General features: G+C 49.8%; 7 protein-coding genes and 18 non-coding genes across 27 annotated transcripts in view; 14 read left to right on the forward strand and 11 right to left on the reverse strand.

The window, feature by feature from the left end:
• Positions 1-17,475: 17,475 nt before the first annotated feature.
• On the reverse strand, positions 17,476-27,883 carry LOC128937839 (histone H3-like centromeric protein A). The gene is made up of 4 exons (XM_054277690.1): positions 27,810-27,883; positions 20,137-20,251; positions 18,887-18,964; positions 17,476-17,610 (listed from the first exon to the last, which is right to left on the reverse strand). The coding sequence occupies exons 1-4, from the start codon at positions 27,881-27,883 to the stop codon at positions 17,476-17,478; spliced, it is 402 nt and encodes a 133-aa protein (XP_054133665.1).
• Positions 27,884-44,779: 16,896 nt separating this feature from the next.
• POFUT2 (protein O-fucosyltransferase 2) lies at positions 44,780-56,702 on the reverse strand. Of its 2 annotated transcripts, XM_054277496.1 has the most exons (10): positions 56,449-56,702; positions 55,567-55,817; positions 54,397-54,541; positions 53,993-54,103; positions 51,778-51,844; positions 50,220-50,345; positions 49,482-49,662; positions 49,113-49,236; positions 48,706-48,824; positions 44,780-46,227 (listed from the first exon to the last, which is right to left on the reverse strand). In XM_054277496.1, exons 1-10 carry the CDS (start codon positions 56,622-56,624, stop codon positions 46,022-46,024), a joined length of 1,506 nt encoding a protein of 501 aa, XP_054133471.1. In that variant the 5' UTR covers positions 56,625-56,702; the 3' UTR covers positions 44,780-46,021. The 2 variants fall into 2 exon arrangements, with proteins under 2 accessions (XP_054133471.1, XP_054133472.1); XM_054277497.1 differs by lacking the exon at positions 44,780-46,227 and having other exon boundaries at positions 48,654-48,824.
• On the reverse strand, positions 56,676-57,385 carry YBEY (ybeY metalloendoribonuclease). 2 transcript variants are annotated; one of them, XM_054277498.1, is made up of 3 exons: positions 57,031-57,385; positions 56,877-56,945; positions 56,676-56,762 (listed from the first exon to the last, which is right to left on the reverse strand). In XM_054277498.1, the coding sequence occupies exons 1-3, from the start codon at positions 57,367-57,369 to the stop codon at positions 56,676-56,678; spliced, it is 495 nt and encodes a 164-aa protein (XP_054133473.1). In that variant the 5' UTR covers positions 57,370-57,385. The 2 variants fall into 2 exon arrangements, with proteins under 2 accessions (XP_054133473.1, XP_054133474.1); XM_054277499.1 differs by lacking the exon at positions 56,877-56,945.
• Positions 57,386-57,653: 268 nt separating this feature from the next.
• MCM3AP (minichromosome maintenance complex component 3 associated protein) lies at positions 57,654-79,376 on the forward strand. Its single transcript, XM_054277495.1, has 28 exons — positions 57,654-58,459; positions 58,545-58,768; positions 59,404-59,482; positions 60,747-60,894; positions 61,864-62,060; positions 63,032-63,171; positions 63,556-63,753; positions 63,968-64,236; positions 64,408-64,570; positions 65,129-65,289; positions 65,768-66,012; positions 66,789-66,979; positions 67,627-67,727; positions 68,534-68,665; positions 69,275-69,388; positions 69,537-69,689; positions 70,107-70,304; positions 70,623-70,691; positions 71,398-71,532; positions 71,937-72,090; positions 73,828-74,086; positions 74,410-74,507; positions 75,301-75,691; positions 75,811-76,068; positions 76,554-76,683; positions 77,417-77,611; positions 78,245-78,395; positions 78,514-79,376. Exons 1-28 carry the CDS (start codon positions 57,691-57,693, stop codon positions 78,670-78,672), a joined length of 5,481 nt encoding a protein of 1,826 aa, XP_054133470.1. The 5' UTR covers positions 57,654-57,690; the 3' UTR covers positions 78,673-79,376.
• A 779-nt stretch (positions 79,377-80,155) lies between these two features.
• TRNAS-GCU (transfer RNA serine (anticodon GCU)) lies at positions 80,156-80,237 on the reverse strand. Its single transcript has one exon. It is a non-coding gene; the product is annotated as a tRNA-Ser (tRNA).
• A 219-nt stretch (positions 80,238-80,456) lies between these two features.
• TRNAM-CAU (transfer RNA methionine (anticodon CAU)) lies at positions 80,457-80,529 on the reverse strand. The gene has a single exon. It is a non-coding gene; the product is annotated as a tRNA-Met (tRNA).
• Positions 80,530-80,663: 134 nt separating this feature from the next.
• TRNAS-GCU (transfer RNA serine (anticodon GCU)) lies at positions 80,664-80,745 on the forward strand. The gene has a single exon. It is a non-coding gene; the product is annotated as a tRNA-Ser (tRNA).
• Positions 80,746-89,704: 8,959 nt separating this feature from the next.
• On the reverse strand, positions 89,705-89,776 carry TRNAP-AGG (transfer RNA proline (anticodon AGG)). The gene has a single exon. It is a non-coding gene; the product is annotated as a tRNA-Pro (tRNA).
• Positions 89,777-91,263: 1,487 nt separating this feature from the next.
• TRNAA-UGC (transfer RNA alanine (anticodon UGC)) lies at positions 91,264-91,334 on the forward strand. The gene has a single exon. It is a non-coding gene; the product is annotated as a tRNA-Ala (tRNA).
• A 256-nt stretch (positions 91,335-91,590) lies between these two features.
• Positions 91,591-91,672, forward strand: TRNAS-UGA (transfer RNA serine (anticodon UGA)). The gene has a single exon. It is a non-coding gene; the product is annotated as a tRNA-Ser (tRNA).
• A 539-nt stretch (positions 91,673-92,211) lies between these two features.
• TRNAA-UGC (transfer RNA alanine (anticodon UGC)) lies at positions 92,212-92,283 on the reverse strand. The gene has a single exon. It is a non-coding gene; the product is annotated as a tRNA-Ala (tRNA).
• A 1,135-nt stretch (positions 92,284-93,418) lies between these two features.
• Positions 93,419-93,490, forward strand: TRNAP-CGG (transfer RNA proline (anticodon CGG)). Its single transcript has one exon. It is a non-coding gene; the product is annotated as a tRNA-Pro (tRNA).
• A 573-nt stretch (positions 93,491-94,063) lies between these two features.
• On the reverse strand, positions 94,064-94,135 carry TRNAP-AGG (transfer RNA proline (anticodon AGG)). Its single transcript has one exon. It is a non-coding gene; the product is annotated as a tRNA-Pro (tRNA).
• Positions 94,136-95,812: 1,677 nt separating this feature from the next.
• TRNAP-AGG (transfer RNA proline (anticodon AGG)) lies at positions 95,813-95,884 on the forward strand. Its single transcript has one exon. It is a non-coding gene; the product is annotated as a tRNA-Pro (tRNA).
• A 369-nt stretch (positions 95,885-96,253) lies between these two features.
• TRNAA-UGC (transfer RNA alanine (anticodon UGC)) lies at positions 96,254-96,325 on the forward strand. Its single transcript has one exon. It is a non-coding gene; the product is annotated as a tRNA-Ala (tRNA).
• A 1,361-nt stretch (positions 96,326-97,686) lies between these two features.
• On the forward strand, positions 97,687-97,768 carry TRNAS-GCU (transfer RNA serine (anticodon GCU)). Its single transcript has one exon. It is a non-coding gene; the product is annotated as a tRNA-Ser (tRNA).
• Positions 97,769-102,524: 4,756 nt separating this feature from the next.
• Positions 102,525-102,812, forward strand: LOC128938301 (beta-keratin-related protein-like). Its single transcript, XM_054278468.1, has one exon. It carries the CDS (start codon positions 102,525-102,527, stop codon positions 102,810-102,812), a length of 288 nt encoding a protein of 95 aa, XP_054134443.1.
• Positions 102,813-107,136: 4,324 nt separating this feature from the next.
• Positions 107,137-107,208, forward strand: TRNAA-UGC (transfer RNA alanine (anticodon UGC)). Its single transcript has one exon. It is a non-coding gene; the product is annotated as a tRNA-Ala (tRNA).
• A 558-nt stretch (positions 107,209-107,766) lies between these two features.
• Positions 107,767-107,838, forward strand: TRNAA-CGC (transfer RNA alanine (anticodon CGC)). Its single transcript has one exon. It is a non-coding gene; the product is annotated as a tRNA-Ala (tRNA).
• Positions 107,839-109,816: 1,978 nt separating this feature from the next.
• On the forward strand, positions 109,817-109,888 carry TRNAP-AGG (transfer RNA proline (anticodon AGG)). The gene has a single exon. It is a non-coding gene; the product is annotated as a tRNA-Pro (tRNA).
• Positions 109,889-110,184: 296 nt separating this feature from the next.
• TRNAA-UGC (transfer RNA alanine (anticodon UGC)) lies at positions 110,185-110,256 on the reverse strand. The gene has a single exon. It is a non-coding gene; the product is annotated as a tRNA-Ala (tRNA).
• A 353-nt stretch (positions 110,257-110,609) lies between these two features.
• TRNAP-AGG (transfer RNA proline (anticodon AGG)) lies at positions 110,610-110,681 on the reverse strand. Its single transcript has one exon. It is a non-coding gene; the product is annotated as a tRNA-Pro (tRNA).
• A 124-nt stretch (positions 110,682-110,805) lies between these two features.
• On the forward strand, positions 110,806-110,887 carry TRNAS-CGA (transfer RNA serine (anticodon CGA)). The gene has a single exon. It is a non-coding gene; the product is annotated as a tRNA-Ser (tRNA).
• Positions 110,888-111,316: 429 nt separating this feature from the next.
• On the forward strand, positions 111,317-117,101 carry FTCD (formimidoyltransferase cyclodeaminase). Its single transcript, XM_054278387.1, has 14 exons — positions 111,317-111,370; positions 112,125-112,308; positions 112,661-112,789; positions 112,900-112,988; positions 113,239-113,418; positions 113,507-113,644; positions 113,937-114,068; positions 114,712-114,773; positions 115,433-115,562; positions 115,673-115,834; positions 116,216-116,259; positions 116,340-116,478; positions 116,760-116,855; positions 117,015-117,101. The coding sequence occupies exons 1-14, from the start codon at positions 111,317-111,319 to the stop codon at positions 117,099-117,101; spliced, it is 1,626 nt and encodes a 541-aa protein (XP_054134362.1).
• A 4,582-nt stretch (positions 117,102-121,683) lies between these two features.
• The window catches only part of COL6A2 (collagen type VI alpha 2 chain), a 25,005-nt gene continuing 10,426 nt past the window's right edge, over positions 121,684-136,262 (reverse strand). The window contains exons 14-28 of the mRNA XM_054277941.1: positions 136,007-136,096; positions 135,145-135,207; positions 134,702-134,764; positions 134,515-134,577; positions 133,970-134,032; positions 133,513-133,563; positions 132,562-132,597; positions 132,091-132,153; positions 131,785-131,847; positions 131,546-131,581; positions 131,279-131,324; positions 131,001-131,153; positions 130,377-130,829; positions 130,061-130,099; positions 121,684-123,053 (exon numbers count right to left, since the gene is read on the reverse strand). Coding sequence (XP_054133916.1) covers positions 122,446-123,053; positions 130,061-130,099; positions 130,377-130,829; positions 131,001-131,153; positions 131,279-131,324; positions 131,546-131,581; positions 131,785-131,847; positions 132,091-132,153; positions 132,562-132,597; positions 133,513-133,563; positions 133,970-134,032; positions 134,515-134,577; positions 134,702-134,764; positions 135,145-135,207; positions 136,007-136,096 — 1,890 coding nt within the window. The 3' untranslated portion in view covers positions 121,684-122,445. The remainder of the gene's footprint in view (positions 123,054-130,060; positions 130,100-130,376; positions 130,830-131,000; positions 131,154-131,278; positions 131,325-131,545; positions 131,582-131,784; positions 131,848-132,090; positions 132,154-132,561; positions 132,598-133,512; positions 133,564-133,969; positions 134,033-134,514; positions 134,578-134,701; positions 134,765-135,144; positions 135,208-136,006; positions 136,097-136,262) is intronic.

Below are 136,262 nucleotides of genomic sequence, written 5' to 3' on the forward strand. Positions count from 1 at the left end.
CAGATCTAAGAGGAGCTGAGAGAGTCCTGTCAGGATCTGGGGGTCCCTGGGACGGTCTGGAGTTTCTAGGGAAGATTTGGGGGGTCCATGGGGGATATTGGGGGTCTCTGCCAGTGGGATCCCAGCTCTCTGCTACTTTAACCAACCCAAGGGCCTCCCAAACCATATAGGGATCCCCTTGACCCTCCTGGACTGCCAAGTCCCTTCTAGGATGCCCAGAACCACACCAACCTCCCTGCAACCCAAACCTTTCCCTGGGGATCCCAAACAACTTCTCTGAGACCCTCAAAACCACCCCAGTGACCCCCAGAACTCCCTGGGCATCTCTCAGCGCCCCCAGACCCCTAAACCCCTCCAAGGACTGCCATTTATACTCCAGGGTCTCCCTCGGTGCCTCCAGACCCCCAAACCCCTCCGGGGATCCCCAAAGCCCTCCCAGTGACCCCTCCCCTCCCCTGCCTTCCCCCTCCCCCACTTCCCATTGGCTGCAGTGCCCACCCGTCTCCGCCCTGAACCAATCATCGCCCAAGCTCGGAACACTGGGGCAAAAACAAACTAGAGCACTGGGGCGAAACCAAATGAGAGCGCGGGCGATGGAGCGGGTCAGGCCTGAGGGCTCCAGAGGTGACCGAGAGGGGACTTTGTGGGGCTTGGGATGGTTCCAAGTCACTTCTCGCATACTTCCCACAGAGGCTCAGCCTGGAGCAGCGAACGGAGCGTCCGGTTCAAAGGAGGTGGGAGAGCAGCCCGGCCTCAAGTTGCCCCTCAGGATCCCCAAGTGCCCCCTGGAGGCTCCAGTCTGCTTCCCCGTTCCCTCAAGTGTTCCTTCAAGGACTCCAAGTGCTCCCCAGACCCCCAAATGCTGCCCCAGACCCCTAAGTGCCTGTCAATTCCCTCCCTTCTGCCCGTGTTCCCTAAGAGCACCTTGAGGACCCCAAACTACCGCACCCGATTGTAGGTGATGCCCCGGACCCGCCATTCTGCCCATAAGTGCATCCTGAAGCTCCTCAAACTCCTCCCAAGACCACCAGCCCTGCGGGGTCAGTGCAGGGTCAGCATTTGGGGGGTCCTTGCCCCTCCCCAACTCCCTCCTCCTGCCCAGCCAGGCCCTGCACAGACCCTGCCCCCACAGGCTGGAAGGGGCGGAGCCAAGCAGAGGCTTCTCCCCCTGCAGCTCCACCCTTGATGATCCCCTTGTCCAATGGAGCTTGAGGCGGGGGAGGAGCCAGCACTGGACACGCCCCTGGTGGGCAGGGCCCTGCTGAGCTCTGCTGCTCCCCAGGGTTCCCTGCAGGGAGTGTCAAGGGGGAGGTCACTTGATACCCCCAGGGCCCTGCAGGGGGCAGTGCAGTCACGTGACCCACCGGAGGCATTTCTGCAATCACCAGCGGGTGTCTTCCCCCCAGGCTGTCTCCCAGGAACCCTTGTGGCAGGATCCATGTTGGAGGCCACATGACTCCCACAAGACCCTCTGGCCAATGGGAAGCAGCTCTCTGGATACCCTGCAGGGGGCACTGTGCTCACAGTCATGCAACTACCACCATGCCCCGTGGCAAGTTAGCAGCAGCTGCTGTGCACCTCTGCACCAGGGGCTGCCACCCAATGGGAAGCGAGACTCCCATGAGCCTTTGCTGCGGGAGCCATTTTGGTGGTCACATAACGGCCTCAGGGTTCTGTGGTGTGCACCATGTTGGAAGTCACGTGGCTCCCAGGATGCCCTGCGGCCTGCAAGGGAGGTGCTTCCTGAGCCCCCACGCCAGGGAGGGCCCAGCTTCAGGTCACGTGACCCCCATAAGGCCCCCGCAGCTAATCAGGAGCCCTGCACATGATGCCCTACATGGCAGCAGCAACTGGGTGAGGAACCAGAGGAGCCCTTGAGGGTCATGGGGGTCGCTTGAGGGCCATGAGGTCACTTGTGGGCAAGGAGCCCGGCTGAGGGCATGGGGTCACTTGTGGATCATCGGGTCATTTGAGGGTCATGGGAGGTGCTTGTCAGCCAGGGAGACAAACAAAAGCTGGGGGCTGCTGAGGGTCATGAGGCACCTTTGTGGGGCTGGGGGGCATTTATGGGTCAGAGGGGTCACTGATGGGCCTGGATGCACCCTTCTGGGCTCACATGGTAATTTGTGGGCCACGGCGGTCACTGGTGGGGTGGGGGGGGGAAGTCGTGGGTCAGCGGTCACTCGAGGGGCTGAGGGGGCACTTGTGGGTTGGGGAGACACTTCTGGCTCAGGAAATCTCTTGTGGGGATGGGAGAACACTTGTGGGACTGCCACCCCCCCTGACATGCAGCCCCCCAGGTCCTCTTGGGGACCTCCTCCTCTGGATGCTGCGATGCCACTGCCAGGCCGTAAGGGGAAGCCTTTGGTAAGACATCCCCACCCCCAAATTTCAGGGCTCTGCCCCTGCGCCTCCCCCAGGTCCCCCTAACTCCCCATTTGCTCTCTCTTCCCTCCCCCAAAGCCATCGAGACACTCTTGGAATGCCCACCTGGGCACCCCTAGCCCATGGTGGGGCCAATAAAGCAATGACACCCCAAAATTGCACCTGGGAGGTGGGGAGACCCCCAAAACTCCCTCCCTTATCTCCCCCACCTTTGGGATTGCCCCCAAACCCCTCTGTCTCCTAATGTCCCCAAGAGCATTTGGGGCCTTCTGGGGGCTCAAAAGCGCCTGCTGGTGGGACGCTGGGTGTCTCTCGGGCGTCCCTGAGGGTCTTTGTCATGTTTGGAGGGGCTCTGAGGCTGAGGGAGGTCTTAGGAGTAGAAAAGTTGTCCATTTTTTAAAAAAAAGTTTTGCAGAGTTAACAGGTTAAACCAATTGCTGCTAAGTTGGAGTTTTAACTATTTGTTGTTAATAATTTCACGTTGTAATTACCTGTTGTTAATAGTTTTCCTTTAATTACCTGTTGTTGATGGTTAGAAATCCTTCTTCACTGAGTATCACCCTGCTGCTTCCTGGAAAATGGCACCCAGGACTGTGAGGAGGAAGTGACATCAGGGCTGGTATGCAAATCTGGAAATACCTCACCAAATCTAGCAGGAAAAACCCCTAAAGCAATGAGCCACCTTGGAATTAAGAGAGCTAAGTGATGTCTAGAGGTGAGGAACTGAATCCAGTGTCTGCTAAGATCCTTTTTACCTTTCACCCTAACCTCAAAAGATGTCGGCTAGAAAGAGGACCTCAAATGTCAGCCTGAAACCCCGGAATCTCCTGGTGTTCTGGTGAGGATGGAAGCCCCAGCTTTGCCTGCAGACCAGTGGACACAGCTGCACTCTTCCTTCTTCTCCTCCGTGCCACTCCTGGGCACAGCGATGGCGTTTGGTTCTCCCCACCCAAGCTGATTTTTAATAAAGGTGTTAAAAAGGAGAAAGACGTCCTGTGTTATTTATTTCAGAAGGGATTTAGGGGGATATATGGGGAGTGCAGGAAATTGGGCGTGGTTAGGGGCACACTGGGTATTTATAGGCGTTATAAATGATCAGTTGTGAGCCAAATTATCAAAAATTTCAAAAAGTTTTATTAATCTTTCTGCACGACTGAATTTCGGTCTCCGAAACCACCACAGCCAAAGAGACAGCGTCAAGCCCGGGGTCGGCGCTGGGTGAACACAGTTGACCCCTTTCTTCTCAGATTTTCCCAAAGGTGTGAACCACTCCAAAGGCATACCTAGAATCTGTAAAAATTGTTCCCTTTTTTCCTTTCAGTCCTTCCAAGGCTCTCAGAACTGAGTACAGTTTGCAAGCCTGTGCTGACCAACTCGCACTCAGGGGACCTGCTTCAATCACTTTTCCTGTTCATCCGTCCAGGACTGCATACCCTAATTTGCTTCTCCCATCAATCACCCTGCTTGACCCATCTACAAACCATTTTTCTCCTTCATCTAATTCTTCCTCTTCCAAATCCTTTCTGATCTTTGTCTGCAACTCAGCCACTTCCACGCAATCATGAACGAGCTCTTCTGAAGCTTCCCCAAACAAAAACTGCGCAGAGTTTTGCACAGTTATTTTCCACAGTTCCAAATCCTGGTTAATGAAAATGGCCTCATACTTTAGCAACCTAGCGTCCGTGAGCCATTTATCTGCCTTCTGTTGTAGTATGCCCCGCACATTGTGCGGTGCAAATACTACCAAAGGTGCCCTGAAGGTTCCTTTCTTAGATTCCTCCACCAGCAATGCTACAGCAACAATCGCTTGCAAGCAGGTGGGCCAGCCCCTGCTGACTGGGTCCAAAAGCCTTGACAAGTAACCTACTGGTTTCCTGACCCCTATCCAGTCCTGTGTCAGCATCCTGTGTGCTGTGTGATTGCTCATGTCCATGAACAACTGGAATGGTCGCTTTACATCAGGGTGGCTCAGCACCGGTGCCGCTGTGAGTGCTTCCTTGACTCCCCTGAATTCCTCTTTGTCCTTTTCCTTCCATTTGACTCTGTCCATGGTGAGTTTCTCATATAGAAACTTCACCTTTTCACTGTACCCTTCAATCCACTGCCGGCAATATCCCCACAGTGCCAAGAGTTGTCTGACTTCCCTTTTTGTTTGCGGGGGTGGTAAGGCAATAATCCCTGCCACCCCCTCTGGATCCAATTTCTTTTTTCCCTTGGTTAGCCAATGTCCCAAGTACCTGACCTCGGCTTCTGTGAATTGCAACTCCGACTTCGACACCTTCAACCCCATTTCCCCTAAAAAGTTCAAAAGTTCAATGGTGCTCACCCTCACAACCTCCTCCCTTGGACTTGCAACCAACAAATCGTCTACATATTGTAGCAATTTTGTCCCCTCCATTGATACAAAGTGACTCAGCACCTGCTCAAGTGCTTGCCCAAATAAGTTCGGGGAATCAACGAATCCCTGAAGCAACAATGTCCATCTGAACTGCTGCTTTCTGTTCATATCTGGGTCTTCCCACTGAAACGCAAAATAATCTCTGATGCCCTCTGCTAAAGGACAAGTCCAGAAAGCACCTTTCAAATCAATCACGCTGTACCATGTGTCCTGGGGAGAAATGTTATTCAGCAAGGTGTAATGTTTTGAGACCATGGGGAACAAAGTCTTAGTTCTCTGACTCACAGCCCTTAAATCTTGCACCAGCCTATAGCTACCGTCCATCTTTTTCACAGCCAGAATTGGGGTGTTGTGCCAGGACATGCACGGCTCCAACGTTCCTTTCTTTATTAATTCATCAATCATCGGTTTCGATCCCTTCCCCCCCTCCATGGAGACGGGGTACCATTTGACCCTAATGGGGTCTTCTGGTTTCTCAATTTCGACATGAATTGGCTCTGTGTCCAACCTCCCAGCTTCCCCTTGGACATACCAAACCTTTGGATCTATTTTCTCCTCGTCCTGGATGGTGAGTTTATACATCCTCACCCTGAGCCAGGAATTTTGCACTGCCAAATTGATTTCTAGGGCTACCATCAAGTCCCACCCTAGTAAATTAAAATCTGCATCCTTTATCAATAGTATATTTCCTGTACATCTTTTGTTTTCTGTCTCTATTTCTACATTTTTTATGATCGGAATCTTGAAGGGTTCCCCTTTTGCCCCGATTACCATCACTGAGTCATGGCTCAAAGAGCACCCTTGCGGCAGCTGCTGCACTGTGTTTTGTTCCACCCTGGAGTCTACTAAAAACCACATATCTTGCCTGTGGGGTCCTATCCTTAATTTTATCAAGGGCTCCCTTGGTGTTCCAGACCCCAAACTGAAAAGCCCCTGACACCCCTAATCTTCTTGAAACATCGCCTGGTCCTTGGCTTTGCTGGGACAATTCCTTCGGATGTGTCCCTTTTGCTTGCAGTAATAGCACTTGAAATCCTTCTTTTGGTTGTTCGGTCCTTTTCCTCGGGAAGGGTTTTGCTTCTTCACCAGCGCTGCTTTCGCCGCGTCTCTGACCTGTTCCTGTTTCTGTGCTTCCTTTACTGCAGCTACCAATACCTTAGCTTGAATCTTCTGTTTTTCTTCGTCTCTTCTCATGTAGACCTTCTGGGCTTCCCAGAGCAATTCCTGCAACCCCTTGTCCTGCCATCCATCTATCTTTTCTAACTTTTTCTGTATGTCTCCCCAAGATTTTGCCACAAACTGAGTTTTCAACAAAACCACCCTGATCGGAGAAACAGGATCTGTCCCCAAATACATTCTCAGGCTCTTTTGGAGCCTCTCCAACCACTCCGTGGGTGTCTCATCCTTTCCCTGGCATTCTCTGATTACCTTACTCATGTTCTGCCCCTTGGGTAGCACTTCTCTGATATCCTGAATTATCATGTTCCTTAGGTTTATCATTTTCTGCCTCCCCTCCTCCGTCTGGGCACTCCAGGATGGTTTCTGGTTTGGCCACCTCTGGTCCCTGCTTTCCCCATTGGGATTTCTCCATTCCTCAATCCTTGATCGCAGCTTGTCTGATCATCTCCCTCTCCTCATTGTTGAACAGCGACCTCAGGATCGTGTTGAGATCCTCACAGACGTAGGTGCTGGTCCCTAGAAATTCATCTAGCCTTTCTGCCACCCCCAAAGGATCGTCCATCAATTTTCCCATCTCTTTCTTGAACGCCCTCATATCTCCGGTATCAATCGGCGCATGTACAAAGCCGATAACTCCCGGAGCCGTAGGCACTTCCCATAAAGGAAAGATGCCAAGCTTCTCCTCCTCATCGTCACTGTCTCCCATGGTTGCCCTCCTCGTTCGCGGCCTTGTTCGATGGGCCAGGGGAGAGCTGACTTTGGGGAAAGTTACCTGCTTTTCTTCAGTCCTGGGGAGGGTTGGCAGCAGCAGCTGCTCACATGGGAGCGGAGTCCACGCCGCCGCTTGTTCACATGGGAGGGAAGGCAACGCAGACTGCTCTGGTGGGAGTGGCAGTGCCGAGACCTGACCTAGCAGGATCGCCACCTTGAGAGGCAACGCAGGCACCAGCGGTGCCTGGGCTTGTCCGGGCTGGGGCGGAGGGACAAGGTAGGGAGGAGGAAGATTGTCCAAGGGTTCCCATTCCTTTCCCCCATTTGCTGCACATCTGAGAGCTCATACCGGGTATAAACTCGTACAAGTGTATCTCCACATTTCGGCATACTCAATTTCCTTGAAATCCTGCGGGCAGCGATCGAATACGTAGTCGTAAAGGGAATCATAAGTCCATGCCTCAAAAGTGCTGAACACTGGCCAGAGGACATATTTTCCAATCTCCTTCCCTCCCCATTTTTCCATGCAAAAATGTATCATTTTCTCCTTGGAGCTCCCTGCTCTCCAGGGGTTGTCATCCCAGTGTTGTAGCATCCATCCCAACGGACTTTCCCTTCGAATTTCTGGCAGAACCTTCCCGGGACCCTGGGGAGATTTTTCCTGGGGCTTTTTCTGGAACCTGCTTTTTCCCAACCCCATTTTTCCAAAAATCCTGCCTCCGAATTTTCTCATCTTGTCTCCTCCGTTTGGGACGCTCAGTGTGAGTCCCAAGTCTTTGTCCAATGTCGATTTCCTGAGCTTGCAAAATGCTGCCAGTGTCACTCAGTCACGCAGAGAACTGTTCTGCAGACTTTTCAACTGATCTCCTATTTTCTTACCTGTTTTCTCCGGATCAGAAGGCAGACGGACTTCCGGAATTTTCCAGGGCCGTCTTTTCCCCTTTTTCTGACCCAACCATGACCGATTCCCCTCTGAACTCCCTACAAGTCCCAGGTCCCACGTGTGTTAAGAAAAAGCATCCACTTCCCCTTGACCGACTACATCCCACACGGGATGGTGGAAATGCGATCCTGGGGTCCACACTCGCTTCGTGATAGAATCACGTCTCACACACACGTTCGGTCACACCCCACTCAACCATGCGATACTCACAGTTCCTTTCCCGCATGGATTCTTTGTGCATGTCAGTTTCCGAGTGGAAAAAGCACCTCAGTCTCAGAGATCCCCCCTGGATCTTGCTGAGTTTCCGAGAACTGGGCCTGGTTTTTTCCGTCTTTGGCTCTGGTTTTGGGTTGGTGGTTTTTGATTGGTCTCGCGAACTCCCAGGCCCAATTGGACCACTGAAATCAGCAGGCGCCTTCTGGCTGGGAAGGGCTCCCCAAACCTCAAATTCAAATCATGTCAGTTTTCATCAGATTGTTATAAATGATCAATTGTGAGCCAAATTATCAAAAATTTCAAAAAGATTTAATAATCTTTCTGCGCGACCGAATTTCGGTCTCCGAAACCACCACAGCCAAAGAGACTGTGTCGAGCCCAGGGTCAGTGCTGGGTGAACACAGATCCGACCTCTATCTCATCAGACCTCCCTTTGTTCATGCATACCACTTCTCGCAGTGAGGTTTTATATAGTTTATCATGCCCAAGGCAAAAGAGGCCAAATTTCTTTTGTAGTTCTTCACATTCATCGTTGTTCTTTTCAATGTGCAGAGCTGGACAAAGATCAGCTCCGGTTCATAGTCAGCGTTGATGGGCTCCAGAGAAGCCATGTATCCAGATGTATAAGTTTGGCATCACTGGCTATCTTGATTGATGCAATCGGCAACACGATGATCACTCTTAAGCGGTTTCTGAGGACTCAAGATCATCGCCCTGGGACTGTCTATTCTTATGCTAAAGTGTCGATCGTTATCTTGTCTGTGTCCGGGAATTTGTTGGAATCTGAATAGCTGGGGTGGTCAGAGACACTTTTTGGATTTTACAATCTTTTATAACATACATTCTTTAATATCATGAATTATTTCTACCATATATTACAATAGGGCATCTAGAAGAGGTCTGTGGGATTTTTGGGGGAGACTCTAGGAGTGTTGAGGAAAATCTGTGAAAGATATTGGGGTCCAGGTAGGGCTTTGGGGAGTCTTTAACGGTCTGGGGGTCAGTGGGATGTTTTAAGGGGACCAGGACAGCGTTGGGAAGTCTATTGGGACTAGGAAGTCTATAGGGGTGCCTGGGGGTTTACTGGGCATTTCAGGGCAGGGAACTCCCAAACCCGTGGGAGTGGGGCTCACCTGTCTTCTTCACCTTCACACAGCCAACATGGTGGCAGGGGGTTCTGGTGTCCCTCCGCCCCTGAGGGTGCTGGGGGGGGGGGGGGGGGGGGTTTATGGGGGTGTCGGAAGCTCCCCCTGAGCCTCCAAAAATCCTTCATAGGACGCTGATAGAGCCGGGACTGTGATTCCCGTCATGCCGTGCGGCCCCTGAAGAGTCCCACCAGAGCCAAGACTGTCCCCTAAGTACTGTCCCAGCTGCTCCCCGGGTGCTTCCCTGAACCGTGAGTGCACCCCAGGGCCCTGTAAGTACACCCAGTTTCCTTCTCCTGATCCCCAAGTGCCCCTCAGGGTCCTGAAGTCCCACCAACCCCTACTTGCCCCCAAAATGCCCCCTGTGAGTCTTCTTGGACTCCCAAATGCTCTCCAACTGCCTCCCCGCCCCCTAAGTGCCCCTACAAACCCTTTAATGATCCCACAAGTATCCCCCAGCTGGCCTCCAAGTGTCCCTTGAGTGTCTCCTGAGAATTGGTGTGACGACAACAATGTAGAGAAAGACCCTGACTCTATCACAGTATCGGCAACACTTCAGCTTTTAATTAAAATTTGAATCAAAACTGCAATTGCTGTTAATATTTTTGAGAACAGCTTGAATTAGGCTGCCTGCACCTAAACCACTCTGGCTTGCAAGTTCTAAGAGTGGCAGATCAGGTCTATTATGAAATTGGTTATTTATTGAATAGACAGGAGATAATAGACAAGATGTCTTGAACAGAGTTACTTATTACACAGTATAAAACAGAAGAACTACTAGTAGATTATGTAAAACAGCTCACAACAGTAAGGTACCTATATCAAAGTTAGGAAAGAAATAGTACAGAGTAGGAGTCAATGTAACTTACCACCAAACTGGCAAGAGTGTGCACAGTCTTTTCACTCAACCCTCAAGAGAGGAATCACAAAACCAGCATCCCAACTTTGGGAGGAAAGCCCCACACATTTCCAGGGAATGTGCATAAACTTCTACTTTGTGAAAGTTTGGTGTAGCTTTAATAGATTGTGAAGCAAAGCGTCTGTCAGAAATTCCAGCTTATCTTTCCATAATCTTGCTTCCACAGCAAGATGTTTATTGTCAGCTACAAGTGCTGCTTCCATGGCACCCAAATAACCACGAGACGAGTGGTCTTTAGTGATTTATTTCACCAATTAGCAAGCTCTTGTGGCATGGAACCCGTCCTGCTACACTGGCTCCAGCTGGATTTAGTTCCATTCCCCACCCTTCTCTGGGCTTGGGCATCAGCCAATTTCTCATCCAGCAAACAGTTCCCCTGTCCAATCTATGAGCTCCTCCAGTGCCAAAGGCTTTACTGCTGTCTATAAATATCCATCCACTGCCCTTACCTCATCTCCTGAGTGGGTCATTCTGTCACCACCTGCAGACTCTTGGCCTGGGCGGGAACAACCTGCGGCACTGGGCAGCCGTGGCATTCCAGGGCCTCCCGCTGCTTTGCCGGCTTTCCCTGGCCCGCAGCCACTGCTGGAGGTGAGCGTGGCCACACTGCAGCCGGTGCAGGTGACCCTGGGCATGCTGGAGCTGCTGCCAATGCGCTGTGCTGCCTGAGCCCACCCCCGTGGCAGCTGCCGCCTTTCCACTCCCTGCACGGCCTCTGGGAGCTGAAGCGGCAGACGCAGTAGCCACAGGGGATGCGTGTGGTCCCACAACGCTTCTTCCAGGGCCTCAGTGCCTTGTGCTCGCTCTGCCTGTCACAGAACTTGCTCTCGGCCATCCCTGCCAATCCCTTCGGTGACCTGGCACAGCTGCAGGGTTGCAGCCTGAATAGCTGCTAGGAAAGTCCAGGATAAAGAAGCAAAAGAGCCTGTGCATGTTATCCACAGATGTTTAATTCAGCCACGCAGTAACATGTTCAGGTCCCAGGCACACATGGAGCGTCCAGGTTTCTCTCTCCCCAGGGGCCCGGGGTCACTATGGTCTCGGGGCAGTACAAAGAGAAGGGCCAATCAGGGAATAGGGAGGGAGTGCCTCAGGGGCACGGGAGAAGGGGGAAATGGGGTCTTATTGGCTTTTTGAGGGAAGCTTCTTGTGTTTCCCCAACCATCAGGATGCCTCTCAGGGTCTCCACAACTCCCTGTTTTGATATTATTAAGAAAGCTTCTCTGAAGGATCAACTGAAGCAACAGAAAATGACAAAAACAATCAAAAGCATCCATAAGACAATTTTCAAAATGCCACAAATTCTGAGTCCCCAGTGTCCAAATATATTTTCTTATACGTGGCAGGACGGCTGCTGGGTTTTCTTAGTACAGTTTATCTAGAAACTGAGTCATGAGAAGGTTCCTTCAGCAGGGACTGGTTCTCTGCCACCTGTGGCAGTGTTATTGGCTGTGACTGGCATTCTACGAGGTAGTGTGTGTGGTGGTGTGCCTGTTGGAAACTCCAAAATAGAAATTATTAACTTTTAAGAAAAAGATGGTTACTTTAGGGAAACATTATTTTCTTTCCCTCCCAATCTCGCTCCCTCTGGTATTACGGAGGAACTCTGGGGAAAGGGATTAGGGGGATTAGTGGAGGGAGGCCATGGAAGGGTGGAAAAGGAGGTAGGAATTTGTGGGAACATAAAAAAGGGGTAGTAGGACAATGGAAAGGAAAAGGGGAAAGTGAGAGAGGGGCAGGGAGGCCACAGGAGTTGGGAAAGGGTATTAGAAGAAGTGCGACTTATCTGATTGGAAGGTTCAGTCATTATGCTTTACCATGGGAAGGAAAGCACATAGCCCCAGTGGTTTAGGTGCAAGTTACAGGCTGCCCTAGGGGGGTAAAGATCAGCAAAAGCTTTCTGATCTGGCAGCTTTTGTATGAGAGTCATCTTTGGGCATATATAATATCAGAGGTGGTATCCACATTTTAATGATGGGCTTCTGGATGAGAATGAGAGTTCTCCTCTGTAAGAAGGAAAGCATGTAGCCCCAGTGTCTGCGGTGCTGATGAGAGGCTGCACAGGGGAGGTAAAGGCCAGCCAAGACCTCTCTATCATGGCACCTTTTTGGTGGGAGCAATTCTTGGACATTGGAAGTGTTATCTAATTTGGGTAATGGGTAAAATCCCTGGTCATATTCAATTAATTGCACTTACAACTGAAAAGCATCTGTGATTTAGAATGCATGTCCTAAGTTACCATACTTATTGTCTTAAATAAAAGAAGTGACTCTACCCTGTGGGTTGAACTTGTTAATATGTGAACGAAATTTGCTTCCTGCTGGCAGTGATTGCCCCTGCAATAAGGATAAGCTGTCCTTTGATGGTTAACTTCATCCTCAGTGGGGGTGTGCTGGAATCATTACTGATATCATTCCTGGACAGAAAAAACATGGGTTTCAGTATGAGTCTCAGCAGCATTAGCCTGAACAGGTTACCTCTTAGTGGCTCAAGTTGTTAATGACGAAATTCCTTTTTCCCACTCAGAATCTCTCTGTTTCATCTCTTTAAATGTGGTTGAGTTGAATAGTGACTATTTCTTTGGTCTTTCATGGTGCTAGGCCTTGACATTCTTCAGGAGGAATCTCAACTTCTACTTTATGAAGTGCTTGTCCACTGCTGTTGCTGCTTCTCATGTTTTCAGGGAGGTCTCCTGCAAATTGAGTTGTCCTTCCAGGGTAGTGTGCTCTCCTAATTTGAGCTATCAGTTCCACAAAGTTTAGTACAGCAGTGATTGTAGATGTGGTACTGGTGTTCAACTGCCTGTAATAAACCGTGAGCCACAACTGTCTGTTCAGCTCTTTCATGAGCCAGACCCTAAGACTGGCTCAGTTGGTCTGAGCATGGTGCTCATAACACCACAGTTGTTGGTTCAATCTGTGTATGGCCCATTAGCTTAACAGCTGGACTTGATGATCTTTGTCGGTCCCTTTCAACTCAGAATATTCTGTGATCTGTGACATAATGGCAATGCCAACAGCAAACGTTGGCTAAACACTGGCATGTTCTATGTGGCTGGATGAGGAAGGTGAAGGGAGACGACCACATCCTGATTGATCAGCATCGAACTCCGATTTATTGATCTAGCTTACACACTTTTGTAGTAGTGTTAATTCGGTTCATACATATTGCAAAACCTGAGCTCATCATTGGTTACAGATTACACATCAACCCCTCCTTTGCTGTCAATACCTGTGGTTCCTTGTTGAGGCTAATACTTGTTTTTCTCATCCTGCTGTTGACTTGTTATTGAATACCCTTTCAAGGCCTCCATGTTTTTCACCATGCCTTTCTCATCACTTTACTCAAGGACATGGTGTTTATTTTTTTTAAGGAAAAAGCCAGAGAACTTGCTGCTTACAGCTGCCTTTTACTTTTTAACCAGCTGTATGTAATCATGGCCTCTCCATAAGCCATGTCTGAACAAAATTCTGCAACAGCTGGAGTGTTAAAATGATCACTGGCCACTGTCTCTGACAGGAGAGATAGGAGTGTGACTGAGTGATAGTACCTTTTTTCTTTTAATCTGTCACCACCTCATCAATGCCCAAGCACATGAGTGCTTATATAGTGGCTGTTAGGTTTCCAGTAATTGGGTATTTCAATTCTTAGTGGGGCCACATTGGCCAGAACTTCAGAAATTCCACTTCTCCCTGCAGCAAAAATCCAGCATGGGGACACACTAGCAGTCCTTGGATCAGGGAGTGCAGGTGCAACGTGGAGTCAGCACAGTCTCTGGATTCCTTTTAGGGTTTGGGGTAATGTTCAAACATTGACTCACTGACATCAGGCAGACAACAGATTTAAATGTTCAGAACATCAAAACCCTAAATATTGTCATTGTGATCTTTGATTGCAAAGCAAGTAGCCAATATCCACTTCTCATCCAGGACCCATAAATTAACCGTAGCAGCTTGACAGATAACATGTGCTCCATGTACTAAAGTGATTTTAACTCTCAGCATCTGGGTCATACACCCAGCTTCTTGGGTCATACAGTCCTGCTTCATTAGTACTGAATGCTGTGTTCCTTTATCTATTAGAAATGTAATTAATCATTGACAAGAACCAACTGGAATCTGGATGTGTGGGTCATTAGTACGTATTGATAGGGTTCCACTTGTTGCATTTCAGTTTCACTTGGCTTGTGCATGGAATGCTTTTGTAAATCAGCCACCTGAATGGACTCTGCACAATACAAGGTGAATTCGTAGCTTGCTTAAGCATCACCTTTGCTGTTTCTTTCAGTTTTCATCTCTTCTCCTTTTCTTCCTGGAACTGTTTCTGCAATTGTTCATTTCTCAGTAACAGGGATAAATAAGGTTTCCTCTCTCAGGTCTTGTTTCTTTCTTCTATAATTTCCCTATTCAAATTCTAAAATAATTGTCTTTCCTTACACTCTGCTGAAGCAAGTAGGGTCTTAAGATGGTCTTTCTCAGTTATAAGTTTATCCACTTGGATTCTCAGCTTTTCTCCTGTCTTCATCTCAGAAGCCAGTGGCAACTTTGATACCTCATTTTCTGTGTAAGTCTTACTTTTGGTGAGCTTCCTTAAATGTTTGCAGCTGCCAGCCGCCAGCTCACTGAGGATGCCAAAAGTTGTTCTAAGACTCAAATTAACAACATTAGCCTGTGAGGCCATAGTAATGATAGGTCTCCCAGGAGTTCCAACTCCCACATCAACATCTTTATCCTGCTTGTGGCAAAAGAGTGCAACTTTCCTTTTCCCCAAGTACTACATTCTCCAAAACAGCAGTGGATAATTTATCACTTCCCGAAAAATTCCTTTCTGCAAGCCTTTCACTCAAACTGCATTCATCATGCACTGGGACCCTGCTGCTCCCTTTTGGGCAATCTGCTTCCTTGGTGCAATTCCAATCTCCTGATTGTTGTTCTGTTTACTAATTGTTAAGTGAAACCAATCCTTCTGCCATAGCTAATTAGCCCTGAAGATCTCTTTCCCCACGATAAGGGTCTTTTCCCTTGTCTTTCTCTCTGTGGGGTTAACACTTGCTTCAAGTGATTCTGAAATTATGCTGCAGTGTTTTATCACGTCCAGCAAAACTCTAACCATGGCAGCCACATACTTGGTTAACCAGTGATGTAGGTATGGGCTGTCCTGGAATATCTGTCATTCATCAGTTGCAAAAACACTGCCTTCTGTACACTCTCTGTCCCGTGATCTATGGCTGGGGTCTCGATCCTAAGCAAATCACTCCTCTCTAATGGATGCAACCTCCTGCTCAATAGGCAGCACTCTGAGTTAAAAACCACAGTTTTCTCTGGTCACTCACCATTAAAAACACTTCTGGCCTTCAGAAGCCTTGGGCCTCCACCTCAGACAAATTATTTAATCACCCTCTTCCAGAGGCACTCTCTAAACATATCCAGTTTCCGATTACTATGTAAGTGTGCTATACTTTTCCTGGAACTTTGCTTTACTAAAACCACACTGTTTTAGTAACAGTGTGCAGACCCTGACTATCAAAGAAGGCTTCATCTTTAATTGGGGATTTTAATGTGATTTCCTCATTATCAGATGTACTGCTGCTTATAGGGTCCTTAGAGACGTCAAAGCAATTTTCTGTCCTGTCCACAATTTGCATTGTTAACTTTCTTTGAAAGTTCAGTAACAAAAATATTCCCCACCAAACTGAGCACCAGACTGTCTAGGGAAAAAGAGGGTTGAGGAGACCCCAAAACTGGAGGTATCCCAAACCAGGTGGGTGGGGGCTTGTCTGTGATTTTAGGGGGGATATTTGGGGTCCCTGAGGTTTGGGGGGCTCAGAGGGTACCCCAAGGATGGCAACAATGGGCAGGTTTAAGGGGATTTGAGGTCCCAGGGTAGGTTTTGGGTTCTGAGGCTCGGGAGGGGTCTCCAAGGCATGAGGAAGGGGGGGTTGGGGTCCCAGGGCAGGGTTGGGGTTGGGCAGGTCCGTTCTGGGGTCCCTCTCGTGCCCTCAGGTGCGGGCACAGGTGCTGCCGGTGCAGCGTCCCTGCAGGTCCCGCCCCTCCCCGCTCAGCAGCGCCCCGAGCGGCAGCAGCGGGAAAAGCAGCCGGGGACCGCCCAGAACCCCCATAGCCCCGCCCCCCAAGTGTGTCCCTCCCCAAGCCCTGCCCCATAGCGGGGACCCCGTTGAAGCCCTACCCCCGGAGCTCCGCCCATGGACAGGAGACCTCTAGAGCCCCATGCACAAGGGGTACTAAGCCCTGCCCCCCACAGGCAACCCTACCCACGTTCAAGCCACCTCTAAGCACCGTCCCCAAAGCCCTGACCTCCGCTCAAAAAGCGAATCCCTTAAGCACCAACCCCTTAGACGACCCCCCACCACCACTATACATGGAACCCCTTGGGCCCCAAGACCTTCCTGGCCCCCATCTCAGGTGCCCTCACCTAAAATACTCAGAGCCCCTCTCCCTGTGGGTTCTCCTGCCCTCCAGAGTTACCCCCTGTGGTGCCCCACCTCCAAATCCCTTCCAAACTCCCCAGCATCAGCACCCAGGGGTCACAAACATTTATTGGGGTACAGCAGAACTGGGAGGGTCTCCAGCAGGGAGGAGGTCCTGGGTAGGTTTCCCTGGGACTGGCATGCTGGTGATGGGGGTTCCAGGGGGATCATAGGTAGGGGTCCTCAATAATCTGAGAGGTGCTGGACTAAGGAAGGGGACCTCCACCCGGGGATGGGTCCCTGAAGGGGTTGTTGGGGATCCTGAGGTGGGGGATGTTATGAACAAAAATTCAGTTGATTTTTTTTCTGTGAGAAAAAAAGTTACCACTACTGCTGGGCTGCTGCCTGTGTTATGGTAATTACGGGTCGTTGTCGTTAAAATGGTTGTTTTTGTATTAGTAAAAGCCCTGGCTAGGGCGAGGTAATGGCCCTTCTCTGAGACAGTGAAGGGTGGGAACCTTCCCGAACAGTGAGGAGAAGAGACCTAGAGGGGAGGGGTTATGCAAAGTGACTCCAAGACCAGGATTCTTTGTGGGACCTCCGACTCCAAACCCACAGAGAAAACCCCAAAAACAATGAGCCAAATAAGAGTTGAGAGACTGGAGTGATGTCTGGACGTGAGGAGCCGAGTGCTGAGCCTGCAGAGATGCGGAACACCTTCGGAGCCTCTCGCCCTGACCATGGGAGTCGTCCCCAGCGGTGAGACCAGGCCGACTGGGTTGGGAGGAGCAACAACTGGCAGGGATTACCAAGTTCTAAAGGCTCCCACGAGGACCTGATGCCCAGCTCTGCCCCTGGTGGACAAAGCTGCGCATATCCTTCTGCTCTGAGTTGCCCGGGGAGACACGGTGGGAGACTGCAGCCCTGCCGAGCTGCCCAATCCTGAGCTGATCACTTTTATTAAAGGCATTAAAAAGGAGAAGAAGTCTCCTGGCCCTGTTTATTTCAGGGGAGTCTATGGGGCGGGTCCACGTGGGGGAGCTTGGGGGACCCTATGGGTGGGGGGAGGGTCTCAGCATGATGGTCCATAGGAGGTCCCAGTAAGATTATGGGTGTGAAATTATCAGGAGAGACTCCCCAGGGGGTCCTCATTCAGATGCCCCCCGCTTCGGGCCCTCGCAGGCGCCGGGCCAGCTGCAGATCCTGGGGGATCAGGGTGACTCGGCGGGCGTGCAGCGAGCACAGGTATGCGTCTTCCAACAGCCTCACCATGAAGGCCTCTGCTGCCTGTGAACCAAAACCTGAGGGAGGGTCCCCAAAGCTCCCCAGCATGCCCCAACCCCCACACCTTTCCCCCAGGTCAGAGACCCCCCCCAAACACACACCCAGGGGGCAGGGTCCCTCCAAACCCACCCATGGGTGACTGAAGCACCTTGTGCTTGTAAATGTGTTAGGGGAGGATCAACACCCAATGACCCATCCTCAATCCCCGATAGACCCTGGGAATAAGGGACCCCCCTCCCCCCACCCAGCACCCAGAGACCCTCTCAACATCCATGGAACCCTGTCCCAGAACGCATAGACCCTACCCCCAGCCAATGAAGACCCTCCTAGACTCCCCCTCAACTCCCATCACATACACCCAACAAACCTCTCAGCCTCATCCAAGCATCCAAAGAGACCTTCCTGGACCTCCCCAGCCCCCAGAGACACCTCCAGCACCCACAGACCCCCCCTTGCAGCATCCACAGACCCCCAGCCCCCATGGAAACCTTCTCAGTACCCATGAGATCCCCCTCAGCCCCTTCCCCACGCCCCTAAGTCCCTAGTGTTATGAACAAAATTCGGGTAATATTTTTTTTGTGAGAAAAAGTTACAAAAAGGCAGCCAGAGCACGGTAGCTGCCCAAGTTCTTCATGTTTTGGTATTGTAATCACGGGTTGTTGAGGCGAATCGCTCCTTTTGTATTAGCAGAGCCTCGCCCGAGGCTAAGGTGTTCTTTCCCAGAAGGGTGAAGAGACCTGAGAAGGTGAGGGGGGCTATGCAAAGTGACTCCAAGACCACAATGCAGCATGGGTCCCCCGCTGTACGGAGAAAACCCCAAAACAACGAGCCACCTAAGAGCTGAGAGACTGGAGTGATGTCTGGACGTGAGGAGCCGAATGCTGAGCCTGCAGAGATGCGGAACACCTTCGGACCCTCTCGCCCTGACCAAGAGAGACGACCCCGGTGGTGAGACCAGGCCGACTGAGTGGGAGGGGCACCATCTGACGGGGATCAGCAGGCCCTAAAGGCTCCCACGAGGACGTGATCCCCAGCTCTGCCCCTTGTGGACAGAGCTGTGCATATCCTCCTCCTCTGAGTCGCCTTGGGAGAGATGACGGATGCTGCAGACCTGCCGAGCTACCCAATCCTGAGCTGATCACTTTTAATAAAGGCATTAAAAAGGAGAAGAAGTCTCCTGGCCCTTGTTTATTTCACCTAGATACCCCTGCAGGACCCATAGGGCCCCTCCAGCCCTCTGTGACCTCCCTCCATCATGCCTGGGCCCCCCTAGCTGCACCTCCTGCAGTGCCAGCAGGGCCATGCTCTGCCAGTGGTAATCGACCCCGCGGGTGAAGAGGAGGCAGAGCTCCCGCACCTGCGGCAGAGAGGGCACAGCGAGGGGCCACATGGGGGCAGCAGGGTCACAGGGAGTGCGGGGACATCGGGACAACATGGAGGGGATATGGGGGCATTGGGGACATCCCGGGCTGGGGCCACCACCATGGTGATGCCCTTGAGATGTGGAGACACTGCCCTGGTGACATCCCAGGCACCTGGGGACACCCTTGTTATCACCCTGGAGACACTTTGGGGACACCCCAGGGAGAGGAACACTGGGGACAGGAGCACCTGGGAATACACTGGGGAGTGGGGACATGGGAACATCACCACGGGGACACCCTGGGTTCTCCAAGGTGGGAGGCAGGGGGGAAGCACCACTCTGGGAACATCTTGGGAACACCCTCGGCCATGGGAACATGGGGACACCCTGATGGGACTGGGGGACAGTGCCAGCACAGCAGGAGGGGCACAGGGAACTCTCAATCCATGCAGCCTCTGAAGGTGGCAGGATACAAGGATGTCTGGAACCACAGAATGGCATTGGAGGATATGCAAGGATGTTGGGGGAGGACAGGCCCACCATGTCACGAGGATGGGGAGGACAAGGACATGGGGAGGGATGGAACAGGGTTGAGGGGGGGCCCTGGGGGAAAGGGATGGTCATGAAGAGTCCCAGGGGGTGATTTGGGGTTCTGGGGGGTAACTTGGTGGGTCTGTAGGGGGTTGGAAAATCGCAGTTGGTTTTTGGGATGGGGTCCAAGGGGAGGTTGGAGGGTTCAAGGTTGGATTTCAGGGGTCCCAGGGTGGATTTGGGGTTGGATTTAAAGGGGTCCTCGGGATTGTTTGAAGGCTTCCAGTGGGTATTTGGGAGACTCCAATGGGGAGCTGAAGGGTGCCAGGATGAATTTGAAGGCTCTGGGGGAAGTTGTAGGGTCGAGAGGGTTGATCTGGGGTGTCCTGAGAGGGATTTGGGGATCCCAGGAGAGGGGATACAGAGTTGTTTGGAAGATCCCAGACAATGCTGGAGGTTTTGGGGTGAAACTGGGGGGTTCCTGGAGGGACTTGGGGGTCCCACAGTAGATTTTGTGGGGATCTGAGATGATCTGTGGGTTCCCAGGGGAGTTTGGAAGTCCATGGGGGATGCTGGGGAGGTTCTGGGGGGGAAAATGGGGTGTCTAGGGATTTTAGGGATGGGGGGGTTCTCACCAGGCGGGAAAAGGGGCCGGAGCGCAGCAGCAGGCGGGTGCTGCTCTGGTACTTGCAGATCTCTTGCAATGCCTGCTGCCCTGGGCAGCACCCTGTGGGGGCATCGGATAGGGATCTGTGGGGGCTTTAGGAGATCTATTTAGCCTGGAGGGCACAGATGGGGGGATTTGAAGGAACATGGGGAGTATAGATCTATAGGGCCTGTCAGAACACAGGGGGCTATAGGGGATCTATAGGAGCTGGGGGGACAGGGGGAGGCTGTGGGGGTTGTAAGGGATCTGTAATGTTATGAACAAAATTCGGGTAATATTTTTTTTGTGAGAAAAAGTTACAAAAAGGCAGCCAGAGCACGGTAGCTGCTGAAGTTCTTCGTGTTTTTTTATTGTAATCACGAGTCGTTGTGGCTAATCGCTCCTTTTGTATCAGCAGAGCCTCGCCCGAGGCTAAGTTGTACCTTTCCCAGAAGGGTGGGAACCTTCCCGAACAGTAGAAGAGACCTGAGAAGGTGGAGGGGGACTATGCAAAGTGACTCCAAGACCACAATGCAGCATGGGTCCCCCGCTGTATGGAGAAAACCCCAAAACAACGAGCCACCTAAGAATTGAGAGACTGGAGTGATGTCTGGACGTGAGGAGCCGAATGCTGAGCCTGCAGAGACGCGGAACACCTTTGGACCCTCTTGCCCTGACCATGAGAGACGACCCCGGCGGCGAGACCAGGCCGACTGAGCCGGCAAAAGTAACACCTGATGGGGAATCACGCCCTAAAGGCTCCCACGAGGACTGGATTCCCCCAGCTCTGCCCCTTGTGGACAGAGCTGCGCATATCCTCCTCCTCTGAGTTGCCCTGGGAGACGACGGGACCTGCAGACCCGCCGAGCCACCCAATCCTGAGCTGATCACTTTCAATAAAGGCATTAAAAAGGAGAAGAAATCTCCTGCCCCTTGTTTATTTCAGCTGGGGGCTCTCGTCCAGAATAGCCACGCCACAAGAGGACTCAGGACTGGCCATCTTGGATCTTCAGAGGACAGCTGGCTACCAGGACCAAGAGGGATCGGCTCAGGACCGCGATGCAGAGGAGCACCGGAGCACCGGACTGGTGAGAAACCCGGTGGCGGGAGTGGGAGACGTGCGCAAGTGTGTGAGTGAGACGAGGGCCGGCAGCCGGACCTTCGAAGCGAGTGGGACCCCTCAGTACTGCGTTTCCGGTTTTTCGCAAGAAACCCGGCCAGGAACAGGGGGAAGCGAGTGGACTTAGTGTGAGTGAAGTCGTCTCCCAAGGGGGAATAAAGGGCCCCCCCACTCCGGGCGTGCGGAGTGAATTACTGTGTATGAGTGGCACGCACCCAAAGTAAGTCCTGACAAAGGGAGGTCAGGCACTTTTGTAAGTCTCGAGAAGGATTCGGGTGTTTTCGCAAGCCTGCAGGCAAAGTAAGTCCTGACAAAGGGAGTCAGGCACAAACCCCAGCGAAGGAGGCTGTGGTTTGCTTTTAAGTCCTGATACGGTGAAGCCTAAAAATTGGCGAGTTAGGCAAACTAGAAATCAGGCAGTTGTTTTTCCTGACTGAGGGAGTCAGGCACGACCCGGATTCTTGGCCGAGGCATCGTGTGTTCAAGTCCCGATAGATATAAGACCTGACGAAAGTTGGGCAATCAAGACATTGGGCAGTTGTTTCAGTATAAAGTCCTGAGCATCAGGCAGAAATTTGAAGTTCAGTGGAGGAGGCTGAAGCTCCTCAAACAAGGGTTTTTTGAAACTACCGGTCAATTGAGACACCTTTGAGACTTTTTTATTGAGACCTGAAAAATGGGATGTTGTAGTAGTAAAAAGACCGGCAAGAGACTGAGAGACATACCTCCCGGTAGTCCCTTAGGAGAACTGTTAGTGAAATGGGATTCTATAGAGGCCACGGAGGGATTAGATAAAGTGAAAATGATCCATTATTGTATGGAAGTCTGGCCAGAATTAGAGGTGCAGGGAAGATGGCCTTGGTGTGGGACAAAGGATAAGTGGATGTGCCAACAATTAAATAATTATCTGAAAGCTCGAGGAGATACTGATCCTGAGCAATTACTGTATATATCTTGCTGGGTAAAGAGCGCTATTGGGGATGAAGGGGTGCGAATTTGTAAGGTACAGAGACAGAAAGAGGGGAACGAAGGAGGGGATGATAGAACTAGTAAAAGATGGGACCCCCTGGATTATTTGCCTCCTTCTGCCCCTCCACTTTATAATCCTCTTCTTCGGGCACCTCAAATGGCAGGTGCGGTTCTTCCCCCGGCTGCCATCTCATTACCACCGGCTCAAACTCCACCTTCTACCTCTTCAGCTTCTGCTATGATAAACCCAGTATCTCCTCCAGTTCCTTCTGCACCACCACAAGCGCCTATTCCACCTGCTGCATTCTCCACCCCTTCTCCAGCTCCGCTGAATATTCACTCAGGCTCTTCTCCCCCTCCTATTCCTGTCCCCTTACCCCCTCCTAGTTGGGACACAAATGCCTCCTCGCCTGATAAACAGCTATCAGCAAATACACCTGCTGATGGGCAGGAAGTTCAGGGTAACCCAGATATCCCGCAAAGTAGTTTGGCATCTGAAGATAGGCCATACTGCAGCACCAGATCCAAGGCCTCCAAGGCGGAGAGACTCTTTCCCCTCAGAGAGGTTCCTATGGGGGGAATAGCAGAAGGTGTTGGCTTTGTGAATGCTCCCCTAACTGCTTCTGAGGTGAGAGGATTCAAGAAAGAGTTGGGGCATTTAGTGGAGGACCCAGTGGGCATAGCCAACCAAGTGGATCAATTTCTAGGTCCAAATATCTACACTTGGGGGGAGATGAATTCCATCATGAGTATATTATTTTCCCCAGAAGAGGTCCAGATGATAAGGGTGGCTGGCATAAGAATATGGGAGAAAGATAACAGTCCAGGACCCCAGGTGCCAACAGGTGAACAGAAATTGCCACTAACGGAGCCCAGCTGGAACCCTAACCAGGAGGAGGGGAGGAAGGCCATGAGGGAATATAGGTCTTTGATAATACGGGGGATCAAAGAGTCAGTTCCCAAAGGAACTAACACCCAATTGGCGTTTGAGGGTACACAAGAGAAGGATGAAGCTCCTGCTGCCTGGCTTAATCGCCTAAGGCGGAACTTTCAGTTGTACTCTAGAATAGACCCAGACACCCCAGAAGGTCAAATGCTGTTAAAAGTCCAATTTGTTACCAAATCTTGGCCTGATATAAGGAGAAAACTGGAAAAGATGGAAGATTGGCAAGAGAAGGACATAAATGAATTGTTAAAAGAGGCACTGAAGGTGTATTTAAGGAGGGAGGAAGAAAAAGCAAAGGCCAAGGCTAAGATCATGGTTGCTGTAGCTAGAGAAAGTGCAGGGTGGGCGGGTCCACCACCAGGAGGAGGCAAGGATAGGCCAGTACTGTCAGGTGCAAGAGGGATGGAGACACCTCAAGGCCCTTTAAAAGAGCGGCATTGCTATTACTGTGGAGAGGCAGGACACGTCAGGAGGTTTTGTAGAAAGCTCAGTCTCGATGCGGCAATAGCCAGGGAACAAGATAATTTAGGGAAGATCCTTAAAGGTGATGATTAGAGGGTCAGGGGCTTTACACTATCGGGGACCCGATGCAACATCTAGAAGAGCCCCTTGGTAAACTTTGAAGTGGGACCCCTAAATGAAGAATTTGAATTTTTGAGTAGATACAGGAGCAGATAAGTGCTGTCTCAACAAAGTACTAAGAAGTATAGTATAGAATAGTGAAAAACATCTGAAGTTAGACAAAAAATCAGCTAGGTAGAAAGGGTATCCAGTAGCACCAAAACTGGCCAGTAATACTTAACGTGTAATAAATTATGTGAAAGTAAAAGGTACCTTATTGTTGTCTTGTGTGTGTGAGAGTGAGTCACGAAGTCAGCCTCAACTTCCCGGGCAGGTGGGAAGGGGGCAGTGCAAGTGTGTGTATGTGTGACCTGCAAACCAGGCTTGTGTCCCCCGGGTGGGTGGGGGCTGTGGCCAAAGAGCGTGTGTGACCTGCAAACCAGACTAGTGCTCCCCAGGTGTGTGAGGGAGCCGTAGCTGTAAGAGCGTGAGTGACACACAGACAGCCTCACAGGTGAATGTGCACCAGAGGCAACCAGAGTCAGGGCCCTTCCAAGAGGCCCAGGGATACCGAGACCTGTGGGCCAACCCCAGGGTGAGAGGGGGCTACAGGGACCCGTGATTTTCTAGCAATAATGATCCAGTTTGTGTCTTGAGGGTGTGAAGGAACGTGTGAGAGTGAATATAGACAAATTAGAATAGAGGTAATGTATATTGTGCATTATAAGTTTTACCACATTTCTTTAGAGAGAAGTGTATTGTGTAGAAGAATGGTGTAAGAAAAAAACCCCAAAAATTTAAGTGTAAGGGGTTGAAAGAAATATTTAAGCTCTAAGTGAAAGTAAGAAACAGAAGCAAGAGATAAATAAGATCTTGAAAATAGAACAGAAAACCAGTGAATTAAATACACAGAGATATAAGAGAATAAAAATACTTTGGGAGTTAAGTTAGCTGAGAAATACAACTCCTTGCAAAATACAGAGTATGCAGAAGTTGATGAGAGAAACATGCAAGCTATGGAAAAAGAAATTAACCAATAACATTAAACAGAGAAACTGAGTTTTGATAAATCATTAAATAGCAGACCATTAATGCCTGTGTTTGAAAGCCCATTTCAGGTACTCTTCATTACTAATTCGACTGTACAGACCAAAAGAAAAAGGTTGGACTCGCATCACTCTCACCCCCTGGCATTGGACCAGGATTCAACACCAGTTTTTTTCTCCCTCTGGCATTCTGGCATTGGACTGGACTGCACCCCATTCTCCTCCTGGCATTGGACCAGGATTCAACATCAGGTTTTTTTTCCTCTGGCATTGGACCGGACTCCACCCCTTTCTCCTTCTGGCATTGGGCCAGACTCCCAGTTTTTCCCTCTGGCATTGGGCCAGAGTCCACACCACTCACCTCTGGGCACTGGATAAGGATTCATCTGCTTCACAAGCTAAATCACCTGAGTATACTGTGGTAAAAGGATCCAAGGATTTAAAGTTGACTCTCAGAAGGAAGAGTCAAATAGACTGAACTGTGTGGAAAAAAAATTGGTATCAAGAGTTCTAAATTGCTTAAAATGTTTCAAAACTGTTTTGTTATTGTAAACTATGTTAGTAAAAAGTTTAAGACTGTAAATAAGTAATTCTGGTTAAGTTCCCCAATTTAATTCTAGAGACTCCAGGTTAATCCTCTACAGAACACTCCCCTGGGAGGGGAAACCAAAATTGGTAGGGAACAGACCAAGAGAGGTTTAACCAGAGAAGCGGGTAGAAGGGACTCTAAAGAGCTTGGAAGCTTCTCCTCAGTAAAATTCCCCAAGAGGCAAGGCTGGGTGGGCAGGCTGTGCAAGATGACCCATACCGGACTCTTGGGAAGGGTAGTACTGATGGCTCTGATTGCTGGTGGTGCTCTGGGGAGCCCAGCTGAGCGGCGCAGTGAATGCTACCAACCCCTCTATGAGGAGGAAGTGAGCTCCTTGTCGAGAGTCCACATCAGTTCTGACCCTGATCGTGTTAACCTCTCCCAATTGGTCCTTTATCAGAAAAATAAGAGAGTGTATTGGAGAGCATACAATACTGCCACTTGTAGGCAGCCACTCCTAGGAGAGTGTACTATAGGAGAAGCCTGGTTGTGCTTTGAATGTGATGCAGCTGAAACAAGCTCAGCAGATCTAGTAAAAAGCAAAGAAATGGTGAAAATGGTGAGAAAAATTGTTTGTTACAAGTATTTATATGAGTGTACTGGAAAGGAGATAAACCCCTTTTGGAACACATTTCAGGGGAGCCCAAAACCCCTAGGTTTGATCTCGTCTGGCAACTGCATTGCTAGAGTGATAAAACCAATTTTCTTATTACCCAAAGAAACTGGATCAAGTTTGGGAGTTCCTATATATAATGATTTGGGAGAAAATAAACAGAACCGGGAAAGTGAAATAGAAATTGAGAAAATCCAAAATTGTAAAAGCCAAATTCGGACCCCAATACCTATGTTAAACAAAGTCATCAGGCTCCAGGCAGTATTAAAAATAAATAATTCAATTATTAAGAACATTTCAAACGAAATAAAAAGATTAGCATGTGTAAATAATGAAGAACAAACTCCTACACTTGATCCCAGTGGGTGGGAGAACCTGGAGATTTTCAAAAAGGATGTATGGGAAAAGGTAGTTTTTCTCACTGTGTGTGTACTTGGAGGATTGCTTTTTTTACTATGCTTATTTATCTGTTTTAGTAGAATAGTACTTGCCGTGCAGACCAACCTGAAGAAACCAAGGAAAGTAACAAGGTTAAGTAGCCATGATTACCAAACTGCACAAGAGATCTATAGTAGATTCAAAACAAAAAAATTGTGAGTTGATGCGAGCTTAGAATTTAAGCTCTATCAAAGAAAAAGAGTGGGGACTGTTATGAACAAAATTCGGGTAATATTTTTTTTGTGAGAAAAAGTTACAAAAAGGCAGCCAGAGCACGGTAGCTGCTGAAGTTCTTCGTGTTTTGTTATTGTAATCACGAGTCGTTGTGGCTAATCGCTCCTTTTGTATCAGCAGAGCCTCGCCCGAGGCTAAGTTGTACCTTTCCCAGAATGGTGGGAACCTTCCGGAACAGTAGAAGAGACCTGAGAAGGTGAGGGGGGCTATGCAAAGTGACTCCAAGACCACAATGCAGCATGGGTCCCCCGCTGTATGGAGAAAACCCCAAAACAACGAGCCACCTAAGAATTGAGAGACTGGAGTGATGTCTGGACGTGAGGAGCCGAATGCTGAGCCTGCAGAGACGCGGAACACCTTTGGACCCTCTTGCCCTGACCATGAGAGACGACCCCGGCGGTGAGACCAGGCCGACTGAGCCGGCAAAAGTAACACCTGACGGGGAATCACACCCTAAAGGCTCCCACGAGGACTGGATTCCCCCAGCTCTGCCCCTTGTGGACAGAGCTGCGCATATCCTCCTCCTCTGAGTTGCCCTGGGAGACGACGGGACCTGCAGACCCGCCGAGCCACCCAATCCTGAGCTGATCACTTTCAATAAAGGCATTAAAAAGGAGAAGAAGTCTCCTGCCCCTTGTTTATTTCATGTAAGGTCTGGGGGGACATTGTGGGTATAAAGGATCTATTGGGAGCTATAGTGATGGCCGATATAAGGGAGGTATAGAGTGTTATAAACAAAAATCTGCCAATTTTTTAATTTCTTTGTGAAGAAAAAAAGTTAAAAAAACTAATCAGACCTCTGTTGCTGCTGGGGTGCTGCTTGTTTGTTATGGTAATTGTGGGTCGTTGTCGTTAATAGTTGTTTTTGTATCGGTAAAAGCTCTGGCTGGGGCTGAGTTAAGGGCTCTTCTCCTAAGAAGGGCGGGGACCTCCCCAGATGGTGAAGAGACGGGACTGAGACGTGGGAGGGGGGATATGCAAAATAACTTCGGGACCGGCATGCCATAGGAAGCTACTATTCCAAACACACTGAAAAGAACCCCAAAACAGCGAGCCATATAGAGTTGAGAAATTGGAGTGATGTCTAAACGTGAGGAATGGAGTACTGAGTCTGCGGAGATGCTGGAGACCTTTGTGATCTCTCACCCTGACCGCGGGAGTAGTCCTGAAGCCGGAAACTGGGAGGGGGTGAGGTTACGGAGTTGAAGACCAGGAGTCATGCCCATAAGGGCTCCCACAAGGATTGGACCCCCAGCTGTGCCCCTAGTGGACAAAGCTGCGCATATCCTCCTCCTCCTCGTCGCCCTGGGAGAAGCGACGGAGACTGCAGACCCTTGGAGCAGCCCAATCCTGAGTTGATCACTTTTAATAAAAGCATTAAAAGGAGAAAAATTCTCCTGTCCTGTGTATTTCAGGCGACGAGACCATCCTTAATGTTATAAAGACCTGGAAGCTTTTATCGACTTGTTAAATCAATTAGAGTGGGACGCAAGGACGGCGGAGGGGACACAACAGGTACCGCCCACCGAGGCTGTTATGAACAAAATTCGGGTAATATTTTTTTTGTGAGAAAAAGTTACAAAAAGCAGCCAGACCACGGGTAGCTGCTGAAGTTCTTCGTGTTTTGTTATTGTAATCACGAGTCGTTGTGGCTAATCGCTCCTTTTGTATCAGCAGAGCCTCGCCCGAGGCTAAGTTGTACCTTTCCCAGAAGGGTGGGAACCTTCCCGAACAGTAGAAGGTGGGGGGGGCTATGCAAAGTGACTCCAAGACCACAATGCAGCATGGGTCCCCCGGTGTACGGAGAAAACCCCAAAACAACGAGCCACCTAAGAGTTGAGAGACTGGAGTGATGTCTAGACGTGAAGAGCCGAATGCTGAACCTGCAGAGATGCAAAACACCTTCAGAGCCTCTCGCCCTGACCAAGAGAGACGACCCCGGCGGTGAGACGAGGCTGACTGAGCCGGCAAAAGTACCATCTGACGGGATCAACAGGCCCTAAAAGCTCCCACGAGGACGTGATTCCCCAGCTCTGCCCCTAGTGGACAGAGCTGTGCATATCCTCCTGCTCTGAGTCGCTTTGGGAGAGACGACGGAGACTGCAGACCCGTCGAGCCACCCAATCCTGAGCTGATCACTTTTAATAAAGGCATTGAAAAAGGAGAAGAAGTCTCCTGGCCCTTTTGTTTATTTCAGCTGGGGGCGCTCGTCCGGAATAGCCACGCCGCAAGAAGACTCAGGACTGGCCATCTTGGATCTTCAGAGGACAGCTGGCTACCAGGACCAGAGAGATCGGCTCAGGACAGCGATGCAGAGGAGCACCGGAGCACCGGACTGGTGAGAAACCCGGTGGCGGGAGTGGGAGACGTGCGCAAGTGTGTGAGTGAGACGAGGGCCGGCAGCCAGACCTTCGAAGCGAGTGGGACCCCTCAGTACTGTGTTTCCGGTTTTTCGCGAGAAACCCGGCCAGAAACAGGGGGAAGCGAGTGGACTTATTGTGAGTGAAGTCGTCTCCCAAGGGGGAATAAAGGGCCCCCCCACTCCGGGCGTGCGGAGTGAATTACTGTGTATGAGTGGCACGCACCCAAAGTAAGTCCTGACAAAGGGAGGTCAGGCACTTTTGTAAGTCTCGAGAAGGATTCGCGTATGATTTGTCAGTCCCGAGAAGGATTCGGGTGTTTTCGCAAGCCCTGCAGGCAAAGTAAGTCCTGACAAAGGGAGTCAGGCACAAACCCCAGCAAAGGAGGTTGTGGTTTGCTTTTAAGTCCTGATACGGTGAAGCCTAAAAATTGGCGGGTTAGGCAAACTAAAAATCAGGCAGTTGTTTTTCCTGACTGAGGGAGTCAGGCACGACCCGGATTCTTGGCCGAGGCATCGTGTGTTCAAGTCCCGATAGATATAAGACCTGACGAAAGTTGGGCAATCAAGAGATTGGGCTGTTGTTTCAGTATAAAGTCCTGAGCATCAGGCAGAAATTTGAAGTTCAGTGGAGGAGGCTGAACCTCCTCAAACAAGGTTTTTTTGAAATTAGCGGTCAGTTGAGGCACCTTTGAGACTTTGTTATTGAGACCTGAAAAATGGGATGTTGTAGTAGTAAAAAGACCGGCAAGAGACTGAGGTATGTACATCCCAATAGTCCCTTAGGAGAACTGTTAGAAAAATGGGATTCTATAGAGGCCACGGAGGGATTAGATAAAGTGAAAATGATCCATTATTGTATGGAAGTGTGGCCAGAATTAGAGGTGCAAGGAGGATGGCCTTGGTGTGGGACAAAGGATAAGTGGATGTGCCAACAATTAAATAATTATCTAACAGCTCGAGGAGATACTGATCCTGAGCAATTACTGTATATATCTTGCTGGGTAAAGAGCACTATTGGGGATGAAGGGGTGCGAATTTGTAAGGTACAGAGGAAGAAAGAGGGGAACGAAGGAGGGGATGATAGAACTAGTAGAAGATGGGACCCCCTGGATTATTTGCCTCCTTCTGCCCCTCCACCTTATAATCCTCTTCTACAAGCACCTCAAATGGCAGGTCCGGTTCCTCCCCCGGCTGCCATCTCATTACCACCTGCTCAAATTCCTCCTTCTACCTCTTCAGCTTCCGCTATGATAAACCCAGTATCTCCTCCAACCACTCCCTCACCACCCCCTTCAGCTCCTCCAGTTCCTTCTGCATCACCACAAGCGCCTATTCCACCTGCTGCATTCTGCACCCCTTCTCCAGCTCCACTTAATATCCACTCAGGCTCTTCTCCCCCTCCTATTGCTGTCCCTTTACCTCCCCCTAGTTGGGGCACAAATGTCTCCTCATCCAGTAAACAGCTATCAGCAAATACACTTGCTGATGGGCAGAAAGTTCAGGGTAACCCAGATATTCCTCAAAATAGTTTGGCATTTGAAGATGGGCCGTACTGTAGCACCAGATCCAAGACCTCCAAGGCGGAGAGACTCTTTCCCCTCAGAGAGGTTCCTATGGGAGGAGTAGCGGGAGGTGTTGGCTTTGTGAATGCTCCCCTAACTGCTTCTGAGGTGAGAGGATTCAAGAAAGAGTTGGGGCATTTAGTTGAGGACCCAGTGGGCATAGCCAACCAAGTGGATCAATTTCTAGGTCCAAATATCTACACTTGGGGAGAGATGAATTCCATCCTGAGTATATTATTTTCCCCAGAAGAGGTCCAGATGATAAGGGCAGCTGGCATAAGAATATGGGAGAAAGATAACAGTCCAGGACCCCAGGTGCCATCAGGTGAACAGAAATTGCCACTAACGGAGCCCAGCTGGAACCCTAACCAGGAGGAGGGGAGGAAGGCCATGAGGGAATATAGATCTTTGATAATACGGGGGATCAAAGAGTCAGTTCCCAAAGGAACTAACACCCAATTGGCATTTGAGGGTGCACAAGAGAAGGATGAAGCTCCTGCTGCTTGGCTAAATCGCCTAAGGCGGAACTTCCAGTTGTACTCTAAAATAGACCCAGACACCCCAGAAGGTCAAATGCTGTTAAAAGTCCAATTTGTTACCAAATCTTGGCCTGATATAAGGAGAAAACTGGAAAAGATGGAAGATTGGCAAGAGAAGGACATAAATGAATTGTTAAAAGAGGCATTGAAGGTGTATTTAAGGAGGGAGGAAGAAAGAGCAAAGGCCAAGGCTAAGATCATGGTTGCTGTAGCTAGAGAAAGTGCAGGGGGGGCAGGTCCACCATCAGGAGGAGGCAGAGGTAGGCCAGTACTGACAGGTGCACAAAGGATTGAGAGACCTCAAGTCCCTTTGAGAGGACGACAGTGTTATTACTGTGGGGAGGCAGGACACACCAGGAGGTTTTGTAAAAAGCTCAATCTCGATGAGGCAATAGCCAAGGAACAAGACAATTTAGGAAGGATTCTTAAGGGGGAGGACTAGGGGTGCCAAGGGCTTTTTACTATAGGGGACCCGATGAAACATCTAGAAGAGCCCTTGGTAAACTTTGAAGTGGGACCCCTAAATGAGGAATTTGAATTTTTGGTTGATACAGGGGCAGATAAGTCTTGTCTCAACAAAATACCACAAGGTATGGAAATTGGGAGAAAATTTTGTGAAGTATTGGGTGCGGAGGGAAGACCATTTAGAGCATCGGTGATTGAAGAAGTGAAAATAATTGGAAACTCAAGGCAGTGTGAAGCTAATTTTCTTTATCTGCCTAACTTAGAAAAAAGTTTGTTAGGAAGGGATCTGCAAGTTCATTTGGGGGTTGGGATTGTTCCAAGGGAAGGGAGAATGGTAGTACAAGTGATGAAGCTGTCTCAAGGAGATGTTGCAGAGATAAATCCTGAGGTATGGGCTGAGGGGGGGAAGAGAGGCTTATTAGACATTCCACCAATAACAATAAAAATGCAGGATGATACCTCACCCATAAGTGTTAAACAGTATCCGATTTCCCTAGAAGGAAAGAAGGGGCTTGCTATAGTCATTGAACAACTGTTGCAAGAGGGAATTTTAGAACCTTGCATGTCACCACATAATACCCCTATACTGGCAGTTAAAAAGGCTGAAGGGAAATATAGGCTGGTGCAAGATTTGAGGGAAGTCAACAAAAGAACCATTGCCAGACATCCAGTTGTGCCCAACCCATATAGTCTCTTAAGCAGAATTCCAAGAGAACATGCTTGGTTCACTGTCATAGATTTGAAGGATGCTTTCTGGGCGTGTCCTCTGGCAACAGAAAGTAGGGATTGGTTTGCCTTTGAATGGGAGGACCCGAGTACGAAAAGGAGACAACAGCTAAGGTGGACCCGATTACCACAGGGATTCACTGAATCCCCCAATCTCTTTGGACAAGCTTTAGAGAGTTTGTTGGAACAATTTGTCCCTGAACAAGAAGTGCAGATCCTGCAGTATGTTGATGACCTGATGGTATCAGGAAAGGAAAAAGATCAGGTCAGACAAACTAGTATTAAACTTTTGAATTTTCTAGGGGAGAAAGGACTAAAAGTTTCCCAAGGGAAACTACAATTTGTGCAATCAGAAGTAACATACTTGGGGCACATAATAGGGGGAGGGTATAAGAAATTAAGCCCTGACAGAATTTCAGGTATTTTAGCTCTCCCAGCCCCAAAAACGAAAAGAGATGTGAGAAAACTCCTGGGCTTGTTTGGGTATTGTAAGTTATGGTTAGACCAATACACACAGAGTGTGAAATTTCTGTACAATAAACTAGTGGATCCAGAACCCCTTATTTGGACAGCTGAAGATGATCAACAATTGGAAAACTTAAAAAACAAATTGTCTTCTGCCCCGGTCTTAAGCTTACCAGACCTCAGGAAGGGCTTTGACCTGTTTGTGAGTGCAGAAGGAGGTATAGCCTATGGAGTATTAACTCAAGAGTGGGGAGGGTGCAGGAAACCTGTGGCATACATATCCAAATTTTTAGATCCAGTGGCTAGAGGCTGGCCAGTTTGTATACAGGCAGTAGCAGCAACCGCAGTTCTGATAGAGGAGACTCAAAAATTGACCCTACAAGGAAAAATTAAAGTGCATACTCCTCATGATCTTAGGGCAGTAAAAACATTACAAATTGCGGAAAAAGGGAAACTATCCCCAAACTGGTCAGCCCAAAGTTGTGAAATATATGCCCTAAAAAGGGGACTGGACTTACTGGAGGGGGACCGGGGAACCATTTATACGGACTCCCAATATGCATATGGGACAGTTCACACATTTGGGAAAATATGGGAGGAACGTGGGTATTTAAGTTCAAAGGGACAGAAATAGCAGTGGTCCATATGAAGGGGCACCAAAGAGGATTTCACTGAGATGCCCCCAGTACAAGGGTACAGATATTTACTGGTTATAGTTGATCATCTCACACACTGGGTAGAAGCCTTCCCGACCAGGAGGGAAACGGCTCAAGTCGTAGCAAAAGCAATCCTAGAGAACATTATCCCCAGATATGGTATGGTGAACACCATAGATTCAGACCGAGGTCCACATTTTGTGTCCCAAACATTACAAAATATAATTGGGGCTTTAGGAATAAAATGGAAGTTGCATACTCCATGGCACCCCCAGAGTTCTGGGAGGGTGGAGCGAATGAACAAAACTCTCAAAAATGTATTAACTAAATTGATTGAAGAAACAAAAATGAATTGGCTGAAGTGTTTGCCCCTAGCGCTATTGCGCATCAGAACAAGACCTCGGGCTGACATAAGAATTTCACCTTATGAAATGATGTTTGGGCTGCCATCCTTGTTAACACCTTATAGCGCAGGAGACTATCTGGAAGGGGAAGAAGCTACCAGAAAGTATTTAGAAATAATTGGAAGAACTCTGGAGGGACTTAGAAAGAAGGGATACCTTCCTCAAACTTCCCCTCTCGACACAAAGGTTCACAACATTAGCCCAGGAGATTGGGTTTTGATAAAATCATGGAATACAGGAACATTAATGCCTAAATTTGAAGGCCCCTTCCAGGTGCTCCTGATCACTAATTCAGCTGTGCGGACCAAAGAAAAAGGTTGGACTCATATTACAAGAATAAAAGGGCCAGTGTCACCCCCAGGTACGGGACCGGACCCAACATCAGCTCCCTCTGGCACTGGACCAGAGTCCACACCACTCTCGCCCCCCGGCGCTGGACAAGATTCATCTGCTTCACAAGCTAAATCACCTGAGTATACTGTGGTAAAAGGACCAAAGGATTTAAAGTTGACTCTCAGAAGGAAGAGTCAAATAGACTGAACTGTGTGGAAAAAATTGGTATCAGGAGTTCTAATATTGCTTAAAATGTTTCAAAACTGTTCTGTGTAAACTATGTTGGTAAAAAGTTTAAGACTGTAAATAAGTAATTCTGGTTAAGTTCCCCAATTTATTTCTAAAGACTCCAGGTTAATCCTCTACAGAGCACTCCCCTGGGAGGGGAAACCAAAATTGGTAGGGAACAGACCAAGAGGGGTTTAACCAGAGAAGCGAGTAGAAGGGACTCTAAAGAGCTTGGAAGCTTTTCCTCAGTAAAATTCCCCAAGAGGCAAGGCCGGGTGGGCAGGCTCTGCAAGATGACCCATACCGGACTCTTGGGAAGGGTAGTACTGATGGCTCTGATTGCTGGTGGTGCTCTGGGAAGCCCAGCTGAGCGGTGCAGTGAATGCTACCAACTTCTCTGTGCGGAGGAAGTGAGCTCCTTGTCGAGAGTCCACATCAGTTCTGACCCTGATCGTGTTAACCCCTCCCAATTGGTCCTTTATCAGAAAAATAAGAGAGTGTATTGGAGAGCATACAATATTGCCACTTTCGGGCAGCCACTCCTAGGAGAGTGTACTGTAAGGGAAGCCTGGTTGTGCTTTGAATGTGATGCTGCTGAAACGAGCTCAGCAGATCTAGTAAAAAGTAAAGAAATGGTGAAAATGGTAAGAAAAATTGTTTGTTACAAGTATTTATATAAGTGTACTGGAAAGGAGATCAACCCCTTTTGGAACACATTTCAGGGGAGCCCAAAATCCCTAAGTTTGATCTCATCTGGCAACTGCATTGCTAGAGTGATGAAACCAATTCTCTTATTACCCAAAGAAACTGGATCAAGTTTGGGAGTTCCTATATATAATGATTTGGAAGAAAATAAACAGAACCGGGAAAGTGAAATAGAAATTGAGAAAATCCAAAATTGTAAAAGCCAAATTGGGATTCCAATATCTATGTTAAACAAATTAATCCGGCTCCAGGCAGTATTAAAAATAAAGAATTCAATTATTAGGAACATTTCAAATGAAATAAAAAGATTAGCATGTGTAAATAATCAAGATCAAACTCCTACACTTGATCCCAGTGGGTGGGAGAACCTGGAGATTTTCAAAAAGGATGTATGGGAAAAGGTAGTTTTTCTCACTGTGTGTGTACTTGGAGGATTGCTTTTTTTACTATGCTTATTTATCTGTTTTAGTAGAATAGTACTTGCCGTGCAGACCAACCTGAAGAAACCAAGGAAAGTAACAAAGTTTAGTAACCATGATTACCAAAGTGCACAAGAGATTTATAGTAGATTGAAAACAAAAAAATTGTGAGTTGATGCGAGCTTGGAATTTAAGCTCTATCAAAGAAAAAGAGTGGGGACTGTTATGAACAAAATTCGGGTAATATTTTTTTTGTGAGAAAAAGTTACAAAAAGCAGCCAGACCACGGGTAGCTGCTGAAGTTCTTCGTGTTTTGTTATTGTAATCACGAGTCGTTGTGGCTAATCGCTCCTTTTGTATCAGCAGAGCCTCGCCCGAGGCTAAGTTGTACCTTTCCCAGAAGGGTGGGAACCTTCCCGAACAGTAGAAGGTGGGGGGGGCTATGCAAAGTGACTCCAAGACCACAATGCAGCATGGGTCCCCCGGTGTACGGAGAAAACCCCAAAACAACGAGCCACCTAAGAGTTGAGAGACTGGAGTGATGTCTAGACGTGAAGAGCCGAATGCTGAACCTGCAGAGATGCAAAACACCTTCAGAGCCTCTCGCCCTGACCAGAGAGACGACCCCGGCGGTGAGACGAGGCTGACTGAGCCGGCAAAAGTACCATCTGACGGGATCAACAGGCCCTAAAAGCTCCCACGAGGACGTGATTCCCCAGCTCTGCCCCTAGTGGACAGAGCTGTGCATATCCTCCTGCTCTGAGTCGCTTTGGGAGAGACGACGGAGACTGCAGACCCGTCGAGCCACCCAATCCTGAGCTGATCACTTTTAATAAAGGCATTGAAAAAGGAGAAGAAGTCTCCTGGCCCTTTTGTTTATTTCAGAGGCGACGGGAAGTGTGGGACACCGTGCCAGGCACACGGGGAAGGAAGACGGGCGGAGCAGCCACAGCACGCTACGGAACCACCGCACGGAGCTGCGAAGTCTCCCCCAAACCAGGGGCGACCTGCCCACGGAGCCTGCTGCTGGTGCCGTCCGGGACCACGCCACCGCCCCCTGCAGCGACGTCTCCTCAGCAGAATGTCCCCTGGTCGTCCTGAGCCGTGCCGCTGCCCGGGGCGGGGCTGGTGTGCCGGCGGAGCGCCCTGCTGCTGCGTGGAACTGCGGAGATGGCCCCTGCCAGCGCGCTGCCGCCAATGCAGAGGGCGCAGAGACGCCGTGCTGCAGAGCCTCACTGAGCGGCCACTGCCGTTCCGCCGTGCCCTGCTGGCCCGGCTGGGACCCCAGAGGTGGCGCTTGGTAGCGGCGTGGAGGCGCTTTGCTGCTGCGAGGCACCCAGCCGGCTCCACTACGAGATGCCTTGCCCCCTGCCCGGCCGCGGAGCGGAGTTTGCTGTCGCTCTGCCAAGCTCTGCTCCACCGGTTACAGACTCAAAGGACACTGGAGATGACGCCATCGCCGCTGCCACTGCTGAGACAGCACGGCGCTGTAGCTTTGCGTTCGACCCCGGCAGGTCCACCCCTGCTGAGCCACCACCTTAGAAAGCCCCCAGACAGCAGCTGCCGCACTGGGACCGAGAAAACCCGGTCGCAACACAGCTCGGCGGTGGCGGGGCTGCCGCGCCGCTGCCGGCCGGGGAAGGGCGCCAAGATCAGGGAACCTCCCACTCTAGCCGAGGCTCTCTCTTACTGCCCGCTGCTGCTGGCGAGCCGGTGCCGCAGCTGCCGTCCCCGGGACCGGGGTATCCTCCAGCCAGCCACTGCCGGCAAGCGAGATCCACAGCCACGGTCTCCGTCCCGGCCGGGGCCGCGGCTCCCCGGGGCTGGGGGGCTTTCCAGCGGTCAAACCCCTTCGAACAGAGTGGAGCCCCGCTCCCTACCACACCTCAAACCCGCCACTGCCGCTTTCCAACCGCAGTGCCTTGCAACCGCGGCTGCAGTTTCTGTCCGCAGGACCCATTTCTAGTGACTAATTTTAAAAACTCCCTTGATAAAGTCATCAAACGTCAGACTTGAGAGTTATCATAAAAGCAAGTACCATCCCAATATTAATTTCTGTGTATGCCTTCACAGTTTTAGTTATAATTGGCAATGCTACATCTCTCCTCAGATATGCATTTATTTTCAGTAAAGTGTTGTTTTCCTCTTCCAAAAACCTTACAGTTTCAGTTATTAGCAAAAGTGTTTTGCATTTCAGCAACATTTCACATTTTCTTTCAACAATGCTTGTTGGTTTCTTTTGTACATAACTCCTAGCCTAATCATTTCTTTAAAGTATTATTTAATTTATACAAAGGAATGTTATTGTTTTAGTCCATAACTATTATCCAAAACTGACTTTTGCAAAATGAATGCTTATGGAAGTGCTGATTTGCCAAACTTAAGCACCACAGCATTCAAGAGGAAAACAGACACCCAAACCAAAATGGACACTTTATATTTGTTTGTCTAATGAGATATCATCAGGTGAGGCAGACTGAAACTGAGATCTGAGACTCTTTCTACCAGATATTTTTGTCCATGTTTAATTAAGCCAGTATTGTTCTCATCTTCTCTGCAAATGATAAGAATTATCTTAAAAGTAACATCAATTCCTGTGACTTCTATGAAACCTACAGTGTGTCATCTCTTACACTGATTTTACACTACATTTTAAATATTTGAACTTTACAAAAGGATTCTACAAATGCAGCTGAATAGTGTTAATATTGTATATATCCATCATGACCAAGGGGAGAAACCTTCATAAAAGAGATCCAAAAGCTCCAGATGTACACAGTAAACCATCTATGAGAGCCTTAGAGTGGCAATTCACTTATGACTTTACTCAAATACCTCAAGAAAAGACATTACAAACACAAAGATGTGTCATTTTCTAAATGTAAGCTGTGAAACCTAACCAAGACATGGAACATTTCCTTTAATAATCTTAAATTGATTTAGAAAATAGTACTTTAAAAGAGATTGTATACCTCACTAAACACAACAGCTGTAGGGTATGTTACACTGAGGAGGGAAGACAAAGGACTCTGCACAATTCCAAGTGAATCAAACAAAAGCTGTTTATTGTGCTTCTAAACATTATTTATATTTACTTCTTATCTTGGTCTACACAGTCATGCATTGTTTAATAGTGTGAGAAACAACTGCTCAATTTGAAAATTTAAAAAGATTTATTAAACCTTAACAAAAATACAACAAAGGACTACATAAGGAAAAATTCGCAGCACTGGGAACTGCCCTCATGGATACCGCTTGGCTGGTTTGTCTTCAAGATGGGTGCCTAGTCTTTTATACCCCTGTGGATTGCATCAGGCAGCTCTGGCCCCTCCCACAGTCTGTCAGTCAGCTCTTCTTTGCCATTTATCAGTGGAGACTGCTTTGTAACTGGATTGGAGGTCAGGTGTTGCCATGCCTCACCCCCTAAGCACCCCCAAGCTTTTCCATTCCCAGCTGCCCCATGCAAAGGACACATGTGCAGCCTTCTTTGTCCCTGTCCTGGCCACATCCTGGCATTGCTGAGGAATTCAGCCAAGCTCCAAGCAAAAGGTGAGCCCCTGTGTAATCCTTAATGGGAGACTATATCCAACTGTGACTCTTCCTGGAGAAAGCCATGGGATAAGTTATCCAAGTTTCAGAGAATATGTAATTTCCTTGGGAAAACCGCTTTGATCATTGCTTAACTTTATTGTTTGAGTCTTAGCAGTCACCTGGGATATCCAAGTCCATTCTCCCCAGCAGGGAGACTGGGAGTCTGTCCAGACATGGAGAATTTCTGAGAGAGCCCCGGAGAAGAAAGAGAACTCCAGCTTTGTTGGTTTGTGTCATAACCCATCCAGTCTGCCACTCCTGTTTGATCCCAGTGGATTTGTCCTCTTGGCTTCAACCTCAGCAGCACTAACTGCTTGGAATTAAGCACCCTTTGGGACTTCTTTTCCATCTGTCTTGGTTTGGAAAGACAGGTGTCTGCTAAGGAAGGCAGGAGACTCCCCTGAAATGGAAAATGTGAACCCCCTCCCTCCAAATTGTTAAAAATTTAAAATTAAGGGGCTCTCAGGCAAAGATATGGGAGTAGGAATAATAGTTCTTTATTAGGGAAGAAAATTAAAATGAAATTAAAATGCAGCAATACAGAACAACACTGACAGAGTCAGAATATGACCTGACACCCTGTGTGTCAAGGTGTTAGTAGCAATCCCGTTAAAGGGTGGCTGCAGTTCTGGAGTGGCAGATGTGGTTCTGCTGAAGCAGGGATCCTGTAAGAAGGGTGTAGCCTTCCTCTGAAGATCCAGTGGTGGTGTAGATGGGCCTGGTCTTCCTCTGAGAATCCAGCGAGAAAAGCCCAACTGTGGTGTTCCAAATCTCAGATTATATCCAGGAAGGAATGTTTGGCTCCTCCCTCTGGGTGGAGCTTCTCACAATGGAATTATGTTATTTTATCAGCCATGCAGTGACACTCATTGGCCCATTAACAGAAGATATATACCTCCTGGAGGTTGTGGAAGAGATAAAGAAAAGTGCCCAATTAACAGAAGATAACTGCCCCACCTCTAACAGATGGTGATAAAATACACACCCCCAGCTACATCTTCCAACCTAAAATACCATGGAACCTCTCCATCCTGCCCTTCACTTCTGTTGCACACAGAGGGAAAACCCAAGACTCCATTATTTCCCCTCTCCCCTTCGCTTTGCCTCCCCTTTTCCTGCAAGCTTTCAGCTATCCAGGCTTGGATGTGAATTTGGCACAGCTCCCTGGACACTCAGTTTGAGGTGGGATTAGAGCAGTGCTGGAACCACCATGGATTCTCCCAAGGTTTAGTGTGAGGAGCTGCAACTTGGGATGGGTTGAGATTTTGTGCTGTTACAGCGATTTTTTCTGTTTGCTTTTTGGGCCACCTCAGAGAAAGAGCTGAAAATCAAACCAACTGAAGAGGATCCCCAAATTCCTTTCCAGGCCTTCAGAGGAGGCACAAATCCATGTGGAGCTGAGGAAAGTGGGAATAATTGAGACTCAGGACTCTGCACTTGATTCTTTTAAGATGTTTGGAGGTGCAGGAAATGCCAAATCCCAAAGGAATTCTGATGTCTGTAACATCAAGTGCAACCCCTTTAAAGCAAAGTCCTCTGAATGGGGTTTTCCCAAGAATAAATCCAGATGGGACATGGAAAAGCTTCAGTGAGGATTTCCAGCCTTCACTCCACAGCTTTTGGAAAAGTTTAGTAGCCAAACATTATCAAATTTCTATCAGATTTTTATCAAATATGGTGTTTAAATCTCGGACTGCTCAGTTTTCTGGGTGGGGAAGTCCTTGAAGTAGCCAAGCTGAGGCATTCTTGAGAATTCGAAGAGTTGTGTCCTTATGATTCTTAATGTAATATTTAAATAGTTACTATTGAGTTGAGACAGTATCAAGAGTATTTGTTAGAGTGGCAGAAATGTTTTTTCACCTGGACGTGTGTTGGGATAACCAACGCTCCTTATATCAGAATGAACTAGTCTTCCTTCTTTTCCCTTTTTTTCTTTCTAGGTTGTGGATCATTGGGGAGAATATTTGGGATAAAGAATTGAAAGGCACAAGGGAAGCTTCATGTTCCCAAGGGAATGCTTTAGGTACCACATGCAGCTTCTGAACCACATGGATAATCCCGGCTCCCACAGAAACCTTCCAAAGCTGGAAGGGACAAGGAAGAAAATTCCAGGAGCAGTGGGAAGTGCTTTCTCCCAGGTCTGGGTGGCATTGAGGTCAGAAAGAGTTCTAAATATTCTTTGTGCCTCTCCTATTGCCAGCCAAGGACTAAGTCAGTGTTCCCGGAGTGGCTGCAGTTCCCTGTGTGTGGAGGGAGGAGGTCCATGCTGGAGAGTGGGAGAAAGGTCCCTGTTGGTTGCTGTGTCCTCGGTGGGCAGAGAGCTCTGGCCTTGGCCAGATGGGCCGGTGAGTTTTGAATCAATCCTGCCTCCTTTTGAATGAGTGGTTGTAATTAGTCATCAGCAAGGACCACCTTCAGCCGGCTTAAGTTCAGTTTCTTTTTCACAAGTTTCTGATTGTTTTGACCCTGACATTGCCAAACCCTTAAGTCTGCTAAATTAACCCTGAAAAGGTTCAACAAATTAGTGCTGAGGGAACTGGCAATTGGACAGCTGGGATCTTATGGCCCTTTGAGGCCACATTGGGTTCACCCCCTGATTTTGGTGCTGAGGGAAAATCCAACTTAAGACTAATCAAAATAGGAAGCAGTTCTTTCATCAAAGTCAGCTTTCCAAACCTTTTTTCAGGATCTAAAAAAGATGGGAATACCCTTGGCAGAAAAGTGCTTGTGAGGCAAAGCAGGCTTAAAATGCCTGTGAGAAGGAAATCCAAGAGAAATGGCTGCTGGCTCCTTGAGATCCTGGCTTGCCAGGCAGGTTTTGTACTGGATTGCAAGGCAGTTTTCCTGCCTCTAGCAGGGGTGGCACCCCACTGGAAAGGGGAGAGAAAAAAATTTCCCTTCTTCTTCAGCACAGCCCTGGACCAGGAGTAGCTTGCCCTTATCCCAGAGTTATCCTGCTTTTGGCCAGGATCCCTCTGGTACCTTGCGTTTTCCAAGCTCCCTGCACTGATGGATCTAAACAAGGAGAACAATCCCTGCTCGTTCTCTTCTCCATCCTCAATGTTCCCAGGCCCTGCATAACCCTGGCTATTCCCTGACTCCTCATCTCCATCCCACCTTCTCCTGGTTACACCTGGGCCTGAGATGTGTTTAAGCAGCAAATCCATTCCTTTAAAGGAAGCCAAATGCAAAGAGCATCTAGCTGCACAGATGTCTTTAGAAAAGGAATGGAAACATGCAAAGAAGGCCTCTGTCTTCCTGCATTTCCTGTTGTTTTTCTCTGTCCAGTTTTGAAGGGCTTTCTCTCCATGCTTTCCTGTGATCTGGGTGTGTCCCTTCCTTTGTCCAGATCCAGTCAAAGGATTGAACAACTGGCTTGTGGGACCTAGGATGAGAATAGTTCTGCTAAAATTGGGGAAACAAAGCTAGAAGAAAAATGAGCTTTCTTGAATGCCTGGAATAAAAACACTGGGAAAGAGCACTTTTCCATTTGATTTCGTGTCACCTCTCCTTTTCTATGGCTAAAACTCCATGGTGAGCAATCTGAGCCAAAAGATGAAGTGCAGGAATCTTTGATGCCACAGTGGGCTTAACTTCCCTTTTCTCCTCTCTATGAGGACAGGAAGAACCACTTAACTTGTCCTATCCTTGCCAAGAGCTTTGGTGTTTGAGCAGCCAAACCCAACGTGGTACTGCCCATGGTATGGGTAAGTCACAGGTTCCTCTTCTCCTCTCTACTGTGATGTGTTGCGGTGTGCTGTAATGTCCCATTTTAGACTTCCAAGTCACCTCCCAGGTGCGCCTATACCTCTCTCCCTTCCCCCTCGCCCCTTGCTGAGTGAGTCCTGTCAATCAGGCTTAACATTCCAGCAAGGCGTTGTGTGGTTGGTCAAGTTCAAAAGATGCCCCTATGCCCAGGGGTCATTGGCCTGTCTAGGTGTCATCCCCCCCTGAGACCCGGCCCCTCTCACCTGGTTGGTGCTCAGCTGTACCTCCCCTCCCCCTGTCCCTGAGCTTAAAAAGGTAATCAGGCCATGCGGTCATTCATTCTGTTGGAGCAGTTGCCTACGTTCAGACCTCTGTAACCTTGGAATAAACCTCTGGACATTAAACCCTCCAGCAGAATCCTCTCCTTTTTCTCTTCACCATCGCCAGAAGCTCTTCCTCCTGAGGTAAACAGAGTTCCTAACAAGCCTGGACTTGTTCAGTGCCCAGCTGCAACTTCCAGCAAGCCAAGGTATCTCTGGGGTGATACACCACAGTTGCTGCCTTTGGCCCAGCAGCGAGGGTCAGACTGGCCCAGGCACCATCTAACTGGTAATATTGGGATTCATATTCCAATAGTGATGAACTGTGTAAGAAATGCCATTTCCAGCAGCCTGGTCCGCTGGAAAAGGGGAGAAGGGAAGAGGAAATGTGGTGCCAGAGCTGTGTCCCACCAGTTTGTGGTTCCTTCCCTCTGAGGACAGAGAGTCACTGGGCCAAGATGAGATTGCTGTGAGTGCTTAGGTGAGCAATCCAGGGAACAGAAAGCTTGGAACTGCAGCTACTGCTGGAACCAGTGCCTTAGGTCTGCTTTAGGTTGCAAAGATCAGGTCCGACAGTCTCAGAGTGATTGAGGGAGAAAAAGGAACTCGTGTAATTCATGTCAAAGCTTCTGTTCTTCCTCATGCAGTCTTTAAATTCTGCGCTCTGAGTGACTGTCCGATATCTTTCTGAGAAGACTTGTCCGAGATTTAGATGGAGGAGTTGAATTTGAGTCCATTCACTACCAAATCTTGCCAAGCCTGAAGGCCTAAGGTGATGACTTCTCTCAATAAAGGTTCTTTATTAATCCTCTGTCAGATTTCCCTCAGCTCTGGGTGGGAAAGGTGAGGGTTTGGATCAGGAATTCTGAAAGCAGGATTTGTGTGACCCTTAGCTTCCTGTGTGTCTGTGCCAGCGAGCCAAAATCAGGAGCAAAGTTTGGTTTGGTTTTAAGAACTTCAAGTAACTTTAAAACAAAATATATCAAAATTTCCTTTTTTTTTTATTTTTAGATGCTGGAACTGCCTTTCTGGATGTGTGCTGAGCTCTCGCTGCTGTGAACTGTCCTCTTGGCCTGTCCTGCAGCGGCCTTAATTGCTGCAGAGTTCTATTCTTCTCACAGAGAAATTGGAAATATTTATTAATTTTAGTGCAGAGATGTTTTCTGAAACCTTTCCCTTTTTTCTACCTTTTAATGGTAGGTCTTCTCTTTCTGCCTCTGAATTTATGGTGATTCTCAGGAGAAAGTATTGGCACATCTGGGAAAGGGACTGTGATGGCTGAAAACAGGGTATTACCTCACACTGCAACATTTTTCTACCTTTAAATGGCAGATCTTCTCTTTCTGCCTCTGAATTTATGGTCATTCTCCGATGTCATTTACTGGCCCAAATTCCTTGCAGCTCCTGGGGCAGAGAGAAGCTTTTCCTGTTGCCAAGGTTCAATGGGAAAATGATACTGTGTGTTGCACCCTCCTTCATACATTGAACTGGTCTTTTTATCTTAGAGCATAGATTTAGTTGATCCTTTTTCAACAGAATGTGGCAAGCTGAACTCACCTGAATTACTAAACCATTCTTTAGATAGTTGATAGTTGGGGTTTTTAAAGGAAAAAAAAAAAAGCTAACAACAGGCTTTTCATCTGTGGGCTTTATTGGTATTGCTCCTAACTGAGCCATATCTTTAAGGAATTACATGGGTGCATTCTAGAAACAGTGTTTCTAGTCATTTGAGGTGTTCCGCAGATTTGGCTCATTTGCAGGCTTTGTTCCCTTTTCTCAGCCTTCCCACTGGATTGTGGTCTCCAAGGAATCTGTAAATCCCATTTGACTCCTGTTCTTTTGGATAATTTTTGCACCATTCCAGTACAAAAGGAGGCCCTCTGTTAGGATGATTTCCCTACCATTCCCCAGCAGTCTTATCTGCCAGTCCATTCCCTACATTAGTTGGGTTCTTCCAAGATTTCTGAGCTTCACAAGGCAGCAGATTGACTTGGCTTGGGAACTAAACATTCCTGAGGAATCATCTGATAACATCACCACGTTCAACAGCTGATTCTTGAGCTCAAAGGATCCCTCTTTCTTCCCTTCAGGCAATTCCAAGGCTTGCTGCTCCCATCTGGGAACAGTTCCCAGTTTGGACTTTCTTGTGGAGTATCCCTCCAGTCTTCCCTGCTGGGATCCTGCTCAGGAATCCATGGGGGTACAAATTTAGCTATTAATTCTTCTCACCCCTGCCCAGTTCTAATTCCAAAGGATTTGGTGTCTTGTAGGAGTGCCGGGGGTCACACACAGTCGGGATGGATGGAGACGAGAGAGATCTCTGCAGCCAGGTCGTGGAACTATTGGTTTATTGCAAAGGGCGTGGTGCAGGGCCCTGCTGGGAGCTGCCAGCCGCAGCTCAGAGCAGGCCCGAGAGAAGAGAGGGGTACAGAGGATGAGAAGTAAGAACGTAAAAGCATAAGAGGGTAAATGGAAAGTAAGTAGGTGAGTGAGTGAGAAAGTAAGAAGTGAGTAAGAAAGGGAAGAAGAAGTGAGCAAAGTTCCCGTTACAATACAATGAATCATCTTCTGTGTTGAATATTCTGATGCTCACTAACCAATCTAGTCCAACATACAAATCCTATAGCATTTCCATCCAGCCTATAAGAATCACTACATCACCATACTGTGTTACATTTTAAACCCTAAAAACTCCTCTTTGGACCCCTTCTGCCAAGCTGGCAGGGTCTGCTCTGACCCTTGGAGCTGTCTGCAAGCAGAGGGTCTTGTTTCATCAAGAGGGGATTACCTTCAGCTGGCCACACCATTGTTTTCCAGTTGTTCAGTAACTAAGGGATCTCAAAACTTGCTTTCATTTCAATCTCACTTGTAGTTTCTATATTCTCAAAATCTTTTGCCAGGCAATCATATTTATAAGGTTTTGCTGTTTCATCCTCCCCAACAGTGTCTGCCTTACCCAGCTGGAGTCTGGTTCCAACTTTGTTCTTACGGCTTCTGCTGCCTTCAGTGTCCCAGGAGTTCCATCAATGGAGTGACAGCATTTTCCACTTCCTCCAGGATTCCCTCTGTTGCCTTTGCGTGCTGGAAGAATATGAAAACCTGGGCTTGCAGGGCTTTACTATCAGGAATTACATCCCTGGATTTGTTCATTTCCTAATATTATCTCTTCTCAACAAAGCACTGGGTGTACAAGGAACACAGGAATAGATGTGCTAACCACTGTTTACTCCTCTGGAATATCAGAGCTTGGAAAAAAGGGCAATTTTGGCTTTTCCTGATGGTACCCGTGAGGTGCATTTTACATAAAACCCCCTTCCTATGTCTTTCCCTGTATCCACCAGAAAGCCACCTGTTCATCCCCCAGCTACTTCCTCCCTCTCTTCCTTTATCCAACAGAATTTTAATAGGTAAATATTCCCCTCCGGAATGGCACCTTTCATTCCAAACCTAATAACAAATGAACCATTTTCTTTGACCTTCATTATTAGGATTCCACCAAGAGCCAGTGGATGGAAAATGATCCTCCCCTGCCCCCTGCTGGATTCCAGGAGCAGGGGTTCTTTCCCTCTTTCCCCCATGGTGCCCGCACTGCCCTGCCCCTTTTTGGGCTTTGTTTCACAGCTTTTGCTTCCCATCCTTGGATCCTCTCCCTCACTCCAGGAGCTCCCAGCAGTTCCACACCCTCTTTTCTCCCATCCTGCTAATTTCTCCAAGAACAGAAATGCGCATTTCCATTTCCTTCTTTTCTCCAACAAGTCCCACAAATCCAAACCTAAACCTGACACAAGGAACTCTCGGTGCCTACAAATCCAAATCCAGACCCAGCCATCCCTAAACCAGCAACTCCAAACACACAACCCTGGACAATTGGCATTCATTCAAACCTAACATTTAGGACACATTGAATACTTCAAAATTCTCAAGAAGCATCCTGTTGCCTTCAGCTCCCAGGGATTTTTGCTTTGGACTCACATGGATTTGGGGCTCAAGGGATGTCCCTGAAAAATCCTCTGTGGTGCATGCTGGAATCCCCAGTCCCATGAATCCAGAGAGCGTTAGAAGCTTAGGCTAACATGGGCCACCAGAAAGGGACTCAATAGTGATGAAGGGGCACTGCTGGACACCAGCCAATAGCAAGGGGACACTTTAAACACACACTTGAAACTTTGCAGCAATTGGGAACACCAACAGCTACACCCTGATGTGCTGAGACCTGAGCAGCAGGGCTGACTTACGAGATGAATCTTGGGCACTGTATGACTGACACTATCAGTATTATTTAGCTAAAAATAGATGACAAAAATGCAAACGTGACAAAAGGGAGCTCACACAAGAAGGGAAGACTGAGCTCAAAAGCAGAAACACTGCATCAGTGTGCACCACATCTTGATTTTTTATATTTAGATTTTTTCTTTGCATTGAATTTTATCCCCAACAGTTTTCTAAGAAATAATGTTATTAGTTTTTATTGGTACAGTGCAAAAATTTGTTATGGCTCTGTGTGTGTGGCTTTGGCCACACTTGTAAAGACACAAAATAAGCACTTGAATTCCTCCAGACGCATAATGGGCAACAGGTCAGAAGCCCCCTGTGGATAAACTGCTGCTCTTCTTTGCAGTGGTGGTGAGTTTTGCAGAGTAGTTGAAGGGTTTAGCCACATTCACTGTGGGGAAGGCTGATGGACTCCTGAGTAAAGGGCTGTGGTGATGGTTCTGCCTTCTGCATGTCTTTCCTTTGTGGACACAAACCAGTGGAAAAGCAAGGCCCTGAAGCAACCAGGACCCTCCTAAGAGGGCCACGAGCTTTGCTCCCCCTGCCAGCAGCAGTGCTGAACACACCCATCCTCCCCTGCTGCGGCAGGCAGAGGAGGGAGCTGCCTCTGGAAAATGGAATATTGTCCCTGCTCCACCAGGTACCAGTCTCTTTCTTCGCCAGGCAATGTGCCTTCACATGAAAGATGAATCCCCAAGAGATGGGCCCTGCAGGCCCTTAGAGTGGAAGCAGCTCCCCCCACTTTTAATCCAGTGGCAGCTTAGTTCCTCCCTGGGTTGAGACTAGCGCTCCCAGGGTGAGCACTCCTGGTGACATGGCCAGGACCCCCAGCCCTGCAGTTAAAAAATGACCACAGACCCACAGAGAGAACCACGGACAGGTAAGAAATGCTCCAGCAGGCGAGGCTGGGTTGAACTGCTGCATCCTGGGCATCGCTTTGCTGCTTCCCATCACAGCTCTGCAGCCAAGAGGCCCCTGTGGTCTGTAGCAGCCCATTTGGTGCATGTGGGACCACATGTCAGCAAGCACAGAACATACTGGGGACCCAGGTGCAGCAGCCACATAGAAATGCTGTGAGGTCCAGAGACACTGAGCAGTACAGCTACCCCACGTCATACCCACGGCTGGAAGGGGAGCGGGAACTGAGAATACAAGACTGGGTCATACATCGATCCAAAGCAGGTAATTCCCCATGATTTTTCCTCAAAAGTTTGAACTCTAACAGTATCAAAACCTTTGTGTTTCTCTGTGTTTAATATACAATTTTCCAGTGAGCTGGCTGCTCACAGTTTTTCTCTGTTTCACCACAAAATCGGTTGTAAGTTGTTTTTGGATCAAATCCCAAGATCTCCCTTTCCTCATGGATTCGGAAGGAAAATGTTGAAACTGAGGTGCCTATAAAATATCTGTGGAAAAAAATCAAAAGAGGGTTTGTGAGAGGAGGGCAAGTTTTTAAAATGCAAGTAATTAGATTTCAGGTCAATGAACTTCACTGTTCAGTGAAATGATATGATAATAAAATTATTGTATATACACACACAATATAACCATTATACATCTACTATACACATCTCAATTATATCATTGACTATATAATGTCTTACACTATTTGTAAACAACCTTGGGACAAAAATCATATTCAGTTTTGTGACAGTGCTGAATAATAAGCTTTGGCTGAATAAAAGGTTTGCTACCTTGCATGTGCGCAAATCCACTGGTCAATCACAGCTAAGCCCCCATCCTTATAGAGTTTCAGTTCCTTCAGAGAGGGTTCAAACCTCACCATCTCAGGCAGCAGTTTCTTGAGCAATTCAATCTCTTAAAAAAGGAAGGATATGAATTTATCTCTACATTATGAACAGCAACTCACTGCTGTCACACAATGTGTTTGTTTAAGGAAATCTCGGGTGAACAGTTACAGAGCAAGTGACACCAAAATCTACCAACAAGTTTTACAAATTCAGTTGCTGAAATTCACAGCATTGCAGGGAGGGAGGGGAGCCAGTGGTAACTGCTGCACTCCTCTGAAGTTACCAATCCTCAAGTAACTGTGATCTGCCTACCTTCCTCAACAGCATCAGTGGCTACAAAAACTCTTTCAAGTTTAAGCGACTCCAATAGGCTATGGATTTTCTTTACTGCTCCTTGCAGGGAAGGCACGTCTTCTCTGTGACCCCAAACGAAGTCTCTCCTTCTGAGATGAACCCCAAGGTATGGGCCACCTAGAGCTGTGCCTGTCTTAACCTACGAGAGAAAGACTGAAACTTTAAAACTTGAGAGTATCACTATTCACACTGTAAAACCAGAATGCAATCATCTCTGTATAAGGCACGGAATCTCTCTAGTTGCAGACAGAAAGTTTCAAGTATGGACTGGAAGTAGCTTGGGACACTTGTTGCAACATTTAGATCTTGGGTGGCCACCATCATGCAAGAGAGACTGGAGTGCCAAATCTTTGTAAGCAAAAATTCCTCTCCTTTACCAAATAAATCCTCAACTGGCAGGTTGCAGTTGAACATTACACCCACACGTAGTGTTGAAAACAGGAAGAAATTCAAGTTTCCTTTACTGAAATGAGGGCAACAAAGATCTGGCCTTCAGAACCAGTCAGGCACACCTGGACAGACTCTGTTAGCTTGTGTCACATAGGGAGAAGAAGGTGCATGAGGAACATGTGTGTCCACCTTGATGCGAACAGAAGGGTGTTGCTCACCTGTACCTTCCAATATGTCCTACAGCACACAGCCAGGAATACACAAATAAAATATTTGTTATGGGAAACAGACTATTAAGGATTTTACCCTCATCTGTGTCCAGTCCTCCTTGTACTGAGTCCTGTCTGCCTCATCAGTGGATTGAAGGTATTTCTTTCTAAACTTGTCTCCCACCACACGGAGGTGTTTAGCAAACACCATGCTCCGACGGGTCTGTTGGAATAAGAGCAGACACTGAGTCAGAAAAAGGAGAGCTAAAAATGAGTAGGTGGAGACAGTTTCACATACACAGCACTTTCAGGATACAGTTACTTCTGCAGTACTCTAAGCAACGATTTTATCCAAGCTTTGATAGTTTATTTCTAATTATCACCATATTTATAACCAGCATACTCACCTGTCCCTGCAATGCACAGGTATAGGGAGGACACTGCAGTTATTTACGCAACAGAATACATGATACACCAAATTAAACACCCTAGCAATATACCTCACTTGTGGAAACAAAAGCTGGGCAAACACTTTAGTGTGCTAAACACCTTTAAGAATAAAACCTGCTTTAAAAATATTATGTATCTAGCCACAGACACGCCTAGGAAATTCAGTGGAAAAATGACGAAAAAGGAATTATTTCCTTAACCTGTGAGTAATAATCTCTAAGATTCGGTGATGCAGTTACCCCTGCACACAGCCACAAGTGGCCTTTTTATTAACAGGCAAAAGAATTACAGAAATCTCAAGTTTTCCCTTTTTGTCTGCAAAGAAACAGAGAAGGGAGAGATGCTTCTCAGAGGAACATGGAAAAAAGAGAAGAGGCCCTGGGCCCATGCTGCAGTGAGAAAATTTTTGTTTGGACATCAGGCAAAACCACTGGGGCAATGTTTAAAGTGCCACTGCTAAGAAATGTGTGCTATAGACCCATGTGGATTTCATGTCTCCTTTTACAGGACAAGTCATACTCAAATATAGTTGCATTTCTTTCTTTGAGAGGTCACTCTCAATGAATAATTCTTGGGTAGCAAACTAGTGTTTGGTCCACTTCTGGAAACATGCCATATCTCAAGTGAATAGCCCGATATTTACAAGACTGAGGTCCATGTAATTTGTTTTGTAGTATCATGACAGTCAGTCAGTTTTTCTTAGGAATTTCAACTATATCAAGCACCCCATGGCATGTTCCATTTTCCTGTGCCTGAACTTCAACATTTTCTTAAAACTTTTATGAAAGGAATTATTTACCATAGACCTTTGCCTTGAAACCCATGGGAATTTTGCCTTTGAAGCCAGTGGGGAGGGATTTGGGGCAGCAACGAGCACTTTACAGAATTCTTTTGAAAAGACTAATCTTGAGGTTGACTAGATAAGAAACTGCTCCCTTCTGACTGTAGATATGTTATATAGGGGAGGTCCTTTTAATCACCATGATCTGCAGCACTAGGCCTTTAGGCACAAGACAGCAGGGCAAATTCCTGTGTCACATTAATCCACAGCAGCCTGAAACCATGTTAGCACACATTGCTGAAACAGAAGGCACAAGTGACTTTCAAGACAAGAAACCCAAGGCAAAACTGAAGCACGCATTGGTTACTGAATTTTTAGCAGAGCCAGGGAAAAAGTCTAGAGAAGCTATCTGTAAAATACTCACATTCCAATAATCTTTCCCTCCGTAGTGGTCATGAAGAAGGTTTTCAGCTCTGTCTAACATCACTGACCTATTGAAAATTGTAAAACTGAGTGCAGTTCCCTTAGGAATAGAATTTACATTATGACGTTTCTTTACACATTTGTGTACACATTAGTCTGTTTTGCTAAAGGAACATGGGGAATAAGGGACAGGCTCCTGGGAATGAGGCTCCTAGGAGGCAAATGCTAGTTCTCTACAAGGCAAATTGTGACCCACAGTCTGCTAGGGAGAAAAGGCAACCATGTCACTCCCTGTGCCTGCTCTCTTCCCTAATAAATCGTATCTTGACTCTGAGAGTTAAACACTAACAAGCATTAACCACCCCTCACAGTCTTTGTAACAGTTGCTATAGGAGAAATCAGATTTCTAACAGGGAGAGTAATCCAAAGGGGACAAGTGACCTGTGTGATAATGCTCGGCCTCAGAGCACACAACAGCCTCTGGGAGCAAGCAGAAGATCATGAAAACAAACCCAGTGAAGGTGTTTTCCACATGTAGAATAAAACGTCCTACAGTAAAACAACAGATCAAAGAACACAGAGATATTACCAAAATATGTGGTAGTAGACAGCAGCTTGCCCTTCTCACAAATAAACACAGTTCAGGATTGCGTACTGGAAGCATAACTGCACTATGAAAATTCTAAGAGAAGAGATTTTGAGAGCTTCAAGTATTCCAGAGCATAAGAGATGCAGATTTAGTTTGTGAGCACACTGATAAGAAAACACACAGAAAAATGCTTCTGCTAAAAGGGATCAAGATCAAGATTATCTGCATCTCCTTCTACTAAAAAGAGAGGAAGCAAATAACCAATCAACTTTGGATTACCACTGCTGATCATCAGCTGTACACCTGCACGGAAGGCCCTAAATCACCTGGAAACAGACAAGACTGTGCTGGTGAAGAAGCAGTACTACATCTAACAGGACGATTGGAGGTGATTGAGGGTACTAATTGAAATGCATTGAAAAGTTGCCTTGAAGTGACCACACTTAAGGGGTAAAAATCCAGTCCTAGGGCCACACAACTGGTTGCCCAGCCAGAAGAGCAACATGGGAGATAAGAGCTCTGAACAATCATAGTAGTTTGAAGACACTAGCACACATGAAGATAAGGGACATCTCACTGAACATTGCCTAACAAGATTTCCTGACAGCCTTCATTAAAGGTTTTCTTAAAACATGGCACAGAAAGGTTCTTGCATGGACTAAAAAAAAAAAAAAGTATAGAGACAGGGATAAATGCATGGCTCTCATTGCAGATGGAGGTCACAAGTGGAAGGTCTCTCCACCATATTCCTAAACAATGTACAGAAGGGCATGAAAGTAGGTGACACAGCTTAATTATTTTAAATTCCTCAGAGCAGCTAAGGCCAACTATGAAGAATTAGAGAAGTCTGATCACTGGCCAATAAAGTGGCGGATGAATTCTAAGGCAGGAGTGAGTGTAGTAAAAAAAACCAACAAAACCTGGCTTCATCTAATAACTAAAGGTCTTGATGGTCAGGAATGAGGACAGTTTGGTGCCAACATCAAGGCAACACTCAAAGATCAAAATAAGGAATCTGTGTCTCAAGAGTTAGCAGAAAAAGAAGAGAGCACTTGACAGAACATGCCATTTGTACTGCAATGTAACAGGTTTACCCACACACAGTGCAGGATCCTGCTGAACTGGTTCCATAAGGTTTGGAGATTGGCAGTGGTGACAACCAAAGGCATGGAATGGCTTTCACATGGCGAGCAACTAATGGAGCCAGGGCTCTTCCAGGACTGCAGAGGAGACTGCTAAGGGGGAATGTGCCAGAGATGTAAAATTACATGTGCCGTGGAGTAGAATATGGAACAGCTGATGGTTTAGCATCTCTTACACTGCATGATCTATGGGATTATTTGATGATACCTTGGAGGTATAAGTCACAAAGGCTGCCTGAGAAGGAATATAAAGGAGCTCAAGGCTATCTGCTCTTAGGTTTGAGCACTGCAATCTTTAACTAAACTTACAGTTAAGTGTTTCTTGCACTGTAAATTTCTTTTTTATTATTTTAACAGAGTACAATAATTCAGTGGTGAAGTATCTCAACAGTGGACAACCCTTTAAATTCCCCCTGCTCTTCCCACCTAGCAATGGGGTTGTACAACAATTATACAACAATACGCAGTTATACAAGGGAACTCACTGTGCTGAAGTGTTCTTCAGAAGGATGGGAGCCACAATAGAGGCAGATCCTTGGACAGACAAGCAAGAGGCATTTAGGCCTCGTGTTTCCTCATAACCCCAGAACCAGCCCCTAAATGGGAACACAGAGGATTGGTTCACAGGCTTGTATTTTAAATTAATGCCAGATATAAAACAAAACATCCTAAAAAACTATATATGATACAAATAAACCAGCCACCTCCTTTACACTGCTTTTCAGTGTAGAAACAACTTTATAGAATTAGACTTTTCTCATACAAGTACAACGTTTTACTATTCATGGGCTTTTTAAAACAAAGTGAACTCCAAGCACCCAGATATCTACAGTAGGGAAATATCTCTCTGAATACAACTGTAAAGACCAGAAAGAATGCTCGATGTTACCTGTAGTAGCCATGTTTGTCTCTGGAGTACATCAGCTGATCAATGCATGGTTTTTCATCTATTTTTTCTTCCCATGTTCCTTCTTTCCATCCTTCTGCGTAGCCTTGTAGCACATAAACCTGTTCAATAAAGGGCCCACCTGACTCTGAACAGAAGGCAAAGCAAAGGATTTGTAAGCATTAAAACCCACACCGTAAAGGTATGAACAAGGATCAGTTGCAGTTAAAAATCTGCTAGAAATGCTAATATTACACTACTCTCTCTTCTCTGTTTTCATTATAAAGAAGGAAGGGAAGTTCTGTGAGAGCCAGAAAAGCTAAAAGGGTCAGGCAATGTGATCACCTGCTATCCCACCACCCAGCTCTGTGGGATTTAATGTGCCAAATGCAACAGAATCACTGTCACCTGGTTAAAACACACAGATTTTCAGTGCTGTAAGCAGCTGCCACAGGAGGAGTGCCTCCAAGAAAAATGCCAAGTACAAGCCCTTCTTCTCCTAAAGTTCAGGGTCTCTACGAGCATTTTCTTGGCAGGCAGGGAACAGCTTTCCCTTCAGAGCTCTTTGCAGCAGTGTGACATTTGGTGGCCTTTATTTCCTTTGCTGAACATGTTAGTGTGCAACGTTCACCAATTGAAAATTTGGTGATTAGCTCAACATGGCATTAAATCCTAAAGGAACCAACTTCACTTTCTTATGGAAAGCCTTTCTCTTAGACACAAAGAGCAAGGGATATTTCAAGTATGTGCAATATCAATGACAAAAAAGTAAGTTAAGGGAAGAACCTGCTTCACAACTTTTACTGTCCAACCACCATATCCAGGAAAAAGGTGACTTGTCTGTATTCCAACAAGCTGCCTCTCTCCTTATGGTTTGTCATTATGGTCAAAACCACACGGAAATACCACAGGTGAATTTAACCACAGGTACTAATTGTCTATCTTCAAGGGTCCCAGAAGTCAAGGGGGCAGCAGTGCTACATCAAACAAGCTGCCAAGTAATTGGGTTATTCCATTCCAGTGGCTGTGTAGCTCAGCAAAACTTCTTCCCATCTCTCCTCTTGCCACCTCTACGATTTTTTTTTTTACATGAAAGCCCCTATAAGGACAAACCTCTTAAGAAACCATATCAAATATTTAATTAATTGTAGATTGCATGATCCTATACCCCACCTGCAAGGAACTGCTCATATTCGATGACAGGGATGTTCTTGTTGAGACTTGGGATATCAAAGAACTCGGACCAAGCGATCCGAACCTGGAGGATATCAGGGCTCTGCCAGTGATAAAGACGTCCCCAGGGAGGCAGAACCAACACCCAGTTTTCACTTTTCCGCAGGGTCTTTAGAAGGGAAGCAATGCGAACGTAGACATCTCTGCGAAGGTTGAACCCTTCAGGGGGGTTTACATCATACAAAAGGTATCTGGGGAGAACAAAGGAATACCATTTTTTCTGGGAGCACATTGAGGCTATTACACGTTTTTCTTTTTTACCCTACAATCCTGTGATGAAATATGTTGGGAAGAAAGTTGTTCGTCTTTTTGAATTTGTGGTACTTGGAAGGGGAAGAAGTATGGGAAGTCAGAGCAGTGTGTGCCGCAGGGGCTGGAGGGGCCACTAGGGTCTCCTGGCGAGATGGCACGTGAAAGGAGCCTTTCTTGCAGAGGGTCAACGAGCAAAGAATCTTGCTTCTCCAAAGGGTAACGTGGAGTGCGTGGTGAAAATGGTGAAACCACAGGCATATAACCCAGGCAAACTCTTGTAAGCTGGACACAAAGGCAGGAGGGCGTGCTCCAGAGAAGTAGAGGAAAAGAAAGCATGTGGGAGCTAGATAATCCCTGTGGGGTTCGTTACAACACAGGATATTCTACAGACCAAAGCTCTCGGACAGCTGAGATGTCACCTTCCAAAAACAACCAAAAAAAGCACCAGTAGGCGAAGGAGGCCCTCTACCAGCTGAGAGCCGAGACACGGCGGAGACACCGCGCGGCGGGGGAGATCTCGAGGGGCAGGACCGGCCCGGGGTCGGACGCGGCGGGGCCGGCGCTGCTCACCTGGTGCGCGAGGCGGCAGCGGCGGCGGGCAGCGAGGAGGCGGCGTGGCCAGCGCGGAGGGCGGCGGGCGGCGGCTCGGAGGCGGCGGCGAGCGACGGCGGGAGGGCGAGCGCGGCCAGGCCAAGCAGCAGCGGCAGCGCCGGGGCACAGCGGCCGCCAGGCCCCAGCGCCGCCATCCCCACGACACGTCCGGGGCGGCGCCGAAGGAGCCTCTGCCCCTCCGTCTCTCAGAAGAGGCCGGCGGTGAGGGGCCGCAAGCGGGAGCCTGTGAGGCGGTTCAACTCCTCCAGGATTTGCACTTCCTTCTGGTACATCTGCGGGAGCAGCGGCGGTCAGCACCGGGCCAACCCCGGTTCCCGTCACCGGGGCCTCCGGTCCACCCCATGCCGGACCCCACACACCCTCCCCGGCTCCAGCGCATCCTGCACCTGCTCCCACTCGGGTTTCGTGTCGTGCCGGTAGCCGAGCAGGTGGCACAATCCGTGGGCCGCCGTCACCTGCGCGGGGGGCGGGAGCACAACATGTGTTACTGACCGAGCCGCATGCCCGCCCCACCGCCCGTCAGGCCCGAGCCGGGCTCACCGTCAGGACATCGTCAAAATCCTCCCCGGTTTCGCGGCACTGCTGGTGGATGTATTCCACCCCCAGGAAGATGTCCCCCAGGTTGTACTCGCCGCGGCAACACGGCCGCGGCAGCTCCCCCGCCTCCACTTGGTGGAACGGGAAAGAGAGGACGTCGGTGGGCTCCGGGCAATGTCGGTAGGTGCCGTTCAGTCTCTGCATCAACGCGTTGCTGGCGCAGACTAGCCCTACGTCGAAGCGGGAGGCGCCCAGGGCGGAGCGCAAGGCACACACGGCGCGGCGGAGCGGGGCCCGGCGCACGGGCACAGCGCGCTGCGCATTTCGCAGCGCCACGCTCATGGCAGCGCCGCTACCGCCGCCCACCACAGTGCGCCTCCGTCCTGAGGTCCTGCCCACAACCGAGACCACGCCCTATACAAGAATCCGGCCCACCCTTCTGTCCAGCCGTTAGAATGCCCGCCCAACTGAATCCCCCCCCACTTAGACCACGGACACGCCACAACGCTCCTCCCACCCGTCTCCCCGCCCCTAGCGGTCTGCTGCCGCCTAGTCCCGCCCACTTTTCCCCTGCACGCCGTTCTCCGCCCCATGGCTAGGGCCTCTCCCCACTGCGCATGCGGGGCGCGTTACGTCCGGCGGTCCGAGGCCGCCTCCGCAGCGATGTCGGCGCGGGGCCCGTTCCGCAGCCCGCCCTCCTTCCCGCCGCCGCTGCGCTTCGGGCAGCCCGCCGTGTTCGGCCAGGGCGGCGGCCCCGCCGGCCTCCCCTTTGCGCCCGCCGCCACCTTCGCGCCGCCCTACGCGCTGGGCCAGGCTCCGGCCCCGGCGGGGAACGCGGGATTCAGCTTCAGGCCGCCCACCAGCCTGGGCGGCTTCCCGACCTCCAGCGAAGCGTCAGGTGGGGGCGGCGGTGTCTTCGCCGCTCCTGAGTTCCGCTTCAAGGCGCCCGAGAGTGCCGCCGCCTTCAAGCCTCTGTCAGGCGGCGAGGCGGAGAAGGGCCCGGCTGCCCCCGCCGCCTTTACTTTCTCGTCGCCCTTCGCCTTCTCGTCCGAGACGGGCCCCGAGGCGGCGGTGGCGCGGGAGCCTTTCTCTTTCTCACGTCCCGTTGCCGCTTTGGGGCGGCCGGAAGAGAGAGGTCTGAGGGTGCTGCCGGAGGATCCGGGGGAGCCGCCGTCCAAGGGGCTGAAGCGGAAGGAGGAGCGGGAGCGCTCGCCGCGGCGGGCGGCGGCGGGCGGGCGGGCAGCGGCGCCGCCGGAGAAGCGGGCCGTGATGCTGAGCCGGCCCCGCGGTGGTATCCTGTTCGGCCGCACGCTGGAGGATCTGCTGCGCAGCCAGGCCCGCGAGCAGCGGGAGCGTGGGGACGGCCCCGAGGCCGAGCGGGGACCCGCCGAGGAGCCACCGCCGGCCGAGGCTCGGGAGCCCGCCCGAGAAGGTGGGCGGGGGTCTGGTGGGGGGCAGCCCTGCCGCCCGGGTGTCTCCCCGCTTGCTGACTGCTGTCGCGTTCCTCTTCGTCGCAGATGCGGCCCCCGCCGCCCCTGCTCGCCGGAGCCGCGGCAGCGAGAGCACGGAGGGGCTGGGGGGCCTGCCAGCCACCGAGCTGACGGCTGTCCAGTGCAAGAACATCCCTGACTACCTGAACGACAGGACTGTGCTGGAAAAACACTTCGGCCAGTTCGCAAAAGTTCGCCGGATCATGACCAGGCGCAATAAAAAAATGGCTGTTCTCCACTTTTTTGATCATGTGAGTATCAGAAGTGGCATAACTCTTGGAAGTTTTCAGCCTGGAGAGGCCTCCAGGGAGACCTTAGAGCCCCTTCCAGTGTCTAAAGGGGGCTTACAATAAAGAGGGAAAGCAACTTTTTACAGGGACAGATTGGAAGAGGACAAGGGGAAACAGTGTAAACTAAAAGAGGAGTTAGATGCTAGGAAGAAATTATTTGAAGGTGATGAGGCCCTGGCACAGGTTGCCCAGAGGTGTGGCTGCCCCATCCTCGGAAATGTCCGAGATCAGGTTGAATGAGGCTTGGAGCAGCCTGGTCTAGTGGAAGGTGTCTTTGCTCAAGGCAGGGGGCAGGGAGATGTAGCTGAATGGTCCCTTCCAACCCAATCCAGTTTCTGATTCTATGAAGAAAGACTTATATCTGAGTGCTTGGGGTCGGGCCAGCAGTAGTGAAAACTACACTCTTGTTTGAAGAAAAGTAACACTTTCTTGTGGAGACCAATTCAGCTGACTGCATGTAGGTCTTAAGTGAAGCTAAAATGCAGCAACCAGAATTTTTTGGGGATTAGTAAATGTTTCTCTGGCAAAGGCTGCACTGTGTGTTTCTGTGTTGTGATGCCAATAGGTTTCCGTGCTCTTCTTTTGTTTCCTTTCAGGCCTCTGCAGTTCTGGCCAGAAAAAAAGCGAAAGAGTTGCACAAAGACATAGTAACATTTTGGCAAAAGAAGAAAACAAGTAAGTCTGTGTTTCCAGACTACTGAATGATGTATAAGTAGCGAGCCAACTGCTCTTTTTTTCCTTGATGTGCTGAGGATGATATACCTAAATTATCTCTTACTAGGCGATATCATAGTTGAATCCTTAATGCAATATACAATAGCAATATGGTGATGTTCATCTTTGTGCTTCTGTCCAGAAGTAGGATATTCTTTAGGGGTATAAGAAAACCCAGTCTGAAATGCCTTGCTGCCTGCCTCAGATCATGGACTGGGATGTGAACTTCTAGCTTTCAGGAAAAGGTTCCGAGAACCAACCTAGGGAAAGTGTTCTGAGAATCTCTGCAGTGTCTGCTGACGTTGCTGTTCTGTGCATCAATAGTTAGACACCGTTTGAACCAAAAAAAGAGAATAACCTACAGAGTTTAGAAGTGGGAAACCTGAATTCCAGACCCTGCTTGGTATCAGGGCAAGAGGAAATTGTTCAGTCCCCAAAGGAATACTTATAATGTCAAGTGCTTCCCTTTCTTTTGCTCCATGAATGCAGTGTGTGTGCCTGAAGTGCACCTAGCCTGTGGGTGCACTTCAGCTGCCAGCACACGGATGGTTCACCTCAGCTTTGACCAACCACAGCCTTGCCTTCCAGAAAACAAATAGCTGCTGAGTTGTCTCCTTGAAATTAACATCTTGAAGCAGCAGCTCTAGGGCTGCCTCTTTGCCCGTGTAATTTTATCATGGTGTTATGTCTGTGGCAGCATTCCAAAATAACTATTCTTGGAGGGTTCAAGAAATCCAGCTGGAAAAATACAGGTGGAAAAATGGTCTCTGGAAGGAGAAATTCTCTCTTCCTGCAAGTGTTAATTCATGCCAGCCTGAGTCTATGCTTGGATACGTGAAATAAATACTTTCAGTAGGAGCACTTGGAATTGTGATTTACACAGATGGAATGGATTTTGTATCTCATTGGGAGTTATGGCTTGTGGATTATATTGCAAATCTGAGAGAACTGTGATTCAGTTCAGGATTAGACTTCATTTATTGCTAATTACCATTATTGCTAAGTGATATTGTCTTGAAAAATACTGATTCTTTATAGAACAATGACCTTGACAGCAATTGGTGGAAACTTGGTATAGCTCCTAGTACAAATTGTTGTGGAAGTTTTGAATGCATGTGCAAGACTGGGAGTCTTAGTTTTCATCACCACCTCCATGGGGTAAAGAAAAAGCTGTTGCTTAAACTACTTGGCAGGTACCTGGTTTCATATTTATGTGTGATTTCAGGTCCAGCAAAAAGGGAATTTTCATCCAAGGAGAAGAAAGCAGGTGAAGATGAAGGAAGACAAAGCAGTGAAGAGCAAAGCTATCAGCATTCCCCTCTTAGAAAACCTTTAATAAGATCTTCTGCTAGCAGTGTCATGCCTGGGAGAAGGTATGTCCTCTCCTCTGGGAATCCACCTGGCAGGATATGGGGAGCCTGGCGAAAAATAGTGATCACTGTGTGCCAAATATAGTCACGTTCTCTTCAGGGAGGCTGATTCCCTTCTCTTCTGATTTGTCTGAATTAGAAGCACTCAGCTCTCACACTTTGTCAGAAGGATATTCCTAATGGCTTATTAGGGTCTTTTGTTTTGGTGAAAGTTGAGGCATGAGGGAAGCGAACAAACAGTGCTGAGCCCAACTAGGACTGAGCAGTAATGACACTGTTTGTGGTTGTGATACAATGAGCTTCTCAAGCAAGCAGTTTTCTTTGGAGGCAATTAGAGCTCTGTGGAATGAGGGTCTCATTTTTGGAGTAGTTTGGATCATTGTCTCACTTCAAGTGAGCAGTCTTCCTGGTTCATGGCAGTCACAGAAGTGGCAAGATTGTCATCTTTGTCACACCTCTAGTCTGACAAAAGTAATTTGATATGTGTAATCACATAACTATAAAATTAGTAATATGTTATGAAGGAATCAGTATTCCTTGATTTAAAAAGCATGTTTGTATTTGGCCGTGTGAAATCTTTTAATAATCTCTGTTGCTGTAGAAAGAAAATTGGGTTTGTCTCCAGCAAGCAAGTTCCTAACGTAAAATACAAACTGCTGTGCCATAGTGTTGCAAAATGCTACAAAATCCATCCATTTCTGTCTCCTCTATGACACTTTCAGTAAGTCCTTTTCTGTTAGGACTTTCTCCACAATGCAGAACTCTTGGCAGCATTGTCAGGGCAGCGCTGAGGATTTAACCAGATTGACTCCCGGGGCTGGTGTTAGCGCAGCACATCCATACATTGTTCATGTTTCCCTGTGAACAAAATACTTTTCTGAAGAGATGATGGCATCCTAAATAGCAGCGAACTGATTGAGACCAGGGCATGCGCTAACATATTATTATTAATAGAAAAGTCTTCTTCTTTAGCTCTCCAGCAAAGAAGCCTGGCCTTCGAAAGGCACTGCAGTTTGAAGCAGAGCTGTTTGATTCCAGTTCTGAAGGGCAGAGCTCAGAGGGCTTGGGAGCTTCGCTGTCATCTCTCAGTAACCTGGTGGGATTGGTGGCTGAGACATCTGAAGAGAGATACAGGCTCTTGGACCAGAGGGACAAAATCATGCGACAAGGTAATTAACATAAGTTAATGAGTGTGTTATCTGCTTCTCTGCTGGAAAGAAGTGTTTGGGTTTTGTGGCAAAGCTGTTGGGATATTATGGAAATGGCTTAAAAGAGAGTTTAATGTGGAACAGTCTATAAAATACTCTCCTAGAGTATTATTTTCTGGGTTTTTTTTCTTGTAAAACCCACAAATATGTTCTATTTGTTGCACATGCAATGTCTTGTGTAAAGGGAAGGGTGAATGTCCATCTTCTGTGAAGGAGGGCACATAGATCTGCTTCTCTAGAGACTCTTTAAAGAAGGTTACCCAAAGCCTTAACTGCATTTTGCAGGACCACAGATAACAGAATTATTTGAGTTGGGAGGGGCCCTAAAGCTCATCCAGTCCCACCCCTGTGGCATAGGCAGGAACACCTTCCACTATCCTAGGTTGCTCCAAGCCCCATCCAGTCTGGCCTTGAACACTTCCAGGTGTGGGGCTATTACAGCTTCTCTGAGCAACTTGTGCCAGTACCTCTAGTATTTCTCCAAATTCAAATTATTACACAACTGAGAATTATTTCAAGAAACGTCCTTTTGTTTCACAGTGGTGATTGTAACACCTTCCATGCTTTTCTTGCAGTTTCGAAACTGATCCTATTTCTAATTTAATTCTAATCTATTTTTAATATTTACGGACTTCTTGTCCACTTTATTCAGAATTTTGAATTTACTGTTCTTTAGGACAGCAAACAGCGTGTGTCTTTTAAAAGCTTCGGTCTTTTCAGCAAAACTCACAATATGTGCGATACTTGGACAGGCCTCAGAGTGGGGAGAACCCCCATCCTTGTTCATTTGTGACTATACCAAAGTTTGGGTACAGTCCTGCATGCTCAGGGCTGTTTTGGCACATCAGGGTAATAGCTTATTGTGAAGAAAAAAACCCAAGACCCAAGGGATGCTTAGTGTTTGTTCATTTTTTTCTGTGTTTTTTTTTTAGCTCGAATAAAAAGGACTGATCTTGGCAAAGCAAAAACTGTTGTTGGTACTTGCCCAGATATGTGTCCTGAAAAGGAGCGTTACATGAGGGAGACAAGAAACCAGCTCAGCATCTTTGAATTGCTTCTAGGCACTGATAAGGTATGCGATTCCCAGGATATCAGTATGTCTCATGCTCATTGGAGCTGTCAGTATTGTTTAGCTGGTTACAGGGGTAATTCTGGTACAAAAATTCTGTAGGCTGTTTAATTAATGCCTTTGAATTCTGGAAAACAAGATTTGCTTTTTCACTCTGTCATGTCTTTTATTCAATTATTTGGAACTATACTTCTAAAGCTGTAATTACATATTATATGTAATTGTCTATAGCTATATGTTGTCTTAAAGGTTATGAGTTTGAGACTAAGTCAACACTTCAATAGTCAACTCCTTACTGAAGTTAAAGGCATAGGTGGGATGAAATCCTCTTTACTGCTGGGAAGTTGTACATATTTAGGTTTTTATTCTTTTCCTCACCTCTTGCAGGTGGATCATGCAGCAGCAATCAAGGAATATAGCAGGTCTTCAGCAGATCAGGAGGAACCTTTGCCCCATGAACTGAGACCCTCTGAGGTACTGAGCATGACCATGGACTATTTAGTGACAAATATTATGGATCAAGGAGAAGGAAACTACCGGGAATGGTATGATTTTGTCTGGAACAGAACTCGTGGAATAAGAAAGGTAAGCACTGTGGATGGAGGTGTTTGGTGATAAAAAGCAAAAGATCCCATCATGCTGTAAAAAAAGGAAGCAATAAGCAATAGTTGCTGAAATGCTTTGAATTGCAGAGTGACTCAAAGCACAGTGAAATGGGTTTTCCAGTGATAGTGCCAGGTGACTGCACTGTTCAACTAGTTGAAAAATACATGTAATGTGTTCTTTTTCATTCTGTTAGGATATAACCCAGCAACACCTCTGCAACCCGCTGATGGTGTCTCTGATTGAGAAGTGCACTCGCTTTCACATCCACTGTGCTCACCACTTGTGTGAAGAGCCCATGTCCTCCTTTGATGCTAAAATTAACAATGAGAACATGACTAAATGCCTGCAGAGCTTGAAGGAGATGTATCAGGACTTAGCTAACAAGGGGATTTTCTGCAAGAGTGAAGCAGAGTTCCGAGGTTATAATGTCTTGCTGAATCTCAACAAGGGTGATATTCTCAGGTGAGAACAAGACATCATTTGTTTTCTCTCTTTACTTCTGGGAAGAATTGAGTTTAGAATTAAATCCAGACAAATTGTAATGCTCTTGATTTTAATTCTTTGCTGTTGCAAGTTGCTGTTGATTGTTCAGTAGTGAAGCAAAAGTTTTGTCCCTGTCTTTTGTCTCCACAGAGAAGTTCAACAATTTCATCCAGAGGTTAGAAACTCACCGGAAGTTAGATTTGCAGTTCAAGCTTTTGCTGCATTAAACAGCAACAATTTTGTGAGGTTTTTCAAGCTTGTGCAAGCAGCTTCCTATCTGAATGCCTGCCTCTTACACTGTTATTTCAACCAGGTGAGGAAAAAACAGATGGATGTTTTTTAAATTATTTAATGAGTAAGACAGGCTGGGATTTAAGGGGAAATAAAAAAAAAAATTTAGTAGGTATTAAGCCATAAAGATAATATTGTTACTATTTCTAAAGAAGTGTTAAAAAATTTATCAGGACCTTTCTGCTGTGATATGAAAGGCAAATACTGAAATGTTCTTTTTTTTTCTTGTAATTGTATACAAATAAATATTTCCCTGAAACACAATTGGGAAGCAGAGAAGCAGGCCTGAGAGTCCTGCAAAGAAATATGAGTCTGCACTTTCAGAAGACTTTGCAAGGTTTTTTCTGCAGAAGAATCACAAAGGAATATGCTCAAAACAAGTATCATGAAAGAGGAACAGAAACTAGAAAGCAAGTGTGTAGAATTTAAAAAGAAAGTTGCAATTCTAAATAATTGTTTGTGTAGATACTTGATGACAAAGTATTGGTGCATTTAAACATGATTATCACGTTTATTGTACACTTTATGGTTTATTTTGGGTTCTCACCTAGTAGTTATGTGGCTTTTTCTTTTCCCCCAGATTCGTAAGGATGGTCTCAAATCCCTCAATATTGCCTACACTGTGAGCACCCAGAGAAGTACAGCGTTCCCCTTGGACCACCTCGTCCGCATGCTGCTGTTCAAAGACTGCGAGGAGGCAACTGATTTTATAAGTTATTATGGCCTGAGTGTATCAGATGGGTGAGTGTGAGGAAAGTGATGCCTGGTGGGGGAAGACTGATGTCAAGCAAAGGGGGTAATTTGGAGGAGCTGCTCCTCCACATTACCCCCTTTGTTGGAAAGAATGGGCCAAGAACAGGGCATGGGTCTCCATAGGAGATAAGAACACAGTTCTGTTTCATGGGAAACTGGCATTATAGTGATGCCTGTAGAGTAGGTTGGAGTTGAACAGTTAGAGGATATTGGAGGACAGCAGTTCGTAGATAACCTCGCTGCAGATAAGTGTCTGCCATGAAAATCCATGCATTGTAAGGTGTGTTCATCCAAACTCGGAATTTTGAGAGACTGGGAAAGGAAAAAAATCCCTTGAGGATGCCAGTTAGTCATCTATTCCTGTCAACATTCTGTTTCGAACCAATAAGTTTCAGAATTGAAAGCCTGTAGATTACCAGAGTTTTGTGGACATATGCCTGGTTGTCACTTTTTGGTTTTTCCCCAGTGGTTACGTGGAGCTGAATCGCTCCGCTTTCCTGGAGCCAGATGGATTACCCAAGCCACGGAAATCCCTGTTTGTCAGCCAGAAGCTCACTGTCTCTGTTGGCGAGGTTGTGAACGGGGGGCCCTTGCCCCCAGTGCCCCACCATGTGCCTGTGTCCAGCTTCAATGGGCAAAACAAATACACTGGTGGAAGCACCTCTGTGGATCAGGCCAGCAGTAGCCAAAAACCCAGTGTGGAAGCAACAGGTGAGAGCAAACCTGCATTTTAGGTACTGCTCAGATTACACTGTCAAGGCAGAAGCTGTTTGTGGCTCAGAGATTGAAACTGCATGATAATTTAGATGTAGTGAAAGGACTAGATTTTAAATTGCAAGAGAATTACAGAATGGTTTGAGTTGGAAGGGACCTTGAAGCTCATCACGTTCCAACACCTGACATGGCATCAAGTTCCACCACCTTCAACTAGACCAGGTTGCTGAGGTGTATTTATGTATCAGTAAAAGCCAAGAACAACCTGATTAATAAAATGTATTTCCCAATTCAGAAAATTCTCTACTGAGCCAAATTTTGCCAACATAAGTGAAATAACAAATGCTTGACTACTTTGGAAAACCAACTTCTCTTTGCAGTTTGCATATTTTTTATTTGCAGGTGTTTGTTGCCTCTGTGTTTATAAACATGTCAGTTTTCAGGTTAGCTGAATGTGTGCTTTTCTGTCCTTGCTGGAATACAGATAGTGTGTGTAGGTGCCAGGTGTGCCTGACTTAAAACAGTTGCTTTGTTGGAAATACATGTGCTTGGTAATGAGGGTAATGTGCAATTAAATGTTTAAATGTTTTGTATAAAATATTCATAAATGTAAATTAATTTCAATGATATAACTTTAAGGCAACAAACTGCTCTTACGGGTTTATTTTATGACCTACTGAGTTTTATCAGACAAGCCAGTTTTTTGAAGAAAAAGTTTGCTTCTGTTTGTGACTGATGTGGTTTCCTTAATTTTTCTCCTTTTCCCTCCCAAGAAGGAAGAGTGGAAAGCAGAGGTGTGGATTTAGAGGCCACAGCAGTGAGAGTCCAGTCTCCATCTCATCTTCTGCCCTCGCTGTTGCCTCGTCAGCTGGTGCCAGTCTTACCCTCTGCACAGCCCATCTCCCAGCCTGCTGCACAGCCTGAGCCTCCCCCTTCAAAGCCTCAGCCTGGTTACTCAGATGAGGTAGGGAAATCTAAACCCGTCAGGAAATATTTGGGAAAGATCTGTGAAATATAACAAAAGGTAACCAAGTTCTTAGGGTATTTAATTTTTTTGTAACATGCATGTATGTCAAAAGAGACATGACAAAAGTTTCTTGCTGTGGGTACGTGACCATTAATGCTGGGTCTTGAATGTGTACCGCATCTAGCTGTGCTGTTTTTCTCCCTCCCACACAAGTTTTTGTATGCTGATGCTGAACTGGTGTCAGAGTCTCATTGCTTTGTACAGCACAGTTGTCATATTCTACCTAGATAATGGCAAATTTCAGTGAAGGGTAGACCTGATAATTTGGAATTAAATCAGCTAGAATGGAAGTCTTAGGTAAGAAAATAAGAGTCTCTCCTCAGTTATGGTTTCCTGAATTGATTTGCCCATATTTAGTACAAAAATCTGCTTTTGTTTCTGTGCTGTTACTAACCTTTTAGATAGTCTAAATAGTCTGAAGTTTGCAGGCTGTTGTGTTTGGTTAAGTTGGCTCAGTTTGTAAGCAGAAATACAGGTGCTGCTGTGAATTACAGTCAGTTAAGGAAGGCTGGAGAACCTTACTCTCCGTTTACTCCTGAGAAGGACTACACCTTGTTTCAGCTGCTTCTTCTGCTGTGTTGCAGGACATTGCTGAAGTGGTGGATGGGCTTGTGCATGATGTCCTCGAAGGAGAGTGCAGAGAAGTGGGCAGAGCAGGAGCGGCTTATGTGGCTGCTGCTATCTGGTAAAGAGCATTTCTTGCAGGTTCTCCTGGAGTCTGTCACCACAGTTGCCCCTTGCCATAGCAGCACCATGTGTGAAGATGGTAAAACTAAGCACTGCCAGGTCTGTGATGGAGACTGTGTTACTGATGCAGTGGAAGGGAAAGCAGACCTTTCTTCAGATGTCTGCCGCATCCCAGCTCTAGCCTTAAGGGAAGGCTGACCCAAACCTCTGGAAGCTTTGCCTGGTTATGGAAGGGAAGGTGCCCAAAGGGGGACAAGAGGAGCAGGTCCAGATCTGGCTGCTTCTCTGCTTCTGATAAATTTTCTCTCCAGGGCAGTTGGTAGAGTCATAGATGTGGGATGTGACCCAAACAGTTGTTGTTCCAGCGCTGTTTGAATGGGATAGCTGACCCAGACTGACTAAAGTCCATTCCCTGTGATGTCATGGTCAGCAATAAAACTGGGCTAAAGGAAGAAGTTGGACATTTGTGGCTTCCAGGGTGGACATGAATGGGTACTGTCTGGGTATTGCTCTTCCCATGGGAAGTGATGACTGGCTGCATTTACTTTGCTTGATGGGGGAGTGGGGGTTTTGCCTTTATGTATTACAGTGTGTATTTATTTCCATCCATAAGTTTTCCTTTTTTCTTCCTACTTCCCTGTCCCAATGTGGGGAGGGGAGTGAGCCAGTATCAGTGTGTGTGTGCTTGGCTAATGGCTGGAGTCAGCCCACCACAGAGAGCAAGGTGTGGCTGAGAAAATATAGACCTGGGGCTTTGAATGAAACAATTCGGGCTTTGAGAAGTGATTTGCTGTTTCTGCACAGTGCTTCAGAGGCCACCATTGAGGAACTTGTGACTGAAGTGATGGGGAAGATCCTCAGAGAAGTGTCTGGAAACATGCTCAGTGTGGAAAGGCAGCGTGTTCAGGAGGAACAGCGCAGAGTGGAGGAGGAGAGGTGAGGCACTGCTTTGGCTGTGGGGCACAGTGGGCTGGGTAGACCCCAGACAATGTAAGGACAGCTGGTGCCAGCCTGAGTCCTTGTGCCTCTGCTCAAGGCCTTTGTCTTTCTGCCATGGTGGCAGAACAGTCTTAGCTTGAACTTCCCTGGGATTGTACAGGCAGGGCTCCCTCTGCATTCTTGGGTGATCTGCTGGTTAGCATTTTGGTTGCCTCAGAGCCATGGTGAAAATGGTGGGTGGGAAATTTAGGAACTTTAATTTATCCAGAGCTTCCAGAAGGGGACATGCATCCTCTGTATGCAGGAACTTTTCCTTCTAAGCGAGCTACTTGTTTGTAGCTTATTGGGATAAGAATAAATAGAATCCTAGAATAGTTTGCTTTGGAAAGGACCATAAAGATCATCTAGTTCCAAGCCTCAGCCATGGGCAGGGATGCCACTCAGTAGATCAGCTTGCTTAAGGTGTTTTTAAGGGAAACCTGGCTCCATGCAAAGCTGTTTCTTTAGAAACCAGATAGTGGGAAATAATTTTAGACAAACTGCATGTAGTGCTTGTGTAACTAAACAGCAAGCTTGCCAATGTAAAGTTTTTCTTTGTCCTTCCAGGCAAAAGCAGGAAAGAGAAGAGTTAATAAAGCAGTTGAGCCAGTTGCTGGGTATGGAATTAATGGAAGAAGTTATAAAGGAGAGTGTTAAAGAAGCTTCAGTCAATGAGTTAAGGTATGTACAGTGTGCTGCATGCAGTAGTTTGCTTTCCCAAGAGTTTCCTAAATGTCATGGACTTCCCTGTTTGCATCTCAGCCCACTGAATTGGCATCTGCTGGAGGTCTTCACCTTAGCAGTCTTGGTTTGTTTTATTTGAAACCAGATGCGCCTTAGAAAGAGACAGGCAAGCCCGAATTGCCCGTTGTTCAGAAGAAGTGTGTGGCCACTTCATGGAGCTCTTTCTGGAGGATGAGATTTTCCAGATTGCCAAGGAAACTCTTCAGGAGCTCCAGTGTTTCTGCAAATACTTACAACGGTGAGTTACCACCCTGGGACACGGCTACTTCACTTGGGAGCATTGGCATGGAGCAGTTAACAGAGATGGAAGTACCACTGTTTGGTTGTGTTCTTTCTGAGACAGTTTTTTCTGTCTTATCTCCTTGATAAGGGTAGACCTTACAGTCTTAGTACCAGCCTCTGCTAAATTACTGTATGTGGGGAGGGGATCACATCTTCTTGTAGTCAGGTAATGAACTTGGTAGGAGATTCCAGCTTCATTCTGTCTAGAAACTTGTAGTAGTTTATCCTTGTATTGTTTCTGCTGATCACTGGTTTTCCTGCCCATATGCTCAGTGTGTTGTGGTTGTGGTGGTGTTCATTTTACAAATATCTGGTGACAGAGGTCTGCAGAAGAGTTCATTAATGTGACCTATTTATCTGTTCTTTTCCAAAGGTGGAGGGAAGCAGTGGTAGCTCGGACAAAGTTGAAACGTCAGATGAGGGCATTTCCAGCTGCTCCCTGTGGCTTGGATTCCAAACATCAACTGAAAGCACTGTCCCCCAGTGCAGAGTGGCCTATAGCCATGGAGAATTTGTGCAAGAGATTTGTAAACCTGGGGAATGGAGGAAAGCTAGGAATCTCTTGCACAAGGTAAGGGATACTTCCAGTGGCATCAGTAGGAAATCTGGTTGATTTTTGGAAGATAGGTTACCAAAAATTCTTTCATTGTGAATTTTATAGTGGGTTTGCAGAACTGTTTATTCTTAAATAACTTCCAAAATACTTTCTCCATAAATGTCATGACCAAGACTGAAAATCCAAATAAATTTTTCTGTTAACAGCAACATTCTGAGGCCTCTGTAATATTTCCCAGGCCTCAGTGTTCTTATATTTGTTTAAAGTATGTGTTTATACACATATTTATATACATACACATAAAATATACCACTAAGAATATTTCATTTCCAGATTGAACTTGCTGAGAAACAAGACAGTGCATGAAATGAAAGTTCAGCACTTCTACCAGCAGTTGGTAAGGTAGGCTGGGGTTTGGCTTTAGAAGCATGCTGTAGCAGATGTGCGAGAGATACCAGAAGTGGCCAGAAGGTATGGCTAACCATGCCTGAATGTCTGCTTGCAGCCTTGCTTCTGAGGGTGTTTTGAAATAAGGAGAACAGGAAGTTCATAGAATGGTTTGGATTGGAAAGCACCTTAAAGATCATTTTGTCCATTCCATCCTCCTGCCATGGGCAGGGACTCCTTCCATTCAATTAATGAAGATGTTGGGTCAGATGATCCTCCTGGGTATAATTTTAAGTATCTGATGGGTATTATGGGGTGTGACTTTGTACCTGGATGGGATGGGGCCTGGGATGGGCTATGGGGGTAGAGGAGTAAATGAGCTATCAGTGACCTGGATTGTGGTCGGAAAGTATTGATTGAGATATTTGAACTGCAGCAGAAGGTCTGGCTTCCCATGGCTCCTCATGCTCTCCAGTGGCCTGGGTGTGTGTTGGATCAGTGTGGAAGTGAAGCAGTACGCATGTGCTCCTGAAATCCCCAGAGTAAGGCTCATGTGTCAGGTTTAGCAGCTGCAGTTCTTGAAGGATGAGGAACAGAGCCAAAGAATTAACTGGTCAATACACTATAGTATTGTAACTTGTTCAGTGCAAGACAGACATTCTTCAGCTGTGAAATAGCCCTGGGGTGGATCTTTTCACCTGTTCTTTTGTCTCTCTCTAAGTGATTTAGCTTGGACTCCCCTGGATCTTGTCTCGTTAATCGCGGAACATATTCCAGTTCAACAAGAACAAGTTTTTTGGAAGGCACTCTTGGTTTTGCCCAGTGATGATGAATATTCCAAGGATGATCCCAATAGGTATGTTGAAGAGTTGGTTGCTGGATTCCTTTCTCAAATAGGGCAGATTTCTTTTACTTAGGTAGAAGAAGATTAGTAGTACACAGTCCTTGATGTAATTTTGCCTGTACCATTTCAGATTTCCAGCTTTTTATTTTCCCTCCAGAGTACTCTAAACAATATAGCTGTAATTTATTACAATTATCTGAATTCTTTAACATTGTTTAATTCCTTTTGCTCATACTGAAAACAAAACCGTGATAGATAATTTCATTAAAATTTATAGCTATTTATTAGTCTATTTATCATAACCTAAATTTATAGGGTTATGATAGATTGTGGTATCTTAGAGGTGCTGATACTAAAACCCTAAAATGCCAGTTTCAACAACAAAACCTCTCAGAGCCCTATTTTTTGTTTGCTAGGATACTGATGGATTGGCTGAAAGCCAAGTTTGTGGGACACAGAAACTGTGAGAAAAATGCTTCACGTGCAGAAGGCAAAATTCAAACGCTGACGTTATTTAGTTCTCCTGGCATGCAGGGGACCAGAAGCATTAAAGTCAGTGTGTGTATAAAGGTAGGTGAGAACAATTTCATTATATCTAAGAGGCCATAAAAGCAGGGTGAGCTCTTTTCTAGTGGATATTGTGTCCTGTCAGATGGAGGGAGATGATACTGGGAGGGTGTCTTGGTTTGAAAATGCAGGTGTCCGCTAAGGAAGGCAGGAGCCTTCCTTGAAACAGAAAATGCAAACCCCCTCTCTCCAAATTAATAAAATTTTCAAATTAAGAGGCTCTCAGGCAAAGATATGGGAGTAGGAATAACAGTTGCTTATTAGGAAAAAATAAAAGAAAATAAAAGAAACTATAAAAATAAAAATGCAGTAATACAAAACAACACTGACAGAGTGAGAATATGGCCTGACTCCCTGTGTGTCAGGTTGCTGGTAGGAGTCCCATTAAAGGGTGGCTGCAGTCTTCCTGCAGACACAGGTGTGGTTCTGCTGAAGCAGTGATCCTGTAGAAGGGTGGAGTTTTCCTCTGAAGGTTCAGTAGAGGTGTAGATGGGCCTAGTCTTCCTCTGGGAATCCAGTGGGAAAGCCTGACTGTTGTGTTCTAAATCTCAGATTATATCCAGCAAGGAATGTTTGGGTCCTCCCCCTGGGCAGAGCACCTCACAAGGGGATGATGTAATTTTATCAGCCATGCAATGACACTCAATGGCCCATGAACAGAAGACATTTCCCAGAGGGAGGACTGGTTTGTGGAAGAGATGACGAAAACTGCTCTGCCTAGTTTTAACAGGTGGCCCAATTAACAGAAGATAACACCCCACGTCTAATAGATGGCATAGAATAAACACACCCAGCCACATCTTGCATTTCCAGCCTAAGACAGAGGGATGGGGTTATTGAAAAGGTGTGAAAAAGATGGGGTTTCTTCTTTGTTTTCAATCAGCTGAGAAATACCTGTAGTAGTAGAACCTGAATCATCAATTCCTGGTCCCAAAGCAGGTGCTGAAGGGCACTTCTGTGCTCAGCTCACCTATCAGATGCATCCATGTTGGCCTGACAACAGCTTGCTGTCTTAGGTTGTGTAGAGCTCCAGGAAAAGGATGTCAAAGCTTGTTGCGGTGTGCTGTAATGTCCCATTTTAGGCTTCCGGGTTCCTTCCCCAGGTGTGCCTATACCTCTCTCCCTTCCCCCTTGCCCCCATGCTGAGTGAGTCCTGTCAATCAGGCTTAACATTCCATCGAGGTGTGGTTGTGTCAAGTTCAAAAGATGCCCCTATGCCCAGGGGTCATTGGCCAGTCTGGGTGTCATCCCCCCCCTGAGACCCAGCCCCCCTCACCTGGTTGGGTGGCTCACCTGTACCTCCCCTCCCCCTGTCCCTGAGCTTAAAAGGTTAATGAGACCATGCGGCTTTATTCTGCTGGAGCAGCTGCTCCCGTCCAGACCTCTGTAACCATGGAATAAACTTCTGGACATCAAACCCTCCAGCGGAATCCTCTCCTTTTTCTCTTCACCATCGCCAGAAGCTCTTTCTCTTGAGGTAAACGGAGTTCCTGACAAGCCTGGACTTGTTCAGTGCCCTGCTGCAATCTCCAGCAGCCAAGGTATCTCTGGGGTGTTACACCGCAGTTGCTGCCCTTGGCCCAGCAGCGAGGGTCAGACTGGCCCAGGCACCATCTAACTGATAATATTGGGATTCATATTCCAATAAAAGCTGAGTGGCAGTGACAGTAAACTCAGATTTTACTGTGGAAATAGCTTTGTTTAGCTACATTTTTGTTGTCATCTTTGTTGCCTATCTAGGTGGCACATGGTGCACTCTCTGACTCAGAACTTGATTTGGCTGAGACACAAAAGGACTTGCTTGGGACCAGTGGCCTCGTTCTTCTCCTGCCCCCCCGAGTTAGCAGTGAAGATGTTGCAGAAGATGATGTTTACTGGCTTTCAGCTTTGCTGCAGCTGAAACAGCTGCTTCAGGCTAAACCTTTCCACCCCATAGTTCCCTTGGTGGTTCTAGTCCCCAGTCAAAAAGAGGAGGCTGTGGAGAAAGAAGTAAAAGATGGTATGTAATTATTTTTGTGTCTTGAAACAATGAATGTTTAGGGCTGCCCAAAGCATAAGTCTTGTGACTAGTGCAGCCTCTTAGTTACAGTTAAAGCAAGAGGCTGTGAAGTACAGCACATCCCAGAGCTTTCCTAAAAGTCTTGAGGCCTTAAGAGCTTGCCAGTTTTGGCTTCCAGTTTTCTTTCACACACAGTATTTGATCCAGAGAGTCTGTGGGCAGAGATGGAGGGGAGCAGCAATGCAGTGAATGTAATGCAGAGCATATGGCCCAAGGACATGTGTTCTTACTCTGTGTACATGATGAGTTTTCTATTTTTTAAGGATTGATGCTCCAGGACTTGATTTCAGCCCATCTTATTTCAGACTACACTGTTGTAGAGCTCCCAGGCTCTGTCAATGACTTAGAAGGCACCAGAAGGGTAAGAACAGCAAGATGCAGGAATTATTTTCCCTTATTTGTGACTGTTCTATTTTCACTGACCAGAGATCAGTGGCATTTCTTAAAAGGAAAAAAATAAAATACTGAAAACTGCCCTGAGACCAAAATTCATGGATTACCTGAACCCACTCTTGTCTGCCCTGCCTGTGTTGCTGTCCAACAGAGGAGTGCTGGTAAATTGGTGGATAAACGATAAACCATTTTATCCTTAAGCTCTTAGTCCTAAAATGCTGAAGACCCTTTGTAGATGTTCTGGCTGCTGTGAGATCATCCAGAGTTATCCCATCTTGGTGGATGGGACTGAGATGCCTCTACCTCTCATGTTCTGTACAGGAATACAATCATACAGATCTCTCCCTGACAAGCCTGGAGTGATGCTTCCCCATAAACCCTCACAACTTAGGTCTGCACTTCAAGGACTGCCACGGTCTGACATGATATAGTCACCCTGGGCTAATTCCTGTGATTCTGTCCAATTTTCCTGGATAAGTTTTCAACAACCCCAGCATCTGGCAGCAGGGAATTCCACTGCATACCTCTACCTCATGCGAACAGCCTCTTCTTTGTCTGTTCCTGAGCTTGCTGTGTGGAAATTCAGTTTGTGGCCACCTAGCTGGAGAATTATTGTTGTAAATATAAGTATGATGATGCCTGATTTATTTGCCTTTTGCTGCATATTCTCTTGGAGAATGTTATTCAAACTTTGGGTGGAATCCTTTATGTCCCATTCACTGCAGAGCAGTTTTCAACTCTGCCTCTTTTGTGTGTTGTAGGTCTCTGCGGCTGTGGGCTGGCTGGTGTCCCAGTGTCCTGCCTCCCTTGAGCTCTGCAGCCAGACCCTTCAGGAGTACATTGAGGATGGGATTGATGGAGAATTTGGCAAGCGTTTCTACCACGACTGGAAGGAAAGGCGTTTAGCTGGGCTGCCATCTCAGGAGCCTGGGGCCATCATAGAGCTCTACAACAGTGTGCTTCAGTTCCTGTCAGATGTGGCGTCCTCAGAGCACTTTTGTGACTTGTCTTGGCCTGTCACAGAGTTTTCAGAAGCAGGGGGTAACAAGGTGTTGCCTCACGTGCAGTGGAACATGCCAGATCACCTGGCTTGGCTGAAGAAGGCTGTGCTGTCCTTCCAGATCCCATACTTAGATCTGCCTCCTTTAGGCGGTAAGTACTTCACACTCCAATATCTTCTTGGCACCACGTTGTTCTCCAAGATGTGCCTGTGCAGTGTTGGTTCTGTTACAAACTCTTGAAATTTACTTTGGTTTTTTTTTGTTCCACAGCTCCTTGGCATCCTGTTTGCCACATGATTTTTCAGTATGTCTCTCAGATTGCAAGTTCTTCCCACACTCAACCACTGATCCAGTCTCAGGTGGAGAATATGCTGAGCAAAACTTACCAAAGCTGGAGAACCAGAGCAACTGGGAACTCTGGTGAAGATGGACCTTCTGTTGATGAGATCCCTTGGGATTGTATCTTGGCAGTCTGTATTGACCATAAACTCAGAGACTGGAAACCTCCCAAACTGCCTGTTGCTCCAGGTATTGTATCCTGCTGTGGCATGCATGATGTTTCTTTTGTGATGGTATTTAATACGTTGCCAGTGGTGCCTTTCCATATAGGAGCAAGTGATGTGTAGCAGGGAGGCAGCTGTGGTCCTGCTGTATTCTGCATGTGTCTTCCCTTTGGAGCATGCATTTAATATTGGTTATAGCTTAACTCGATCCTCTGACTACAAATGTGGCTCTGGTTAGAGTCTTTCAGCCCTGCCCTCCCAATGGGAGAGGGTTTGAATCAAGCAAAGGCCTAAGAGTTACCCTTCAGAAGCTGTGTCAGCAGGGAGGGCAGGCTGCCACAGTTAATTATCACTTCTGTTGATTAATGAAGCTTGTCCCAGACTCTGTTTGAAATCTGTTCGAAAGTAAACAATTGCTCTTGCCCCAAATTGCCTTTTTAATAATGAGCTGTTTTTCTGAAGGAGAAAACCTGTGCAAATGATAAACGTTGGGTTTGGGTTTATTCACAGAAGCTGTAAGCAAAGATGGTCAGATTCGCGTGTACTTCTTCAAGGAGCACTTAAAGAACTATACTGTGCCTTTCTCGTGGGACCAAGCCAGGCTGCGGACACAGGAGGAGATCCGGCAAGGCCACGAGAGGTGGGGTGCTGAAAAGTAGCATTTGGCATCCTCCTTGTGTATATCTGCTTGTGTACATCTCCCTGAAATGATGTGAAGGCTGTGCTGAAACAGAGTAGGAAGTAGATTTTATTTGTACAGAGTTACACAGCTCTCAGAGAAGTGGATTGCTTGGGGAGTGCTGAAAGTGTAGAAATTAACTTCTGCCAAAAAAATACCCTGCTGCTGAGGCTTTGGAGTTGTGCCCCAGGTTCTCCATCAACAGATAAATGATAGAGGAGAGGCCGCAACAAGACCAGCCCCCTGGTAACAGACAGTAGCCACCCTCCCCACTCCCTTCCCCCTTGAAAGCATCCCAAAGCATCACGCAAAGCATGGCAGGAAAACAATGTGAGTCTGAGAAGATGATAGGTTGAGGGGGAAGGATGCCTTAAAGTGTTTGAGATGTCAAGTCTAGCTCACTTCCCTAGCCATGTTCAGATGGAAGCCACTCTCTTCCCTCTTGGCAGCTTAACTGCAGCTCTGCTGTGTAGTGAGTGATGTTTGGGGTGAATCCTATGCTCCTGTCAGATTAGTTCCTCTCTAATCCCATGCACAGGTGGTGCTGTGTTGGACCCTGGCATAAGGGCATTATTTCTCAAAATGGTCACTTCTCACTCCCTGCTATTTCCAAGCTTCAAGATAAGAAGGAAAAATCAACACACTCATATCAATTAATGTGGTTTTGTTTGTTGTTTTTTCCTCCCCTCTTCAGATCAAAGATAAAATCTCCCAAGTCTTCTAAGAAACTGCACAGTATCTCCATGGTGCCAGGTCAGTATGGCTCTGGCATGAGCATGCTGCCAGTTCAGGAAGTGAGCATTCCAGGCACAGATGAATTCAGAGACACATCCTTGGCCCAGGAGCGTTTGTTAGCGCAGTTGCAACTGGAAAAAGTAGAAAACAAGAGGTAAGTTCCCAGAGCAGCATCTTTTCCTTGCAGCTTCAGCACAGGCTTGTAAACAATTTGTACCTTGGATGGAATAGGAAGTTAAACTGTACTAGAAAAGAGCCTTGACTGTCTTGAGTTCCATCTGATTTCATCAAGGACATCAGGGCAGTTCCCTACTATTTCCTTTGTGCAACAGGGGAAGAGTCCAGGATGGTAGAAATTCTTGGAATTCTCAGGAATGGTTGGAAACTCCATGGTCAGTCACACCACCAGAACTGAAGCAGTACAGTGTGTACAGTGGTCTGTGTGTCCCCCAGTGTCACAAATGTCTATACAGTCCTCTCTGGGGTGTCAGTTTGTAGCACTGCAGATCACAAAGATGAAGAACTAAAGCTTTTGAGGTTGGTCCAAGAGGTTTTTGTCTCTTCTGCCTTCCCATAAGTTGAGTCTCTTCAGTCTGTGTGACTCCTCTCTGTACCACAGTCCTCTGTGATGGATTTTGATAGCTGCAGTGGGGCACATGAGACTGTTTTGAATATGGCTGTGGAGGTCAGATACTTCTGAATCCAAAAAACCTCTTAGTGTAATGCACTGGTTACAGGGCCAAAGCCAGGCTGCCATCTGACTGGTGCTCTTGCCCTTCCCATCCAGGTTTGAAGAGCAGCTGCACCAATATCTAGCTGAGGATATGGAGCCCCTTGGGGATCTCCTGGGTCTTCCTCTCTATCTCCCTCAGTCTCTGCTCTCCAGCCCAGCTGCCACCGGCCCCTTGGTGAAGAGTCCCATGTCAGCTGCTCAAGAGGTAAGAGAAGGCAGTTCTGAGCTAAACTAAAGCTCTGAGGAGTGCAGTAACTGCAAAACCTGTAGTGGGAGTTACCTTGGGACAAAGTCTCAGTCTTATCTCATTTCCTTCTGCCCAGGCTGGGAGCCAGGAGGGACACAAGGTTCCGGAGCTGGAGCAAAGCTCTGCGCTGTCGGATAGACTCAAACACCTGCAGCAGCTCCTCAGAGCCACCAAGGAGGCCGAGGCTGCCTCTGAGCTCCACCTCTCTGCTCTAGTGGACATGGTGGACATTTGAGCCAAGCTGAGACATGGAGACTCAGGAAAGAAGTCCAGGTCCAGGTGATTGAACAGATGCACTCCTGGGCATGTTCCGGAACAAGCAGGTGTTCTCCTGGGATGAGAACATGGAGCAGCTATGGGGCCTGGGCCCTTCTCACATGCGGGGCACAGGGTGAGCGTGTCATGGATGGTCTGGGACTCTCTCCTTTTCTGCTCCACAGGCACAGAGATGAGTCAAATGCTTTTTCTTAGAATGCCTTAAACGACAGTGGGGGTTTTTCTTTCTCCCAGCTCTCATTGTGGGTAAACACAGCTTCATCAGGTTCAGCTGTAGGGTAGCACGGGCCCCTGGGAACATTGAAGCAATTGCTGTCCATAGCCACAGTCCCTGAAATGTTATGTCAGTCTGTGCTTCCTTCATGCAGGAACTGCCTTGGCAGCAGCACTGTGGTTTGGAATTCCTGTTCTCTTTCCAGGAATGTCAAAACGGTCATTCTCAAGTTGGAGCAGCACTTGGCCATGATTTTTGTAGTTCTTGTTGCTCAGTGCAAATTCAGAAGGATTTTTGTTGTTCTGGGCCCAAGTTCTATTTTATTCAAGGTTTTCAGCATTAAAATACCTGAGGTGCTTATTCCACAGATTCTATGTCATGCTGGAAAACAGGATGCTTCCTTCAGTCTTCAGTAAACAGCTATGGAAAAACAATTTTCCTCTTTTTTTTTTTTTTTTTTGAAGAGCAAATAGTCTGCAGTCTCCAGCATTTAAAAACCTTATGAAATTGAAGGCTCTTGGTTTTGGTTTAATTCCCAGTAAATAATTTGAAGATGTACTTCATATCTGCAGTACTCCAGTACAGTTCATCTTTTTCTTTTTCTTACAAAATCAGCCAGTTTTTCTCAAACAGAGCCTTCTGCCAGGTTGAATATAAATTACTGCACTAAACTGATTATCTTGCCTGCCCAACCCAAGTTGAAATCCTCAGTAGTCTGAAACTGTCTTTGCCTTCCAAAAAAGTAATATTAAAGGTTTTTTTTAAATAGCATTTCATTTGTAGTATTTATCTTAAACCCAAAATAGCAATAGTAGCTTAATGGTAAGTTGAAATAAATTTAAATTGGAAAGGGTGTGCTTTAAGGCTGTTCCTGTTCCATGTGCTTTTGTTGGGCTTATTTTGTTGTTTAACTGGTTCCGTGTGAAAGGAAGCATGTGCCCTGTTTTTAATGTTCTCAGTTTACATGAAATTCAGCTGTCTAAACTCCACGGAGCTTTGGGAGCGTGGCTGATACTATTTGCTGTAAATTGTTTTGTACCTAATAAAATTTTCAGTGGCTTGAAAGGTGGCCTCATTCCTCTCTAAAAGCTCATGGTGTGAGGGATGCTTTCAAGGGGGAAGGGAGTGGGGAGGGTGGCTGCAGTCTGTTACCGGGGGGCTGGTCTTGTTGCGGCCTCTCCTCTATCGTTTATCTGTTGATAGAGAACCCGGGACACCAGTAAAATCTCGACAAGGGTGGGATTCGAACCCACGCGTGCAGAGCACAATGGATTAGCAGTCCATCGCCTTAACCACTCGGCCACCTCGTCCCCCTTTGTGGGTCTTCCCCCTCCGCCCGCCCCCCACGCGTGGGAACCACTCCTCCCACGCCTTCGGCCTCCCCGTGCCCTTGAGGGCCCGGCCCCGTGGGAGCCGCCCGCCGCGGGGGCCGTACGAAGGCGTCGGCAATGTCTGGGCCGGGCACACTGCGGAGCCACCTCGGGTGGTCACGGGGAAACAAAAAAAGACCCCAGTAAACCGCAAAACGCTGCCCTCTCTGAGGCTCGAACTCAGGACCTTCAGATTATGAGACTGACGCGCTACCTACTGCGCTAAGAGGGCGGTGGAACAATCCACTGTCGTCGGGCCTCCGGCGGGCGAGCAGGCGACGAGACCAGGCCGGGCCCCGGGGCAGGGCGGGAAGGGGCTGCGGCGGTAGGATCAGGCCGGCAGGGGGCGACAGATTTCCGCCGGGGGACGAGGTGGCCGAGTGGTTAAGGCGATGGACTGCTAATCCATTGTGCTTTGCACGCGTGGGTTCGAATCCCATCCTCGTCGAGATTTTGCTGCCGCGCGGGGGGAACTGGGGACCTTCGGGGTGGGCTCGGATTCTTGCGGCACATGGGGACTCGGCGGGGGCGGCAGGGGAAATGGTACTAGCTAGTGAAATAAAAAGGGCCAGGAGACTTCTTCTCCTTTTTAATGCCTTTATTAAAAGTGATCAGCTCAGGATTGGGTGGCTCAACGGGTCTGCAGTCTCTGTCGTCTTCCCGGGCGACTCAGAGGAGGAGGATATGCACAGCTCTGTCCACAAGGGGCAGAGCTGGGGATCACGTCCTCGTGGGAGCCTTTAGGGCCTCCTGATCCCGTCAGATGGTACCTTTGCCGGCTCAGTCAGCCTGGTCTCACCTCCGGGGTCGTCTCTCCTGGTCAGGGCGAGAGGCTCTGAAGGTCGTTTGCATCTCTGCAGGTTCAGCATTCGGCTCTTCACGTCTAGACATCACTCTAGTCTCTCAACTCTTAGGTGGCTCGTTGTTTTGGGGTCTTCTCCGTACACCGGGGGACCCATGCTGCATTGTGGTCTTGGAGTCACTTTGCATAGCCCCCCCCACCTTCTCAGGTCTCTTCTACTGTTCGGGAAAGTTCCCACCCTTCTGGGAAAGGTACAACTTAGCCTCGGGCGAGGCTCTGCTGATACAAAAGGAGCGATTAGCCACAACGACTCGTGATTACAATAACAAAACACGAAGAACTTCAGCAGCTACCCGTGGTCTGGCTGCTTTTTGTAACTTTTTCTCACAAAAAAAATATTACCCGAATTTTGTTCATAACAGTCCCCCCTCTTTTTCTTTGATCGAGCTTAAATTCTAAGCTCGCATCAACTCACAATTTTTTTGTTTTGAATCTACTATAAATCTCTTGTGCACTTTGGTAATCATGGTTACTTAACCTTGTTACTTTCTTTGGTTTCTTCAGGTTGGTCTGCATGGCAAGTACGATTCTACTAAAACAGATAAATAAGCATAGTAAAAAAAGCAATCCTCCAAGTACACACACAGTGAGAAAAACTACCTTTTCCCATACATCCTTTTTGAAAATCTCCAGGTTCTCCCACCCACTGGGATCAAGTGTAGGAGTTTGATCTTGATTATTTACACATGCTAATCTTTTTATTTCATTTGAAATGTTCCTAATAATTGAATTCTTTATTTTTAATACTGCTTGGAGCCGGATTAATTTGTTTAACATAGATATTGGGATCCCAATTTGGCTTTTACAATTTTGGATTTTCTCAATTTCTATTTCACTTTCCCGGTTCTGTTTATTTTCTCCCAAATCATTATATATAGGAACTCCCAAACTTGATCCAGTTTCTTTCGGTGATAAGAGAATTGGTTTTATCACTCTAGCAATGCAGTTGCCAGATGAGATCAAACTTAGGGATTTTGGGCTCCCCTGAAATGTGTTCCAAAAGGGGTTGATCTCCTTTCCAGTACACTTATATAAATACTTGTAACAAACAATTTTTCTTACCATTTTCACCATTTCTTTACTTTTTACTAGATCTGCTGAGCTTGTTTCAGCAGCATCACATTCAAAGCACAACCAGGCTTCCCCTACAGTACACTCTCCTAGGAGTGGCTGCCCAAAAGTGGCAGTATTGTATGCTATCCAATACATTCTCTTATTTTTCTGATAAAAGACCAATTGGGAGGGGTTAACACGATCAGGGTCAGAACTGATGTGGACTCTCGACAAGGAGCTCACTTCCTCCGCACAGAGAAGTTGGTAGCATTCACTGCACCGCTCAGCTGGGCTTCCCAGAGCACCACCAGCAATCAGAGCCATCAGTACTACCCTTCCCAAGAGTCCGGTATGGGTCATCTTGCAGAGCCTGCCCACCCGGCCTTGCCTCTTGGGGAATTTTACTGAGGAAAAGCTTCCAAGCTCTTTAGAGTCCCTTCTACTCGCTTCTCTGGTTAAACCCCTCTTGGTCTGTTCCCTACCAATTTTGGTTTCCCCTCCCAGGGGAGTGCTCTGTAGAGGATTAACCTGGAGTCTTTTTTGAGATAAATTGGGGAACTTAACTAGAATTACTTATTTACAGTCTTAAACTTTTTACCCACATAGTTTACACAAAACAGTTTTGAAACATTTTAAGCAATATTAGAACTCTGATACCAATTTTTCCCACACAGTTCAGTCTTTTTGACTCTTCCTTCTGAGAGTCAACTTTAAATCCTTTGGTCCTTTTACCACAGTATACTCAGGTGATTTAACTTGTGAAGCAGATGAATCCTTATCCAGTGCCCGGGGGTGAGTGGTGTGGACTCTGGCCCAATGCCAGAGGAAAAAAAAAACCCTGATGTTGAATCCTGGTCCAATGCCAGGAGGAGAATGGGGTGCAGTCCAGTCCAATGCCAGAATGCCAGAGGGAGAAAAAACCTTATGTTGAATCCTGGTCCAATGCCAGGGGGTGAGAGTGATGTGAGTCCAACCTTTTTCCTTTTGGTCTGCACAGTCGAATTAGTAATGAAGAGTACCTGAAACGGGCTTTCAAACACAGGCATTAATGGTCTGCTATTTAATGATTTTATCAAAACTCAGTTTCTCTGTCTAATGTTATTGGTTAATTTCTTTTTCCATAGCTTGCATGTTTCTCTCATCAACTTCTGCATACTCTGTATTTTGCAAGGAGTTGTATTTCTCAGCTAACTTTACTCCCAAAGTATTTTTATTCTCTTATATCTCTGTGTATTTAATTCACTGGTTTTCTGTTCTATTTTCAAGATCTTATTTATCTCTTGCTTCTGTTTCTTACTTTCACTTAGAGCTTAAATATTTCTTTCAACCCCTTACACTTAAATTTTTGGGGTTTTTTTCTTACACCATTCTTCTACACAATACACTTCTCTCTAAGGAAATGTGGTAAAACTTATAATGCACAATCTACATTACCTCTATTCTAATTTGTCTATATTTACTCCCACACATTCCTTCACACCTTCAAGACACAAACTGGATCATTATTGCTAGAAAATCACGGGTCCCTGTAGCCCCCCTTCACCCTGGGGTTGGCCCACAGGTCTCAGTATCCCTGGGCCTCTTGGAAGGGCCCTGACTCTGGTTGCCTCTGGTGCACATTCACCTGTGAGGCTGTCTGTGTGTCACTCACGCTCTTACAGCTATGGCTCCCTCACACACCTGGGGAGCACTAGTCTGGTTTGCAGGTCACCCACGCTCTTTGGCCACAGCCCCCACCCGCCCGGGGGACACAAGCCTGGTTTGCAGGTCACACATACACACACTTGCACTGCCCCCTTCCCACCTGCCCGGGAAGTTGAGGCTGACTTCGTGACTCACTCTCACACACACAACAAGACAACAAAAAGGTACCTTTTACTTTCACATAATTTATTACACATTAAGTATTACTGGCCAGTTTTGGTGCTATTGGATATCCTTTCTACCTAGCTGTTTTTTTGTCTAACTTCAGATGTTTTTCACTATTCTATACTATACTTCTTAGTACTTTGTTGAGACAGGACTTATCTGCTCCTGTATCTACTCAAAAATTCAAATTCTTCATTTAGGGGGCCCACTTCAAAGTTTACCAAGGGCTCTTCTAGATGTTGCATCGGGTCCCCTATAGTGTAAAGCCCCTGACCCTCTAATCGTCACCTCTAAGGATCTTCCCTAAATTATCTTGTTCCCTGGCTATTGCCGCATCGAGACTGAGCTTTCTACAAAACCTCCTGATGTGTCCTGGCTCTCCACAGTAATAGCAATGTCGCTCTCTCAAAGAGCCTTGAGGTGTTTCCATCCCTCTTGCACCTGACAGTACTGGCCTATCCTTGCCTCCTCCTGGTGGTGGACCCGCCCACTCTGCACTTTCTCTAGCTACAGCAACCATGATCTTAGCCTTGGCCTTTGCTTTTTCTTCCTCCCTCCTTAAATACACCTTCAGTGCCTCTTTTAACAATTCATTTATGTCCTTCTCTTGCCAATCTTCCATCTTCTCCAGTTTTCTCCTTATATCAGGCCAAGATTTGGTAACAAATTGGACTTTTAGCAGCATTTGACCTTCTGAGGTGTCTGGGTCTATTCTAGAGTACAACTGGAAGTTCCGCCTTAGGCGATTAAGCCAGGCAGCAGGAGCTTCATCCTTCTCCTGTGTACCCTCAAACGCCAATTGGGTGTTAGTTCCTTTGGGAACTGACTCTTTGATCCCCCGTATTATCAAAGACCTATATTCCCTCATGGCCTTCCTCCCCTCCTCCTGGTTAGGGTTCCAGCTGGGCTCCGTTAGTGGCAATTTCTGTTCACCTGTTGGCACCTGGGGTCCTGGACTGTTATCTTTCTCCCATATTCTTATGCCAGCCGCCCTTATCATCCGGACTTCTTCTGGGGAAAATAATATACTCAGGATGGAATTCATCTCCCCGCAAGTGTAGATATTTGGACCTAGAAATTGATCCACTTGGTTGGCTATGCCCACTGGGTCCTCAACTAAATGCCCCAACTCTTTCTTGAATCCTCTCACCTCAGAAGCAGTTAGGGGAGCATTCACAAAGCCAACACCTCCCGCTATTCCTCCCATAGGAACCTCTCTGAGGGGAAAGAGTCTCTCCGCCTTGGAGGTCTTGGATCTGGTGCTACAGTACGGCCCATCTTCAAATGCCAAACTACTTTGAGGAATATCTGGGTTACCCTGAACTTTCTGCCCATCAGCAAGTGTATTTGCTGATAGCTGTTCATCGGGCAAGGAGGCATTTATGTCCCAACTAGGAGGAGGAAAAGGGACAGCAATAGGAAGGGGAGAAGAGCCTGAGTGAATATTCAGCAGAGCTGGAGAAGGGGTGGAGAATGCAGCAGGTGGAGTAGGCGCTTGTGGTGATGCAGAAGGATCTGGAGGAGCTGAAGGGGGCGGTGAGGGAGTGGTTGGAGGAGATACTGGGTTTACCATAGCAGAAGCTGAAGAGGTAGAAGGAGGAATTTGAGCAGGTGGTAGTGAGATGGCAGCCGGGGGAGGAACCGGACCTGCCATTTGAGGTGCTTGTAGAAGAGGATTATAAGGTGGAGGGGCAGAAGGAGGCAAATAATCCAGGGGGTCCCATCTTTTACTAGTTCTATCATCCCCTCCTTCGTTCCCCTCTTTCTTCTTCTGTACCTTACAAATTCGCACCCCTTCATCCCCAATAGCACTCTTTACCCAGCAAGATATATACAGTAATTGCTCAGGATCAGTATCTCCTCGAGCTGTCAGATAATTATTTAATTGTTGGCACATCCACTTATCCTTTGTCCCACACCAAGGCCATCCTCCTTGCACCTCTAATTCTGGCCAGACTTCCATACAATAATGGATCATTTTCACTTTATCTAATCCCTCCGTGGCCTCTATAGAATCCCATTTTTCTAACAGTTCTCCTAAGGGACTATTGGGATGTACATACCTCAGTCTCTTGCCGGTCTTTTTACTACTACAACATCCCATTTTTCAGGTCTCAATAACAAAGTCTCAAAGGTGCCTCAACTGACCGCTAATTTCAAAAAAACCTTGTTTGAGGAGGTTCAGCCTCCTCCACTGAACTTCAAATTTCTGCCTGATGCTCAGGACTTTATACTGAAACAACTGCCCAATCTCTTGATTGCCCAACTTTCGTCAGGTCTTATATCTATCGGGACTTGAACACACGATGCCTCGGCCAAGAATCCGGGTCGTGCCTGACTCCCTCAGTCAGGAAAAACAACTGCCTGATTTTTAGTTTGCCTAACTCGCCAATTTTTAGGCTCCACCGTATCAGGACTTAAAAGCAAACCACAGCCTCCTTCGCTGGGGTTTGTGCCTGACTCCCTTTGTCAGGACTTACTTTGCCTGCAGGGCTTGTGAAAACACCCGAATCCTTCTCGGGACTGACAAATCTTACGCGAATCCTTCTCGAGACTTACAAAAGTGCCTGACCTCCCTTTGTCAGGACTTTGGGGTGCGTGCCACTCATACACAGTAATTCACTCCGCACGCCCGGAGTGGGGGGGCCCTTTATTCCCCCTTGGGAGACGGCTTCACTCACGCTAATTCCACTCGCTTTCCCCTGTTTCCGGCCTGCCCCTTCGCAGGAGTCAGGAAACGCGGTACTGAGGGGTCCCACTCACTTCGAAGGTCCGGCTGCCGGCCCTCGTCTCACTCACACACTTGCGCACGTCTCCCACTCCCGCCACCGGGTTTCTCACCAGTCCGGTGCTCCGGTGCTCCTCTGCGTCGCTGCTCCTGAGCCGATCCCTGGTCCTGGTAGCCAGCTGTCCTCTGAAGATCCAAGATGGCCAGTCCTGAGTCGTCTTGCGGCGTGGCTATCCCGGACGAGCCCCCAGCTGAAATAAACAAAAAGGGCCAGGAGACTTCTTCTCCTTTTTAATGCCTTTATTAAAAGTGATCAGCTCAGGATTGGGTGGCTCAACGGGTCTGCAGTCTCTGTCGTCTTCCCGGGCGACTCAGAGGAGGAGGATATGCACAGCTCTGTCCACAAGGGGCAGAGCTGGGGATCACGTCCTCGTGGGAGCCTTTAGGGCCTGCTGATCCCGTCAGATGGTACCTTTGCCGGCTCAGTCAGCCTGGTCTCACCTTCGGGGTCGTCTCTCCTGGTCAGGGCGAGAGGCTCTGAAGGTCGTTTGCATCTCTGCAGGTTCAGCATTCGGCTCTTCACGTCTAGACATCACTCTAGTCTCTCAACTCTTAGGTGGCTCGTTGTTTTGGGGTCTTCTCCGTACACCGGGGGACCCATGCTGCATTGTGGTCTTGGAGTCACTTTGCATAGCCCCCCCCACCTTCTCAGGTCTCTTCTACTGTTCGGGAAAGTTCCCACCCTTCTGGGAAAGGTACAACTTAGCCTCGGGCGAGGCTCTGCTGATACAAAAGGAGCGATTAGCCACAACGACTCGTGATTACAATAACAAAACACGAAGAACTTCAGCAGCTACCCGTGGTCTGGCTGCTTTTTGTAACTTTTTCTCACAAAAAAAATATTACCCGAATTTTGTTCATAACAGCTAGTGCCTGGGCTACACGGGCATCTGCAGTCTCTCCAGGATGAAAAGTCACCCGTGCCCTGGAGATTTTGGGAAGGGGATGGCAGAAGACATTGACGTAATGTCTAAAGGGCCAGGCAACGTCCTCATGTAGAGGGGCGGATGGTCTCCTATCCAAGACGCATGGAGAAGAAAGCACTTAGAAATCGTTACAAGAGCGATTACTGCCAAAAGTCGCTGTTGAGCAGTCAGGCTATAACCTTCTGAAACGTAGAGTGTAATAGGGAAGTAAACTGGGACAAAGGAAGTGTGAAACCTGGATGGATACCCTGGATACTGCGGGGAGAGCAGGCAAAGAAGGTATAGGAGGGTTTTTCCCATCACAGTTGTTGTTAATTCTGCCCGTTCATTGTAACTTGGGCAAAAAGCAGCAAAGAGGGCAAAAGACAAAGTGCAAATCTGATTCTGCACGTGGTGGGAGCCCAGAGGGACAGAGGAAGGTGCCCTGGCCCCACACCACCCCTAGCCCCCAGATGCTGGGTGTGGCTGTAGATGACTTACCTGGAGAGGCATCCAAACAGCTCCCTTCTCCCCACCCAGCGGGGATTAGCCCTCTCCTATGGCTCATCCTGGCCATTGGACATGTCTGGGCACCCTGGGAAGGTACCTGAGGTGCTGCCAGGTCTCTCCAGCCAAGTGTAGGAACCTGGAGGGTGGGCTGTGGGCTAGGCAGCCATGCCGAGGGAGACAGATCCTCCTTGCTGTTTATGGGGCTTGCAGGCACCACAGGGCAGGGGCAGGTCCTGAGTGGGAGGGACACCTTGGTGAATTTTTATGTCCATTGGGGGACTCTGAAATAAGCTTTCAGTAAAAACGTGCACCCAAACTGCTCTGAGTCAGTGTCATCATTGTGAGGGGCAAACGGGCAGTGGGGAAGCCCCAGCAGTGTCCCCAACTTGTGCCAGAGAGGAAAACCAGACTCCCAGGCACCATTGGAAGTCGAATCCAGGATCTCCTGTTTACATGACAGATATGTTAACTGTTATGAACAAAATTCGAGTAATATTTTTTTTGTGAGAAAAAGTTACAAAAAGCAGCCAGACCACGGGTAGCTGCTGAAGTTCTTCGTGTTTTGTTATTGTAATCACGAGTCGTTGTGGCTAATCGCTCCTTTTGTATCAGCAGAGCCTCGCCCGAGGCTAAGTTGTACCTTTCCCAGAAGGGTGGGAACCTTCCCGAACAGTAGAAGGTGGGGGGGGCTATGCAAAGTGACTCCAAGACCACAATGCAGCATGGGTCCCCCGGTGTACGGAGAAAACCCCAAAACAACGAGCCACCTAAGAGTTGAGAGACTGGAGTGATGTCTAGACGTGAAGAGCCGAATGCTGAACCTGCAGAGATGCAAAACACCTTCAGAGCCTCTCGCCCTGACCAAGAGAGACGACCCCGGCGGTGAGACGAGGCTGACTGAGCCGGCAAAGGTACCATCTGACGGGATCAGGAGGCCCTAAAAGCTCCCACGAGGACGTGATCCCCAGCTCTGCTTCTTGTGGACAGAGCTGCGCATATCCTCCTTCTCTGAGTCGCTTTGGGAGAGACGACGGAGACTGCAAACCCGTCGAGCCACCCAATCCTGAGCTGATCACTTTTAATAAAGGCATTGAAAAAGGAGAAGAAGTCTCCTGGCCCTGTTTATTTCATTAACCAGCTGAGCTAGAGCCCCCACCTGCCCCACTGCCGGAGTGCCCCATGGCCACAGACACAGCCCTTCCCATGCCATCCCCATTCCGCTGCCTACTCAAAAATAGGGTCACTCTGCAGGACCAATGTGTCGGGACTCCAGAAACAGGACACAGTCCCATGTGACGCTCTGTATGCCACGCTAAGTTCAAAGCCCTACACATGTCCCTGAGGGATAAAGGGCGATGGCCGAGTCCCGTCGGGCTCGGTGCCGGCTAGGCGGGAGGAGGGCGATGGTGCCCAAAAAGAAGGGCTCGTCCGGGATTTGAACCCGGGACCTCTCGCACCCTAAGCGAGAATCATACCCCTAGACCAACGAGCCGCGGCGCGCTCCCCCTCCCGCAAGGCCCACCTCCCCCCGCCCCGCCCCGCGCCCGCCCCGCCTCCCGCACCGCCCCGACGCCGCAGCCCCGACACAGCGCTGCGCCCGCCCCGCCAAGCGACAAGCACCCCCACGCAGCCCGCACACCCGCGCCCTGAACCGTGCCCACAAACCTCCGCGCCCCGAACCGCGCCCCGAACCGCACCCCGAACCTCAGCACTCCGAACCGCGCCCCGAAACCTCCGCGCCCCGCCGCTCCCACCGCCCTCGCTGCTCCTCCCTCCCCGCGCCGCCGGCGCTGCGATGGCCGAGGGTTGAACGCGTTGCGCTCGAAATCTAGCAGGGGCTCCCTGCGCAGGTTCCAATCCTGCTCACTGATACAGGTTTTACCTGCATAGATGGGAGTCGACTCTCCCTGTATAAATGGCGTCTTAACTTTCTTCTCCTATCAAGGAATATGTAGCATCGTAGGGCAGGGAGTCATGGACCACTCACTCTGGGGTCAGGGGAAGTCCTCCCGGTGATGAAGTTACCTTTTTTTACCAATGGGCCAGCTGGGACCCATGCAAGCCCAGGGCAGTGATGCCAAGGTGCCCAACAATGCAGGTCTGGGTGTGTTTCCATCTTAAGGTATGAGGAGATGTGGGTCTCACTCCCAGAGGAATTGTCGTTTTGGTCAGAGCCTGTCCTGTTTTTCTCTGGAGGTGCAGAGCCCTCTGGGGTCTTCCCGTTGTTCCCCCCCAGTCACTGCAGCTTGGGGCTGGGCAGGATGAGTGGGGAAGCTCGAGGGGCTGGCATGGGGTGTGGCACCCCCTGTGTACCACTGCTGTGCCCCGCACTCTTGGGCCTGCCATGCCCCCAGGCAGCACCAGTGCTTTCGGCAGGGGTCTGTAGAGGGCTCTGCCAGCCCCACAACCAACAGGGAGGAGTCTGGAGAGGCAAAAGGACATGGAGATGCTGGGGGTTGATCCCAAGGCCTCCTGCATGCAAAGTAAGTGCTCTCCCGCTGAGGTACATGTTCCTGTGCAAGGGCAGGGTGGTGTCCAAGGGTCCCCGCTGTCTTCATGGTCCTCCTGCCCTGTGGCCACTGGATTCAGAGAAGTTTTGCAACATGGACCTCCAAATGCCAGCCCCACCTCCTGGGCATAGTAAGATGATTTCCTTGTGCCAGGCTGTGGCAAGGGGCAAAAGGCAACATTAGGCACCCTCCTCAACTCCCAGAATTGGGGAGCACAGATCTGGGGCATGATTCTCACTTAAGGTGTGAGATGTCCTGGGTTCACCTCCTCGATGATCCCACCTTTTGGGCACCTAACTTCTTTGGCTGGCACATGGGACTGCGGCATAACCAGGGCTCTGGCACAGAGGGCTGGGTGCTCCTTCCTGGCTGGGTGGGCAGGATTGGCACCCCAAGGCTGGCAGTGTGCACCCCCAGGGATGAGGGGACTCAGCCAGGCCATCTCCCTGCCCTTCCTGCCTTGCACCGGGATGTGTAGCTCAGCGGGAGAGCACTTGCTTTGCATGCAAGAGGCCCTGGGATCAACCCCCAGCAGCATCTCCATGTCTTTTCCCCTCCAAGACCTGCTGTATCTCTGGGCATCGTTGGAGATGCTTCCCTGTGCTGTCTGTCTTGTGGCCAAGAGACCTGGATTTTTTCCAGCCATCAGTAAATATTCCTGCATGTTCCCTTTTCCCAACCCTCCAGGTGTGGGTTCTGGGGCTGAGCAGAGCCCCACACCAGGCTGGGGGATGGCATAACCAGAGGCAAAGTGCACTGTCCGTGGCTGTCATCAGTTGAGGTGGAACCACGAGGGGCTGTGATGGCCGAGGGGTGAAGGCGTTGGACTTGAAATCCAATAGGGGTTCCCTGCGCAGGTTCGAATCCTGCTCACAGCGACAGGTTTTATCCACCGCTCGGTGTGGTGGGCCGCCCGGGGAGCTGCACTGAACTGAACCCTGTTCCCCAGGGTTTTGATTCCTGCAGAGCAGTGGACAGGGAAGGGGCAGTGCTCTTGCGTTGGGTGGGCTCGTGGACTCTAGCTTCAGCTCATGCATGACCCTTCCTTTTGGGCACCTGTGGCCAGGCATGGCCTCTGCAGTGTCAGGACAAGGGAGGGGAGGCACTGCCCAGCACAGAGGGCACAGGCAGCGTCCCTAGCTGGGTGATCCCTGGGATGGAATGGTGCCATGACTGCCAGGAGAACAGGGTTGCCCAGTGCTCATGGGCACAGGCACAGCTCAGCCATGGCCAGGGCTGGTTCCCTCCTGCATTGGGAAGCAGCTGTCAGGGCAGTGGGGGTCATGCTGCCACCTCAGCCTCAGGGGGAAGCTCTGCCATGGTGCATCACTCACCTTGGGGAGCCATTCCCGAGGTAGATGCGAGTTTATCATCACTGGCCCGTGGAGGAGGTGGGTTTGAGGAAGGAAAAAAAACCTGGAGATGCTGGGGGTTGAACCCAGGGCCTCTTACATGCAAAGCAAGCGCTCTCCCACTGAGCTACATCCCCTGCCTGAGCTGCCCCCCTCTGGGGGTTCTGCCAAGCCCCCGGCTCCTTGTGGCCCCCATTTTAAAACCAGGCAGGTACAGCCCACAGCCATGCTCTGCTGGGCAGAGTGGGAGCTTCAGGTGAAGTTTAGAAACTCCCACTGAATCTTGAAATGTGCAGAGGAACCCCTGGCTTTCTAAACTTTTCAGAGAGGAGCCTGGGTGTGGCTGGACCCAATCTTAGCCCCAGATTTTGGAGTGATTTATCTCTAAAATATTGTATAGATGTAGTAGAAATTTTATACAGCTTTATCCTGCAGGATTAAAAATAAATATTGAAATTAATACTTACACAAATACATATTCTTTATTACAATGATTAGACAAAAAAATCTTAATCAGAATTATTTACTACACAATATAGGTGCTATAACAACTATTACAATATAGTGCACTATGAAAGAATATCGATACAATTTTATTAAAGCAAATATATTAAAGCTGCCAAAACTAATTATTAAGTAAAGTTTGATGTTTCTCACCCAGACCAGCCAATGACTGGGGGCCAATCTCTTGGGCTCAGCCTTAGGGAGTGATGTTAGGAGTGTCTCTCACGGGGGAATCTCCACACATACCCTTAAGAAATGATCTGGCAAAAAAACCTGCCATTCAAATATGGGACTTCTATACTATAAAAGCATGGACTGTGAGCCACATATGTCCAGGCCAGCTGTGCCAGCTCAACAGTTTTAGTAAAGTTGTCAGTAATATTACTTGTTTGTTCCTTTATCCAGATATTTTGCCAGAGCTACTGTTCTTCAACTGACTATCAGGATGTTTAAATTTGAGGTTGATGAGTCAGGCTGGTTTCAGCTTTATTCAACACCAAAAGCAGCGTGACCTATTTTCTTCGTTTAACACTGATTGTTTGGGAAATAGAGCATTGTTTGTTTCCTCCATTCCAGTCTCTGGCATTCCAGAGCAACCTGCTACATATGCCCAGATGACATCTCCACAGCCAGAGAAGAACAAGGGTGAACTCTTCATGGTGACCATCCATCAGAGACAAACAGAGCTGCCACAGGTCCCATCTCACACCAGGCACTTCTGTGAGTTCTCGAACTAAAAAAAGGGTTTTCTGCAATACACGTTTATCTGGCTCGTTGGTCTAGGGGTATGATTCTCGCTTCGGGTGCGAGAGGTCCCGGGTTCAAATCCCGGACGAGCCCTATTTTTGGGCACCTACGCGCCTTGGGATGTGGTGGAGCCAGGGTCGGGATGGAGGTAGGGAAGCAGTGCCTGCAGAGCAGCGATGGGCACAGTGTTTTCTCTGGGCACATCCTTAAACCAGGAGGGGCGCAGGACAGGGAAAGGTGGAGTGCAGCCTGTGACAGTCGGGTTTGGAGCCATGGTGGGCAAAGTGGGGCGAAGGGACTTCGCCAACTCCCCTTGCTGTTGCACGGGGCATGTAGCTCAGCGCTGGGATCAACTCCCAGCATCTCCATCTCCTTTTGCCGCTCCAGAGCTCTCCGCATACGCATACAGGGCCCCCAGAGAGCCCCAGATGGCCCACAAGAAATCCCTGCGGCTGCCTGTGGCCACGGGGCAGCTGCGATTGCCTGCCGGCAGCCCAAGGCGGGCAGCAAGGAAATGCGCGGCGAGATGTCCCTCCTTGGCCAGGTGCCCTAGAGACTGGAGGCAGCCCGAGCCCCTTCCCCACGGGGCTCACGGTGTCTCCTGGCGTGAGCACGGGTGCCGGGCCTCGCCCGGCTGTCGGGGCAGCGCTGCGGGTGTAAAAAGAAGGGCTCGTCCGGGATTTGAACCCGGGACCTCTCGCACCCTAAGCGAGAATCATACCCCTAGACCAACGAGCCGGCCTACTCCACCCCTCCCGCCCCCCCACTCTGCCCCAGCGCACCCCGCACACGTCCCCGCTGCCGCCACAGCGCCGCGCTCCACGCTCACACACACTCACACACCTCGCCGCCCTGCCCGCACACCCACACCACGCACACGCACAACCCTGCACACCCCTTACACACCTCACACACCCCACCGCCCCCACACCCACCACGCTCCTCGCTACACTCCCCCCACCGCCCCTGGCCCCAAAACCCCACCGCCCCCCATCCACCCACACCCCTGACACACACACACGCCCATTGCTGACACTCACCACTAACACCGCTCACACCACATCCCCTCTGCACCATGCCCCACACCACAACCCGGTGCCACAACAAAGCACCGCCCATTCCAACTCCTGCAAGGGCCGCCGACGGCCACTGACGGAGGAAACAGAGCCTGCGACTCCCATGTGCTGCATCTGGCATCTCGTGGCTACAGCAAGAGGCACCTCCCTGCCCCCACACTGTGTGAGGCCACCCACAGCCCTGGCACCCCATAACCCCCAACAGGTTTTGGAAGATGTAGAGTGGGGGACAGAATGAGCACCTCCTGGTTCATTGATCTAGAGGTGTGATTCTTGCCTTGGGTGTAGGACGACCTGGGTTTAACTCCAAGATATCTCTTACTTTTGGCCACTCACCATGTCCAGCACTGAGGGTGACCCTTGTTAGCAGGGTACATCCCTGAAGGAAAGATGGACTCCAAAGGACTGGTGACAAAATGTTGCTGGGGGAGAGAGATGTAGTTCAGATCAACCCCTAAGCATTCTCCACATCCTTGTGCCTTCTCAAACACCTCTCTGCTGGTTGTGAGGCTGCCAGAGCTCTCCACGAAAGGCCTGGCGCTGTGTCCTGGCATCCCAAGGTTGTATAAAAATCTTGTGGCTGTTTTTCTACCGTGCCTGGAGGCTGCAGAGCATAGAAGGCATTTTTTAACTTCCTCACAGGGCTCAGGACGTCTCTTGGGGTGAAAATCTATGCTGAGGGGACCAGCTCAGAAGGAGGAGGATAGTGTAGGCAGATTCATGCAACAGTTGAATTCAGGACCACTTCCACTCTAAAACACATACCCAGAGCAATGAAGGGGGGTACACTGTCCTTCCAAGGATGTGGGAGAGGGTTTTGAGGAGTAATACACTCAGAATCTTCAGGATGCTCCACCTCCAGTATCCAAATCGTGAATACCGCCTGAGGGAGAAGAGAAGGTAGGGCTTAGGGCCGTGTGGCTCTTCATGACGCTCCCCCTATCAACTCCTGCCGGGACTCCCAATAGAGAGAGGTGTCAGGGCTTTGGGTAAAACCCATGTCAGTGAGCAGGATTGGAACCTGCGCAGGGAGCCCCTGCTGGATTTCGAGTGCAACGCGTTCAACCCTCGGCCAACGCAGCGCCGGCGGCGCGGGGAGGGAGGAGCAGTGAGGGCGGTGGAAGAGGCGGGGCGCGGAGGTTTAGGGGCGCGGTAAGGGGTGCGGAGGTTCGGGGTGCGGTTCGGGGCGCGGGTGTGCGGGCTGCGTGGGGGTGCTTGTCGCTTGGCGGGGCGGGTGCAGCGCTGTGTCGGGGCTGCGGCGTCGGGGCGGTGCGGGAGGCGGGGCGGGCGCGGGGCGGGGCGGGGGGAGGTGGGCCGTGCGGGAGGGGGAGCGCGCCGCGGCTCGTTGGTCTAGGGGTATGATTCTCGCTTAGGGTGCGAGAGGTCCCGGGTTCAAATCCCGGACGAGCCCTTCTTTTTACACACCCAGCGCCCACCCTCACCACACCCCAACCCACTGCAAGCACCCTGCCCTGCCATTCGCACTCCCCCTCGCCACCTCCGCCCGCCCGCCCGCCCGCCCGACACTGCAGCCGCCCGACACTGCAGCCGCCCGACACAGGCCTGCCACGCCTCCACTCTGGCCCTTACCTGCCCTGCCTGCTCTGCGCCACACTTCTTCGCCCTACTCCGAGCCCCTCCCCAGCCCAATGGCACCTAAGGCACCCGCACTGCCTGCCAACACCTCAAGGCCCTTTCCCCAGCTTGGGCGGCAGGGCAAGGCAGTAGACACAGGCATTTGCTCCGATGCACGAGAACGCCAGGCCGGGCACGCTGGCACGGGGATGTAGCTCAGCGGGAGAGCGCTTGCTTTGCATGCAAGAGGCCCTGGGATCAACCCCCAGCATCTCCATCTCCTTTTGCCGCTCCAGAGCTCTCCGCATACGCATACAGGGCCCCCAGAGAGCCCCAGATGGCCCACAAGAAATCCCTGCGGCTGCCTGTGGCCACGGGGCAGCTGCGATTGCCTGCCGGCAGCCCAAGGCGGGCAGCAAGGAAATGCGCGGCGAGATGTCCCTCCTTGGCCAGGTGCCCTAGAGACTGGAGGCAGCCCGAGCCCCTTCCCCACGGGGCTCACGGTGTCTCCTGGCATGACCATTGTCTTTGTGTAATGATTGGTGCTGAGGAGGAGCATTCAGAAAGGGAGATGAGACAGGCTGTCAGAGCAGGGCAGTGTAGGGTGGCAGCTGGAACAGCTCTACCAGGGCAAGGGGAGGGGGCAGCATGTTCCTGTAGGGTCTGGGGATTGCCAAACTCAGGTGGTGGTGCTTATGGGATGTGTTGGTCTCCCTGTGCCAGGGCCTTGGGTCAGCACTAGGAGTGTTCCCTGCAGCTAAAAGAGATGGGGTTTGCAGCTGGGAAACCCCAAACCTGGGGTAGCATGTGCGCAGAGAAGTGGGCAGAGCATCAGGTGTTTTAAGGAGCAGCCAGTGTCAGGAGTGGCAGTGGGTGCTATGGCTCATCTGGTCAATGTGCCTGCCTTGTAAACAGGAGATCTTGGGTTCAGCTCCCAGTGGTGCCTCAGCCTGAGGGACTGTTTTTCCCCCCTGTCCCGAACTGGGTGCACTGCTGGGGGTCCTTGTCCTGCTCAGAGCACTGTCAGCCCCCAGTTCTCTGTCCCGCCTGACTCTACTCTGGGAATAAAATGTTTCCTTCTGCTTCCTCTCCCTTCTCACCTCACACTGGAAAGCTGGGCTAAACTATTTCCAGAAACCAGGCAATTTGGGAAATAAGAGATACATTAGATGCTGTCTGGACCCCTCCCATCTTCCCTATTACTTTGCACAGCTGGTGTGGAGTCATGTGGGAAAACCCTCTGGACACAGGTTGGGTGTGGGTGTCTAATGGAGATGTTTGGTGCAGGCGTTTTTGTGGCAACAATAAATGCCATGTTACTCTTTGCCACCCCATGGACACAGAAGGGAGCAGGGAGAGGGGCAAATGAATCACAAACACTTGCTTGTCTCCCTGCCCTGCTGTGACAGGAGCTGCCAGAGCTCTGCCTGCACAGCCTTGCTCACCAAAGGACACCTTGAAGAACCAGCTCCAGTATTGCTGTCTATGGGCAAACAAACAAACAAAAAAACCACTCCCCCCCCCAAAAAAACCAAAACACAAAAAAAAAAACCAAACCAAAAAAAACCCCCAAAAAACCACAACCCCCCCCAAAAAATCTGCAAAAGGAAATTTGCTAAAAAGAACAGGCCAGTAGGGGACGAGGTGGCCGAGTGGTTAAGGCGATGGACTGCTAATCCATTGTGCTCTGCACGCGTGGGTTCGAATCCCACCCTCGTCGGCTTCCCTGTATACTGTCTCCTGTGGCATGCTCTTTTGTGCAGCTTCCCGTGCCCTCCTGCTCTCGGTGTTTTGCTCTGCTCTGTCAAATGCGCGTTACATCTGCCCCGGGGCTGCTGCTGCCAGGGGCTGAGCGTGCTCCTCGTGGCTCAGGGTCTGGTGTGGCCCTTCTGTGCAATGTGCCATGGTAGCAGGGTGCCTGAGCCCACCTGCCAGCTGCTCTCCTGCCATCCCGCTGCCTCCTCTCCAGGAGCACTGAACTGTAGGCAGGGGAGGTCAGGACTGCCCATCCCTGGGCATCCTCAAGGATGCCAATGGGAGTCAAAAGCTGCCTCTGGCATGTCTCAGAGGAGCTTGTTCTGGAGAAGGCAGAGCTACTGTGCACTGGCAGCTCCCTCCTGTGCCTGGAGCAGTGCTCACAGTGGAGATTCCTGGAGACAGGACAGAGTGACCAATGGCAAGATGAAGAGGAAGGAGGTAAAACTGCTTCTGGAATCTCAGAAGCAGAGAGGAAACCCTTGCATCCGGGAGTCTGTGCTTTGAGGCACCTGGGGAAATGTATCGTGCCAGTCTTTCTAGTGCCTTCCCCTTCTCCCCTCTACTCCTCTCCACTGATGAGCAATTCCATGGCTTCAAGACAAGGTGAGGATGCTCAGGCTTAGCTGCCCACACCTTTTTTACCGTCACTGTGGCTACATTTCCTTCCCATGCCTTGGGGAGATGTCTCTGGGGACGAGTGAGGAGCTGCTTCCCTCTATCAGTGTCTCCTGAGCCACAAACCATGACCAAACTGGGGGGAAACACCGGCCCCATCCCATTCCACTGCCATGAGATGCTGTGCTGCTTGGCCAGGTCTGCCACCCTAGGAAGGGGGAGATGTTGCTGCCTGGACAGCCAGGTGCCCTGCAAGGGATCTGTGTGAGATTTCCTGGGAAAAATACATGAGTTTGGGTCCAGCCCTGCAGAGAGACCAACCTGCGGTTGGAGATGATGAAATGGGCTGGGGTGGTGGGTGCAGAGGTACAGCAGTGCATGGCAGGGGGACTGCTGTCACAGGATAGGACCGGGGACTTGCAGAGCACAGGCAGCCAGGAGAGGACCCCTACTGATTTATTTGGGACACCCTTCAACCCTGCCCTGGCACACACATGTCCCTGTCCTGGTGAGCGGTGACGAGTCCTCCTGAAGGGAATGTGCCACTGTCAGTGGTGCTGTGGGGCATCAGCCCACTCTGGGACCTGGAAATTACAGGGATCCTTTGGCATGGAACTGGATCATCTGCAGCCTCGGGACAGCGCCTGGCAGCCGGAGCCTGTCTCTCCCCAGTGGCACCCGCTGGGCTCCCTGGGCTGCACAGAGTGGCCCTGGAGCACCCCGAGTCTGCTTTGGCAAGGACACAGGCAGCCAGGATACTCTGTGCCTGGGTCTGGCTGCATCAGGATTCTGCCTTCTGGCACTGGGGTGTCCCACTCATCCATCAGCCAGCTGGGAGTGGTCCGTGACTGTCCTGCTGCCAGTAGGCAAGCCCTTGGGTGAGCACCCTGCATGCAGACATTTCTTGGAGATGGGATGCTGTAGGTCTGTTGCTGCTCCAAGATGTGACCCTGCCTTTAGCTTTCAGGAGAAATTTTAGGACAGGGGCAAGCTCCCTCCCTCCAGCCAGTCTCGGACACATCCAGCCCTTGGGTCATTGGAAATCAAAATGCAAAGTGCAACTGGGACTGGTGATAGGAAGGGAAACACATGGATTATTGATCCTGGGCCATGTTTTTTGTGTCCTTACTTGCAGGAAGGGGCAGGGCTGAGGTGGCCACACATCCTGGATCCATGCAGAAGTTAAGGAAATGGATCCAACATGTTTTGTTTGGTGAAATTTTCTCAGGTTTGAGGTTCATACAGAGAAAGTCACATCTCGAGCAGTAAGTGCTCAATCCCTGAAATGAATACAGATTGGAAAGTCAGTCTTTGTTTTTCTCCCAAATATCTGCCCTGTCCCCATCTGTTTTTGTTTTTAAAAATTCAGTCACTACACATATCAGATTATTTTAACTTCCTAACATGTGCCTTTTGTTTCCCCTGCTGTCTTTTCTGGAAAAAGGACTTGTTTCAGTCCACAGATCTGCTCACATTCGACAATATTTCCCCTCTGAGTGCCACATTGCATTTATCCCAAGCATCACTGCATCTATGGATATTATTCTCGGGCATGATGGTCCAAGTGTGAGCAGAATCTCAAGTGCTTAAACTGTATTTCAAAACTGAAACACACAGCGAGGCTGCAGTTCTGAATATCCCACCCTGTGCCTGGAAGCGTGGAAGGGAGTCACCCAGGAAGGGCTGTTTTCCTGAGAAAATGGGAGTGCACAGAAACACAGAACAAAAAAAAAAAGAAAAAACCAAACAAACCAGATTGGTAGAAGAAGGGTTTAATTCTCAAGCTGTGGGTCCAAGATGCATTTGTGGCATCAATTTATTATTCAAGAGTGGAGCAAAAAGCAGCACAGTAAAGCTTAAACTTTAACCTCATCTTTTCCTGCTTCCCAAGTTGCCATTTAGGAGATTATGAATGATGAGCCCACAGCGTCCTGCCTTACTCCAGGCGCCGCCAGGTTGCTTCTCCCTGAAGCCCATGTCCTCTGCTGAACCTCAGATGTGATTCCCTTTTCCCCCTTCCAGAATGACGTTAAAAAATAGCTGAGTTTGGCCTCAGAACCTTGGAAAGGCTTTGTTGCCCTGACAGGCAAGCAGAGAAGAGTCACTAGGGACCATTCAGTGATATCCATTGTGGCCAAGTCATCTCAAGAACTCAAATGACCCCCCAAACCCCACAAGGCACATCTTTAACAAGATGCTCACAGCCCCACACACACATAGTATACGTCTCCCAGTTCTGCCAGGGTTTATTCCAGGGCAAGAGATGTTTGTGCTGTCAGTTGGGCTCTGCTTGTGTGAAATGAAAAGCCAGTTTCAGACTTTCCTTGCCTCTGGAGCTCATGATGGCTCATCATGGTCTTGCTTGGGTCCACATCAGCAATTCCCTCTCCCCAATGTGAGGCTGATTCATGTTTAAGTGCAGGTTGAGATGTTTGGGATGTTTAATAGCTAACAGGCTTACAGCAGATCCCAGATCCCCGGTGTCACACCAGAGCCTGTAATTACTGTAATTAACCCTGTCTTGACGATGTCACCCCATCACAAGGAAGGACACCTGTGACCTTCTGGCTCACTGCTACCACCCTATCCAAAGAATGGGATGGAAGGGCTCTTGGAAGTCAGTTCCTTGCACAAAATCAGCCAGTTTAGGTATGTGTCATCTGTGGGGCTGGACTTCAGAGCCCCACTTTGCTTTTAAAATCTGATGTGCCTTCCAAGCACGACTTATACCCCAGGTGTGAGGAATAATAACAAAAAAAAAACCCCAAAAAAACAAAAAAACAAACAACAAACAACAAACAACAACAACAACAAAACCACAAAAAACTCACACCCACACACACACAAAAAAAAAAAAAAGCAGAAAAATCCTCTAAGTGCATCCAAACCCATAACAAATTGCTCACGCTGGGCTAGGTCAGTTCCCTGTGTCCACATCACTCATATCCTCACTCCTTCAGTCCTGCAGCCCCTCAGCTTTCCTGGCCTCCATGAAACTCCTGGCACAGGATTTCACTCCAAATGGATGTTCCTTACATTCAGTTTACATCCTTGATCTCACCTCAGGTGCATGAGAGAGCTGAATTGGTTGTGCTGAGAGGAAGGTGGGGATATGTCTGCTCTAAATTCTGCTGAAACACTCTCCTGCCTGGTGGCATAAAGACCTAAAATGTCCCTTGGCCTTAGGAAGTAAGGTAATTAATGCCTGTAGCCCAAATCATTTCAATCTTACTCAGTATTACATGGAAGCAAAACATGAGAGATGAAAGAAGGAACTGTTTAATCAGTCAGGGGAGCTTTCCAGGAGAAAACTGCTGGTTGTTGGGGAATTTCAGACTGAAGGCACACACCCACTCCCCTGGGGGGCTGGGCCACCCTATAAAATTGTGCGGACAGTGCTTGGCCCCACCACCTGCTCCAGCTGCCACCACTGCCACCTCCATCTGGGTAAGTCGAGACAGGCTCCATCCCCTTCCCCATCCCTGCCTTTTCCCTTCCAGCTGCACAGGACATCAGGGAAGGGTGTATTTCTGCCCTAAAATGAAGAGTGCAAGGATGCAGAGCTTATAGGGTCTGCAACCACATAATCAGTTGCATCCTGCATGATTTTCCTTGCTGAAGCAGAGAAACAAATTAGAACAGGACATGCCTGAGTTGCAGGGATCAATGTGTCCCTGTTTATGGATGAGCATCAAATGTCCCTTATATTTTGGGATGGAATGGTTCAGTTCATGTTGTGTTGATCTAAGTGGGTTTTGCTTCAACCATGAGCATCTTGTGACCACTTTGCTTGCCAAAGGCTCCCCGTCAGCTCGAAGCAGGAGTAGGTCTGCTCTGTGGTCCCAGAACCTGGTGCCTCCAACTTTCCCAGACCAACCTGCAGCTCAAACAAAATTCCCCTCATTCTCCTGAGTGGTTTATGGGGCAAGGGGGGGGGAAGCTTTCTTTTGGTGTTTCTAAACCATCCAAACTCACCCTGTAGGTTGCTCTCTCATGCCTCTTATTATGGGAGGCATTGAGTGAGGGCTCAGCAAGGACAGACTGGCCTCTGCCTTGTTTTTACATCCCAGCTCTGGCTTTCAGGTGCACATCCTTGCTGAGCCATGTCCTGCTACGACCTGTGCCTGCCCTCCTCTTGCGGCCCCCGGCCCCTGGCCACCAGCTGCACCCAGCCCTGCTTCCGCCGCTGCAGGGACTCCACCGCCTTCATCCAGCCACCCACGGTCGTGGTCACGCTGCCCGGGCCCATCCTCAGCTCCTTCCCGCAGAACACCACGGTGGGCTCCACGGCGTCGGCGGCGGTCGGGAGCTACCTGCGCTGCTGCGGCATCCCTGTGGGCTCCCGGGGGCTGGGCAGGGCAGGACTGCTGTGCCTGGGCACCGGGCTGTAGGGTGTCCCCAGCGCGCTGCTCCTCCTGCCCGTGCTAGCAGTGTGGTCAGGAAAGGAAAGCAAAGCACACGACCAAGACTGGGGGAGAGGACTAAGGAGATGCCCCTGGGTTTCCCAGCAGTTGCCCCAGGAGGATGGTAGCCATGCGAGCTCGTCACTCCAGACCGTACCTCTGTACACCTTTATCTCACTAAGTCTTTATATTTCCATGCTCTGCACGGCATTTGCTGCTGGCTGGGCAATACATGCTTCTAGCAGGTTGTAGATGGCAGATGATAATCATGGGGTGGTGGAACTAGGGGACACCCCTTGTAGAGATCAGCTTGTCCCAAAGTGGGGTTTATCCATTTCTTTACTGGGCACTGGAAGCACACTTTGTACTCTGAACTGGTTGACTCTCCTCCTCATTAAAGACTTGCTACATCATAGCCTGAGTCTTCGGTTGTTCCTTGTTCAGGAGCCTGAAGGAGTGACCTCCTCTGGAGGCAGCTGGGGAGGTTTGGTTTTTACATGAAATGAGGGTTTCTGCTACCCAGCTCTTTCTTCCCTGTGCTGACAGACGTGTGTGGTTTGCTGGAATCAGTCCCGAGGCAACTCTCTTATCCTGGAAACCTCTCCTCCTGCCCCATGGCAAGCACCTGCTCAGGGAGGAATTCCTGCAAGAGCACACTTTATTGCCTGTTCCCTCAAGGAGCTGGGAATGTGAAGGTTTGACATTTCAAAATGGCATTTACCCTGCATTTTGCAGTGATATTTTGTGGGGCTGAGCTAAGGAGGCAGGCATGGAGTCAGGGAAAAAAAGGCAGAAGTGGGATTTTTGGCAGATGGGCTTTTTTGGAGGGGCATTCTATGCCAAGCTCACATAGTGTTTAATGGGTGACAGTGAAGAGTGAAAAAGAAGAGACAATAATTACTTGATGGAGAGGGGACACTGAAGTCCCTGAAGATGTTAGGAATTGAGTAAAGCCTCTTTTTAAAATGCCATGGATCATGAGGCAGAACCTTTTCAGCTGATGGAAGAAGGAATAGGACTATGTGCATAAAGTTTGTGAGCATTCATAATGAGGGATTATGCTGAGCTTGAAAGCCTATTGGTCATCAAAAGCCTTTGACCAAGCTCAACTGGTTTTAATGCCCAGGAGACCTTTTCTGAAGTGCTCCTAATTTGAAGAAAATTTGCATGGCAATTTCTCATCAGCCAGTGCACCAGGAGAAGGGAGGTGTCCTTCTTCCAAGGACTGCTCAGATATTTTTATCCCAGCCTGGCAATTGTCTGCAGAGATAGGATGCAAAATTTTGAATTAAAAATTACAAAAAGCTTTGAAATTCCAGCTGAAGTTTTGTTGGGAAGCTGTGGGTCTCTGGGCCTTGTGCAGCTGCCTTCCTCAAACCTGCTGGACCGAATAGTCCAGGAGGGAGCAGGTGGACAGAATAATCACATTTTTAATGTAGCTTTTCACTGAATGACTCCACTGGTGAGGTTGTACAGATTTTAATTTGTTTGTTTTTTGGGCTTTTTTTTCTGAAAATCCGATGTCTACAAAAATCTAAATAGCTCCTCGATTTGACTTGAAAATTGTGGTGTCTTAGTGTAGACAGGTGGGGAAATGAGGACCTCGGTGCCTTTCAGCGCTGCCTATCCTGAGGGTCAGGGGACTCTGTCTCCCATGGGAGCTGTGACTCCAGCTGGGAGCTGTGCCTCCTTGGCTTCCAGCTCAAGAGCAGTCCTGAATTCACCATATCCCCCCCTGCCCCCCAGGCCAGCCCTTGCCCCAGGCAGGACCCCCCAGACCTGCTGATCAGGCCCTAAATACAGGTTTCTCTAGAGGCACTGCAGCCAAAGGCTCCAGTGAGAAACACAGAGCTACATAACAAGAAGGGGATGAAAAATATTGCTCAGCAGGTGGAGGCACATGGAGGGAAATAGCTGGGTCCTGGGATTTGGTCCCAGCATTGCCTACCTAAAGCATTCAAAAGCAGCAGAAGCATTTTTGAGAAGAGCCTGGAGTATGGCCCAGGTGCCACCCTCTGGCCATGCCTGTTGAGGTTTATGCCTCCCACTTCCCATCTTCTCTCGCTGCTGTCTTCAAATCATCTCTTTGCCCACTTCCCATCTTCTCTCGGCTGCTTCATGATCTTGGAGGAAACCTTCTCCCTGTGGTCGTTTAGTATCCTCAGGTTCCTGAAGAACAGGTACCTTTCCACCCTGGGGGTGGATGAGGTAGGAAGGAGAGGGTAAGTCATGGTTTAGAGGACAAGTCATGGTTTGAGAGAGCTGTTGTGGAAAAGGGGAGATTGCTGTGAACAGCAAGTGAGTGGGACCATTTGTAATGGAGACTTTGCCTGTGGAGGGTCAGGCTGGATTAGGAAAAGGTTCTTCCCCCAGTGGGTGGTGGGGCACTGACCAGGCTCCCCAGGGAATGGGCACAGCTCCAAGGCTGCCAGAGCTCGAGGAGCATTTGGACAACCCTTTCAGGGACAGGGTGGGATGGTTGGGGTGTCTGTGCAGAGCCAGGTGTTGGACTTTGATAATCTTTATGTATTCCTTCCAATTCAGGATATTCTATGACACTATGGAAGTCCCAGGCAGCATGCTGCTGGTGGTAGGGCTGGGATTGGTGGTGGCTAGATTATTGGTGGGTCAAGACAGCGCATCAATCTGCAGCTTCTCTGGTGAGAAGACAAGAATTGTGGTGCGTCACAGCAGTGGGAGAGGATGAAAAGACAGATCCACCACCTGTGCCTTTACTGGGTTGCCAAAGGTGTATTCCAGACAGGCACTGGGGCACTGGGCTGAGGGCAATGCTGGAGGGTGAGCTGCATCAACAGGCAGCATCCTTCATCCTCTTCACTGGGGCAAGGACTGCTGGCCAGAGTACTTTGAGATACACCTGGAGCCAGCCAGGTGAGAGAGAACCCCTGGAGCTGGGAACCTGCAGGCACGGCAAGCAGAGAGATGGGACTTGTCCCATCCAGTCCCTGGATGTATCCAAGGCCAGGCTGGACGGAGTTTGGAGCAACCTTCCAGATTGAGGAAGGGGAAAGAAAGTGGCTGCATGGCCAGGATAAGAGAGAGGAGAGGGCACCACTGAGGATATCCCACCCCAGACACCCATGGATCAAGCACAAGGCAGGGACTCAGGGTGCCCTCCCTGCCACACCTGGGAAGCCAGACAGGCAGTGGCTCTGCCAATGGCTCCAGTTCTTCCCCAGGGCTGGAGATCCCATAAAATAGGAAAATAACAGCCTGCCCACAGATGTGAGTCAAGAGGGAAGAAGCAAACAAATTAAAAGGCACAGGCATGAAGGTCTGGTCCTCCTGGTGCTCCCTGTGGCAATGGGGCTCACAAGACTTGAGTCCTGCAGCCCTGTTGGCTCCACCAGCACTGTGTCACCCTGAGCCCACATCACCAGCAGACATCGCTCCTGGCTATCCTACAGCCTCCTCTACTCTGAGTTTTTGCTGTGGAGAGCAGCCCTCAGGGAAAGACTGGGATGAGCACAGTGAAAGTCGAGCCCAGATCCCAACGGTTTGCAGGGTCCTGGGAGGGAATCTAAGTTTTACACTCAAGAATGGTTTGATAAAACATTGCAGGGCTGTTAATTTGCGTTTGCTGAGAGGCGTCTGCATACCTCCCAAAGAGGAGAAGCGTGCTGTAGTTATTGCTGTGTGGGGTAGCTCCTGTCAGCATTGGTTATGTGGGGTTGAAGGAGCTGTATCTGTGGGGGGTTACGAGTTTATGAGACCTGGAAATCATGGGGTGCAGCATTTCCCTTTCCTGTTCTCCTCCACCCCTCTGGGATATGAAAGGCTGTGGCTGAACCAACTTCCCAGTTCCCCTCAGTCAGCTCAGGAGGTTTGGATGGGGAGAATGTCTGCCCTGGCACAGCCATGTGTTATAATTGGCATTGGAGGCTTGCTGCAGTCTGCAAATCATCTCTTTGCACTGTTCTTCCTGTGTGAAGGGGGGTCCCTCGCGGCTGGGGCTCCTGCAGCAGCTCATCTTCCCACCCCAGCACAGCTACAGGCAACTCAGCCCTCAGGAACTGTGTTGTGGAAAATTCCCCCTGTCCCGCCCTGGAACTGTGCCCCCATGGCACCCGTAGGAGCACCAGCACCCTGCTGACCCCCATGGGAGCTGGGAAAAAAACCAGGCAGTTTCCCAACAGTCACAGCTCTTGTCCCTCAGGAGCACACCAAAGCCACTCCGGGTCTCTGGGGCTGTGATATACATTAGAACAGGGCTGGTCCCACATCCTGGCTTGGCAAATTCCTGCAGGCAGTATGAAGCTTCAAGGGTTGGGAGGCAAATGCTCTCAGAGCAGGGGATGTAGCTCAGCGGGAGAGCGCTTGCTTTGCATGCAAGAGGCCCTGGGATCAACCCCCAGCATCTCCATCACCTTTTGCCTCCCCGGACTCCTCCCTGCTGGATGCAGGGCCGCCAGAGTCCCTTCAAAAGGCCCTCGGGATTCCTCCTGGCATGGCTGCCCTCGAAATTCCTCCTCAAGGCCGTGGCTGTGCTGGGAAAAAGCACAGCCTCAGCTGTACCCTGAAATACAAACTGTAGGGCTGGGGAGGCAAAAGGGGTGCAGCACTCCAGATTGTTGGTGTAGGGGTAGATGTCTTGCACTTTTGCAAGAATTCCTGAGTTCAACTTCTGGATAAACCCTCCTATGGATACAACCCCTCTTTTTTGTGGGAACCCCTCCTTTGGATAAAGCCCTGGCTTTGGAGACAACGCTTTGTTAGATCAGCTCTTCCTGTGGGACTGCATGCCTGCTGCTCTTTGCTGACCAGGTGTGGGATGATCAGTCCTCGCATCCCCCAGCTCCCGGCAGACAACATCCCGCAGGGTGGCTGTAGCTCCTCCCCTTCAGCCAACTGTACTTTTGGCACATAAGAACCCAATTCCTGGAGTGCCAGGAGAACGTGCCCACCCAAGCCGAGTTACGGAGGGGATGTAGCTCAGTGGGAGAGCGCTTGCTTCGCATGTAAGAGGCCCTGGGTTCAATCCCCAGCATCTCCAGTTGCTCCGGGTGTTTTTTTTCTTCCTCCACGAGGCGGCGATGACGAACTCCTTTTACATCAGGTTTCCCCCAAAGCGATTCCCTGCACTATGGCTGTGCCGCCCATCCACGTCCGAAATGGCAGCACGGACCCCACGCTCTGCCGTCCCCCACTGCCCCGATAGCCCCTTCCCCACTCAGGAGACGACCAATCCTGACGACGGCTGGGCTATGTCAAGCCCCCAGTGTCCCCTGTGCAAGGCAGAGTGGCCCCACGCGTGCCCAGAATCCAGCGACGAGTGCCCAAAAAAAAAAAGGAGGGCTGGTCGGGGATTTGAACTCGGGAACCTCTACACACCCTAAGCCTAAGGCCTAAGCGAGAATCAAACCCCCTAGACCAACGAAGTAGATCCCTTAGAAAGTACTGCACTCCCAGCTTGGCCGGGACACCCCGGATGTCTCCCCCACTGTCTGGCAGATGATGGCCAAGGGGTGAACATGCTGCACTTGAAATCCAGCAGGGATTCCCTGCACAGGCTCCAAGCCTGCTCACTGCCATGGGTTTTACCCAATGCCCAGATACCCACTCCGAGAGCGTTGGGGTGCCCTCGCTGGGGTTCCTGTTAGAAGCTGATATGAGAAGGTCATTGGCATCCAGCGCAGCCCCGCTCCTCTCTCGGGAGCAGCCAAATGCCCCAGGCAGGGGTTGTGATGCCCCGGGGCAGTGACACACCCGGGATTCTCCAGGTTTTGCAGACCCGGGAGAGGTCAGTAAAAAGATACTGAGGGGAGTGGTGTGGGGAGGTGGAACAGTTTCCCATCTTACTGAGTGGATGTCCCCTCACCACCCTGTCCCACATCTCTGGGACAGCAGTGCACCCCACCTCGTTGGTCCAGCTCCCAGAAGAGGTTTTTGGCACCACTAACCCTCCTTCCCAGCTTCTCCTCCCAGCACCGATGTACAGCTCTAGAGGCATCCCAAGACTTGTGGGGAAGGAAAACAAAGTGCTCCAGTGCCCTGCGGCCTCTGGGCAGGGTAGGGAAAGAGTCTTGGGCATTTCCACACAGGCTGGTGGTGCCAGGAGGCAGCGCCAGGCCTTTCCTAGGGAACTCTGGCAGCCCTGCATCCAGCAGAGAGGGGTCTGGGGAGGCAAAAGGACATGAAGGTGCTGGGGGTGGATTTCAGGGCCTCTTGCAGGCAAAGCAAGTGCTCTGCCACTGAGCTACACCCTCTGGGCAAGAGCAGGGAGGGGGCCCTGGGATGCCCATGCTGGAGTGGGGAAACATTGGTTTGGGGTCCCCATTCTGGGCTTATCATCTTGAGCTGATTTAGGGATCCAGACGTCAGAGACTTTGCCAGGGGAAACCTGCAGTTGTGCCAGGGATGAAACCATGTGGTGACTGGACAGGAGTGGAGTGTGCAAGGAGACATGTGGGGCCCTCATTGGATCACCCGGAGCTGACCAAGGAAGCAGCCAGGGCTGTGGGTGGCCTCGCACAGTGTGGGAGCAGGGAGGTGCCTCTTGCTGTAGCCACGAGATGCCAGATGCAGCACATGGGAGTCGCAGGCTCTGTTTCCTCCGTCAGTGGCCGTCGGCGGCCCTTGCAGGAGTTGGAATGGGCGGTGCTTTGTTGTGGCACCGGGTTGTGGTGTGGGGCATGGTGCAGAGGGGATGTGGTGTGAGCGGTGTTAGTGGTGAGTGTCAGCAATGGGCGTGTGTGTGTGTCAGGGGTGTGGGTGGATGGGGGGCGGTGGGGTTTTGGGGCCAGGGGCGGTGGGGGGAGTGTAGCGAGGAGCGTGGTGGGTGTGGGGGCGGTGGGGTGTGTGAGGTGTGTAAGGGGTGTGCAGGGTTGTGCGTGTGCGTGGTGTGGGTGTGCGGGCAGGGCGGCGAGGTGTGTGAGTGTGTGTGAGCGTGGAGCGCGGCGCTGTGGCAGCAGCGGGGACGTGTGCGGGGTGCGCTGGGGCAGAGTGGGGGGGCGGGAGGGGTGGAGTAGGCCGGCTCGTTGGTCTAGGGGTATGATTCTCGCTTAGGGTGCGAGAGGTCCCGGGTTCAAATCCCGGACGAGCCCTTCTTTTTACACCCGCAGCGCTGCCCCGACAGCCGGGCGAGGCCCGGCACCCGTGCTTACGCCAGGAGACACCGTGAGCCCCGTGGAAGGGGCTCGGGCTGCCTCCAGTCTCTAGGGCACCTGGCCAAGGAGGGACATCTCGCCGCGCATTTCCTTGCTGCCCGCCTTGGGCTGCCGGCAGGCAATCGCAGCTGCCCCGTGGCCACAGGCAGCCGCAGGGATTTCTTGTGGGCCATCTGGGGCTCTCTGGGGGCCCTGTATGCGTATGCGGAGAGCTCTGGAGCGGCAAAAGGAGATGGAGATGCTGGGGGTTGATCCCAGGGCCTCTTGCATGCAAAGCAAGCGCTCTCCCGCTGAGCTACATCCCCGTGCCAGCGTGCCCGGCCTGGCGTTCTCGTGCATCGGAGCAAATGCCTGTGTCTACTGCCTTGCCCTGCCGCCCAAGCTGGGGAAAGGGCCTTGAGGTGTTGGCAGGCAGTGCGGGTGCCTTAGGTGCCATTGGGCTAGGGAGGGGCTCGGAGCAGGGCGAAGAAGTGTGGCGCAGAGCAGGCAGGGCAGGTAAGGGCCAGAGTGGAGGCGTGGCAGGCCTGTGTCGGGCGGCTGCAGTGTCGGGCGGGCGGGCGGGCGGGCGGAGGTGGCGAGGGGGAGTGCGAATGGCAGGGCAGGGTGCTTGCAGTGGGTTGGGGTGTGGTGAGGGTGGGCGCTGGGTGTGTAAAAAGAAGGGCTCGTCCGGGATTTGAACCCGGGACCTCTCGCACCCTAAGCGAGAATCATACCCCTAGACCAACGAGCCGTGGCTCTAAATGTCCTGCTTCGTCCGCGTGGCCCGGGACACCCAGGCATTTCCGCCCTTCCCGGCAGGACGGAACGCGGTGCAGCCCGGGGGGAGCGCGACCCCCGCCCGGCGCACCTCCGCCGCTGTGATGGCCGAGAGGTGAAGGCGTTGGACTCGAAATCCAATAGGGATTCCCTGCGCAGGTTCGAATCCTGCTCACAGCGATGGCTTTTAGCCGGTGTCCGTAGTGCACGGGTCCTGCGTGGAGTGGCCCCGCTGTGGTGAATAGCGGTCATGTTGCAGTGATTTGTCTGTAACTCGTGGTAACCACAGCGATCTTGCTGATTGCAGCAGATTTTTTTTTCTTTATATATTAATTGGTGCTGGTGAGTGCTGCCATCTGGCCTCACAGAGCCCTTGTGCCTGGAGCTGTTCCAAGCACGGTAGGGCCAGTATGATGGTGTTTATCCAAGCCCCTTTCTGTCCCCTGGCCACAGATCGATTCAGTTAATGAGAAACTCCAGCTTGGGAAAGAGGCAACGTGCTGGCTGCTGAGAGGCTTTCGCTCTGCAGTGGGACGGGAAAGGGCAGGAAACCCTCAGGGTGTGAAGAGCCGAGCCGGGGGCTGAGGGCTGCAAGCAGACCGTGGGACCATGGCCAAGCTGGTGGAATGCGTCCCCAACTTCTCAGAGGGGAATAACAAAGAGGTGAGGGAGTATGTGGAAGGGCTGAGGGGTGGGTGACACCGGGCTGCGGACAGCCAGGTTTCCCCCTGCAGAGCGGTATGCACTGCTAGACTCTGCCATGCCTCCTTTGCAGTGCCATGCACCTTTCACCACTTGGCTGGTGCCAAAAATGTCTAAAGCTAGCTTTGAGTCCCTTATGGCACCTCAGTGAGAAGCAGGGACTGAGACCTCTTCCACCATTGCCAGCAGGTTGCTGTAGCACCAGCTCTGGGCTTGGTCTGGAATATTTCTCTGCAGAGAAACATTGCTTGCAGTTGTGCCAAAGCATACTGTCAAGGTTAATGGAGTCTGTCCTGGGCATCAGCCTTCAAGTGAACTTTGGCTCTGCCAGTGGCAGGAGAATTTAGCAAACCCAGCATGGGTGTAAAAACACAGCCTCCTGCAGGGAAGAGGCTTAGCAGAGCCAAATGCGTTGGGAAGCTGGCAGGTGGATGTATCCTCAGGAACAGCAGTTTATAGTGGTGCTCTGTGACATGCAGCAGCAGCCAGGTGTCTCTCCCCCACCACAGGGAGTTTGGGGAGCCAGGGTGCCCCAAACCCCCTGGATGGGAGTGGGATGCTTGTGCAGGGCTGCATCCCCACTGATCACGGCGTCATTCTCAACCCCATCACCAGTGGGAAGGGGAAGATCTGAGATGCCCCCTCTCTTGAAAAGCCATGGCTGTTGTATAGTCCCAGCCATCTCGGCCCCCTTGCTCCCATCTCTGCCCGGCAGGTGATCGATGCAGTGGCACAGGCCATCTCCCGGACACTGGGATGTGTGCTGCTGGATGTGGATGCCGGCGCCTCCACCAACCGCACTGTCTACACCTTTGTGGGGTCCCCTGAGGCTGTGGTGGAAGGGGCATTGAGTGCAGCCCGTGTGGCTGGGCAGCTCATTGACATGAGCCAACACTCGGGTGAGCTTGCGAGAGGTCCAGGGGCTGGGCTGGCACGGAGGGGACTGCCATACTGCTGGGACCAAGCATGGCACTGGAACAGGGACTGTGGTCACAGGCCCAGGCCTGAAAGAGTTTAAGAAGCATTTGCAATGCTCCCAGGCACATGGTGGGATTGCTATGGCTTCCCTGTGGAGGCCCAGGGGTTGGACTCAATGATCCTGGTGGGTCTCTTCCAACTTGGGTTAGTCTGTGATTCTATGACTTTCTCACAGCAATGGTGTCCAGTCTGTAAGAGTGTGCAAAAGTGTGTTCTCCCTCCTTGTCTGCTTTTTCTTCCCACCTCCCACTCGTATATCTGCCCCACCACCAGGTGAGCACCCTCGGATGGGGGCCTTGGACGTCTGTCCCTTTGTGCCAGTGAGGAATGTCAGCATGGAGGAGTGTGTCACTTGTGCCCACATCTTCGGGCAGCGCTTGGCAGCAGAGCTGGGTGTACCTGGTGAGTGGGTTCAGGAACCTCTCCACATTCCATCCCATCCTGCATGATTCAACTGTTGGAGAAAGTGCCAGCCTTGCCTGGCAGTGCTCACCCCCAGCTGTGTCTTGCAGTTTACCTGTATGGAGCGGCAGCACGGCACGAGAGCAGGAAAGCCCTGCCCTCCATCCGTGCTGGGGAGTACGAGGCGCTCCCTGAGAAGGTGAGCCTGGTGGTGGCACCAGCTGGGCAGACCTGACCTGTACTTCCCTGGCTTCAGGGAGCATGCTGGGGGCTGCCTTGGACTACTGGGGGCTACCAAGGACTACTTGGTGTAGTCCCTTTGCACCAAGAGGAGCTGGTGACACAGGTGGTCATGGCAGATTCCAGCTGGGGAGGGAGATGCCCTCCTTGCGAGGGTGGCATGTGCTCCTGGCAGTGCCAGCACACACACTCTCTTCCCTCCACTCCAGCTTGCAAAACCAGAGTGGGCTCCTGATTTTGGGCCCCCAACTTTTGTCCCCCGGTGGGGAGCCACAGTGACAGGTGCCCGGACCTTCCTTATTGCGTACAACATCAACCTGCTGTGCACCAAGGAGCAGGCTCATCGCATCGCCCTCAACATCCGTGAGCAGGGCCGCGGCCCCAGCCAGGTACATCAAGAGCACGGGCACACCAGGAGCACACCTGCCTGTCCCCACACCTCCTGGGCTGTGCCCTGAATGTGGCAGTTGTTGGCAGCCCGGGCGCTTGAAGAAGGTGCAAGGCATTGGCTGGTATTTGGAGGAGGAGAACATGGCCCAGGTTTCAACGAACCTGCTGGACTTTGAGACCACGCCGCTCCACACCGTCTACGAGGAGATCTGCCGAGATGCACAGGTGGGTGGCTTGGGGTGCCTGTTCCCAAGGGGGCTTCCCAGAGGACGTCTCCCAACGAGTTTCCTTCCTCACTGTCAGGTCAGGCTCTGGTTTCTCTCATGCTTATCTCAGCCAAAGTGCTGAATGGCACAAAACTCCCAGAAACTCATCAACTTGCTGCGAGCCCCCAGCTCCTCTGTTGAAAGATTTTCTGTGAGCTTCCCATGTCCTGGGAAGGGATGAGGACCACCAGGCTGAGGTAGTAGGGGCAGCAGGCCTCTGGGGAAAATCACATTTCTGATGTCCTTTGCAGGAATTGAATCTCCCTGTGGTGGGGTCTCAGCTGGTAGGGCTCGTTCCCAAGAAGGCCATTCTGGATGCAGCTGACTTTTACATCAAGAAGGAAAAACTCTTCATACTGGAGGAGGAACAGAAGATCAGGCTGGTAATGTGGCTTCTCTTGATACCAGCACAAGGGTGGGATCATGGGAGAGACACATCCCACCCCCCACCAGCCTCCCAAAGTGGCACTGAGCAGAAATTTGGGACTGCTCAGGCCTCAGGCATGGCATTTGTTTCCAGTGTGGATTTTGTGGGGTAGGACAAGCTGCTTTATTGAGCTGAGGATGCTGAGATGCATAGGGAGCAGGAACCACAACGTATGAGGATTGAATGTGGGTGGCAGCTGCTTGTCTTGCCTGCATGGAGGCCAGGAGGGGAAGGAAGTGTACCCAGGGCTCAAGGACAGTGTGTGGCATTATGGGAGGCTGTCCCAGGATGGAGAGTTAGCTGGAAAGGAGGAGACAAGCTCTGCTGTTCCACTGCAGGAGGGAGGGACTTTTCCAGCCTGTGGGGAACGTGCTAGATAAGAGCAAGCTAATGATTTATCAGTATAGCTCCCAGTCATTCAGAGGTGACGCCACACCACCCCCGAGTCTGAGATGGGATGGGCTGGTGGTGCCAGCTGTCCTCTCCCTGGGTGATGGCCCAGTCCCAGTGCTGACTCAGCCATGGTTATTAGCAGTGGGGAATGAGGATGCAACAGGACTTACGAGACAGGGTTGACGCAGTGGTGCTGCTCCTTGCAGGTGGTCAGTCGTCTGGGCTTGGACTCCCTGTCTCCATTTCACCCTCGGGAGCGCATCATCGAGTAGGGACTCACATCTCACTTCTTGTCATGGTGCCCATTCCTCCCTGGATGGGGGGATCCTGATGTCTGCATCCTGTATTCAGCTTGTTTTGGGAGTGGTGGCTGCTTCCAGCTCCTCTTCACAGCCTGGGGACATCTCTGCTGGGTGGTTGGGCAAGATCAGGGTGGTCCCTGCTCCCAAATGCTGATGGTTGTGAACACGGAGTGGGGGAAACTCCAGGTTGCTTCAGCAGGCAGTGGGAGCAGGTTTTGTGGCCAGATTTGAATGCTAAATTCCTTCCCCTATCCCCATGCAAAATTCACTGCCTCTGGTTCACATGCTGCGGCACCTGGTGTGAAACATGAGTCTGTGGGGGGAAAGGAAGGGAAATCCATCCACGAGTTGAAGTCCTTGTCACCTTTCCTGGGCCATGGCTGCAGAGGTGTTTCTGTCCCACCAATGTTGCTTGCATCAGCCCAACCTGGCTAATGCAGAGCAACTCCCACACCACCTGTGTTCTCCAGATGTTCCCCATGGGGCTCCCAGTCCTTATCCTGACCCTCAGGCTGGGTTTTAGTCCCCTGCTAATTCACAGGGCCAATGCTGGAGAGGGCAGTGCTGAGTCTGGGTGGTGGTGGTGTCCCTGCGCCTGGAGGGCTCTAAAACACCTGTGCTGCAGGTACTTGGTGGAGGCAGGAGACGTGGGCAGGGGGCTGGTGGCCAAGCCCCTGGGTGCCTTTGTGCGAGCGGTCGGAGCAAGGTCAGCAGCGCCAGGAGGAGGCTCCGTGTCTGCGGCTGCGGGAGCCCTGGTATGTTCCCCACACCAAGACAGAGGCCTGAGGGGCCTTGGTGTGCCAAGCGGAGCTGGCATGGTGGTAGCAGTGCCCACTGTGTCCTATTGGAGGATTTACCCTGGCAGGGAGCAGCACTGGGCAGCATGGTGGGGCTGATGAGCTACGGGAAGCGGCAGTTTGAGGACCTGGACTCCATCATGAGGAAGCTGGTCCCCCCTTTCCACCAGGCCATGGACGAGCTGGTGGCAATGGTGGATGCTGACTCGTGTGCCTTCAACAGCTACATGGTGAGGTTCCAGCAGAGGCATTCTACAGGGAAACAGGAGGGCTTTCCAGCTGGGAGGAGGGCTGGGATTGCTGTGCTCTGGATTCCTTAGGACCAGGGCTCTGACCTTAGAATCACAGAGTCATTAAGGTTGGAAAAGACCTCCAAGATTATCAAGTCCAACCTTCCACTGAGTACACCCATGCCCACTAAACCATATGGCAAAGTGCCACTTCTGCTTGCTTTTTGAACACTTCCAGGGATGCTAAAGCAGGGCCTGGGGAAGGGACATTGTCACATAAGGGAGGTTTGCAAGAGCATGGGAGCTATGGGATCTGCCCTGACACCCGATGCAAGGCACGATATGGGTGATGGCAGCAAACCTGCTTTTCTTTGCCTGCAGGAAGCCATGAAGCTGCCCAAGAACACCCCTGAGGAGCGGGAGAGGTGAGCTGGGCTGGTGGGGATTGGCTGACTGTGTGGGCACAGCCACCCAGCGCTCAACCCAGGGCTGTCCCTCCTCTCAGACGCACAGCTGCCATGCAGCAGGGGCTGAAGATGGCTGTGGGGGTGCCCTATGGCCTGGCAGAGAAGGTGAATGGGCTCTGGCCTGCTCTGAAGGAGCTGGCACAACACTGCAACCTGGCCTGCAAATCTGACATCCAGGTAATGGCCCCAGCTCACACACACTTGCCCTGCAAGGTGTTCCCTCATGTCCTGACCTCCAGGGTACATCTCTCCAGCTGTGCTTCCCAAACTGGCCAGTAATTTCCACCCAGTAATTCTTTGGCAGCCATTTCCCGAGAATACCAACAGATTGGAAAGCGCTGCATGCTGCTGGGTGGTGCAGGGCGGGAGTCGTGCAGCATGAGGGTCTGACCTGCTTCAGCGCCGTATGGTGGAGCTGGTTCACCAGGAGAGCTTCTCGCCAGCCTGACTTTTCCCAGGTGGGAGCCAAAATGCTGGAAGCGGCAGTGTTCGGAGCTTACTTCAATGTCATTATCAACCTCAAGGACATCACGGACGACAAGTTCAAGCTTGTGGTGAGCTGGGCCTGGCGGTGCAGCTGAGCGGTGGCGGAGGGGGCGGTGGTGGCCTGGAGCCCCTTGTGCCCGTCTGCCACCGGCGGGACACATGTGGTGCCCAGGGGATGGCTCTTCTGGCCTGTCGGGTGGCAAATGACTCATCTTGTCCCCACACAGATGTCACAGAAGGTGTCTGGGCTGCTGGAAGAGGCGAAGCAAGGCTCGGCAGTTGTGCTGGCACTGCTGGAAAAGCGGGTGGCCTGAGAAAGGCTTGGGAGCGCTCCGGGGGTTCTGCAGTGGCAAATACAGCTGGGAAATACTCTTGGCCTTGCTTAGGCTTGGCAAGGTATTCACCTCTGGAGGGCTGTGTGAAAAACACATTCACTCTCCTGTGAAAACTTAAAAAGTTTAATAAAGGACAATAGGAGACGAGAACCATGGAGCAAAGGTTCTTACGGGTGCATCTTGGCACTCAGCCAAGACCACACTGCCACCTTCGGGGATCCCCCTTAAATACCTTTTCCCTTACATCAGCCTGTTGCATATTCATAGACCCTTATGCGTATCCATAAACTAGTTTACATTTTCCAGGAACTATTTGACATGGCCCCACCTTTTTAGAACATGTGTGTTTCTTGGCTGTGGTTTTGACTCCTTCTCCTAATCACTTCCAGTTTGGGCCTTGGTCCATGCTTTCTTCTGATGGTGAGTGCTGATAGTTGGCATATCTAGAAGGTTTCCTCATCCTGTGTTTATTGGATATTATCCCATCCAAGCAGGCATTTTAACACAAGCATAGCTATTTCACTATGTCTAAGCTTAATTGACAGTAGAAATAGGAATTATATAACAAAGTTACTTTAACATCACACATATCAAATCCATTTAAATATTTGTGAAAAGTCAATATTATAATATATATCTGTAACAGCTGGTCTGCTCAGGCACATCCAGCATCATATTCCCTGGCCTTTCCCTGGACAAGGGGAATTTTTGCTGTCTGGTACTTAGACCCCAGGCTCCATCCTCCGATCCCTGGGGCAGAAGTAGACGATTGGGCTGGCAGTGTCTGGGACCACAGTGATCCTAACAGAAGGGATGGCAGGATCCTTGTAGCATTGCCTGTAAGGAGATCCCTGTGCATGAATACCTCCTGACCCTGTACAGTTCCTTTGTTCAGAAACCCCCATGAAACACCCTCCTACCCGAGATCTGGGGCAAGACCTGGCACAGTCCCTTTCTGCCAGGTGTCTTTCAGGCTGTGTGTGACAATTCCAACCCGTTGAATTGCCTAGGAAGGGAGAACTCCCAAACATGAGGCACCATCAGAGGTATTAGCAGGGAGATGGGGTGGGTTGAGATGGGAGAAATCCTACACCCTCCTCATAGATCCTCCAAGAGGAAAACCTGAAAATCAGGGCATCCAGCCCTGCCTCCTGTCCCTGTTGACCGAGTGTGTCAGCAGATACTGTGTCCTCCACCTGCACACCCTGGCAGCACCCTGAGCAGTGTCAGGCCCCCACACCCGCTGTCCCACAGCCCCGTCTGTGGGAAGGTCACCCCTGTTCCTGGAGACTGTCCAGGGTTCACAGGGAGCACAGTCAGGGTTCATAGTGGGGTCAGCTGACTCACTCCATCCCTCCATTGTCGCCGGGAGCTGGAATCACCGCCCTCCACAGCCTGTGTTTATTATCCCCGTGGGACCTTTGTGCCGGCTGGGAGCGGCGTGTTGACGTTTCTCGCATGCCCATGGTGAGGGCGCGGTGTCACCTCTCAGGTGTCACCCCTGCCCGCCGCACCCCTGCTCAAAGGGGCAGGGCCCCGCTATTTAAGGATGCCCTACAGCCGGGAGAGCCGTGCCAAGGACGGGGATCCTGAGTGCTGCCGACGTTGCTTCTTCTGGGAGCGCTTCCACAGGTTTGGTGAGTGCAGGGCAGCATGGGGGCAGTGGGAGCATGGGTGCACTGTCCCCAAGGTGGGCACTGTACCCAGGCACGTGTCCCCAGTCTCTTGTGGCCCACGAGGGCATGAGCTCGGCACCCAGGCTGGGCCAGTGTGGATTTATTTCTATTAAAAATGGAAACCACATGCCTAGGCTTTGGGGGTGCATGGAGCGGGGGACAGTCGCTCTGGGAGTTGGTGCTGTCACCAAAGGGACAGGACGACGGCCGGGGTCTGTGGGGGAATGGCGCTCTGGGGGAAGCAAGCGTGGTCCCTCTGCTGGGGGCAGATGTGGGGCAGAGGAGACAGGTCCCAGCTGCTGGCTGGGCGATGTCTCATGGCAGGAGGTGACTAATGGTGCCTGTCCTTCCGTTTCAGCTTGGAGACCACTGAGGATGTGTGACCCCAACCAAGGTGAGGGGCTGTGGGGCCAGGCAGGGCTGCAGGTACCACACAGCCGTCAGGAGGACTTAGAGGGGAGCTCTATGCTTTGGCCTCAGACACCTGGGGGGTTTACCTGCATCCCAGAGGGGTGTGGGATGTCCTTTGTGAGGAAGACCAGAGTGGGCCCGTTGGGTGGAAGGGTGCACCAGCTCCCTGCATTGTCTGTCTGGGGAGAGCCTCTCTCTGCCCACTTACAGGTTCCTCTTCTTCCTAGGCCGGCCACAACCACACCTTGCAGTGTGCCCACCCGCCCCTCCAGGATACCCTGGTCCTGGCACAGGTCCCTACCCTGGTGGCATTGCAGTTTGCCCTGCTGCCCCTCCAGGACACCCTGGTCCTGGCACAGGTCCCTACCCTGGTGGCGTGGCAGTCTGCCCTGCTCCGCCTGTCCAGCACCCCCATGGGCACCCCCCATCGGGGCATCATCCTCACGGACACCAGGAGCACCATAAGAAGCACCATAAGAAGCACGATAAGAAGCACGATAAGAAGAAGCACGGCAAGCACCATGAAGGCAAGGTAAGAGTGAAACAGCAGTGAACCTTTCCCTAATTCTGCTGCAGACCTCCTCCAGCATACCTAGCAGCTGGCCTAAGCAGCTGGGACTCTCCTCTCCTACCCTGTAGTGGCTGGAACAAACTGCCCAAACATCAGTGGCTTTTTTTAGATGCGGAAACTCGTTAGAATAATAAATAGGCAAGAATGAGTCATATTAAGTGAGTAATTTGAAAAGCAATCCATGAAATTCCTTGAAGCCATTTAAAGTGATAGCATGGCTTGGGGCACACTGTGCAGTATATGAAATCCCAGGACTTTGTCCTGCTCACTTGAGTGCAAGTTGTGCCTCCATAATGGACATTCACTCAGTGTCTTGCAGCAGAGGAACTGTTTGACTCCCCCTTAAAAACAAAAAAATTCACAAAAAACTAACAAAAAACCCACAAAAAAAAAAAAAAAAAGAAAAGGAAAAGCAATTCCTTGTGCTAAATTCTGCAGAAAATACCATTCCAGGGATGGGCACCATCCTGAGCGGGTCTGAATGAGGAACTGCTAAACGAGGTCCTATTTCCAGCATTGGGGGTGGGAGCATTTCTCAAACAAATCCTGCCAGCAGCTCCTCTCACAGGGAAACAGCTCTGGAAGTGATCTGCTGTGATGTTGGTCTTTGCTGGCAGAAAGCAAGACCTTTCTGGAATTTCCTTTATTGACCTTAAGAGTCTTCTAAAAAAATAATAAAAACCCTCCAGCCTTCCCACAGTATGGGGCAGCCACCACAGGGTCACTAACCCATCCCAGGAATCCTGTGACAGAGGTTCCTTTCCCTGCTGTCCTAAAGTTGTTCTCTCTTCCCCAGCCCTCTGGCAGCTCAAGCAGCTCAAGCAGCAGCTCTGACTCTGACTAAAGGTCTGGCATGTTCCACCTGCTCCGTGGTGATCAGCAAAAGATGAGGCCAAACTCCTCGTGGGAACCCCCTGCATGTCAATCCTCTCCCTCCCCCTTTCCCCTGGAGCAGTGTTTTGCCCGCTGAGTGATTTTTCTTGTGTGCAAGAGTTTGTAAATCGTTTGACCTGGAATCTCCAAGTTAATAGACAACATTTCTACCCTTTATCTTCCGGGAAAGCCTGGTGAAAATCATCACATGTTGTTTTCCAATCTGCTGGTGTCTGTGTGTTTTTTCCTGGGCAATGATGCTGGCTGCTAACATTGATCCCGTAAACCTCCTTACACTTCGTGTGAGGTTTCCTAGGTGTAGCAGAGGGAGTGGCTGGGGGGTGCTGTAATTATGTGGGTTGCCATCCTCCATGCCAGGGTAATAATTTATAGGAAAAAGCTCACCATGGCAGAGGGATTCTCCCACGAACAGATGAGGAGCATGAAGAGCTGGTAGTGTTCAATACCAGTGCTTGGAGCAATCTGTGTTCCTGCCCATCAGATAATCTTTCAGTTCCCTCCCAACCCAAACCATTCTGTGATTCCATGGTTATCTGAATTTACCAGCTTGAAACCAGGAGAACCAGCTGCTCATCAAAAATAATTTTAAAAATCCACACTGTTGCAGCCCAAATTGTTGCTAATAAAGTCCAGGATAAAGAAGCAAAAAGGGCCTGTGCATGGTATCCACAGACGTTTAATTCAGCCACGCAGTAACATGTTCGGGTCCCAGGCACACACACATGGAGGGTCCAGGTTTCTCTCTCCCCAGGGGCCCGGGGTCACTATGGTCTCGGGGCAGTACAAAGAGAAGGGCCAATCAGGGAGGGAGTGGCTCAGGGATGCAGGAACAGACATAGGAACGGGGGAAGGAGCCAATGGGGTCTTATCGGCTTTTTGAGGGAAGCTCCTTGTGTTTCCCCAACATCGGGATGCCCCCGAGGGTCTCCACACCCCACAACTACAGAAAAAAAGAGGCATTTTCAGGATAGGTTGGGAAAGGTTCGTTTATTTTTGCAGACAGCACAATTTGAATTCAAATCTGGGCATTGCTCAGGAGATACTGGTGGGAAGAAGGTACCATGGATGCTTTGAGCATACTGGGATGACTGGGAGGCAGCTCTGGTGGCTGTCCAGTATTTTGTTGATGCTAGGAGTCATGCTGCCCCTCTCAGCTGAAATTCTGAGTGCAGTAATAGATGAGCAGGTTCTGATGAAGGGCAGAATAACAGAAGGAATCAAGGCAGGTGGCCCACAGGAAAATAAAGATCTTAGAGATGATTTGTGAAATTTAACATAGATAAACCCCCCCAAAGAAGCATCTGTAGAAGGCAGCAGTACCTCTCACACCATCCTGCTGTTCCCAGAAAGGATGGGCTAGAGGCACTAGGAGATATTGAGAGTTTGAGTTATTCATTGGTCCTACTACACTGGAAAGGTTTCTTGCATCTCTGATAAGCCCTCCTAGGATTACAGTACATACACAAGTCATGGCTTGGTGTGTGCAAGGCTTGGTGTGTGCAAAGCTTTACAGAAGTATTTCATATGGCTTTGTATCCTGCTTTGATCTGGGTTTTAATTAGCACCATAAATGTAAGATTCATCATGATGACTCTTCATCATGATGACGCTTAATCATGAAAATCATGAAAGAGCTCTGGATTTTGGTTAGAAAGGAGGACCCAGAGGGCAAGTCTTCAGGGCTAGCAACCATACAGGGGGAAGAAAATACAACAGGTAATATCAGGGGTGTGTATATCAGTGAGAGAAGGATTGTGTATGTGCCCTTCTTTTAACAAATCCACCGAATGAACCTGTCGAAGAAGCTGGGCTGGGAGAGGCTGTCATAGTCTTTCTCTCGGAAGATGGCTGCCCGGTCTCCAAGGCCAAGCTTTAGCAGGACATCCATGTCCACATCGCTCCCAAGAGCCACCACCGTGGGCATGACATCTTGCTTCTTCATGGAGTTGATGGCCTCCTCCAGGTTCTTGCTTCCCGTGATGCCGTCGGTGATGAAGACGAAGGAGAGCTCAGCATTGCGCCGGGCAAGTCGCTGCCCGTTGCCTGGGCTGAGCACGATGTTGTTGATGGCGTAGATGATGGCTGACCCGATGTTGGAGGACGAGTCCAGGTACTTGATCTGTGCCAGCGCGTCGGAGATCTCGGTGAGGTTGTGGGTCAGTGGGAAGACCACGTTCTGGTCCCGCTCACTGCCGTATTGCAGCAGCGCGATCCGGGCGTTCATGGGGTCGCTGCTGCTCCGGGCCAGCGTCAGCTGCTGGGCCACATCCTCCACGAAGCGGTGGGCACTCTGGAAGTTCTGCTCCCCGATCCTTTCTGAGCCGTCCAGCAAGAAGACGACATCAACAGGGCGCTGGGTGCACTGGGCTACAGCAAGCTCTGCGGGGGGAAGAAGAAGACAGGAGCTGGGAGAATGAGAAAACTACAGGATAATTTGGGTTGGAGTTACCCCTGTGCACCCTTGTCCAAAGAAGGACCAGCCCAAGCCCACTACCAAAGCCTGTCTTTACAGCTTGAAATGTAGGAGCTTTGCTTTTGATGCCCTCAGCTACTGGGCATTTAATGAATGTTAATTCTGGGACTGACCCTAGTGAAGTTAGACATGTCTGTGCATTTAAGTCTCAGAATTATGCCCACTGCCCTATATCAATTTCCAGCTCTTATTTGTGAGAGGAATATCCAGAGATTAATGGCAAGCAGCACCTGCAAACCTCTCAGTTACTTCAGGAGAGCGGTTTACTATCAGAGTTACTCTTAACATAAAATCATAGAATCAGAGAATCTCAGAATGGTTTGGGTTGGAGGGAACCTTAAGGTTCATCTTGTTCCAACCTCCTGCTATGGGCAGGGACACCTTCCAGTAGACTAGATTGCTCCAAGCCCAGTCTAACCATATAGAATATATGAATATATGCAGTGAATAAACTCAGGAAAAAACAAAAAGTAGAAGAAAGTAGCTATCTTTTGAGTCAGCTGGTAGGGACTATTTCCTCCCTTTTCTGTAGTTATGCACATTGCATTCAGTGTTCCTCTGAGTTCCTCCTGAGCTGGCAGCAAGGCAATGGCCCTAGCATTCCCAAGCAGTGGGAGTGGGTCTGAGATTGAATCTTGAAAGGGTGAAGTCCCAAAGATGCTGCTGTGTTGTGTTGCATCCCTGGCAAAGAACAGGAGCTTCTGGAGCAGCCCCACCTTGAGCATCCATTTCTGGCAACAAGGGGTAACCTTGGGGATAGGAGTGTAATGTTGGATTGAATTTCCACACTATGAGTGAATCCAGCCTGACAGAGCTTCCCTAGTGCTGAACAGTACTTATGCCTGGGTTCAGCCCAGAACCAGGGAATCACAGAATCTGAATGGTTAGAAAAGCCCTCTGAGATCCTCAAGTCTGACCATTAACTCAGCACTATTGTGTTAACCTCTAAACCATATCCCTAAGCACCACATCATGTTTTTTGAACACTTTCATGTATGATGACTCCACTGTTTCCCTGGGCAGCCTGTTTCAGTGCCTGACCACCCTTTCAGTGAAGAAATTTCCCCTAATATCCAATCTAAATCTCCCGTGGTACAACCTGAGGCCATTTCCTTCTGTCTTCTCACTTGTCACCTCCTCTCCTTTGAAGCAATAAAGGCGCATACTCACCTCTGCCCAAACTTCTGTGAGAAATGTAGTGCAAAGGCACATTGATGCTGCAGTTCCAGGCACTGCTGCCATAAGGATACCTCACCTTGGCAGCACCTGCACTCCTGGTCCTCACCTGCTCTGAGCAGCCGTGGAGGGGGAAAGGCAGGAAGGAATCCCCCTTGCAACCACACAGTGCAACACCTATTGAGGGTCTGTGAAAGCAGGTGGGAGCAGGGGCTGTGCGTCGTGTTGGGGCAGTGTGAACAGCCTCCCCCAAAGCTGCCCACATGTTTTTAAGACGACAAGAAAGCCTGAAGAACTCCTGGCTAAGCAGAGGGCAGCATCCATGGAGCTTCAGCGAGAGTGTAGTGCACATCTGATAGGAGCAGTCCCCAGGCTCGCTGCTCAGCCCTCACAGCTGGAGAAGACTGCTTTCCAGTGTTTGATAAGGTGCCTTTACGTATCAGTTATCCCAAGGGAATGTGAGGCAGCAAAGCCTTGGCTTTGTCCTGTTCAGTGTCAGGCTCTGGTTGCAGCTTGTTCCCATTTCTGAGAGGCTGAGGACCTGAGCACCCTTTTCTACAGCAAGATTCTCATCCTAACTGGAAGAGAAGCTCTCAAAGGCACCACCATGAGTTAGGCCAACCAATGTTGTCGTGCTTTTAACTGGTGCATTGGTCCTTTTCATGTGGATCATAAATGCCTGTGGCTCACAGCTGAGGATGTCTAACGAAGGCAACACAAATAATCAGAAACTGATTTTTCTTTTTCATTGATTTTTCTGCCATTGGTGTGTGCAGAGCAGCCCCACCCATTCACATCACCTTCCTGCTTCTTCTAAAACCTGAGGAACTTGTATTTCCTCTATTCTTTCCCAGTGTTGACAGTGTAGATGAAAGTGAAGTGGGGACTGACATCCCAGACCTTTTTGGGGTTTCCTCCTTTCCTAGTTCATCCTGTCTTTGGAGAGGCATGGACCATCCTTTAGACAGCTCCTTATCTTTATCATGTCCTTACTTTGCCCAAGAGCTTCACTGAAGGAGCTGCTATTGTGATGAAATCCATCTGGTTTTATCAGAGGGATTAGCTAGGATTATGCTCAAAAAAAACACTCCTTCACCCATTTGCCTCTAACAAGAACAAGCACAAATACTCCTCATGCAAAGAGACATTTTCTCCCTCTCCCCACCTCCAAAGAGCTGAAGGTTTTTGAGAGGTAAAAAACTTTGTTTCTAGTGTTTTGCTAGAAATAAATGGCCACTGTGTGATGAAATTAAATAAAATCAACACCTCCTTAGCTGAAATCTTCCCCAATTCTCTCTTTGTTCAGCAAAATACTCCAGCCCTGAGACCTTTTCCAATCAATGGGGTTTGAGAGATTTTCCTCTGGCATCATGGCTGGAGCAGCTTAACTACTCTGAGTTCAGTCCTGCATCCCAGCAGGCTAAGTCACACTAATTTTGCAGTAAAAAATCAAGAGAGAACAGGGAGTTTGGCTTTGCACAGACTATCTGGAATATGTGAATTATGACCAGAGTCGGGCAGAGACTGATCTTTTTGCTTTCACCTAAAACACACAGCATGTCATGGAAAGACCTCAGAACTCTTTCCCCTCTATTCTGCACTGATAGCAGTAGAGTTCTCTCAGCAACTTGTCCCTGGGAGGAAAAAGTGCTGAAACCTTGGGGGAGCACTACAGTAAGTGCAAAGCAGGCAATTCCAATGGCTGAGCTCGGCAACTGGCTCCACTTTTTACACCTGGAAATACTACAGCCACGTTCCTGAAGATGGCACATCTCCCTTCCACCCATTAAATATGACATTTGCTCAGTATACTTTATTGCAATAATACCATGTCAGTTAGAGTAAGCGCTTCTACTCCTGTGTCTGCACACAAAATTCCACTACCTCTAAATAGAGCTTGAGAGCAGTAAAACTGGAGGTGGGAAGGGCACTGGCCTGCCTGACTCTGTGCAACCAGGGGCAGCTGAGCAGATGGAGATACCAGGCCTTGTCTAAACATGCATACCTGCAGTGCAGGTGGTGGCTCTGCAGTCTCTGAGCCAAAGCAGCACTGGGTGTGAATTGAGTAGGCTCTACTATATCAAGCTTGCTTTTAAACAACTCACATCGGTCAAGGAGTTTTGCTTTGGACCACCCAGCCCCACGTGACAGAATATCTGCCTTTTGTATATGGACAGGTACATGTTGTGGATTGTGACAGAGGAAACACAAATGTACAAGCAGAGAAAAAGGCCAGGGGAGACCACAAAGCTTCTGAGAGAAGCATTGCCCAGGGGACAATGCTCCCTATAGAAAGGGAGGGTTGCTCCCTCTCCCATCCTGCTTGCTCCTTCCCTCCACACCCCAGCTGCCCACAAGGGGATCCACAGAGACATTGTGGTGAGCAGGGATGCACCTTGCTTAGTCAGTCTTGCAGGACCCAGAGAGAGCCTGTGGTAACTGAGAGAGAGGATGCAGAAGATGCTTTGGAGGGAGTCCACAAGGATGTATGCAGGAAGGCATGCGGAAAATGCATCATTAGGCTCTTGGCAAAAAAGCAGCAGGCAGAGAAAGAGCATTCCTTGACACTGCTAGGGAAAGCCACCATGGTGGCCAAGCTGGAGGGAACTGCTCCTTGTGTCCTGTCCCCATCTGAGTGCAACCAAGCCATTCCACTGCCTCTGTCTCTGCTGAACTAAAAGCATCTTCCCCTGGGCTGTCCCCTCTGCCACACAGGACCGATGAGTTCCACCTCCACTCAGCCTCCACCTCCCCGTGACCCCCAAGAGAGGTCTCAGCACAGCCCTAGCACAGTCTCTGGGTCTCCCACAATCTCACTGTGCACCATTTTGAAGGTGTCAATGAACAAGTCCATCCACTCTTGCCGCTCATTTCCAGTGGCAAACTTGGCTTTTTCGGCAGTAAAGGCCAAAGTGGCCACCAGCTGGGTGTACATGCTGGGGTCCCGGGATTCCCGCGTGGAGTTTAGGAACTGGGCGATCGAGTGTATTGTGCTGGGGAAATCTATGTTGACTCCCTCTTCCATGGGGTGGAAAATAAGTGGGTTTACACTCCCAAGGTTCCTGTCATCTGCAAGTGAGCGTCAAAAGAATATTTTCAGGGCTTGCTAGCAATGGCTGCATCTCTGAAAGCTACCTGGCTTTCCTACTTGCACTGCACCAGAGAAGAACAGAGCTAACAAGGACAGGAAAGTAAAGACCAAAGCCAGATTTTAAATCTTTCTGCCATGTGTGTCTAAGGAACCATGAGATTTGCCCTGAAATCTTTCACACATCAACTGAGTGACTCCAGCATATTACACAGAACCTGAACTCCCCAGTTCCTACTGATCCGCCATAGGCACGATGGAGAAGGAACAGTGCTCAGGAAAAAGGCCACTTCCTTCTGCAGATGGGATTCACCCATCATGTAGCTTAGGATGTGCTTTGTGCAAACTGCCCAAGTGATGCTGTAAGGCAGACATCTAAGGGACAGCATTATGTGACCTCTTTGCCTGGCCCTCAGCCTCAGGGCAGTGACTGCAGTCAGAGCTGTATGGTGTCTGGGCTTGCCAGAACCCTGAGAGCCTCTGTCTGCACCTGGATGTGCTGAATTTAACTTTGAATAAAACCCCAAAGCTCCAAGCAAAGCCTTTTGCGTCGGTTAGCAAGAGCCTCTCGGGATGACATGCGATTTCTATGAAGCAAGTGATTAGTTCAGATTTGCTCAGCATTCGACCCTCCAGCATCCTGTTAGCACAGCAGTAACTAATGAGACACAAGGGGCTGTGCTGAGAATGGGAAGAGCTCAGGTAAAGCCCTGAGGCAGCATGGGGGGAAGACATGTGGTACCTGTCCCTGCCTGTGCTCTGCTGGCATTACCCAGGCTGAAGCTGGGGCAGTTGATTTGCCCCTCCAAGTGTCAGAACCACCACGCTGAGCCATGGGGCCAAGAACTGGGCTGGCTGAGCTGCCTCCCTGACCTGTCTGGCCGGTCTGCAGCACACACACTGGGGATGGATGTGCACTGGCACACTCACATTCCCTCCGAAGGGCACAGTCTCCAGCCGGAGGAACTGCATGGGAATTGACACAAGCTCATGGGATGTTCTGAGAGAACCAGAGAAGCCCCAGGCCTTGACATGTGCCTTATGTCCCATCCCATCCAACATGTTCCCTTGCCACTAGGGAAGTGTGACCACTGCACATCCTTCTAAACGGTGACAGCAGCGCAGCATGGACCGGCCAGTGTGGTGGGTGGGAGGCTCCTTGCCCAAAGACTCCTGAAACTATTACTTAAAATTTCATCTACCAGACCTAGAACAGCTTTTGCCCATGCTGAAAGGGCAATTTGACAGGAGGCCAACCTTACCCAGCCTCATCACTCTACCTGCCAAGTTCTCTGGGGCGCAGGTCTTGCCCACACTTAGCCCGGTTTGCGTATGGCATGGCTTAAGGGAACCCCCTCAGATGCCTCCTCAAGCCATTCCTGTTCTGGTCCCCTGGCACCAGCAACCAAGCCATTCCACTGCCTCTGTCTTCTGTCTGATGTTCCCACCTTGCATCAGGAACAGGAACACCCAACTGCACTACAAGGAAAGAACTGACAACTTTGCCTGGCTTTGCAGGGCTTCGATGGACCAAGCCCGGGAGAAACAAGTGCGCCACTGCTTGTGTTCCTCGGAAATAGGAAGGCTGCAATGACCAAAACCTTTGAAGACACCTGAGCAATCACCAGTGTGGCCTGGGGGTTTCACCTCCTTGTGCACAGATTTGCAGGTAAAGCTCTTCAAAGGACACAGCAGAGAAGCTCAGCATCACAGCTGCACACTATGTCCCCATCATGACCAGGTGTAAATAGTCAAAATACCAGCAAGAGATTTTAGACAGGCATAATTATAGATTTTCTCCAGATTTCTGTGCATCCTGGGAGCAGTTTTCCCTTTCCTTTGCATGGGAACAAAGGGACTTAAATTTGAATGAAATTTGATATTCTGTATAAGGCTCAGTTGAAGCTGTGGACTCCCACAAAAACATTCATGGCAAGAGAAGAGACAAAAATTGCAGAACGGGCAAAACCATGGTCCTCTATAAACTTTGTACATCAGCACAGATTTCATCTATAGTATTTAAACAGACACTGAGATTCAGACAGACAGGATCTCTAGGAATTTGGGATGCACATCTGCCCCTTAACAAGCAAAATGTGAGCCAGTAAAGCTACCTTCAAGCACACAGAGCACCAGAGGATCCTTACTGTCTTTTCCTTTAATACAACACCCTGAGTTAATTGTTAATTAAATACAGCCAGCATTAGAGAAGCCAAAGCTTTAGGTCCACCAAATTGCCATTTTCCAACTGATCCCTAATATGTGCTCTGCCTGTCACTCCCAAAGAGCATTCTGCTAAAAACGTCATGCGACTGGGTGTTTAGCAAGGAGATTTTGACTTGAGTTTGGAGGTCAAAACCAAACTCAAGTCAGGCTCCCAGGAATTTGGATGGGGAGAAATATCAGGGATGAGCCATGCTGGGGCACTCACACAGTGCACTTGTACCTACCTGTGCAGAGAACTCAGAGACAGGGAAAGAGCAGGAGATGAAGCCCTGGGGCCTCTCCTCACGTAAAGTAACACTATTCCCCAAACTCCTGCCTTCCAAAGGGACTGAACAGGGCTGCTCCCCGCTCTCCTACTCCTGAGAGTCGTGCAGCCCCCCCCAGAGTCTGTGCAAATGGCATGAAGCTACTTGAAATGTTTACCTGTCTGACAGGGCAGCTCGGGGCAGACAACCTGTGGATCTGGAAGCAAAAGAAACAAGGAAAAATGAGCCATGTGTTGCCATCCCCTTTCACAGTTTGCACAGTAGGAGTGGCAGGACAATGTCTCTTACAGGAACATCAAAGGACTGCCCCAAAAGGTTGGTCTGTATCTGAGGAAGGACTCTTAGTTCAGGGCTAAGGTCAGATCCCACTATGGATGACCCAGCTGCTGGCCAACTTACTGGCACACCTCTCTGCCCCCTTCCCCAAACCCTGGGGCCCAAAACTCCAGCTCCATGCAAAGACAAGGACAGACCTGGGCAGAGCACATCCTCCATCTTGTCAATGAACTCCTCTGCCACTAGGTCTGAGAAGAGCCTCATCTTCTGGACTCGCTGGGGTTCGTTGCAGGCAATAGAGACCAGGGTCTCACTCTGCTCCGGCTGGTCGAACATGTCGCCGATGCCGATGGTGTTGACCACCACATCTCTGCCACAAAGAGCCCCGAGGTTCTTGTCGTCATCCCGGGGGTCGTAGCGCCCGTCTGTGATCACCACAGCGAACACTTGGGCTTTCTTTCTCCTGCTTTCCTTGATGAGCTTGTTGTAGGCAAACTGGAGGGCAGATGGTGTCCAGGTGCCTCCAGCGATCCACTCCAGGCGCTTCACTGCTTCCTTGAAGCTCGACAGAGAATCAATGCGCTCATCATCAAGCTTGATGGCTTCAAAAGTCCCCTCGTGACTGTATTGCACCACCCCAACACGGGCACCTGCCAAAAAAGTGTCACATTACTTGGCTTTACATCCTTGGGAAAAAGTGGAGAGAGTCAAAGAGCTGCCCAATTGGTCTGAAAAGACATGGAAAATAATCACTGAGGTTGAAAGGATCCAAGACCCTTTTCTTTTCCCCATGCCCCACTGTGTCCCCACAAAGGCCATACCTGTCTCTGACTTGGGGTCCTTGGCAATAGAGCCCAGCCTGCTGACCACGTTGATGACAAAATTCTTCTCCAGGGTGAAGTTGGTGTAGCCGATACTCTCGGAGCTGTCTATTACGAACATGATGTCCAGGGCACCGCAGCGCTTCTCGCAGTCTGGGGAGAGGGGCAGGGGAAGGGAAACACAGGGGTCAGTGATGCTGGAAACCTTCTGGTGACCCCCTGTCCCAATCCCTCATGTGGTTGTTGCCCTTCCCTGGGGAAAGGTGATATCAGCTCACCACAGCATCCGCACGTCTCTCGCACATAGGTCATCACATCACAGTCCTGCCAGGAAAGGGGTGCAGGGTGAATGCTTCCCTCTAAAGCAAAGGCTGCCCTTTCCTTCCCACCCAGCCAGCCCTCTCCCCTCTTTCCCTGGCTTCCATGGGAAGCCACAGGCCACCTCTGCCAGGGCAGCAGAAGGACCTGATGTCCTATTTTGTTCTTGGGCTGTGCACGGAAAAGCCATTATTGCCCCAGGAGGAAGAGTAGCAGACGTTACTTACAGTCAGACCAGGATCTCCTGGTGGGCCAGGGGTCCCCTGTAAGAAGAGCACAGGGATTTCAGGCACAGTTTTCCCAAGAGTTCTTTTTCTGGGAACTAGATGTCAGAGCCATCAAAAATGTGGCTCTTTGCAGAAGGGGAAGGAGAAGGGGAGAAGGCCCACTGTGAGCCAGTGGACACATCTGGAAACTGTGTCCCCTCCAACAGCATCTGCTCAGACACAATGCCATGGGACTGTACCTCAGGGCCCGCTTCACCAGGTGGACCACGCTGTCCAGGCTCTCCTCCTGGGCCAGGATCACCCTGGGGAAGAAGTACAGAAGAGTCAAATATTTCCTGGGCAATGTTAGTAATGCAGCCCCTGGTGTTCAGGGCCCCTCCTGACCCCCTGGTCAGCCCCAGCCCTGCTGAGCACAGTCACCAGCCTGCTACACCTGAGCTTGGGGACAAGGACCAGGCAGACAGCGGCACTGTCATCCCCAGCATACAGGGCAGCGATGTGGGAGGGAGACACTGACCCTGGGGCAGCACAGGGAATCTGCTTACCGGCTCTCCCTTCTCTCCTTTGGTCCCTTGTACTCCTTTTGGTCCAAGCTCACCTCGTCCTCCCTGCTCGATGGAAGGAGAAACAGATCCGGCATGGAGCACATCTGGATGTGCTCAGGCAGAGGTTCTGCTGCATCACAAATACATGCCTGCCTGGCCTGGGAAAGCATCCTCTAAAACAGCAGCTCAGAGCACAGCAAACAATGTTTATACAGGCATTAACCAAAAAAAAACCCCACCAAAACAAAACACCAATAAACTTCCCAAAAATAGAAGATCTGCAACACATTTTTCCTATTATTTCAAAAGGAGATGGGCTTGGGAGATATAATCAGGCTGCAGCTGCAGGGAACATCCAGGGCAGCTGCTTGCAGGTCTGGCTCCTTAGCCATTAACTCAGGAGGCTGGGAGACAACTCCGTGGCATTCCAGTCAGTACAAAAAAACAGATGATGGAGACAAGAACACTCACCTTGGGTCCTGGCTGTCCCTTCTCACCCTTGTCACCCTGCAAAAGGAGAGGAGGAAGAGGTCAGCAGCTGTCCAGGATGGGCCCCACATTGTGCACCAGTGTTTCGATGTGATGTAATAGCCTGTCTCAGTCATCCCAGCTCTTTCTCCAGGTGTGCCAATCACGTCTCCCTTCCCCTGCCCCCTGCTGAGTGCTGTCAATCTTGGCATTCCTGGCGAAGTTCAAAAGATGCCTCTCAGCCCTGGGGACATTGAGCCATCCAGGTGTCATTTGTCCCCTGAGACTTCCCCCCCTTACCTGGTTGGTGGCTCCCTACCCACTCCCTGCCCCTCTCCCTGGGGTTAAAAGACACAGCAACCACGTGGTTTGACAGTTCTGTTGGAGCTGTTGCTGGATTCAGAGGCCTGTGGGCCAGAATAAAGCTCTGGATTCAAACCCTCCAGCAGAACCCGACTCCTTTTTCTTCACCTCACCTTAAAGCTTCTCTGCCAGAGGTAAACCTGAACTCCTGTACGCCTGGACTTGTCCCAAGTGCCCAGCTGCAGCACCCAGCCAGCCAAAGGTGTCTCTGAGGTGAAACCACCACAGCTGCCACCCTTGGTCAAGCAGCAAGGGCCAGATGAGCCCAGGCACATTCCATCCATGGGATTTAATTCCAATACACCAGTACACCCAAAGATTACAGTGAGGGGCAAAAAGTTGAAGAGCAGTTGTAGCTTCAGGCTGATGCTTGAGAGATCATCACCATGATTGGAACTGGGGTCCCCAGCACCTGATGGACTGTGACCAGGTTCAGTCTTGGTATTGAACCCCCTTTCTCCTTCACAGGCTCCACACATCTGTGACCCTGAGCATTTTTCTTCTTCCTTCCTTGTTTTCTCAGTCGGTTCAGATCCAACCGCAACGTCCACTCAAACAGATCTCCTCACGTACTGCACGAAGCATACATACCTGAGGTCCTCTGGGTCCAGGGTAGCTAAAGCCAGGCCTGCCTCTGTCACCCTTTGGTAAAAAAAAAAGACTTGTGAGGTACCAAACCTGGCCCTTCTGACCTACTTCTGTCTGTGACAGCTACAGCCATTTTCATCTTCTCTGGGTGTGAGACACCACCAGGAGCAAAGGCTTCTGCAGCTGGGAATAGCTTTGGAATAGCTTTGCAGAGCAAGGATTTGGAGGGTCTTGGGAATGTCACATGCCAGGGATGCCCCTGAGTTTGCTCTGAGTGAGGAGTGTAATCAGAGCTCCTTGGTCAGAGAAAGACCTACATCTCTGCCCCATAGGAAGGCTCAGGTCTGATTCTGTTTATGAGGCACACAAGTTTCTGCTGTGAAAACTGCCTATTTTTTTTTTTAATAATAAATAAGTTAAAAAGCCTTTCCAAATGTAGAGGTTAATTCATGAGCTTTACCTTTGGTCCTGGTGGTCCAGCATCACCTCTTGGGCCCAAGTCACCAGGGTCCCCACGTGATCCCTGCAGGACAGATTTAGGGAGAAGGCAGGAAGTGAGTGAGGATGTTCCCTGCTGCCTCCCGGCACACAAGGGACCGTGCTGGAGAAACCAGCTCTCAAGATGATGCTGCAGGACCATCTCCCTTGCTGGTGAGTTTACTGTGGCAGTGACTGTCTCAGCAGTGGGTGTCTCAGCAGTGGGGGTCCCATGTCCTGTAGAGCCACCTGGATGTCACAGCACTACTGCCACAGCGGCATGATGGACTAAGCACAGACCCGGGACAAACAGGTGCTTGTGGAGTCTCATCCTCTTTCTCCCCAGTGACCCACCCGTTCCAGAGATCCCTTCCACACTGTCATGGGAACACTATTTTGCAGCCTCCCTGAGAGAAGGTCGCGTGCAGGTTCTCCTTGGGAGGGACAGTGCAGACAGCTTGTGTCAGCAGGGCAAGTTCTCACCACAGAAGCAGGGCATGGTCACACACATGCCCAAGCGCGACTTACTATCCTCCCTGGCTCTCCCACAGCACCTGAAGGGCCTCGAGGTCCTGGAAGTCCTTGTTCTCCCTGAACACCAAAGAAAGACAGAAGAACATACAGTGTATGAGGAGGAAAGCCAGGCAAGCTGCCCTGGATGGCACCACCGCTCCCCCTTCCTCCTGCCTGTCACCAAGCCTTGCTCCATGCTTACCCTGGCTCCTTTGTTTCCAATCTCACCAGGCAGACCACGATTACCCTCTGGACCAGGATCTCCCTGTGAGAAGGGAAAGACATTCCTGGTCAGGGATGTCTCCAATGCTATCTGTGTGTGTGGCAGTGCTTCGTGATGCTCTTCTCAAACCCGGTGTTTCTTGGTTTGAAGCAATGTCAGGGCAGTATGACCTCTGAATGTGTCTCTCAGCCTTGAGGTTTGCTGCACTTCATCCCCTCTCTGGACCAAACCCTGGCGGAGGAGGCTGTACCTGGTGCCAGTAGCACAGTGGGAGCACAGCACAGTGAGATCTGCATTCCCAGCTCTGGTGCTGCACGGACGCTGAATGGACACTGCATGGCTGGGTCGTAGCACATCACACACTCCCCAGTCCTATACGTTTGGGGCTTATTTGCAATAATCTGGGCAGTTGCTTCACTCACCCTTTCTCCTATGCCTCCGGGAGTGCCTTTGCTGCCTTTCGTCCCTGGATCTCCACGTCGCCCCTTGGCAGACAGAGAAGTCACATGAATGGGGTGAAATGGGTGAAAGGATGGATGTCACCTGGGCAGTGACCCCTGCCTGCCCTCCTCCTCCCTCTCAGATGTACACCTGCCTGCTAAGCAAGTGGGTTCCCAGCAGCAGGGGAGCAGGGATGCCCATGCTTCCTTTTGGGAAGCAACAGCCAGGTGTGTTTCACCACAGTGACCACAAACATACTTGGTTCATTCCCTCAGGGTTAAAGACTATTATTTATTTCCAGCTCATCCAGTGTTGCTTTCCCCATTGGATCTTGCACAAGGGGACAGTCTGGCTGGGTTCTGGCCCCTTGGTGCTGGTGGAGCTGTGCCAGGGGTCATGCCCTCCTCTCTAACCCACTCCGCAAAATTTACAGTGCCCCATCATATTAACTTGGGTCTGTGCGACACCACTGATATGTGACACTGCCTTTTCACAGAGCTCTGCCATAATGACCACCAGATCCTGACTCTTTGAGATCCTTCAAGGAGCCAGAGGTTTGGGGAACTTGCCAGAGTACAACCAAAGTGTCCCTGAGCATCCATGGAGGGCAGGGCTGTGTGGTTATGTGGGAACACAGGATGCTTCTCTAAGGTGAATGGTTAACATTAAGCTTAGGATTATGGGAGTTCTGCTCTGTGAGGATGGGAGAGACAAGGAGACCAGCATCTGCACATCTTCTGGGATGCACAAAGCAGAACAGGGGAGTTTCTCAGCACTCATCCATTAAACTGCCTCAGGTTCCTGCAGTGTGCCCAATGTCCAGGGATCTATTCAGCTACTTACAGCCTCTCCTTTGGGTCCAGGAGGTCCCACTTCACCTTTCCTTCCCTTGGCTCCAGCAGGCCCTTGAGTTCCAGGGTTGCCTGGAAGTCCCTTGCAGAAGAAAAAGAAATACAGCTTGTTGGAAGAGAGGTCAAAGTGTGCACACACCTCCCATTTTTATCCCATGTCAAGCAGTCCTCCTCGAGCAGAAATGTGTATGAGCACCCGGTTCTGCTTCCACACACCCAGCATGCCCACATGGCATGAGCAGGGGGTC

The sequence above is a fragment of the Melozone crissalis genome, unplaced genomic scaffold (genome assembly GCF_028551555.1).
Source record: "Melozone crissalis strain CALT ecotype California unplaced genomic scaffold, PUWL_Pcris_2 ptg000023l_1, whole genome shotgun sequence".
Lineage (NCBI taxonomy): Eukaryota > Metazoa > Chordata > Aves > Passeriformes > Passerellidae > Melozone > Melozone crissalis.

Excerpts from the sequence above, each read along its gene's own strand:
- LOC128937839 (XM_054277690.1), bottom strand. The coding sequence starts at position 27,883 with ATGACTCCTGGTCTTCAACTCCGTAACCTCACCCCCTCCCAGTTTCCG. Across the intron at positions 20,252-27,809 it reads GGACTACTCCCGCGGTCAGG|ATCCCTATCCGATGCCCCCA; the intron begins GTGAGAGATCAC and ends AAGCCCCCACAG. Across the intron at positions 18,965-20,136 it reads CCGGCCCCTTTTCCCGCCTG|GTGCGGGAGCTCTGCCTCCT; the intron begins GTGAGAACCCCC and ends TCTCTGCCGCAG.
- POFUT2 (XM_054277496.1), bottom strand. The coding sequence starts at position 56,624 with ATGGCGGCGCTGGGGCCTGGCGGCCGCTGTGCCCCGGCGCTGCCGCTG. Across the intron at positions 55,818-56,448 it reads GCTGCCGCCTCGCGCACCAG|ATACCTTTTGTATGATGTAA; the intron begins GTGAGCAGCGCC and ends TGTTCTCCCCAG. Across the intron at positions 49,663-50,219 it reads AGGACTGGACACAGATGAGG|GTTAAGACAGGCACAGCTCT; the intron begins GTAAAATCCTTA and ends TTTCTCTCGTAG.
- YBEY (XM_054277498.1), bottom strand. The coding sequence starts at position 57,369 with ATGAGCGTGGCGCTGCGAAATGCGCAGCGCGCTGTGCCCGTGCGCCGG. Across the intron at positions 56,946-57,030 it reads ATTTTGACGATGTCCTGACG|GTGACGGCGGCCCACGGATT; the intron begins GTGAGCCCGGCT and ends CCCCCCGCGCAG. Across the intron at positions 56,763-56,876 it reads CGAAACCCGAGTGGGAGCAG|ATGTACCAGAAGGAAGTGCA; the intron begins GTGCAGGATGCG and ends CTGCTCCCGCAG.
- MCM3AP (XM_054277495.1), top strand. The coding sequence starts at position 57,691 with ATGTCGGCGCGGGGCCCGTTCCGCAGCCCGCCCTCCTTCCCGCCGCCG. Across the intron at positions 69,690-70,106 it reads TTCTGCAAATACTTACAACG|GTGGAGGGAAGCAGTGGTAG; the intron begins GTGAGTTACCAC and ends TCTTTTCCAAAG. Across the intron at positions 74,087-74,409 it reads GGAGAAAGAAGTAAAAGATG|GATTGATGCTCCAGGACTTG; the intron begins GTATGTAATTAT and ends CTATTTTTTAAG.
- LOC128938301 (XM_054278468.1), top strand. The coding sequence starts at position 102,525 with ATGTCCTGCTACGACCTGTGCCTGCCCTCCTCTTGCGGCCCCCGGCCC.
- FTCD (XM_054278387.1), top strand. The coding sequence starts at position 111,317 with ATGGCCAAGCTGGTGGAATGCGTCCCCAACTTCTCAGAGGGGAATAAC. Across the intron at positions 115,563-115,672 it reads CTGCGGCTGCGGGAGCCCTG|GGAGCAGCACTGGGCAGCAT; the intron begins GTATGTTCCCCA and ends TTACCCTGGCAG. Across the intron at positions 116,479-116,759 it reads CCTGCAAATCTGACATCCAG|GTGGGAGCCAAAATGCTGGA; the intron begins GTAATGGCCCCA and ends GACTTTTCCCAG.